This window comes from Heloderma suspectum, chromosome 1, assembly GCF_057233095.1.
Source record: "Heloderma suspectum isolate Gila_16-S chromosome 1, 16-S_ref, whole genome shotgun sequence".
NCBI classification, from domain to species: Eukaryota; Metazoa; Chordata; class Lepidosauria; order Squamata; family Helodermatidae; genus Heloderma; species Heloderma suspectum.
In genome coordinates this window covers 348210996-348329975 of record NC_139458.1, presented here as the reverse complement: position 1 = coordinate 348329975, position 118980 = coordinate 348210996, and the positions used below count along the sequence as shown (strand labels likewise).

General features: G+C 42.6%; 1 protein-coding gene across 1 annotated transcript; it reads right to left on the bottom strand.

Annotated features, from left to right (window-relative positions):
- Positions 1 to 828: 828 nt before the first annotated feature.
- Positions 829 to 118434, bottom strand: AKAP12 (A-kinase anchoring protein 12). Its single transcript, XM_084827834.1, has 5 exons — positions 118120 to 118434; positions 66969 to 67086; positions 65920 to 66015; positions 6776 to 14405; positions 829 to 5478 (listed from the first exon to the last, which is right to left on the bottom strand). Exons 1-4 carry the CDS (start codon positions 118261 to 118263, stop codon positions 6784 to 6786), a joined length of 7980 nt encoding a protein of 2659 aa, XP_084683960.1. The 5' UTR covers positions 118264 to 118434; the 3' UTR covers positions 829 to 5478; positions 6776 to 6783.
- Between the last annotated feature and the right edge of the window lie 546 nt (positions 118435 to 118980).

Here is a 118980-nt window from a genome sequence, read left to right as displayed (position 1 = left end):
TTTGTAATGAGACTATGGCACAGGATCTCACGGTAGTTACGTTAATGCAGCCTCCCACAGCCTGGTGTCCCCCAGATGTTTTGGACATAAACTCCCATCAGCTCCAGCCAGCATGACCAATAGCTAGGAATAGTGGGAGTTGCAGTCCAAAAACTTCTAGAGAGCACCATGTAGGGGAAGGCTGCATTAATGTGGATCATTCTGTGCGTTGCCTCAGCTCTGCAGTTATATTTACCAAGGTTTGCCTCAGAACAAAGAAAAACAACACCAAAGATAGCCTAGGTTCTTTTTTTGCAACTATATTGGATTAAAAAATTCTAAACAAAGATATGTAAAAATAAGATTTTCACCTGACCCTCAATTTGTAGAAGCATATCCCACAGATTTTTATGGAATTTATTTCAGAGTAACTGTGTTTAGGACTGCAGAAAGCAAGACTTGCAAAAACCTTGCTACCACAATATACCCTTCATCCAAAGGGTCTTGGTTAACATTTCTGTAAGGTGCCCAGACTGCAATTTGCCATTTTCCAGGGAGTGGGATCTCACAGCTGTAGGCATACCTGAGAATGTCTGTGCCTGTGTCCTTGCTGCCAGCCACTGCCTCAGTTTATCCCTTACACAGCAGGTGTGCTTTGCCATTTGTAGGGATCAAGAAGGGTCATGATATGATTTTATGGGTATCTCCCCTTTCTGGAAAGATGAAAGCTAGTTCCCTGGTTAAAGCTTTAATAGTGTCCAAAGTTGCTCTGCTCAGGCGCAGATCTCATCAGTGTGACTGCACAGAGACTAAAAAGAACAATAAATAATTATAAGGACACAAAGAACATGAATTGTCTTTGTAGTTTATTTAGTCCATGAAAATCTACTTTAAAAACAACATAGAAAATCAAAATATCAGTTAATCCAATACACTGGATTAGAAGGAACTGCAAAAGCTTGGAGTAGTGGCACAAGCTAAAATTTGCAGCATTGACTGAGTATTTTTGAGGCCAAAGCAACACACTGTAATAAAGCAGTATCTGTATGGAGACATGCTCCCTGCACCATGAGAAAATTCTTTTGGTGCATTTTCATTTTTTGAGACAGGTCAGTTACAAGAAGAAAGGTTGGTTATATGATTTGTGTTCTTTGCATTGCTTAGAAAGCCCCTGTATCAGTATTTTTAAAAAACCAAGCAAGAACTAAGCGCTTGTTCCCCAACTTCTAGCCATTGATCATTTACATTGTGATTACTAGGTTTCATTTAAACGTTGTTTAGATAACTTTACATATTTATTAACAGCTTTGGCGCTATAAAGATTCGAACCAGGATTACATAGGTCATGCCATTGTTCTTTTTTCTTATTATTACTTAGCTTGTTGCACCTACTGCAATATGGCTTTCTATACACAGGTAAGAGTTTGTATAAATAATTGTTTTCCCATTAGCTGTCAAACAGGGCTGTGAAATTCACGTTTTGTGGCCTGTCAGATGCATTTCTCCCTTCTTTTGTCATTGAACGCACCACAAAAAGAAAGTTTGTCAAGCATCTCTTAACAAGTACAATCCACAGCTGGTGGGCCACATACAGTTCAGAGGCTATGACTTTTACAGACCTGTGTTGTGAAACATACCATAGCCCTGTGGGTATCACAAAAGTGATGGGCAGTGGGACCGTGCTCCTGGCTTCTCCCTTCCAGTGTTGGGCATGCTGCCTGGCCTCTCCTACCGACATTATGCAGCATGTGTTAGCAGGCAGAGAGAAACCTACCAGCAAGCAGCTGCTCACCCAAAAGTTTTCCCCTTCCAGATGACCAGGGGAATGACTCGATTTCAGTAGGAGGGTCCAGGACTATGCCTGACGCCAAGGGGTGGGGCCATGAACGCAACCCTGCTGCCCACTTCTTCTGTGATACCCCCTTCATGTGAATAATGTGTAAAGGGGGCGAATGAAAGTGAGCAATCTATCGTTTGGCAATCAGAACAAACTTTGCAATTCATACTCAAAATGGGGAGCGGGGAACCAGCCACTATGAAAAAAGCCAAAGAAACAAAGACTTCCCCAAATCATTTTGGAACACACCATGTTACTGAACATACTACACATTTTTACACATTGTAGACACACTTATGTGATATATCTAACTGATCCACAAACACCTCCTACCCGTGAATTTCTTTAAATTATTACTATTTTGCTGAGGGAGACTATTCAGGTGGAACTTTCAATATTTCTTAAAAGTTTCAATCTTGCACTAAATAAATGGAACTTCCTCACAAATTCATTTCAAAAGAGTTTCTGTGATGATAGGACTAAAGTCTGGGAGGAGGCACATGCTAATTTGTGTACACACACTTATCTACTTTTCAGGGGAAGAGATTTCGGTGATACTGACTGAGCAGCTCATTGCTTTTGATAGATAAAAGAGACTTCATAGACTAACACTCACTTGGTATGAAAAGGTTACTGGTTAGATTGTTCTCCCCTGCCTTATAAATGTAGCGTGCATAGCCTCAAAATGTGATCCTAGCAGAATATGTAAGCTTTCAGGTTTATGAAGGAAAACTGCATACAACAGTGAGGTGGGAAAGCGGGAGGCTGGTTTTTGGAAGACATGTTAGCAGATATTGTACAGGATTGCCAAACTGGCAATCAAGATGTTTTGCTTTTAAATCAGCCAATAAGGTCAGTTAAGTGGGGTGGTAGAACTTGGCCACTGCTGCTAAGCACCAATGGAGGGAATGTAGAGTAGTACATCCATATTGGTGCTTATCAAGAGACAAGAGATGGAGGCAGGATCACCACTAAGCCAGTGCAGACCAGTCAGCAACCACACCGTGTAGACATGGCCTCCTTGTGCCTACAGCACATCATGTTAGCAGCAGCCAGTAAGAAGTTGGGGACAGCCTCCTCCTCAATTTGCTGTTCAGTTCCTGCTGCCTCAGCTCACTGTCCTCACTGGTTTATTTAAAAGCAAAACAATTCTCCAGGTTGCCAATCTGGCACCTCTATAAATGAAAATCCAAAAGGTTTCAGTGATTATACCAAAATGATTTAATGACATCTTGCACTGTGATTCCAGTGGATGTACATCAGTGAAGGTAGCCATTGAGACTGAGAGATAAAAGTTTTAAATACAAGTTAAGGAAATGGCTATTCGCTTTTCTTATCCCATTAAAAAAACTTTTCATGGCTTTATATCTTGACATGAATTGATCTATTAGACTGTTTTACTTTCCTGATGTTCAAAGGAACCCTGTTGCTATACTTTTAAGGGTTTTTTTTAACCAAGCATCCACTTTTAACTTTCACAAATCAGCTACCTCATCTCAGAAATCCATGTGCTGCAATACACTGGTAAGGTTCAATATTATAATTTATTATAGCTGCATATCAGCAAAGCTATTCCAGATATTATGCAAGATATATTTTAAGAAACGCTTGTCTTTCCATATTTTATTAGATTGAAGGCAGTATGTTAGTCAAAAGATATCCTAAGCTACAAAATGTATATAGCAACCACTAGATGGTGCAATCACACTAGTGACATTTTTCTTTCTTTACTCATTGTGCAGCTCCTAAAGGAAGGTATTGATTTGGTTCACTCAGTTCATTTTCAAATAAATTACTATACATGTAGGACAGTGAAGCTGCTGGGCCATGCAACAGGCTCAGCAAGATAGGCGCAAAGGCTACAAAGTGCAATATAACTTGACCTGCTAGACATGCTTGGTGTCTAGAAGATCAAATACTAAATGCTTTGAACATTTTAATTGTTCAATTATTTAGCATTTCAAGCCTGCCCAGTTTTTATGCACAACCTGTACTGACCTGTACTAAGAACTGCAATTTTACATTAACAAAATTGAGAGTGACTTTGCTCAAGACTTCCTACGTTATTTTTTTTTGGTAAATTTTAATTAAAAGCACAAAGCTAAGTGTAAGCCAAGTCTTTATTTAAATCACTTTTCAGAAATCACAGTCTACTAAATGTACATAAGCATAATGAAACACACTTTCTTAACAAGGGGACACTAATACAGAGCAGACATAATCTTTTGCTCATTAAAACCTTTTTGGGAAAAACCTGTCTCATTTTATAACTTGGGGATGTTCCAAGAACAGGAAAATATTTAAACTTTTTTAAAAAAAAAATGGAACCATTTTTCTTATTCTTGATAGGTTAAGAACAGTTCAACATTTGCTTAAAGTTATTGTATGATAATTCTCTTAACTGAATCATACCTCAAGGCTGGTGAGCAGTTTGAAGTGGCCATTTATTTGTTTGACTTTTACAAACGCCCCATATTCCCACAGGTGATTCTAGAGGGGAAAAATTGTGTTCAAACTCGAAAGCCACAATCCAATACAGACTTAGGCAGGCTGAGGACCAATGGGTTGGATCCAGCCTCTTCTCTACCTGTCGGAGCATTCCCCAAGCAAGGTTCCGCTAAGAATGCTGCCACTGGCCAATCTTCAACAGTTCCACCGCCCTCTGCAGCCCCCAGCGCTGCCTCCACCGCTATTCTGGAGGATGCCCCGACTGTTCAGAGCAGAGGGGGGCGGGCATAGGGGACTGCAGGTAGAGAGGAGAATCAACCAATATGCTTCCCTATACCTTTCCACAATGGGATTCTTTTGCTGAATCAGAAGCTTCCCATGGATGGAAGAAGTCTGGATGCAACTCACTGGAATAATTCTTAAGCACACTTAACCCTCCATTTGGCTGTGGTCGAAATGTTTTCAATACACACAACACAAACAGTGCCATGCTTAGAGAATGTGATGGAAAATGAAGTTCTGTTTAATAAATTGGTATCAATACTATTCTAGGGGGAATTGTGTCTTTTGACAAATACTTTGATGGAAGCAAGACCAAATACAACATCAAACATTGGTTCTCACACCCTTCCACACAAAGGGAAGCCAATGTAAATTTATTTGGATCCATCCTTGGCTAGCTGTAGCTCACTCACAATACTTCCCTTTGGTCACTTAGGAAAGACAAGTGAGGACATCATTTTCTTTCTTTTTGTCACATATAAAGAAGAAATATACATTAAAATCAGATTTTGCTTGAAGATATACACATAAATACACAAAGAATTACAATCCAGTTTTGGAAGCACTGATAAAAGGGGGAGCATCAAATATGCCAACTTCCTTCCTAGGTTAAGGTACAGATGTCGTTTTAGCAAAAGATAACACTTCCTGCCCACCCCAGCCCACCCCAACATATCTTTCCAGCAAAAAAATATATAAAGGAATATTGTGAAAAGGAAGTGTTAACAATCGAAAGTAAAAGGAGGTGGTAAAGCTCCTGATGGTGTCTCAGGATTGTCGGGTGCCTCTCTCAGAATGACATCAGAAAGCAGAAGTCTGCTTTCACTGTTCAAAATCATTGGTCTTCAGCCCACTTAAGCAGAAGCCATCCTCTTCTGCTGCCTTCTTTAGGAACTGGTCCTTCGAAATATAAGACATGGCTTTCCATAGAACTGTTGATATAGAGAAATAAAGAAACATCAAGAAGTCTTGCAGCCAGAGCTTCTTAACCAGAGTGATGACAGCGTCAGCATACCATAACAATGTCTTATACTAACACCATGAGCCAAATCTGAGTAGGCAGTGATTAGTGCCACTGTTGCCAGCAGCTACTGCATGCAAGCCTTGTGCAAAACTGCAGTGTTGCACACAAGTTTGCAGCGATGGGACCTGGCAGGGGAAACTATGGCCAGATTGGGATGACTCACTTCCAAACCCTTAAAGGTACCACAGCCTAAAAGCCTACCATTCTAAAGATGAAAATAGATGTAATATTAAAGGGACTGACAGTCTGTCTTTCAACCACCCTGCAAGCCTACCTTCAAAACTGAACCATCAGACAAGCATACTAGCAAATTAAAACGCTATGTTAGTCAGTCTTGACCCTTCCCACTGACTCCTTCTCTTCTGCTCCTGCTGCTGCCTCCAGCTTCAGATGAGAGAAGTAGGCAAAACACTATGCAGCCAGGTAGGTACCTCAGTGCAATCCCTTCCTGTCTCAGCTATCTGACTACAGGGTACATTGTAAATTTTCCCTTGCCAGAAGAGAAGGAGAAGGCAGTAGTGGGTGAGCAAGGAGCAAGAAGGCAGGGAGTGATGAGCTTGAACTAGTGTCTGACTTGCTGGTATGCTCCTATGACAGTTCACTTGTGAAGGCAAGCTCACAGCAGAGTTGAAGACCATGCTGATAGTCTTATAATGAATATCCATTGAAAGTGACAGCAAAATAGTGAATGTACCATACAGAGGCAAACGTTTGTACATGCTCTACAGCAGGGGTGGGCAACTTGTAGCCCTCCAGAAGTTTTGGCCTACATGATCTCTAGCCAGCATAGCCAATCATGAAGGATGATGGGAGTTGTAGGCCAAAACATCTGGAGGGCCACAAGTTGCCCATCCCTGCTCTCCAGTCATGCTTTGCCCCATCAACATGCTTCCTACTGCAGAAGCTTGATACCTGAAACTAAGTTAAATTCTACATAAGAGAGCTAGATACATTTTATTTTGTTTACATACGAAGTACAGTGTCTAAAGCAGGAATCTGTTTTAGTCATTTAATTTTTTATTTGCCCCCCAGCATCAAACTAACTCATTTTTTACTCTGAAATATTTGGCCATAATATGTAGTTCTAAAGGCCAGAAGTGTTTGAATACACTGCAGATTTATATTGCTGATAAAATGCCACCAGAAAGAATTATCCAGGATTTAAAACAACTGCTGAGAAATTGTTTTAAGGAAATGGCACTTACATTAAACCTCAGGATTCGGTGAGCTCTGATTTTAACTGTGGACTCTCACAGGATGTGTAGTCTTGTTTATTTACATCTTTCTCCATGTGTGTCTCCACAAAGCCTGTTGATTGGCTATGGTCTTCTTTCCTCTTCACATATGTTTGTTGTTCTGTTAATTGTTCTTGGATGTGAACAGTCTGCCCAGCTTCTACATCCTTTAGCTTCTGTTCGCCTACTTCAAGTGACTCTTCGGGTAAATCCCCTGATACAGTACCTTCCAGGGTCTCTCTCTGAGCCTCTGTTGGAACAGCTGTATCCACTTCAGATTGAAGCTTTGGTTCAGCATTTTCTTTCTGCACCCCTGTCTCTTTCACAACTTCATTCATAGATCCAGGGTCTTGCACTAGTGTTGACAAAGTGCATGATCGTTCATCTGTCTGTGACATGTTTTCTATTGCTTTGAGATCAGCCTCTGTCTTTCTGGAGCCACAACTTTTTCCATATTCAGACTTATCAGAAGTCAAAGGCATTTCTTCTACTGTTTTGAAAGTCTCTTGTTTCTCTGCAGGCTGTTTTAAAATGATAGTTGACTGTTCTGTCTCTTGATTTTTCTCTTCTCTGCCTTTTATAGGAAACTGCTGACCAATTTGTATGTCTTCCTGAATTTCGGATTTATTTACACCCATTAGACATGGTTCACAATGCTGCTTTGATGCAGATGCTGGTTCTTCTGTTTCCTCCAGTTTATCTACAGCATTCTGGATGATTTTCAGTACAATTTTTGTACTCTGAGACTCTATAGTAACCGACTGAACAACATCTTTTTGAAATTCTACATGAGTTAAAGAGGGGCTTCTTTGTGGAGATGTCTTTTTTTCAGCTTCTTGACTGGACTCTGATTTTTGAAGCTTCATTTCAGGTACAGAATCAGATACACACTTCTGGATCAAATCATCTTTGGTGCATCTTCCTGCTGGTAAAACTTGCTCCTCTACCACTGACTCAGCCTTCTCAGACCATGACACTGCCTTGGAATCAGGACCTAGAGCCCCAGGTCCTGAGTGAGCAAAGCTCACCTGCTGTACCATTTTGAACACTGTTTCTTTTGGCTTCTCTAGAGAAGATTGCAAGGTTTCAGTTGATGTTTCTGTAAATGTGACATTTTCTGCAATGACCTGGTCTTCAACAGCTGCAGCTGTTACTGTTACAGAAGATTTACGAGCTGCGTAGCTTTGCACTTCAGGAATGTCACTGGTGACAGCCTCCTGTTGCTCAGCAAAAATCTCTTGCTGTACTGGAGCTGCATAAAGTATGTCCCCACCAGCAAGTTCAATGTTTTCTAATGATTCTTCTGTTTCCATTATTAGCACCTTCTCTGACAATGCTTGTCTTCTCTGGCAGCTATCTGAAGCTGCTGTAGACTCTGAAAGTGGACAGACTGTTTCCAGGGGAAATTTATCAGGACCTGTTTCAATCTGTACAGCAATCCCATTTATACCTGCTTCTCTGCCTTCTGATTTTAAGTCTGGCAGAGTACCATCTCCTTTACTTTCCAAAATGGCATTTGAGACAACACTCTCTGTGCCTCCGGAGTCTGAGGTGAGGAGGTCTCCTTCTACTTCAGTCTTCACAGCTTCAGTTACTACTATTCCTGTAGATTCTGTTTCAGTCATTAGCTCTGTGTTTCCAAGCTCTTTTTTCATAGAATCCATAGTTGCCTCACTTTGCGCAGTATCCTCAGCTATTTCAGCCTCAGTGTATGTTGATTCCAAAATAAGTGCATCTTCCTTCTCTTTCTGCTTGGGGCCTTCAGATGCAGTTGTGCCTGTGGACTTTAATGTTACCTCCTCAGTCTTCACAGGGGGTGTAATTCGTTCCTTCTGCACAGGGGTCTCAGTTTCTTCAGTGCATTTTGACTCTGTAAGTGTGACATCCTTCAACTCATTCCTTTCTTGGGCTTCAGCTGCAATTCCTTGCATACACTGTGATTCCAAGGTAAGCCTGGCATCTGCCGCATGGATGAGATCCACTGCATCCTGCTTCGGTGTTGATACTTTAACTCGCCCCCTTTCCACAGATTCCTCAGTTACAGCTTGCTCTGTTGATATTTTTTCTAAGGCAGCAGCAGCTTTTACTTCACTCTTGGAAGGGTCCTCAATAATAACTGCATTGGAACTTTTCGGTTTTAAGGAAAGGACAACACCTTTCTGTACAGCAACTCCAGTCATGTCACTTACCACAGATGCTTGCTCTGAATCAATATGCATTGGGGATTCAGCTGAAATTACCTCAACACATGTTGCTATGGATTTTGCAATATCTTCTACCTCAGACTGAAATCTGACTTCATTCTCCGTATTATCCAGGAATTCCTTTGGTTCTGTCTGCTTGGTGGTGGCTTCTGCTTCCACCATTTCTTCTGACTGTTCTGCAGGGACCTCCTCATCCACCTTCTCTGCAGAAACATCCATCCTTGCATCTATCTTTTCTGTGAAGGCCTCCACACCAGCCTTTGCTTCCGACTTCTTTATGGGGGCCTCTGCTTCTGCTTGCTCTGTGAAGATCTCAGCTTCTGTTTTTTCTATAGCGGATTCCACTTTTGCCTCCTCTCTGGAGTGCTCCACATCTACCTTCACTGTAGGAACCTCCATATCACTCTGTTCCTTGGTAACCCCTGAATCTGCTTTTTCTGCATAGGACTCCATATCCATTTTCACTGCAGGAGCTTCCTCATCCAGCTTTGCATCTGAGTGCTGTGATGGGGCCTCCACTTCTGCCTTCTCTGCGGGGTCCTCTGCTTCCAACATTGCACCTGCTTTCTCTGTGGAAGCCTCCTCATCCACTTTTGCAGCTGCCTTCTCTGTACCGACCTCTGCTTCCAATTTTGTTTCTGCCTTCTCTCCAGGGACCTCTGTTTCCAACTTTGCTTCTGCCTTATCTGTTGCATCTGCCTTTCCTGTTAGGACTTCTGCTTCCACTTTCTCTATGGAGGCCTCCACTTCCATCTTCTCTGTGAGAGCCTCTGATTCCACCTTCTCTATGGAGGTTTCTGCTTCAATCTTTGTTTTGGCAACTTCTGCTTCCACTTTTTCTTCATCTGCCTCCACATCCACCTTCTGTGTGGAGGGCTCCACATCCAGCTTTATGTGTGCTTTTTCTGTACAGACCTGTGCTCCTGTCTCTTTAATGTGTGCCTCATCTTCTGTTATGGACTCTGTTTTTGTCTTCTCTGTGGGAAACTCCACATCTACCTTTAATTCTGCCTTCTCTACTAGGACCTCTGCTTCCACACTCTGTATGTGGGACTTCCTTTCCACTTCTTCTACATGGCCATTTGTTTCCACCTTCTGTATATGGGCCTCAGTCTCTGCATTCTGCTTATGGATGTCCACTTCCACCTTTCTTATGGGCATCTCTTTTTCCATAGTCTCTGCTTGGATCTGTGTCTCTACATTCAGCAGGAGAGACTCAGGTTTCACGTTTACCATAGAGATCTTGGTTTCCAATTTCGGCAGTTGGACCTCCGGTTTCACCTTCTGTACATGGGTCTCAGTTTCCACATTTTCCACAGAGACCTTGGGGTCTTTCTTCTGTACACACATGTCAATTCCAGCTTCCTCTGTGCTTGCTGTTTCTAAGCCAAGTGCAGCATCTTTGGCTATACCCAGGTCACTGACTTTAGGTACTGCATTCTGGACTGGAACTTCAGTGACCTTGCTCTGGATGGGTGCCTCAGGCACAAATACTTCAGAATTTGGAGGCTCTATTAAAAAGTCAGAATTGTTTACTTCATTCTGTGCAAGGGCCTTCTTTACCCTATCTGCAATTGTTTCTGTGCATTCTGATCCCAGGTCAAGTATGATATTTATCACATCTTCACTTTTCTGGGAGAATGAAGTCTTCTCTTCACATGTGACTTTTGTAGATTCATCCACTTCTGAAACAACTTCTGTAGCCCCACCTTGTATTGTTTCTTCTAAACTCATTTTGACCTCCTGTACTATACTTGCACTACAATATTCTTCATTTTCCATTTCTTCTAAGAACACCAGTTGCTTTCCAACTGTATCGCCAACTTTTACTTCTGGCTCCTCTTCAGGGGTTACTGTAACAATAACAAATTCTTCCTCTTCAGATGTCTCTTCAACCATCTGTTTTTCAATAATTTCTTCAGGTCTTTCTACAATGTCTTGTTTAATCTTTGGTTGATGAATTTCATCAGCCCTATCCAAGCTAATAGTTCCTTTTGTGCTTTCTTCCACCTCCACACACACATCATTACTCTTCTCCAACACTTCCTTCAGACCATTTTCTTTAACTTCAACTTGACTACTTTCTGTGCCTTCATCTGCTTGGATATCAGTCTTCTCAGGCTCTTCTTCCTTTAAGGGCGATTCAGTCAATTCAGCTTTCTTTAAGGATGGTTCAGCCAATACGACAGTAATTTCTTGCCCAATTTTCTCTATTGAGCGTGGCTGAATTATTACTTCTGACATGTTTTCACTAATCACCTGTGCTTCATCAGACAATTTAACTCTTTCAGCAACTTCTTGCAGGATTTCCTGTGTTTGTTTATTTAATTCTTCTAGGTTCTGCTGACTTTCCTCTGCCTCCTGCACAGGTGTAGCTACTTCTGTTGTATCAGCGGATTCAGTCAGCCTCGAAACTGCTGAAACCATTTCGGTAGTCTCTTCAGCGCAGGATAGTTCAGTTGCTTCTTCGACACCTGAAGCTTCTTCTCGAGCTGTGATTGCTTCTGAAGTTAACTCCAGTTCACTTATTATAGTGTCACCACTCATGTCCTTCATAATTTCTGGCATGAGTTTAGTAACCACCACTGTTTCTTCAACAATTCCAGTTTCAGAGATCTGCTCAGTTTGTTTCTCTTCATCTTCATTTGCATGTTCAATGGACTCTGTCATAGCAGCTGATATCCAAGATGGTGACCTTTCTTCAATACTTGTAACTGCTCTCTCCCCTTCTACCACTGTAACAGTAATTGCATGAACCAGTCCTTCACTGGACTGCTCAATTATTAAAGTACCTTCTGACTTTTCTGTGCTCTGGTCTGAAGTTTTCTTAGGTATATCACCTTGCTTCATCTTTTGCACCTCCAATTTCTCTTGCTCAGCAGCTTCATACTCTGATAAAGGAACAACAGCAGGTACATCGGAGTCTTCCTCATTGGTTTCTGTCATTTCTTCTCCAGCTTCCTGAACAGGAGCATGTTCTAGTATTCCATCTGACTTTTTCTTCCTACGACCAGGCATTAATTTTTTAAATGAAACCCACGATTCTTCTTTTCCAGAATCTCCATCTGAAGTAGAATGTTCTAAACTTGGAACTATGGCAGATTCCTCATTTCTCTCTTCCATCTTTGTTTTAGATTTTCTTCTTGGGGTTACTAGTCTTTTGAAGGACTCCCATGTAGAAACTCCCTCGCCTTCAGATGGGCTTCCAGCTTGTTCTGGTGAGGAACTTCCTTGTCCTTGATCACTTTCTTGTGAGCTAATCAAAGTAATGTCTGGTGCTGTTTCTTTATTTGGCGCACCTTCATCTATTTTTTGACCTTCTTGAGCAAATCTTTGTCCTATTTCTTCATCAGAAGATGATGATTTTCTAGTTCTTTTCTTAGATGAGCCTACACAAATTAAGGCTTCCCATGATACAGAAGTATCAACCTTTCTCTTGGGTTCATCTGTGCTTTTTTCTAATTTCGGTTCCTCACCATTTTCTTTAATATCCTCTTGTTCTTCACAGGGTGCACTTTCAGTTGAAGACAGAGTAGCACTCTTTGCCTTATCGAGTTCTTCTTCTTTGTCACTTTCAGAAAGCCTCCTGACCCGTTTCTTAGGAGTCACCATTTTTTTAAAAGATGCCCAAGGCGTAACAGTTTCTCTTTTCTTCTCTGTATCTGAAGTAGATCCTTCTTCGGTTTCAGTGATCTGTGCTGCATCTGTAACTTTTTCTACAGATTCTGTTGCTTCTTCAGGCGAAGAAGCAGAGCTTTCTGCCCTTGGATCTTCTGGGCTTTCTGCAGAATCCGACAATTGCTGTATTTGTTCTGCTGCTTCCCCTGATTTAGTTTCTTCTCTTTTTCCTTTATGTTTCTTTGCCGATAACTTCTTTAAGCTACTACTTGTAAAAAGCTTTTTTAAGGGGCTGCCTTGCATCTTGGCTCTTTCTTGAGATGAGAGCAATTCAACTTCATTTGTAATGCCTTCTGGAGGTTTAGATGTTGCTGCTTCTACGCTGCTTGGTTCTGTTTGCTTCAGCTGTTCATTCACTATTTCAGGTAAGGTTTCTTTGACTTTCAGCTGTTCATCAGTGGGTTCTCCTCTTTGAATCTCCTCATTGGTTCCAACTAATTGCTCAATAACTAATTCTTCTTTTTTAGTTGTTTTTGGTTCTTCCTTCTTCACAACAGTGCTCACATCAGTATTTATCTCTATGGGTTTTTCATCAAAAAATTCTGTTGCCAGAGGAGCCTTTGGTTCAGGTTTGTCTTTATCTCTTCCAAAATGTTCCTCTGGCTTTTTTATTGCCATTGGGGAAGTTGGACCAAATTGGTCTATGTTTTCTTCAAATACTTCATCTGTCAAAGGAACTTCCAGTTCAGGTTTTTTCTCAGATGATGCAAGAGTGCTTTGCTCTAGGGCTATTAGACAAGCTTGTGCTGGTTCAGATTTTTCCTCTGAGGCCAGGTCAATCTTCTCATTCAAGCTTATCTTGGATTCTTTGTTTACACTTTCAGCAGACTCTTGTGCTGTTGGCAGTTCAATGGGAGTAATGGCTTCCTCCTGAGGTGTTTCTGTTGAGACATCTATCAATTTTGTTTCTTCTCTTTCCTCTCTCACTTTTTCCACTTTGTCATCACTGGTTTCTGCAGAAGCTTCTGACCTATCTTTTTCTGATATGGGTTTTTCTTTTTCTAGTTCTTCTTTGACAATAGTGTCTTCTTTTGACACTTCTTTTTCTTGTTTTTCTTTCTCAATAGTTTGCTGTTCTTCTTCTTTGGGTTTCCTAAAGCTTGTCTTTTTTCTAAACCCAGCCCAACCATGGGTAAAGAATTTTCTTAGAGGTGATGCTGTTTCACCTGTTAATGGGCTTGTTGGAGACTCTGGAGACTTGTTACCATTGCTTTTAATTTCTGCCTCCTTACTTCCTGCTTCAACAGGGCTTTCTATTATCTTTTCAGGATTAGGTTCTTCTTTCATCTGCTCAGTCTGAGTTTCTTGCTCAGTCTTTTCTACACGACAGGAGCCCTCACTTCGGGTTGATTCCTCCACTGTCTCCATCTTGATGTCTTTATAATCTCCAGCTCCATCTGATGCCACTTCTGTATCATCTACTTTTACATTCAACAGCTGAACAGGTTCCACCTTCTCAGTCTTATCCTTTCTAACCGTAAATTTGAATCCAACTAACTTAAAAACTTTTTTAAATCCAACATCATTTGATGGAGATTCACTTGGTTGCTCCAGCTCTTCTGCTTTTTCTTCTGACAATGGCAATTGTTTATCAACATCTTGGGTGTCCTTCTGTTCATCATCCACATTAGTTTTATCGACTGATTCTGGTGGCTTAGTCTCCATATTTTCAGTGGACTCCTCTTTCAAAATCACATTTGCAGTTTCTCTTTGTCCAACTGTAAGAGATATTCAAAAGTGATAAAGAATTAGGCATTCAATTATTGTAATTAATTCTAAATTACATAGAAGTACAATAACTACTAATGCTGTAATCCTATGCACACTTATTTGGGAGTAAGCCCCACATCTCAGTAGGACATATTTCTCAGTAAACCTGCATAGGATCACTCTGCACCACTATTAAAAGCAATGACCATGTTAAGTGCAATGAAATCAATAGGCATAAATGTGCTTAACAATGAACCAGCTTGCATTATCAAACAGCCCACCATGGCTTATTGAAGCCACGGTGGGCTGCGCCGTGTGCTGGCAGCTACTTTGAATAGTCAACGCCCATCAGCAGCTTGTTGTGTTGTACGAATCCAGGGACCGTGGATTATGCTAGGGCTAAATAACCCTCACATAACATATAGCCTCTAGGTTTGCATGACACAATAAACTGCAGGCAAGCACTGAATATGCACCCGCCTGGCACAGCTGTCCATAGCCCTCTGTGGCTTAAACAACCCACAGTGAGCTGTTTTGATCGTGCAAACCAGGTTTTTCTATTGGATTCCGGAAATTATGTATATCTTCTTAAAAAAGACATGATTAAAAAAACCAGATTCCACTATTGCAATGATAGCTTTTATGTATATAATTAAGGAATTAAGAATATTTCAGATGTCATTTATAATGAACAGAGATTCACTTCAGAATTGATTTGGAAGCCTAACAAATGTAATCCTAAAATCAGCCTTTTTGTATGCATTCCAACATACTGTTTTAGTTTATTCATATCTTTCTAAACAAATTGAATTCAAATATGTTTATTAAAAGTGCAATGCCCCTGAATAGAATCCAATGTTGCATGAACAGACTATTGCTCGCATGACAAGACTTTCTTTTCCTTTCCTATGCCCCTACAGCCCCCTGAAAATCTGCTACGAAAAGTCCCCTGCCCCTTTGGAGCATATTTTTAGGGCACGTGGAGAGCTGCATGGGGCAGGGGAAACAGTCCCCTCCTGGTTCCATGGATGGAAATAGTTCTGGCAGTGGAACAACTTAATTGGATTTTACTCTTAGTTCAGAAAAGATGCAGTAGAAGCAGAAAGGTCTTAACTGACTATACCCTGTTGGGGAAAAAGCCAGAGCATCAGGAATGAATGTTAAAGAAAATGTGTGTAATCAAAAAGGTATTGTCGCAAAAGAAAAAGAAAAATATTTTAGTTCCAAAGTTTTGGTACAGTAGCCCTATGTGCACGATGTTTAACTTCCAAAACTTAAGGACAGTACAATTTTAATTGATAATAGTATTACAGACTTGAGCCAGCACTGGAAACTAGCATAGCCCACTTCACATCTTACCAGCTGTGTCATTCTGTCAGTGTAAATGACGTTGCACTAGCAGAAACTAGGTTCTGAACTATGCGCAAGAGAAAAATCCAAATAAAGTTAAGTTTGCACAAGCGTGGTTGTGCAAGCGGTTGTGCATTATGTTTGTGCAACCAGTTGCACATAACTCTTGTGTGACCCTTTGCACAACCTGAAGTGCAACCCATTGAGCAACTGCATGAAGATCCGGTTGTGCAAGCATAATGGGCAACCACTTGCACAACAGAAAGATTCAGCGAAGCTCCACTAGCACTATTTGAGTTTGCAGAATGTCACAGTTGGATATTGCCTGATGTGATCAAGGGGAAGTAGGGCCATGCTGCTAGCCCCACCCCTGCCATCATACAGCTTCCCAACCTCAATGTCGAAGCATTGAGTGTGGATGTTAACTTTTACTCAAGCTGGAATCCTGAGTGGAAATACTACATACATAGAAGTCTACACACATGCGCAACATGTGGACATCAGGGTGGAGCTGATTAAACTGTGCAATGTAAAGGGAGGGACAAGCAGCACATCTCTTCTTCCTCTTAATCGCACAGAGTCACCTTCATGTGATTAACATGTAAAGGAGACTCAAGACTTGATCTGATGTATGATTTTTAGGCTTCAGTACTGATTAGGGAGCACATTATTACTATATTGAAAATGGTGCAGATTTTCTTGCACAGTTCCAGTTATGCACTAAGTGGACAGAAACACAATTTTTTCCCTGATCTATTTCTCACCTCAATTACCCTATACTTCAAAGCCCAGGTGCTACAGATGCCATGGCACATGGAAAGCAAACTTCTGAAAGAGAGATGCTATGTTCCATGCTTGCCGGACAGCCAAAAGTTGTGGGGGTGCGCAGGTCTGGCATTAAGGGAGGCAGGAGGCTGGCAAGGATGCTGCGTCTAGCATGTGATGGGGTGGAGACCTGCTGAGCCAATCAGGGCTCTGGCAGGCTTGATGGGGGTGGGGCCAAACGGGGTGGACCAGAGTGAGAACTTTTCCCTTTGTTCTCACTCTGGTCTGCCTGAGGCCTATATAAGGCAGTCTCCGACATGACTTCGGCATTGCCATCACTGACTTCCTACACCCCTGGTAGCAATATGTCTTGCAGTGGACAGAGGTTAGTCACCGGTTAATGGGACTGGGAAGGAATTTTTACCTGCACAAAAAATTGTCCAAACTGTGCAAGGGTTTTGCCTTCTTCATTGCAAGACTATCTCGGTTGTAAATAAGTTGCTCTGCAACGTCTGTATATTCTTGTGGGTGATTCAGTAGTTAATGTTTATGTCACAACTCTGTAGGTGTGACAGGCATTGGGCTGGATCCATTTTGAGGGGGAGAACAATCGTACTCCCTGTTTCTCCTGGGTGGTGATCCCCATAAGGGATTGTGGGGATGTGGCACCAAAACTGACCCAGCATGGGGATGGTGAGATGGCCACATCCTGATTGGTGGAAAAGGGTTTCATATTAGCAGTCTGCACTGTAGTGAGCCACTGGCCCTGCCATCAACCACCAATACTCCTGGTATGCAGGCCGGAAATGGGGAATTGGTCAGCAGGTGGGCTGTCCGATAGTAGGATCGGTGTTCTATATCTCCACCAATCCTATTCAATAAAGTTGTGGCCAATTTATTACTCCACATAAGACTGTGTGTATAATTTGTTCCCCCTCCCTTTGCTGCCTGGACCAATTAGGCACTGCACCACACAATTGTTATTACTATTAATTTAAACCTTTTTTTCATCCCGCTCTTCAGCTACAAAGGCTGCCAAAGTAGATTCCATACCATCAATAAAAATAAGATATTTCCTGCTCACAGGAGTAAAACCTAAATGACATGACACAAAATAATTGGTGCCTGAGTTAGGGATAGAATGGCAGGAAGAAAAAAGCAAACTTGAAAACTCAGGCACCAATTCTTAATGCTATATAGTAGCTCCAAGCCTGGCCAAATACTTTTTTTGCTGCCTGCAGCAAAGGACAAAATGGCCCCTCTGCCCCCTTCATGCACAGGAACCATGTACAGACTGGCAGTTGAATCTTACTTAAATGCTGGCTGACTCCACCACCCCGGAGGGTAGCAGGCTAGCTTCGAGGACACAGGGCAGGCTGCGTGGTGCACTTTCAGCTCTGTCCTCCAACACCTCACCCCCACTTTCCACCCTACAAAATCTGCCGCCTGAGGAAGCCACCTCACTCTGCCTAGTAGTGGGGCTGGCTCTGAGTAGTTCTTATAATGACCAGCTGGAAACAGTTCAAGGGAGAGAAGGAGCCTGATGGAGCTGGTCTTCTCGTAGGGCTGATGGGATCGTTTTGCTTCCCACCTCACAAGAAGCTGGGTAATAAAAACACAGGAAAAGGAGTGCAAGAGAAAAGGCGGAGGGAAACCACACTTAATAGTAGCCTATTCAAACACAGGCTATTTGGTTATAAGAGTTTTGTTTTTAACGCCTCAGAATCTTGATATATATTTCCTAAGGAAAGGGGTGTGTGTGTGTGTGTGTGTGTGTGTGTGTGTCCATCCATCCATCCCCTGAGGAAAGTAATGTTATTAGGCCCTGCTTTCATGACTCATTGACTAGCACTACATTACACCACTGTGTGCCTTCACATGAGGCTGATACACCTTAACACCCTCTGAAAATATTTTAAATTATTTCCTCTTCAAAAGGTGTATTAATGATCTTATCTTTCCAGATACTTCTGTATACCATTTGCTGGAGAGCAAGTGAAGAAGAGAGCTATTGCCCTCATGTCCTCCTTGTAGCCTTCCCATAGGCATTTGGTTGGCCACTGTGGGATTCAGGATGCTGGACTAGATAGGCCGTTAGTCTGATCCAGCATGGCTCTTCTTATGTTCTTTGTGCTTGACAGATTCAATTCCATAATAGTTTAGACTAGTTTTTACTCACAGTGTGCTCTTTTGCAAAATATGCTGTCCTCTGCTACTGTAAATATCAACGCCTACTCACTTCCTGCTTTCCTACAGATTACTGAAAGGCTCAATTCTCATTTCAGTCTTCCTGCTACATACACTTGATCACTGGGATAGGGGGAGAGAGAATTATGTTTATGTAAAACAGACACTGTATATTCATTGCTGTATGCTTCCCAAGGGGGATGTTATGAACCTTAATTGTAAATACTTAACTGAATACTCTCTCTTTCACACACATGCGCACACACACACACACAACATTACAGTTTGTCCTTATTAAAATAGTCAGAACCCTGAAATCCTGCCAGCTGTTAACATCAATATGGCTGCCAAAAGAAATTGCTGCTATATCTAGAACACAAGGATTTGCTAATAAAATAGAGAGAGAACTCCAGCTGAGTTATGTAGACAAGCCTATCTTATAGCTGAGCTGCAGTAACACCAGGAAGTGTTTAGGCAGTGGACATAACCACTCCAGAAGCTTGCAAACAAGTGAGGTAGCTAATAAAAAGATCACAATGTGATATGTAAGAGGTACACATGAGACAACTGCCCATATCAGCAGAGCCTTACCCAAAAGCTTGTATATCAGATGATCAGGGCACTGGTTCAGTACACATGACATACTTTACTCCTATTCAAGCCACAAAGCTTCGGGAAGTCAAAAATAAAGAGGAATACAAGTGAATAAACACATGATTATTGAGCACACAGATCTTAAAAAATGGTATCAGCACAGAAATTAGCTTACAATTAAATAACTTGACTATCCCAGGATTTTAACACAAGCAGACAACTATGATCCAGGTTTTTTGGAAAAGAGGATTAAAGAAAGGGGCTCTGATCCAGCTACAGTTATTAAGACTTACCCACACACAGAGTATTTATTTATAAATATTAATATGAATTAGAATACAGAAATATATCTGGTGAGTGGCACTACTACTGTTTGGAACAAGTTTTTGGAGGGATCCTTTTTTGTGTAGCACCTGAAGTTGAACATAATAAATATTTAATAGCTGCCCACTACCCAGCCAGGCCACTAGTCCATATACCTCAATATTGTTTAGATTGACTGGAAGGCTTCAGACAGGTATCTTTCCCAGCTTTACCTGGAGATGCCAGGGATTAAATCTTCGGCATGCAAAGCATATAATCTACCACTGAACTATAACCCCATCCCTGCAAGTTTGGTGACTATAAACCCAATCCCAATGCAGCCCTCAAATCACAGCAGAAAGTATTGCAGCATTCATTATGGCTTCTAGCACCAATTATCTGTAATAAAACATACATTATTTTCTAAGTGGAAAATATGCTTGTAGCATACCTAGAAATCTTGGGAGCAAAACAGGGTCAGCTCCAGGTTTTGGGGCAATGCAACCTAAATAGCCCCTTTGGCACAGCTTTCTTCTCCAGTGCCCCCACTCCTTCTTTGTCTCGGTACCTCCTCCAACCACACCCTTCCCTCTGTGATTCCTCCTCATTGGCCCTTCTAAACTGAATCAAAGCCAAATCGTTAATATTTCATAGTTGGCTTCTATTGTACTCAACACTAGTCGGCTTTTTGCATTTCTCATTTGTGTCTTGGGATATGCCTAATTAGGTGCTCCAACCGCTACTAATATTTCTAAGATGTACTGCAAATCCAGGAGTCCTCATTCTGAACAAAATAATTTGTTACAAAGGCCAGTGTAAGGCTTTTCTGAAAATTGAATTCTTTATACACCGCTGTGTTCTCCACATACATGCCAACCTGATTTATATTAACACAGAATTTCAGGCTGCTTCCCCCACTCCATTCTGCTTTAATTTCAGAGGAAGACACTATGGATTTTAAAAGAATGTTAAGATGCAAGGCTTAGACACCACACATTTTGACGAAGGAAAATTCTCCCTAGACATGTTGCTTAGAGATCTGCACTCTGCACATGCACGAAGGCAGTATCTTCCTTATTAGGACTAGGTCTTTACTACACTAAGCCGCTGATTCTAGGAAAAGGCAAAGATGGGCAATAAGAGACCTTAAGAACCTAAAAATCTCCCTGCAGAATAATAACAAAGGTCCAACTGTATCCTGCTTCCCATAGTGGCCAACCAGATGTCCCTGGAAAACTCTCAAGCAGAGCCAGAAAGGCCCTCCCTTCTGTATGTCCCAACTACTGGAATTCAGATGCCCTGCCTCTGGACCTGAACATTCCATTTACTGTACCTATCATGGCTAATACCCAGTAGACCACCCCTCCTCCATGACATTGTCCAATTCTGCTTCTCCTCCCTCAACAACTTACCAAAGTCCCAGCATTCTTCAGCAGCAAATACTTGGTGGATGTAGGAAAGAGATGCACCAAAGAGATGCAGGAAAAGAAGGGAGAGGGCCTTTCCTCATCTGTGGATGAACACTATATGCTACTTCCCCCCTCCTCCTTGGTGGTGATACCACAGCCAAAGATGTAGGATGCTTCTGTGGCTTAGCTCCTGCTCTTTGCTGTTATTAAGGCCACCACCTCACTTCCTAATGGGAGTACAGTAGCCGCTGCAACTGCTGCTGTCACCGTCTTATTCTTTGTGCAGGCTGTGGGGCTGCTAAGTGTTTAGCACGACTACAACTGGAAATTAATAGCGCATGTGCATGCTCTTAAACTTTCAGTTCTTCTGGCACAACCAGGCCATGGATGGTCTCAGGCCCACCTGGGAGCTCAGGGCTGTCAACAGCTACGCAACAGGGCCAATTTCTAATTGCTGGGTCTGCAACCAAACAATATATGATTCTCAGTAACGTGGGGTGGAACATTTTTCAGTACTTTTTATTTTTCTGTGAAAAAAATCAATTTCATAAGTTTGTTAGTAGCAATAAATGTATGTCAACTGCAAATACAGTATTAGACAAGTTTGGCAGTTTCAAAGCTGTAGATGGGTGGTTGTCAACATATCATGCACGGTTCTTTGGGTTGATAAAATTTATTAGTGTGTCAACAGTTTTCAGTTCCTTTTATTTTTTTCTTAAAATTCTTAAATATAAACAATATTAAGGAAGTATATGATATTGTCTTTACTTTGTTTTTGTTTTTTACAACATTCCAATAAAAGAATCTACATAATATAACCTTTACATCTTATTGTGCTTTAATTTCCCCCTCAAATATTTCAGGTTAAATACTTAAGATGCATTGTGAACAAAAAATTAACATGGGGTCCTTTTTTTTAGGTTTGTTGTTTACTAAATACAAGTAAAATAAACAAGCTAAAATTAGATCACCAACTAAGGCACCAGAACATTTTCCAATGCAAACTGAAAATTTTCTGATGTGAATTACTCTATGCAAATTATTTTAACAGTAATGATTCTTGCAGCCAGACCAAGAATATTTAAACTTGCTACAAGAAATTTCTGGGTCTTTCTCCTATGGGGAGTATATGTTGGCAGGTGATCTCCAGGGAATCTTTTATTAAAGTATATTTTACTAGGCTGGTCTTTAGACTAGGAAACTGCCTGAACAGACACACTGAGGAAATCTGCCAAGGATTCATTCATAACTCAAGGAATACAAAGCTGACACAGCTTCTTACCAAGCAAGATATTGTACGAGTTTGAAATTACTGGGTGGGGGTGGGGGTGAGTGAGATGACTAAAAGACCACTCTCTGATCTGAATTTACTGAGAACGTTTGTAATCAGACTTCTGGTCGGAGCCAATGTCACCCTTGCAGCTTCCCGCGGGGTCTCCGTGGCATGCTATCTCAAAGGCTTTTTAAAAGGTTGAAAAACCTTTCTATCTCTCCCCTGGAATTAAAAGGGGAGGCGGGAGCTGTACTCTGGATGAGGAGCTGTATTAAAAGGGGGGCTGTACTCTGGATGAGGTTTTGGAAGAACAGCTTTCTCAGCGTGGTAGCAGGGGGGCTGTACTCCAGGGCTAGTCTGCCAGAGCTTAATCATTGCTCAAAGCTGTTTGAACCTCCTAATTAATTAGGAGAAACTAGGGCTGACATGCTCCATTGTAGTTTTTGGATTAAAAAAAGCCAACAACATCTAAGAAATGGATTAAGAAATATCAATATTTGAGGACCTGCAAGATTTGTTTGAAGAGGATGACTACACTAAGGCAAAAAAAAGGATCTCCGTCCACCCCCCAACACACACCTCCCTTGGCAAAGGCTTTGAGAAGTGGAGATACAGAGGAGTTACTTGCTTTGATAAAAACTTTGTCCTTGCAATCTGCGGAACAGGCTAAGAGGCTGGATACCATCCAAAATGCCATCACTGCCCGCAAGGGACTGTGGATTTAATTAACACTTCTTGGCAAAAAAATGGAGGCGAAGGTTACGAGTTGCAAGATCGGCTGGCAGGGAATGAAACTATGTCACAAGCTTATTTCAACAATTTTTCTGTCAGAATTTCTCATCTGGAGGCGTTAGCGTGCAGGGCAAATGTACGTATTATTGGTATTAAATATTTACCTACTGATGTAAATTCGTCTACTTGTAGATAAGTTCCTGCATGAGATACTCCCTGTGCTATCTGATTATTCATTTGATACTGAGCAGGTATTCCATGTGTCAAATGCCAAAGGGACTGGTTATACGATTATAGTCCAATTTGCAAGAATTTCCACAAAAAATTATACCCTGCATTTGGCAAGAGAGGCTGGAAACCTTTTTTGGAAACAAGATAAATTTATGCTATTTCCAGATTACATCAGAGAAACTGCTGATAAAAGAAGGCAATTTACCAAGGCGAAAAATATGGCAAAACAAATGAACTTACAATATCACTTAAAATAGCCTGCTACATTTTGCATTTTTTCTGAAGGTCAGATGAAGAAGTTTCTAAATCATGAAATGGCGGAGGTGTGGCTAAATGGAAAATCGTGTGAGATTTCTGTTCCAGCACCATGAACTGGAATTTACAAACATGTTTTGCTAACTATGTCTAGTCTGGAAGATACAGGCTAGGCCAGAGATTTTTTTTCCCCCTTACTTATTTTTTTCTCTCATTTTCTCGTTTCTTTAAATCCTTCATGATATACTGTACAATGTATACACTCATTTATGTATCTAGTACAAAATATATTAGTGATTGTTGTGAGGTTGATTTTAAGCTTTATTATTATATAACATTATAAAATTTATTAGTGATTTGTTATTATTATGTATCCTTTTAAATCTCCTTTTTAAATTATTATTACCATTACTACTGGTTAGTAAGATCTTTGGCTGGTTAAATTGTTAAAGCTTTATTACTATATGTTAGCTGAAGGGCAATATATGGTTACTGGAAATGAATTGTAGGCCTGCTTCCTTGCTATAAGACTGATGATATGATATTGAAATGTAAGGTTTATTATTTATGCTGTTCTGAATTGTAATATTGCCAATGTTATAGGTATAATTTTTAAGCAGAATGGGATTTGAAGTTTCTGTGTAATGGAGTTTAAATTTAATTTCTTTAAATAATCCTTTATATTTTTTTCATGTTTTTTTTCTTCCTTTTCCTCTTTCTGTTTTCTCTTTCTTTTCCGTTATTGCTGTGTCCTCTTAAGAATACTGTATTGTTGGGAAATTGTAGTTATTGATTAGGTTGTTGGTATTGTTTATTTCATTTATAAAGTTAAAAAATAGAATAAAAAGTATTTTTTTTAAAAAAAGAACATTTGTAATCAGCTGTATAGGTGCGAGTTAAGACCAATGTACATAGTCAAAATCTTCCTTCATGTGATTCATCCTGTTTGTCCCCGACTGAAGCCCTCTTCGGATGAAAGGTTGTGAGCAGGGAATTCATTGGTTAACCTTGCTCCCAATATTAGCATGCCCCCCTGGCTATGCCTCTGACACCCACACATTCACTTGAACATGTGACAGGGACCTACATGTACAAGTATAGAGGCTTGCATGACATTCCATGAAATCAGGAATCCTGTGCATATAGCTGAACATGTGAGCCTTTAGAGAACTCAGCCCCTCCACAGATACAATTGCAGCTCCCCAACAATTATTCCACAATTGCGACACCACAATATTCAGCTCCTGAGATTACAAGAATCTCTTACACATAGCTATGTGAAACAGCCCTTCAATTCTGCTTGTCCATGAATTCTTGATGATTAAACTAACTCCAGAGATTACTTCAGAAATGCTTCTGAGAAAATATGTATATGATCACAGACTCCATGAGAATTTGCTCCATAATAATTTGTTCCTTCAGGGACAGATCACATATAAAAACAGATGCGATTCTTCATGTGATCTCTCTGAACTGGTTCACACATGCCAAGGTGCGTGCCCGTGACAGGTACATGCCTACCCATCCTTCCCAAATGGTGGCTAGAGCGAAGTTGATCCTGGACTTTCTGCTCCTCTGACACCCTCCTGCCCTTGGCCACTGACTCCACAGAAGCTATTGTGAAGATACGAAGCTGCGAAGGTGTGGTTGAAGAAATGATCATGCTTCTCAGTGCCTCTGTAACTGCGCAGCCACAAAAGAACAGAGAGGAGTAAAGCAGCATCACGGAGTGACACAAGCACTAGGTACGCCTACCACAAGCCCACCACAAAATGAAAGTTGGTTGGGCAAGGGACAGACAGCTCATAACCTCAGGAAACCCACAACAAACCAAAAACATTGCAGCAGAACACCTCTTTGGAAATCTGCATTTTCCAGGTGAAAACCACAGTTTGGCTGCAAAGTGGTGACTATATCATATGTCCCAAAGGACCTCAAAATGCAGCAGCCCCATTTACAGAGTAAGTGGTTCATGCAGATGTAAGGTGCTCATGTCAGAAGTAGTGATGTACGAAAGTCACTTACCTGGTCCTGCAGCTTGCTTCACAGTGGGGGAGAGGCGCTTCGGTTCTCCTCCCAAAGTTCAGGCCGGGGGGGGAGGCACCCCGCCTCGCCCGGCCGAAATTCAGGCTGGGGAGAAGCGCCCCGTCTCCCCGGCCGCGAAATACAAAAGTGAATGAAAAACAACAACAACACACACACGTGATAGGCTACGTAACGATTAACATAGCCTATCACTGCTAGATTTCCAAAGTCAGCCGTGATAGGCTATGTTAATCGTTACGTAGCCTATCACGGGTGACTTTGGGGAAAAAAAAAAAAAGTGTGTACGCAAATGGCGGCGCGCATGGGCGCTGCCATTTGCGTCCCTTATTTGGGCCCGGGTAGTCTACGTAAAGATTTACGTAAACTACGGCGAAAATAAGGGCAACGCAGCGTTGCCCTTATTTTCGCCGTAGTCTACGTAAATCCTACGTAAATACCCGGGCCCAAATAAGGAACGCCGTCGTCTACGTAAATCCTATGTAAATACCCGGGCCCAAATAAGGAACGCAAATGGCAGCGCGTGTACATGCTTTTTTTTTTTTTCAAAGTCACCCGTGATAGGCTACGTAACGATTAACGTAGCCTATCACAGCTGACTTTGGAAATCTAGCCGTGATAGGCTATGTTAATCATTACATAGCCTATCACGTGTGTGTGTTTTTTTTTTCATTCACTTTGTAATGGCGGCGGCGACCGGTCGGAAGACCGGCCGCCGCCCCCGCCGAAACGCCGCTGGGATCCGCCGCCGAGAGGGACATTCGAGGGAGGTAAGTCCCATCCCAGGGGGGGCGGGGGGGCAGAGAATTTCACCAACAATTTCGGGGGGCCGAATGCGTTGGCATTCGGCCTCCCCGAGATTCGTGGAGAAATTCACGGCCATCCCTAGTCAGAAGGGATCCTATGATGGAAAAATGTGACTGTTTCAGAGAATAAGGTACGGTTTGAGCATGCAGTGTAGTAGCAAGTCTATACTAGAGGTGGGCAAAATGTTAAAGACAATGAGCCACATACAGAAATATTCATATGGTCAGGAACCATATCTGAGCCTACCATTTGGTAGGATGAGGAAACCCACCTCAGACTGCAACTTTTGGGATACTATTACGGCAACTAATTATCAATAATTTAGGGCACAATCCTATGCGTGTTTAGACCAAAAAAAGTCCCACGCCTCCCAGCATTCCTCAGCCAGCATGGCTAGCAGCGGAATGCTGGGAGCTGTAGGACATTTTTCTGAGTAAACATGCATAGGATTGTGCCTTTAGTTGATTATAATTTTACCATCAGGGAGGTGCCACTTGATATATTTTTTTTGCTTTGGATGCCAAAATAAGGGGAGGGGGGCCTTGCCACTTCACAGTCCTCAGTCCTTAGCAATCCTTCTATTGTTTCACCAAACAGGCTTGGGAGCAAACAGGACCCTCTGGTGCTCATGATGCAGTTGTTATTGTTCCATCCAAGCTCCCAGACAGCAAGCGACCAGAGTGAGCGAACAGGGGGAGCAAACAGGGGGAGCAAACAGGAATTGTCCAAGGGGGTTGCAGTGGTAGAAGAGACAAAGGAGACAGAGGCAAAGAGGTAAGTGGGCTGCAGGAAGCCCAGGGGGCTGCCCTTTAACCTTCTGAGTGGCTGTGAGCTCACCAGGTGCTTCTGAGAGCACCAACTGAATTGGGAGTGTGTAGCCTGAGTACTCCCAGCAGCTGAGTGGGCAGGAAGCTTCAGTCTGTTTCCCGCCTCCCAAATGAGCAGAGCAAGCTGCTCCAGCTGGTCCAGGAACTACAGAAGCAAGCAAGCTCCCAGAGAGTGAGCGACCAGAGCGAGCGACCAGGGGGAGAAAACAGGAGTTGGCCAGGGGAGTTGCAGTGGTAGAAGAGAGAAAGGAGACAGAGGCGAAGAGGTAAGTGGGCTGCAGGAAGCCCAGGGGGCTGCCCTTTACCCTTCTGAGTGGCTGTGAGCTCACCAGGTGCTTCTGAGAGCACCAACTGAATTGGGAGTGTGTGGCCTGAGTACTCCCAGCAGCTGAGTGGGCGGGAAGCTTCAGTCTGTTTCCCACCTCCCAGCTGAGCAGAGCAGAGCAGAGCAAGCTGCTCCAGCTGGTCCAGGGATTACAGAAGCAAGCAGGCTCCCAAAGAGCGACCGACCAGGGGGAACAAACAGGAGTTGGCCAGGGGAGTTCAGCAGGGGAGGTCAAGGGGGAGGCCCCTAACAGTTTTTTTCTTTTTTCTTGTTTAACTAATTTTTTTCCATTTATTTGTCTTGTAACACACACTTCCACACCAGTGGGACTCTGCTTTCAACCTGTACTGAGTAGAGGAGCAGGCACAGGTTAGTCTAAAACAATCACAAAGCTAGACACAAAAAGGGAAAAGAGGCTATGGAAGGACAAGACTCTCTAGTGGTGGTGACCTGCAAAGTGTGTGCAATGTTTGTTTTCTTGCCTGAGAACAACATGGCCTACACCTGCAACAAGTGCAAGTTGATCACGCTGCTGGAAGAAAAAGTAAGTGGACTGTAGTGGAATAAGAGAACATGAAGAGTTCTTGGACAGAATGGGGGAACTACAGCAGCAAAGGGAAGACCAGAAGCTTGAAGAGCAACAGCAAGATGAGGCAGAAGTGAGAAATGCTGAGGTGAAGAAAAATGGAGTAGAGGATATTCCTTGGAAAAGAGTGACAGTTAGGAGAAGAAGAACTAGACGCCACTCTGCACCAGTGGAAGCAATGGAGCTATGGAACCGATTCCAGGTACTTGCGGATGAGACTGGAGGACAGCCTGCAGAGGAGGAATCACAGGGGAACCTACATGAGAGTGAGCAAGAGGATGAAGGTCAGTCAAACAGAGGCGATGAAACCCAGGCCTACAACAACAAGAAGAGTGGTAGTAGTGGGAGACTCCTTGCCGCATGGGATTGAGACCCAAGTATGTCGCGAAGACCCGTGGACTCACCAGGTATGTTGTCTCCCGGGAGGACGGATTAGAGACGTGACTGAAAGGTTGTCTGCACTCATAAAGCCCACTGACAGGTATCCCTTTCTTCTCATCCATGTGGGAACAAATGATACCGCCAAGCGGAGCTACGAAGAAATCACATCAGACTTTGAAGCTTTGGGAAGGAAACTCAAGAACTTTGGGGCCCAGATAGTTTTCTCATCCATACTTCCAGTAGTTAGAAGAGGGATAGAAAGGGAACGAAAAATACTCCAGATGAATGAGTGGCTACGAAGATGGTGCCGACGAGAGAGATTTGGATTCTGGGACCATGGGCTATACTTCCTGGAAGATGGGCTGTTGGCAAGGGATGGGTTGCACCTCACAAAGGATGGGAAGAATGTATTTGGCCACAGCATGAAGAACTTCATCAAGAGGGCCTTAAACTGAATCCTACGGGGAAGGGAGATGTAAAGTTGGGGGTAACAATGGACGTAGGCTCATGCACTGCAACGGAGAGAACAGCTCTAATAGCGCCCAATAATAGTCTTCAGACACATGTAAGAAGAAAGCCAGACTATGAAGCACATGGTCTTCGATGTCTATATACTAATGCCCAGAGTATGGGAAACAAACAGAATGAACTTGAACTCTTAATACAAGAGGGAAATTATGACTTGATAGGTATAACTGAGACTTGGTGGGATGACTCTCATGACTGGAATACAGCAATTGAGGGATATAACTTGTTCAAAAAGAACAGGAGGAGCAGAAAGGGAGGTGGGGTTGCACTGTATGTGAAAAATACATATCTCTGAACAGAAATATAGGAGGATGAGCTTGGTAGCCCCAACAAGAGCATCTGGATTAAAATAAATGGAACAAAGAAAAGGAACCTGATGGTCAGAGTCTACTACTGGCCACCCAATCAAAGAGAAGACGAGGATGAAACTTTTGAAAAGCAAATAGCCAATGTTTCAAGGAATCATGATGTAGTAGTAATGGAGGATTTCAATTTCCCCGATATTTGTTGGGAGACAAATTCTGCAAAACAAAGCCCCTCCAGGAAATTCCTGACTTGTGTGGCAGATAACTTCCTCCTACAGAAAGTAGAGGAAGGAACTAGAGGATCGGCTATCCTTGACTTGATCCTAACCAACAGAGATGACTTAGTGGATAAAGTAGCAGTTACAGGAACTCTGGGGGAAAGCGACCATGTTGTACTTGAGTTCTTGGTTCTAAGGGAAGCAAAAGCCAAGTGTAGTCAAACGCGTACCCTGGATTTTAGGAAAGCCGATTTTAATAAATTCAGAACAATGATCAGTAAGGTCCCATGGCAAGTGACGCTAACGAGAAAAGGAGTCCAAGATGGGTGGGAGCTTTTAAAAAAGGAAATTCTCAAGGCACATTTACAAACAATTCCAAGAAGAAAAGGTGGAAGACAACAGAAGAAGCCAATGTGGCTTCACAAAAAGCTTAGAGATGACCTGAAAACAAAAAAAGGACACATATAGGAAGTGGAAAGAAAGCCAAGTAACAAAGGAAGAGTACAGGCAGGTAGCACAGAATTGCAGGGATGGCGTCAGGAAGGCTAAAGCTGAGAACGAGCTGAGGTTAGCGAGGGATGCTAAAAACAACAAAAAGGCTTTCTTCAGCTACGTGCATACTAAAAGACAGAGGAAAGAAATAGTGGTTCAGCTATTAAATAAGGATGGCAAAATGATAACAGGTGACAAAGAAAAGGCAGAGGTGCTAATTCCTACTTTGGCTCAGTCTTCTCCCAAAACAGGTTCTATGACCCCCCTGGCAAAGGCAAAGTACAGGCTGAAGGGGCAGGATTGCAGCTTGAGATCGATAGGCATATGGTCAAGGAACACCTAATGACTTTGAATGAGTTCAAATCTCCAGGGCCAGATGAACTGCATCCTAGAGTAATAAAGGAACTGGCAGAGGAACTCTCAGAACCGCTGTCTATTCTCTTTGAGAAATCACGGAGGACGGGTGAAGTGCCAGATGACTGGCGGAGGGCTAACGTTGTCCCTATCTTCAAAAAGGGTAAAAAGGAGGAACCTGGGAATTACAGACCAGTCAGTCTGACATCAATCCCAGGGAAAATTCTGGAGCAGATGATAAAGCAATCCATCTGGAAGCACCTTGAAAACAATGCAGTGATTACTTGAAGCCAACATGGATTTGTCAAGAACAAGTCCTGCCAGACTAATCTGATCTCATTTTTTGATCAAGTCACCTCCCTCGTGGACCATGGCAATGCTGTAGACATAATATACCTCGACTTCAGGAAAGCTTTCGACAAAGTGCCCCATGATATCCTGATGAGCAAACTAGCTCAAAGTGGGCTAGATGAAACAACGATCCGGTGGATCCACAGTTGACTACAGAATCGGACTCAAAGAGTGCTTATCAATGGGACCTTCTCAAACTGGGGAGAGGTAACGAGTGGGGTACCGCAGGGCTCAGTCCTGGACCCAGTGCTCTTCAATATTTTTATTAATGACTTGGAGGAGGAGGTGCAGGGAATGCTGATCAAATTTGCAGATGACACCAAATTGGGTGGGATAGCTAATACCTTGGAAGACAGAAACACAATTCAAAGTGATCTTGATAGACTGGAACGCTGGACAGAAAACAACAGAATGACATTTAACAGGGATAAATGCCAAGTTCTGCACCTAGGAAAAAGAAACCAAATGCACAGTTACAAGATGGGGGATATGTGGCTCAACAACACTACAAGCGAGAAGGATCTTGGAATTGTTGTCGATCACAAGCTGAATACGAGCCAACAATGTGATGTGGCTGCAAAAAAGGCAAATGCTCTTTTGTGCTGCATTAATAGAAGCATAGCTGCCAAATCCCGGGAAGTACTAGTTCCCCTCTACTCAGCACTGGTTAGGCCTCATCTGGAGTACTGTGTCCAGTTCTGGGCACCACACTTTCAGAAGGATGCAGACAAACTGGAGAGGGTTCAGAGGAGGGCAACAAAGATGATCAGGGGACTGGAAACAAAGCCCTATGAAGAGAGACTGAAAGAACTGGGTATATTTAGCCTTGAGAAGAGAAGACTGAGGGGAGATATGATAGCGCTCTTCAAGTACTTGAAAGGTTGTCACAGAGAGGAAGGCCAGGATCTCTTCTCCATCATCCCAGAGTGCAGGACATGGAATAATGGGCTCAAGTTACAGGAAGCCAGATTCTGGCTGAACATCAGGAAAAACGTCCTGACTGTTAGAGCAATACGAGAATGGAACCAATTCCCTAGGGAGGTGGTGGGCTCTCCCACACTGGTGGCGTTCAAGACGAGGCTAGACAGCCATCTGTCAGGGATGCTCTGACTTGGATTCCTTCATTGAGTAGGGGGTTGGACTCGATGGCCGTGTAGGCCCCTTCCAACCCTACTATTCTATGATTCTATCTCCTCCCATGTGTCAACTCTTCCTGGTTCCAAGCAGGTTCTCCGTTTTGACCTCTCTTTCAAAATGCTCTTTTGAGCATCTGAACAGTTTGTTTGTTTAATTACATTTCTATGCCACTCAATAGCTGAAGCAGTCTGGGTACCTCACAGCAATTAAAACCACAAAATGCATAATAAAATACAATATAAATGTAAAAGCTTAAAACTACCATATAAAGTACAAACCACAATAAATCCTAACAGCAATGCAAAATTTAAAATACAATAGCAGATTTAAAACAGAGCTAAAGGACTAAAATGCCTGGGAAAATATAAAGGTCTTCACCTGGTGCCGGAAAGAACACAATGTAGGTGCCAACAGAGCCTCTCTGGGAAGCTCATTCCACAACTGGGGAGCCACAGCAGTAAGGCCCTCTTCCTGGTAGACACCTGCCTCACTTCCTTTGGCAGGGGCTCCTGGAAAAGGACCACTGAAGATGATCTTAGGGTCCGGGCAGGCACATAAAGGAGGAGGTGACCCTTCAGATAACCTGGTCCCAAGGGGCTTTAGGGCTTTGAATATTAATACCAGCACTTTGAATCAGGCCTGGAAATGGACTGGCAACCAGTGCAGATGGAAAAGCAGCGGCATAATATGATCAAGTTGGCCAGTCCCCATTAACAGTCTTGCAGCCCTGTTTTGAACCAGCTGAAGTTTCCGGACCATTTTCAAAGGCAGCTCTATGTACAATGCATTGCAGTAATCCAAACGAGAAGTTATCAGAGCATAGATAACTGTAGCTAGGCTATCTCTGTTCGTTTAACAGCCTAAGCTGATAAAAGGTGCTCTGTGCCACTAAGTCCACCTGTGCCTCCAAAAGCACTCCCAAGCTATGAACCTGATCCTTTAGGGGGAGCGCAACCCCCTCCAGAACAGGTTGAATATCACTTAGCCAGGCAGATGAACCATGCATTAACAGTACCTCTGTCTTGTCTGGATTGAGTCTCAGTTTATTGGCCCTCATCCAGTCCATTACCATGACCAGGCACTGATTCAGAACAGCCACTGCCACACCTGGGTTTGACAAAAGTGATAGAGCTGGGTGTCATGTTTGAGGGCAACATGGAAGTATGGAGCCAGGCTAGCCACCCCATGCTGCTTCCTGACTTATGGAAGACTGCTGTTGAATGCATCAGTCGGGCCAATGATCTGAACTGAGGCAGAACAACAAGGTAAAACACAGCAGTATACTCTGGTAGTCTGCTTTACGGGAATATGCTGCATTTAGACCAGAAGTAGGGAATCTGTTCCCATCATCTCTGACCATTGGCCATGCTAGCTCAGGCTGATGGGAACTGGAGTCCAAAAGCACCTGAAGGGTTGCAGGTTCCCCATCCCTGATTTAAACCATTTCATCCTTATATAGGTTAAAACCTGAACTGAACTAAAGTTAGTTGGACATTTGCTTTGCTGTGGCCAAAGCACTGAAGTCCTCTAAATGTTCAGCCTTGTTGGATATCGCATGCAGCTTTGGTACATAAATACCTGAAATATTTCCAAAACATTTCAGCAATCTCTGGCATGTTGCACAATTAAAATATTTTTTGCCTGTAAAATCACAGTTGCTATCACTAGCCTTGCAAAATTGATGTCAACTGGATTAAGAAGCAGGACTATTTCTTGATATGTTGATTATATGAAGAAAAAAATTCCCACGTTCTGCTTTTACTTTAAAAATACCCCTGTACATCATTAAATGCTCCAAACCACCTAACAATTGAATTATATCTGATCTGTTTTGCATTATACTAAGCACATTTCCTGAGCATGATCAAACCATAATAAAGTGATAATCTATGGCAACTTGCCCTTCAGTACAGATGGCTTCCATCTCCAGCCATCCTCAGAATAATCCCTCTCAAGAGATGTATACATACTTTCAGACAGCACTAAAATTATATAGTAATTATGTACAATGCAGTACCTTCCTATGTCAACAGGCTAAGCAATTCAAACTTGAACGTCTTCCAATAAATTAACTTTAGGGGGAAAGGGGAAACTGTAGCAGTTACTTATGAGCTTTTATTAAGCACACATAATTGTACTGTATTTGGCCAAGTATAGTATTAGGCCACTGTTCCCAGGTTTTTTACTGAAGGACAAACCCCTGGAACCTTGTTTTTGCTAATGACCTGCATGAGCATTCTATCTCCTGTAACTGAACCCCTTTCGGCCTTTGGAACTGCTTCATCACTAACATTTACCATTAGCAACCTGGCAAATCACCCAGAAGTCATACACTGTATTAAGCTACACTTTAAATTACAATGGGATGGAGCTGGAGTAAATGACCAAAGGATGTTTGTTTCTGTCAACAAAATACACTTAAGAAAACAGAAAATCAACATTTCAGGGGGCTTCTGGGAGAAATCTCTCTTCCAGCTCCATCGTTATCTTAGTTTGGGGGCTTTAGCACTAGAGAAAGATGCTGGAGGGAGCAATCCTATAGCCACTAGACAGCAGCTAGACGGCCATAGGATATGCTGGTTCCCGGAAAATCGACCTCCCCCCAATTCTGGGGTGCCTTCTCCGCACTCGCAAGAGGAGTGCAGAGAGGCCGGAAAGAGGAGTGGCTGGGGCGGGGAGAGCGTAGCTGCCTGTACGACTCTTCCTATGTGTCATACATCAGCCTCTTTCCCTAATCCGCGCTCCTGCGGCTAGACAGTTGCAATGGGCTGTCTAGCAGAAAAAACAGGGCAGGAGAACGATCCCCTCCATGCTTCTGCTGCCCTGCTTTGGATAGGTGGCCGCCTCTGAGTTCGGAGGCGGCCACCTATCTTGAGAGGATTGTGCCCTTAAAGACATAAACAATTTTTTTTACCCAAAGCACTGGACTGGTAAAGCCAACAACCACTACATTCTCACAGGCAGCATGGGAAGCACTGATTAGTATAAGTGTGCATCATTCATTCATTCTTTCATTACATTTCTATACTGCCCTGTAGCCAAAGCTCTCTGGACAGTTTACAAAAACTAGAACCTTAAAGACACAATATAATAACATAATATAAAACCATTTGCATATGACATTATAAAACAATTTTGTACCATCAACAACAGAAATCCCAGGGCCCATTAAAAATCTTATCATATGCTGTCAAATGCATGGGAGTTGAGAAAAGTCTTAACCAGGTGCCAAAAAAATGACAATGTTAGTGCCAGGTGGACTTCACTGGTGAGAGCATTCCACAGGTAGGGGGACACCAACCAGAAGGCCCTCTCCCTTGTTGCCATCCTCCAAACCTCCCTCAGAGGAGGCACTTTGAGGAGATTGTAGTGTACATGTAGGTTCATATCATCGTTAAAACAAACAAGGCATAATGTTCTGCTTGGATAGCATACATATGTGTGCAAATATGTGTGAGAGAATATACACCTTTCTTTTGCTGCCCCATGTTACATGTATTCAAGGAGTAATCCATATTATACACACACATGCCAACCCAAGTAAGCCAGCTAACACTGGTAAAAATTGGGAAAACTCACCAAAGTTTCTAGTGTGCATGTTTTCCATTACAAATAAACTGATGTGTTCACTTCTGTGTTAGTCCCTGTAATACTCATGAGAACAGAGTGTAAAATTGAGGCCACAATATATTTCACACACTGGTTCATGTTGCAGAATCCATGGTCTGAAGAATGGGAAAACATGCTGCAGCCTCATGTGCCTCTCCTCCCCTTTTCCATGGAGATTCCCCTTTTCCATGCTCTGCTATAATCTTAGTGTGCCATAAGGTCTGAATCAAGTTTAACTATGGTTAGCACTCTCCAGGTCTGCTTGAATCTATGGTATGCAAAAACTCTTCTAAAATTGTTTTAACTCATAGTTTGGGGGCAATCCAGGCTAGCACTAATTTGGAAGAAATGGTTGTTGTTGTTATAGCAAACCATAGAATGAAGGGAGGAATCCATGCATGAGGCTTTGGAAATTGGGAAATGTGGCTTCTAAACAAGACTACTGTAGCACTGATTGGGAGTCTTCTATTTAAGCAGACATGCACAGACATACACTGTTTAAGCAGAAGTCACTCCCTCTATCAGGCCATATTCACATGATCATAGGCAAATGTTAGGACTTCTTCAGGGACAATTCATGAGCAATCTCCCAAGGCAGATTTGCCAGGGCAGCTCTACTGAAATCTTCAGAGGCCTAAAGACTGATCTGCTTTGCCAGACTTCTGAAAGTTTAGACTGATAAATTGGAGAATATGCTTTGGGTGCTTTTAACTGCTGCTGTTCTTCCCTTTTGTTGTTATTTATGACGTTTTATTAAATGTTGTAAGCCACCCTGTGAACCAAATGGTGGAAAAGCATAATATAAGTTTAAATATCAATAAATAAGTGCCTCCCTCTTCAGAAAAATGTCATGGATTAAATCAGAGGTAGGGAACCCTTGACCACATGTGGCCTGAGGCATCTTTGATAGCTTTGCCCCTTCAATCCCTGTCAAGGAGATGGGAGGGGTGGAGCAGGGAAAGCTGGAAAGGGAAAGCTGAGTGTATTGACGTTCAAAGTGTGGATCCAAACTTTCCAAAGGCATCTTATGTATGTGGGGTGTGTGAATGGATGGATGAAGTGTGTGTGTGTGTGTGTGTGTGTAGTGTGAAGAGAGAGAGAGAGAGAGAGAGAGAGAGAGAGAGAGATGGGGGGGTGTCTGGGTGGATAGAAGATAAAGGGAGGTGAATCCATTCTCATTGACTCACACACACCCACACCCACACCACACACTCCATTCATCCAGTGTGTGTGTGAGAGACAGGGAGAGGGAGAGGGAGGGAGGGAGAAAGGCAGTTGGGTGGACAGATGAGGAATGTGTGAATCCATTCACACACACACACACACACGCATGCATGCACACTCCATCCATTCATCCAGTGTGTGTGAGAGAGATGGGGTGATGATGACTTTAACTTAAAGATCATCACCACCCCACTCTCCCTCCTTTTTCTTAAGCTTATCACTGCCCCATACTGCTTCTCTCTCTCTTTCTCTCTTGTATTGTTTTTATTCTGTACACAGTCTTGAGAGGGTTTTACCCAGAAAGGCGGCCTAAAAATAATGTTTCGTAAAATAAATAAATAAATTTATGTTGCAGCACAAGAGTTGAGGGAGCGCTTGTGTGAAGCATCAAGAGATCCCCCTGCTTCTCAGTGGCACAGTGCAAACTAGATTCTCCTCTTACTTCTCCAGCTTCTGGAGAATGGCTTTGCAAATCTCTGCACAGTTCAGCACTGCTACAGGATCATCCCTGCTTTTACACACACCCTTGAGCTAGGATTGTTTAAAGGGATTGTCTGAGTGAGAGAGATTCCCACCTTCCACCCTCCACCTCAACTCACTTTCATTATTAAAACTTCAGCATCAAAATAAAGATGCTGCTACAATGGCATCTGATAGTAACTGGAAAGCTAATGGAATGGAAGGATCAAGGTATGGAAAGGGACAAGCGTGGCAACAGGGCTCAACTATGACCAGCCTCACTGTACAAGTCCAAACAGCACTCCCTTTGAAACACAGGAAAGTAGTGATAAGGAACATCCACACCTGTGGTGAATGAGGTGTTATTCTGTACTTTTTCAAAAGCCTGTTTTTTTTTTCCGATAGAGAGAAACATGCAACAATGGCTCGGAAAACATTGTGACAATTACAAATGGATTGCAATGTTGTGAACCCCACATAAAATATAAGTGAATGAGGTATGGCCATTCCACAAGAAACATTTTGACTGAAACCAGCCAAACACAAACACAGAGAGATATAAACATCATCTTCAAAAGGAATGAATGTGGATGCTAGCAATTTATCAGATGCTGCTTTTTTTTTACATTGCTATTTAATATGTCAGAAGCAAAACAAAACAGCAAGTTAAATATGTATGAATCAAGGTAAGCTGGAGGTGGTCAAACATGAGATGGCAAGACTGAACATCGACACCTTGGGAATCAGCGAACTAAAATGGACAGGAATGGGCGAATTTAATTCAGGTGACCATCATATCTACTATTGTGGGCAAGAATCCCTTAGAAGAAATGGAGTAGCACTCATAGTCAACAAAAGGGTGGGAAAAGCAGTACTGGGGTACAATCTTAAAAATGATAGAATGATCTCAGTACGAATCCAAGGCAAACCATTCACCATCACAGTAATTCAAGTCTATGCCCCAACCACTGAGGCCGAAGAAGCTGAGGTTGATGGGTTCTATGAAAACCTACAACACCTTCTAGAACTAACACCACAAAAAGATGTCCTCTTCATCATAGGGGATTGGAATGCTAAAGTAGGAAGTCAAGAAATCACCGGGATAACAGGCAGGCATGGCCTTGGTGTACAAAATGAAGCAGGACAAAAGCTAATCGAGTTTTGCCAAGAGAACATGCTGATCATAGCAAACACTCTTTTCCAACAGCACAAGAGGCGACTCTACACATGGACGTCACCAGATGGTCAATATCGAAATCAGATTGATTATGTCCTTTGCAGCCAAAGATGGAGAAGCTCCATACAGTCAGTAAAAACAAGACCTGGAGCTGACTGTGGCTCAGATCATGAGCTGCTTCTTGCAAAATTTCGGCTTAAATTGAAGAACGTCGGGAAAACCACTAAACCGTTCAGGTATGACCTAAATCATATCCCTGATGACTATACAGTGGAGGTGAGGAATAGATTTCAGGGATTAGACCTGATAGACAGAGTGCCTGAGGAACTATGGACGGAGGTCCGTAACATTGTTCAGGAGGCAGCAACGAAATCCGTCTCAAAGAAAAAGAAATGCAAGAAAGCAAAGTGGCTGTCTGATGAGGCTTTACAAGTAGCTCACGAAAGAAGGGAAGCGAAAAGCAAGGGAGAAAGGGGAAGATATACCCAACTGAATGCAGAGTTCCAGAGAATAGCAAGGAGAGACAAGAAGGCCTTCTTAAATGAACAATGCAAAGAAATCGAGGAAAACAACAGAATGGGAAAGACTAGAGATCTCTTCAAGAAAATTGGAGATCTCAAGGGAACGTTTTGTGCAAAGACGGGCATGATAAAGGACAAAGAAGGCAGGGACCTAACAGAAGCAGATGAGATTAAGAAGAGGTGGCAAGAATACACAGAAGAACTATACAGGAAAGATCTGAATGTCCCTGATAGCCATGATAGTGCGGTCACTGAACTTGGGCCGGACATCCTAGAGAGTGAAGTCAAGTGGGCCTTAGGAAGCATTAGTAACAACAAAGCTAGCGGAGATGACAGTATTCCAGCCGAGCTATTTAAAATCCTAAAAGATGATGCTGTTAAAGTGCTGCATTCAATATGCCAACAAATCTGGAACACTCAACAGTGGCCACAAGACTGGAAAAGGTCAGTTTACATTCCAATTCCAAAGAAGGGAAACGCCAAAGAGTGTTCAAACTACCGCACAATTGCGCTCATTTCACATGCCAGCAAGGTGATGCTCCAAATCCTACAAGCTAGGCTTCAGCAGTATGCGAACCGAGAACTATGGGAAGTACAAGCTGGGTTTCGAAGAGGCAGAGGAACTAGAGATCAAATCGCCAACATTCGCTGCATCATGGAGAAAGCAAGAGAATTCCAGAAAAACGTCTATTTCTGCTTCATTGACTACGCTAAAGCCTTTGATTGTATGGATCACAACAAACTGTGGCAAATTCTTAAAGTGATGGGAGTACCAGACCACCTTACCTGTCTCCTGAGAAACCTGTACGAGGGTCAAGAAGCAACAGTAAGAACCAGACATGGAACAACCGAGTGGTTCAAAATTGGGAAAGGAGTACGACAAGGCTGCATATTGTCACCCTGCTTATTTAACTGATATGCAGAGTACATCATGAGAAATGCCGGGTTGGATGAATCAGAGGTCGGAATTAAGATTGCTGGGAGAATTATCAGCAACCTCCGATATGCAGACGATACCACCCTAATGGCAGAAAGCGAAGAGGATCTCAAGAGCCTCTTGTTGAGGGTGAAAGAGGAGAGTGCAAAAGCTGGTTTGAAACTCAACATTAAAAAAACTAAGATCATGGCATCTGGCCCTATCACTTCCTGGCATATAGAAGGGGAAGAAATGGAAGCAGTGACAGATTTTACTTTCTTGGGCTCCAAGATCACCGCAGACGGTGACTGTAGCCATGAAATTAAAAGACGCTTGCTCCTTGGGAGGAAAGCTATGGCAAACCTAGACAGCATATTAAGAAGCAGAGACATCACCTTGCCGACAAAGGTCCGTCTAATCAAAGCTATGGTTTTCCCAGTTGTAATGTATGGCTGTGAGAGCTGGACTCTAAGGAAGGCTGAGCGCCGAAGAATTGATGCTTTCCAACTGTGGTGCTGGAGAAGACTCTTACGAGTCCCCTGGACTGCAAGGAGGTCAAATCAGTCCATCCTAAAGGAAATCAACCCTGAGTGCTCATTGGAAGGACAGATAATGAAGCTGAAGCTCCAATATTTTGGCCACCTAATGCGAAGAGAAAACTCCCTGGAAAAGACCCTGATGCTGGGAAAGACTGAAGGCAAAAGGAGAAGGGGACGGCAGAGGATGAGATGGCTAGATAGCATCACCGATGCAATGAATATGAACTTGAGCACGCTCCAGGAGAGAGCGCAGGACAGGAAGGCCTGGCGTGCTATGGTCCATGGGGTCACGAAGAGTCGGACACGACTGAACGACTGAACAACAACAACATGAATATGTGTTTCAAAAATGAGAGTAAGAAAAACTTTCAAAAAATGGATTCCTCCGACCACTAATATGTTAACAAAAATGGACAGCAGAGGGCAGTATTTCATTGTTCATGTTATTTTACAACTGCTCTCATGGTCTGTTAGGAAATTCTAGGTAGGTGAGATTGGCAACTTGGATATAATTACATTCAGTGCATACTATATTTATAGACACATGCTATACATATGGATTCATAAGATTTTAACATGCCTTGAAACAAAAATACTGCTAAATGAAATATCTCCATTAAATAAGGACAGCAAATATAAATACAGATAAAAGAAAAATCACTGAAAAATATCATTATTACTGCTTATAATACTCATTACAATTCTAGAGACTGTTTGTCTCAGCCCAATTTGCAAATGCTCAGAACATGTGAGTGTGTCAGGGAGTTGCTCCACGACACATCCAAATATTTCATCCAAGATTTCTTTAGCCCCCACATATACCATATTGCCCGTGGTTCCATTCTGTTTGCCCTTTAGAGTGGGTGAGCAGCTTCAGAGGACCTGGGGGGCATTTTTCCACCCCCGAAACCCACAGTAGGCCACACACACACACCCTACCAAAATCACTACCATGTGGATGAAAAAAAAAAAAGGCTAGGGACGGTATGTGTGGCCTGCATGTTGCCCACCCCTGCACTATAGCTCTGCTCACTTTTGTGAGAAGTCCTGCCTTTACCATGGCGCAGTGTCATTGCCATGCAGAGCCTCAGTGGCTTTAGATGTGGTTGCCTGAAAATAGGGATGGGCAACTTGTAGTCCTCCAGATGTTTTGCCTTACAACTCCTATCAGCCCTAGCCAGCATAGCTAATGGTGAGGGATCATGGTAGTTGTATGCCAAAACATCTGGAGGGCCACAAATTGCCCACCCCTGCATTAAAAGGATGGTGGAAATAGTGCTTATCTCAGTCCTGAAAGTCAGTCAAAACCACCTGCCACGTACAAGGCAGGACAACAGCTATCAACATAACACTGTTTACTACTAAACATGTTTGTGGTTTGCTCACCTGAAATGCCAACCCATATGGTTCTAATGACTCAACGAAACAAGCATTAAAAACAAATAGCTATCTTTACGTTCCTGCACCAAGTTCTGTAGGAAAGAAAGGGTTAATTCCCCCTCTCCCAGCACTGTGGTCCCAACATAGATTTATTTAAAAAAAAAACACCAAACCATGGGAGATCCAATCATGGTTCTCTCCCAGTCACATTTACTTTGGTCCTCGGATAGCAGGGCTAGGCATGCCATCTCTACTTGAGACTTTGGAAAACTGGTGTGTAGAGTGGGTAATAATGAGTAAGATGGACAACTGTTTTGACAATATAAGCCAACTTCATATGTTCAACATTAGTAATTCACTATACTAGGATTTCTTTAAAATAAACAACATTGGGTTGGATTCAGGATTTCCCTCCAACAACAGGAGCAGTCCCTGATTGTGGAGTTTTGCTCAGTAATCCTCAGGTCAGCAGGATGGTGGGAGAGAGAGAGATCATTTCCAATTCCCCTCTCCATTTGCAGCCCCCAGTGCCACCTCCTGTGTTCTTTCTGGAGGGTCCCCCAATCTTCCAGAACAGATTTTCGGCGGGGGGGGGGGCATAGAAGAGTGCAGGGAGAGGAAGGAACTGGTGAATATCATACTCTCCCCTCTTCCATCAGCACCACTGGATCAGAAGCCTTCTGAGGACAGAAGGTGCCTTTCTGTCTGCGGAGGGCCGACTCTGAATCCAAGCCCATATACATAAGTGCCACCACACATTTTTAGGAGGCAGGAACAAATTTTAGGCACCAGCATTGCACAATGCTGGATGAGTACTTTGAATTTCCAAGAGCCCAGGCTACCAATTACCTGGGATGTTTCCTAGTAGCGGGTGGCTACTAGGAGGAGGGCTTTTTCTGTTGTGGCACCCCGGCTCTGGAATGAGCTCCCTAGTGAGGTTCGCCTGGCGCCTACATTGTACTCCTTTCGGCGTCAGGTGAAGACCTTTTTATTTTCCCAGGCTTTTTAGCTTTCTAAATTTTTATCTTTGCTGTTTTAAATCTGTATTTTAAATTCCTGTACTGCTGCTAGGTTTTATTGTGGTTGTATTGTTATATTGTGGTTTTAATGTTCTATATATTTTAAATTGTTTTATTGTGTGTTGTTTGGTTTTAATTTTTGTGAACCGCCCAGAGAGCTTCGGCTATTGGGTGGTATAGAAATGAAATAAATAAATACATACATACATACATACATACCCCTGGACTATTATTTTCTTTCTAATTAAGTTTCACAAGAAACGGAATCAGAATGAGAATTCTTAAGTTAGAAATTATTAATTGACAAAAATGTAAACAAAATACATGCAAGCTGCCAGAAAAATAAATTAATAGCATATGTGACAAGGTGTAGAAATATGAAAGTAGGTTTAGAATGACTTAAGCTTTTGTGGGCCCTGAATTAAATATTGGGCCAGTTTTTTATTCCAGTAGAACAAAGAGCAACAGGCACCCTTTATTTGTGCTCTGATCAAGGCACTGATCCAACCAGCCAGGAAGACTCAACAAACTGCCCATCCATCTGGTGCAAATGAGAATCTGAAAATACACAAACACAATCATATGGCGATATTCATCCAGTCACACCGAACTGGATTAGTCTTTTGTTGCAGGGAGGGATGTACATTACATCCATGGCCATTTATTATTGTAGGTACTTTTGTGCTAATTGTGCGTGACTAGAGCTGGATCAGGACTGTGACTTGAGGTCAGAGGATGAAAACCTGTGTTCCTCAACCAGTCTTCACTACTGCAACTCTTTCATATAATAAACCTACATGCACAGGCACCAAGTTATTCGCATAGTTGATATCAGCATGGCTGGTCCTATGGAATTTATCTCACTCAGTTTGTGCTTCTTTGATATAAAATGTTAAAAGGAAAATACATGCTTATTGCTCTGAACAAATATTTCATTAAAAAAGGTTAATAGTCTGTGCCGTAATATAATTTCACAGTCACTATATGATCATGCCATGATTGGGGAGATAAAACATTTATTCTAACATATTTATTTATTTTATCGTATGGCACATTTACATTGCATTACAATAAAAACAACATTCTAACATAAAAGGAATCAAGTTAGCATCTACTGACAATACTTATAAGTGTTAGACATGCATTTTGCTTCTAGAAAACAGATCTGTTTTTCTGTTTCTCCCACCTTCTGTTTCCCCTTAATACAAGTAAGAAGGTATTCCATTTCTTGTAGTTGGAAGACAGAAAGAAATTCTCAGGCTGCAACAGTTAAATCTGAAACACCTCATGTGTTTGCAGCCAACCATGTCAACATCTGGAGTTGGTTGACTTTCCCCTCAAAGGATTTGTTGCACTGCCCTGGATTTTCTCCATGAATTCTCTGCATTCTGTATCCATCAGATATATGTCATACACACCCAGCTCTCTGTGTTCCAAAACCCTCTATCCATTGAAAGTCTCCAAGCAATTTTTTTAAACAAAACTTAAGTTTATTCAATATTTAAACATCTAAGGCCAAAATATGCTCTCCATTTCATATTTAATTCCGCTATGATCAGTGTGGTTGCTTGAGTTTAACTGAGAGCAGACCATTGCCTTGAAATATTTGGTTTAATCCCACAGTGGTTAAGAAATTCGTAACAATTCACAACTCTATTGTATCCAGCATTATAACACATTTAATGTGGAAAGAAAATTGCCCACTGTCATGAGATTTGCAACAGCTGGACCCAACTGAGCAATTTAAGAATGAATCTGGACTGACATATTTCTTCACTCCTTCAAGTGTAAGCTAGCTTTCCATTAATGGAATGCAATGGGATACAGTTACGTTATTATTAGAAAAAAGTACAAAAGGCAAAGTTACACACACACACAAATATTAAGCAAATGAATATCGTGTGTGTGTGTATGTGTTGACCTCTGCTGCTGCTGCTAATTCAACCAGTATACTAAAACTGTATATGAAATATTATATGGGTACTTAAGACTGCTGAGTTTGCTAAAATTACTGATTGTAAGCACACTAGCATTGTAAAGCACCTATAGTAAAGTCAAAATTAAATTGGTCTCTTTCAATCATATCCATAGAGAAAGCAACCAGGGATCCAGGGTGATCCACTTCTCCCTTGATTTTTCTACCATTGCCCAAAACTGCGTTAGAGATGGGGAACTAATCTATTTAAACCCAATGCCTTGCTATACTATGGCACTCTCCAGGATGTGTGCAGAATAGGTATATACTCCACCTACTTGTATCTGTTGTGGCTGGAAACCCCTATGTTCCTAGCAAGTGGAAAGGGGAAGGCAAGAACACAGAAAGGGGGATTCACTAGGAAACTCCATTTTTGTGCAGTTTCCAGGTCATGTAAACGGTGGCCCATCACCACAAGCAAAAATTATTCTGGTCAGCTGCACAAAAGGTAAATTACAGCATCATTTATCATGAACATGCACATTCCCCAAACCATGATTTGGTGGATTGGAGACATGCTATAAGCTTGCACATTTCCTCCCCTTCCCATCCTGTACACCATTTTTTCTCCATTTTAATTTGTTCTAATAATAATTTGCCTTGATATCCAAATCTTAGTGCTTAGTTAGCACTAACCTCCAAATTAGGATTTAAAACCACGGTTTAATAAAGTGGGTTTCTAAAATGCAGGTTTGGATGTTAACACTAACTACAGATCTCTGATTCAGATATCATTACAAACTATAGTTATAGGAATGGAGGATGGAATCACCACCCAAGAGAGGAGAAGAGGGCTTCACCATTCAGGTGTGAACATGAAAGAAAAAGAAAAAAGAAATTCTAGAAACATTGTAATGCAGTTCAAAAAAGAAACCATCCTATCAGGACATGTGTTTTGCTTAAAACTTGCATTTTTTCTTCTTTAATCATTCTTATTATACTGAGAAACCGTAAAAAAAAATCCTAGCAAAAGAAAAATACCCTACAAAGAACAAAGACTCAAGTGCAATAAGTTTATTAAACATCTGCTTTAATGGAATCTTTGTCATTAATGAAAAGAGTAAGTAAATATTTAATACAACCTTATCCAGCAGTTCTAGGTACTGCATCTGCCACCCCCACCCCCCACCCTCTACATCCTACAGTTAGGCTTTTCTTGCAAAGCTGAACTTAAGTATACATTCCATACAAATGATAACTTAAACAAGAAAATCAGGACTCTTACATTTCTGGCTATTGGTGCTAGCACTATTTAATGTTTATGAGTGTGATTACATAACATTGAACCAGACCAAATAAAAATGACCAGATTAATGACTGTATGGGAAATTCCACAGAGTTGCAGTAAATATATCCATAAGCAGTAACCAATTTTGTTTTGTTTTTTCATACTTTATCACACTGCTCACCATCTCTGCACTTTTCACAGGATGATGGAATGTATTCACACTTATCTCAGTGGGGTAGATAAAACGAAATGTCTAAATCCCTTGTGCGTCTAAGTATTGTTTTTCATTAAATGAAAAAGCCTGTAACTGTCCCCAGCCATTCAGCAATACATTGATGAGCTTTCAAAGACCTTCATTTCCAAAATTACTGTGGTGAAGGAATTTGGGGAGAAACCCACTAATTAATTCATTCCAAACTTAATGATTTTGTTTTTATGAGCACATTCTATTGATACATAATGCACTTCTTAATGAATAAGATGAAGTGAGTGGCGTTCACTTGTACTTCAGAAGTTAAAACAGATGTTTGCCCCATTATTTATGTAGAAAGGTTGTGCCTGGGGTCAAGGATAATGGAAATTAAGGAAGAGGAAGTTTACTTTTTAATACATGAGTGGTTGCACAAAAACCTGGAGCCTGTAGGATCAAATGGCTGAAAGAAAATACCACAATAGGCAAATCTCCACGTAAACGAAGTGAAATAATCTGGAAATTAAATGCCAGAACTAAAGAGTACACGTTATGATAAAATTCATCTGCAACATTTTAACGATTTACTTAAAAGTAAGTAACTCAAGAGACCTTGCTTGATTCAGATAATCTTCCGAACGTCTGAGTCCGAAACAATACCAGAATATCTAAAGTACTTGTGCCAATATAATAATCCTAAAGCATAACATAACCTAAGAAATACTCAGTTTTCACCAAAACGCATTGCTATACAAAATCCCTGATTTAAAAGTGAAAATGCTTGAGCTCATGCATACTTACTCAGAGGTAAATTTCAATGGGGCTTACTTCTAGGTAAATGTGCACAGAGCTACATTAGGGTTTTAATCTAATGACACTTTCCCACTTGTTTAACCCTAAATAAAAATGAAAGTTTTAAGTAATTACAGCTAAAATACTATAACCATTTACCTGGGAGTAAGCCCCTTTGAACTCAATGGGACTTACTTCTGAGTAACAACATATAAGAGTGCGATGAACATGGATTAGAAGGTAGAAAGGACTGCTCGAATGTGTCTGTCACATCCTTGAGTTCTGAGCGAAAGTTCTGCATAAAATCACCACCACTAAGACACAACATAATCATTAATACGATCCAAAAGCTAAACATTTTGTACCTGTGATAGTGATAGTTCCCAGCATTTTTTTTATCCTGTGGTAACCAGAACTTTTCTCTCTCTGAAGAAAGGCACTCCTTTATTTGTTTCCCCAAGTCACCGTGCAGTAGGAGGGGCGGGGGCGGTGGGGGGGGGTGGAGGAAAGCAGAGCTAACAGAAACACCGGGTGTCTTTCACTGCCTGATGAAAAAGCAGACTGAAGTTGTGTTCCAGCAGCCCGATCCTTGATAGACAGCCCTTTGTGGTCCATCCCCTTTTAACTGCTCGCTGGAGTGGGCAAGTTATATTCCTAAATTCAGCAGTGATATCTTTGCCCATTCCACATCCCTTAGTGTTACAAGAGGCTTTGTGAAGATCAGTGGAACTTGTTTAAATAAAGGATAGTGTAATATACCTCTCTCATATATTTACTAGATGCCTTCAAAGTGAAAGCACTTTCTCCTACAAGTCACAAAAATAACGTTCTAGCAGCCAGACTGTTTCCTCTAGCAATTCTATTCTCAAAGACAGTGCTTGATGTAAACTGCTCTTTTGAACTACTCTACTACTAAAGCCATTTTTAATTTGAAGATGAGAAGTAAATGTAACAATATTTTTTAATATATATATATATAATTACCACAGGAGCTGGATATATCAACAGTTTAATACAGGGGTGATTTACAATGGTGAGATCAACAAAGTCTCTTGTAGTACCTTAAGGTCTAAGAAATTTATTATGGCATAAGCTTTCAGGGACTAGAGTCTACTTCATCAGCTTCATGAAGTGTTATCCTTGGTTAGAAGGTATCGATACATATAGGTCCAGAGGGGGGGGGGAAACCCTATAAAAACAGTGGGGAGCAAATGAAAATGAAATGCAAAAACTATGGTCCGTGACAATTAAATTAAAGCTTAAATGTATGCAACTGAATTGTCACAGACTGCAGCCAATGAGCAATTCCCACCTCAGGCACGGTTGTGTGATCTGTACATCTGCATATGGTAGGCAAAAGGAAGTGTTACTTCTCTCTCCCTTCCAGTGTGGGATAGAGAGTGGTACATCTTCCATTTGGTAATGCCACAGACAGAACAAATTCTATGTCCTGGGATTTCCCAAACAACTGCTGCTGTTGAGAGGTGGAGTGGGCCGGGATGGAGTGGAGTGGGAGGAGGTAAGATCAATGAAAAGGAGGGGAAGCAGCCCATCACTTCCTATGTTATCACATGAATTAACCTGAGGAAAACAGTACCTTAGCTCCCCTTTTTAATTCATTCTGCTGCTTTGTGTTAAAGAGACAACAGTGTGTATTTGAGCAGATTGCATGTATGTAGAAGAGTGAACAAAATAATTGTGTATGGCATCCGAAACTGTATTTATATAGTATCACTAGCAAACATTCCTAGCTTTACATGGGTTGGAATAGCCCTTAACTTTAATACAGTGAAGACTTCAAGCAAAGCAAAGCTCTCATTCCCCACTCTTAGGGACAGCTCCTGCCATAGTACACCCCTATAGTCCCCTGGGGGAGGAGTCTTCCTACTCCATTCCCCGGGGGGGGGCTGCCCCACAACAGGGGAAGGGACAGCCATATTAACTCTTTTCCTTGGACTAGTCCCACCCCCAGGTTCCAACTGTATTGACTGCGAAGCTTTGCACTGGTTAGGGAAGTCTGCCACCTAGTGAGTGAAGATGGTTCTGCAGGCTTCAAACACATGGATACATTTAAATTAATTAAAATTAACTAATGCGTTCTAAAAACCAAATCACTCTTTGCTAACACCCCTATGCATACCAAGTTTCAGAAGCCTAGGTTTCATGGTCTTGGAGCTATGGTACTGACAGATAGTGAGACACAGACGCACATCCTTTTTTATTATTATAGATGTGTAGCAGGTGCATTCATATGTGTATGTGAGAAAGAATATGCCTATGATCCCAAACTGGCCAATTTCAAACTGGCAATACAGCTCAAAAAGGTTTCCCACCCTAAACTATCTGCCACATTATGTCTGAAAGCTTGCATACCTTAGTCATATTCATATTTTAGTCTGTTACACAATTAGAAGCACTTGAGGATTACACAATTAGAAGCACAGTGGGGCCATGTGTCAAGGGCTCCTTGGAGGCCTCTCTCAGTCTAATCCAGTAGCCAAGTCCAGACACAGACAAAGGGATTCCTTTCAAAGCTTTATTCTTCTTTTACAACTTAACAACTATACCGTTTGCAACTAGATCTGAGCAGCACAGTACCTATGCCCTAAGTTGAAACAGTTGGTCCCCGTTTGAAAGGGAATTATTGGTAGACCCCTGAGGACTAGGGAGAGTCCCTCCCCTTTTCCCTTGGATCCTCTGGGTGCAGCCGTTGTTTGCGCGCCAACCGGGCACTACGCCTCCTTTCCGCACCCTCCATCTGGCGCCGCTCTCTGCGTCAGCGTCGCGCATCCACCAAGTCTGCTTCCCGTGCTCTGTCACTCCCAGGACTGCTAACTAAACTAGGAATGCTGGTGGGAGGAATCTCCGTCAGCTGTTGGCCCTGGGAAAGAGGAGCGCGCTCCTCTCCCAGGAGCGACTGCTCTTCCTCAGAATCAGAACTACTCTGGGATTCTATGGGCTCAGTGTCCACCCTGACACCATGTTTGCTGGCCCTGCCCTTTCCATCCTTTCCTGTGGATCCCAACCCCAGTTGTCTACCTGTTCTGGGGAGAGGTCTGAAGAGGGGAGCCTGCTCTACATACATAAGCTTGCTGCATTATTTAGAACCCTGGTCATGTAGGGTTTAAAGTCACAAGGAACCTTCTCCTGTATAGAACGTCAGAATTTCTCCTCCAATGTGTACATGCCAGAGGAGCTGGGCAACAGGGATGCAACAGAGTGGGAGAGACCAGCAAGCACAGCTCCACTCTCCCCTCACGTGATTCTAATCATGTGAGGAAATGAATGCCCAAATAGCACTTGTGTCTTCACATTCATCCTATTAAAGATGTTGGCCTAATTAAAGCAGTAAGTTACATAATGCGACTTTCCTGCATATCTCTGTTTCTCTGAGGCCAATTCTGCAGTATCTCTCTACATGAAAAATATATTCTAATAGATAGTATAGTAATGAAAACAGAGAATGGCAAGACAAAGCAAGAAATCTAGTGGTAATACAAAAGCTTATGCCACAGTAAATCTCTTATAATGCCTTTAAGATATCAGAAGACTCTTTGTTGTTTTGGAAACATAGACTAAAATGGCTACCCAATGGAAGTGGTAATATGCTAGTTTATATCATGCTTTTGAACAGATAGAATAGCTTTTATCTTTTCTCTAAAGCAATTAAGAACAGACTGTCAAGCTCATCTGTTCAGTGTGTCTGGGCTTTTCAGTGACCATCATCTCTATCAATGAGAAGACAAAAGGAGAAGATAAAAGGAAGACGCAGCACACACACCATGGAAGACTCACTCTAACCGAAGAGAGTTGTTAAAATTTTGCCTTAAAATATAATTTCAGAAGATCACAGGAACAGTCTCTGCGAAGAAATGCCTGTATAGAACTGTTGGTGTCATGTAATGTTTACTTTGTGTGGCCTCTGGGAGGCTACGGTGTATCCGTGTAGGACCGAGGCCTTGTTTTGTTACTCTCAAAGGCCTGCGTAGTAGTTGCTGAACGACATTCTGAAGGGGGAGAGACAGCCACTTTGAATATTGTTAGATAGGGCCTGGATCAGGTAAATTCAATTCTGATTTGCTGGGGATTCTAGGTAGGTGGCAAAGAACAGTTGGGAAATGACCGTTAAGGTATGACAACAGTTGAGTCAGCCAGTCTGCAGAGTGCGTCTATGGTAGTCAGAGAGAGGGAGAAGGTCTGCTGGTTAGTAGGTGGTGTTTTAAAAGGACTAGCAGCAAGCTGAGGAGAAAATGACTAGCTACAGCTTGAATATTAAGCTATTCTTTCACTGCGGGATAACCATACGTGGCTGGTGAAGGTCAGGCGCAGGGAGCAGGTGGCTGTCTTATGCAAGGAGGCTGCCCTAGGATCTTGCCAGAGGAAGGTTATACAAGCAGGCAGTAAAAACTCAGATAAACTGTTCAAGCAACCAGAAATACAGTGGTAGGACCGCCGCTGTCAGAGGAAAACCGTATCCAGAACATGGTTGTAAGGGTATTTGACTGGGATGGAGGTTCAGGGAATTTGGCCTGAGGTAAAAGAAGTCCTTAGAAGTTTGTAACAGCAGGTCATGAGTCCTAAATAATTGTCACTAAGCAGTCTTTTGAAAACCCCAAAGTAAATATTAGTAATCCCTTATGTACAAAAGATTCCTTTAATAATTACTTGTTTAATAGTCCATCTTGTCTCCATTGTTGGTGCCCATCTCATGCCTAAGCCTCTTATACCAGCTACTGGGAGGTTTTAAAGTAGTCTAACAGAACTGGGAGCAGCGGAAAATGGTCAGCTTGTGGAACTCTGAGTTATAGTGGCAGAAGGTTCTTTAGGCCCTGAAATATAAACATTTGCTATAAATAAGAAACCCCATAGGTGCGATTGCTCAGTGAAGAAGCAGTTTCCCCATAGGTGGTGGCAGTGAAAGGGGAGAGGAAATCCCCCATAGTCTCACTAAGCCATTCTTGGACAGTTTTTAAAGTCCTGTTTCCAGAAGAAAATGTATAAGCAGGTATGTGAAATGTTCTCTCATGGTAGCTGTCTCCCCACACAAACTGAGAGCCAAACCAGACATAATATATGTGTGAATACTTTTAATGTATTTAAATAATGGCCAAGGAGGGATCAGGACCACAGGGAGGAGAGTTAACCCTCCCCTTCGCACTCCAGTCTCGATGACACCCCCCTCCCCAGCTGCTATTAGCCCCAGGAAATAATATTTCCTCTGGGGACTAACAGCAGTTGGGAATGTTCATCAGGACCATTGGGAAAAGAGTTCATTGGGAAGTTAAAACCCCTTCCTCCACACCATGATCCCAATCCCAGCCCTGCCTTCAAAGATTAAACAAACTAAATTAACTTCAAGTCTCATTTGGCCCCAAGAGTGAATCTGGAGTCTATCCAATATTCCTTGGCAGCTGCACATTAAAGAGGAAGACCAGTAATGGCAAATATGCCTTGTTTCAGCCAGCCCATCTACCATTATGCTTTTCACTGAGCAACTGAGATAAGCTTCCAACTCCAGGATTCCTAGGAATAATTTGAAAACCACTGCTATAAATCATGCAGTTAGAGCTGACTAGTAGGACCTGCAACAAAAATGTTGCAGTATGTAGTCTCCTGTCCAGATGCCCAGGCAGCCAGCCACGTCGACATCTAAGATATTCCATTTCTCTCTCTTTCAACAGTTTTCCATTTTTCCCAGCCAACTATCAGTCAGCATTCCATGGCCACTGAGCATGCTCAGTCCTCACTGACTGTTTTGGGGGGTGATTCCTCCCCTTCATAATTTTTTTTCCTAAGACAGCAATTCTATAGCCCCTAGACAGTATCTTGGGGGCCACAGGATTTTTCGGATTCCTGGATCTAAGGCTGGAGACAGCACTTTGACCTCAGACCCAGGAGTCGGAGCTCCCCACCCCTCCCCTTTGCAGCCAATGCGGAGAGAACCGTGTTGGCTGCCTCTACAAGCTCACAAATGCAAGCTAGGAGAGGAGGGAAAGCCGGCGTGCTGGGGGCGGGGAGGGGACAGCTTACAACATATCCCCATCCCTCTTCAGCTTCCTTCCCTCCCCCTTCCAACACCTCAGCTCGACGAGCAAAAACGCCCATCTAGCTAAACTGCAGAGTGGGAAGGATCCAGTGTCAGAGAATGAGTTCACTATTAGTATATAGGATAATCACATTAAATTGAGGGAATGCAGCAACACTGTCTCCTCAACCACCTACTTTCCTGAAGGCAAAATCTGAAAGGAAGCAGAGATTAAAATAACGGTTCAGCAGCAAGAGAAAATGTGCATGGAGGGGAATTGCTAGAGAGAACAGTCAAACCCACTTCTTCCAACCTTGCATACCACTGTATAGACACTAGAGCAGTATCCAGCTGGGGCCTTCTCAGCACGGCCAGCCCCACCAGTTCCAGTCCGTGCGTGACCAGTCCTGCTCCACAAGTGTCTCCTACCACTTGTGTGATACAGTGTAGTGCTTCCAGGGGCAAGCCCTGAAACGTGCAGAAATGCTCATTTTTTTAAGTGGGAAGGTTGCCGAAGCCCTGCCCCTTCCAGAAACAAACGTTTCTGTTTCTTTCTGAGCTTGACCCTGGAAGTGCTATACTGTGTTGTGCAAGCGGTAGGGGCCTCTTGCAGACCGGGGCTGGCAGGGTGGCCACGTATGGAAAGCCAAGTGGATACTGCCCATGGCCTCTAACCAAGGCAATGTGGCCTTTAGATGCTGTTGGATCACAACACCCATCAGCCCTAGGCAACACAGCCAATGGTGAGGGATAACTGGAACTGCAGTCCAACCACATCTGGAGGGCCACAAGCTGCCCTGCCCTAAACAGAGCAATAACATCATTTCATTTCTTTGTATCCTTCATTCTTTCATACTGAAAGGGCAGGGAGAGTTTAGTTCAGATGTAACACCAAAAATGGTTTTGTACTAAGAGAACAAGCCTGGTGATTATGCAGTCCCCCTCCCTCTTCTTCCTGTGCTCTCCTTCCTGGTTTGCAGCAGACCGCAGTATGCCATTCTATCTGAACTGGCAAACTATGGTTTGTGCTTTCTCTGGAAACCAGGATTGTAAACTAGGGACATGTATCTAATTTTTATGAAAATCCTTCAGAAGTCAAATGCATGTCAGGAAGACACATGGCTGCTGTATCTTGAGAATGCTCAGAATTTTTTGTCTATTTGCTGCTCAAACCAGCATCTGACATCTGAAAGTTTGATGGAAAGCAGATGTGTCTCAGCGGTAAAATACAAATATGTCTAGCTAATCTCAAGATAAAGCAGGCACACATCTTCTATGTTTTCCACAACAATGGATCCTGTTCTTGTGTAAGAAAAAGTAATGTGAGAAGTGGTCCTTTAGCTTATTGGTAAGCCCTCTCCTGCATTTTAGTGATTCAGCTACCCTGGAATGCAGAAGAATCTGCCTGCTTTGTATAAGAAAGATGCCAGCTACCCATATTACTTTGTGCTCATTGTCCTTCACTGAAATGCTGTAAGTTACATGCATACACCACCATAACCCAAGCATGTGCAAGTCAAATGGGCTGTATTTTCCCCCATATTTGAATGGTGTGTTTTTCTGGAAAAATTAGGATATCCAGTATTAATTCTGGTACAGAGATTTTTTTACCAGGTTTTTGTTAGCATTTTTATTTTATAAATTTCAGTGTGCAATACCCACAATCCTTACATCATTTATTATCTCATCAAATTACAAAGGACGTTGCTGTTTGTTGAAAGCTACCCTGTGAGCTTGACAGCTGAGCAGAGAGCTTGTGTTCCAACTCAACACTCTATCTACTGCACTAGACTAGTTCCATGCGATGTCAACTTTCGATTTCAGAATTGTAAGTGATTCTAATGCTCCCAATACCAGTATGAGCCCCTAACTCCTATTTGGTTGGATATTAAATCCCAGATCCCAGGAGCTCTAGCTACCAGCCATTCCTTCTAGGGGAGCTTCCAGATAAAAGGCTCCTAGCACTACCAAAGACACTGTGCAGGTATTCAGTCTTTTCGTACTTAAAAGGTGTTTTGTTTTTGTAGAAAGAAAAGTGGTGGGAAAACATCGGAGGGCTAAAAGTGGGAGGTGATGTTGCCTGGACCCCCCATAAAACTCTGTGAATGAGGCAGAGCAATTGCATAACAAAAGCCTCTGGAAGCACCCAAGGTAAGTTGGTACCCTAACTTCCTAAGCCTAAAAAGCATAAGATACAGATCTCATTGCCATCACTCTCCCTGCCAGACACACACACTGCTACCTGCATTTTTTTTTATCGCTCTTCCAACATCTCCCTCACTTTTTTCCCCCTTCCAAGCTCCCACAGCGGGCACATTAGCACAACATGCCAACCCATTGTGGGTGACTAGCCACGCACTGTGGGTTGTTTTGCAAACAACACACAGCGCATGGTTGGTGCGCCTGCCCGATTGGGCACACCACCCACCGTGCATTGGTCCCCCCCTCCGCCTTCCCCTCAGTTCTCCAGCTGGCTCCACCTGGCATCCCAGGGGACTTGGTGGAAGAACCCGTCTTGTCTGCCACCAAGCCCCTGTCCCTGCTTGGAGACATTTTGGGGGATGTCCCTTTCCCCTTGCCAGTGGCAGCCCCTCTAAAGTGCTCAAACGGCACTTCGGAAGGGTTGCCCCTGCCTGCGTCACCCTGGCTCCCACCAAGAGCTGATACACACAAGCTTGGCTAGTGAAAGTGGGGGGAGGGGGAAAATAAGTGGATCTGTTTGGAAAAAACTTTCATCATAGAGAGCATTTTCCAACCCAATCCACTTCTTCCCCCCACCCCTAGCCAAGCTGGATTTTGACAGCACCTCTGACAGCTGTCAAAATCCCATGTGGCTAATAGAACGCCAGCAAAAAGGGATGGGATGCACTTTCTATGAAAATGTGGTCCTGCCGACTCAGGGTGAAGTACACTAGAAGGGGGGCACCTCCATGGGTCACAGCAAGACTTTAAATCGGGGCAGGGGGGCACTCGGCTAACTGGATGATCTTCAGCACTTTCTTCACCTGCCAAAATCACCCAGTTAGCCAAGGACACCAGAGCTTTCAACTGCCACCCAGACCTTTGGGGGCTAGTACACCCCTCCTCTAGTCCCCAGCACCCCATTTTCATGCATGTCACCCCATTTCTCTACCCCAAAGTAAGTAACTGCTTCGATTGTTACAGCTTTCAAAATAGAAGCGGTTACAGCGATCTTAACGAGAAAAATGAGGTTGTGCCTCAGGCACCCTTAAAAACAGGTGCAGGGGACTCGGGCAAGTAGGGATTCCTAGCAGGGAACCCCCAAGGTTCAGGGCAATGCATTGAACCCTGGAGACACCCTTGCTAGAGGAGTAATTTATACCCCATTTCCCCACCTGTCAACTGTGCCAGGCTGTCAAAACAACCTTTCTACAATGTAGCCTTGAGAGTTTCCTTGTATGTTCGACATACAAGGGAGCAGCCAAGGCAAGCCCAATATTTCTGGATACCCACAGTTGTGGAAGTACATAACTATGAATAACCCAAATAAATAAATAAATAAATAAATAAATAAATAAATAATAAAAAATAACTAAAGGGGCCATTTGTGCACATAAAATGGGGCTGGGAAATTGCAGGGGGAAATTCCCAGCCCCGTTCTTGCACAAAATATAAAAAGAAATTTAGAAAAAGAGGGCTCCAACTGCAATTGGGACTGCAGTTGGAGTGAAGACTGGGGGCTTGGCAGGAGCTGGGGGCAGTGGCAACCCCTCCAAAGTGCTATTTAGGCACTTTGGAGGGGCTGCTGTTGGCAAGGAGAAAGGGGTACTGGATCGTGCCCAATGCAATTGCTCGGGAAGAGTGGCGGGAGTTTCTGCTGCTCTTGCCAAGGGGCTTGCTTCCCAATGCCCTTTACCCATGATGGGTTGGAATGTCCAGGTTTGGATGACATGTCAACCCATCATGGGTAAAACAATCTCTACAACAGACCATGAGTTATCAGGGTGGATTGTTTGGGAAAACCAGTCCAGGTTCAGACAACACGCTAACCCATCATGGGTTGTTTCATTGTGGACTGGCGTGTTGTGGGAACCCAGTCAATGTGACATACAACATCCACAGTGCCCAGACCTTGAGCATGCAGACTGAACTGTAGATAATGTCGCTGCCATGCTTCTGGACTTACTCAGTCCTAGCTCATGGCTAAAAAGGAGAAGAAAGAATCACACCAGTGCACCTGCATAGTAGTGACTCCTTATTCAACATCTTTTCCAAGAAAACACATGGAAACTGCCTGTACAGTGCATGTGACTTTGAGAAATCATGCTCTAGGGCAGGGGTGGAGCCCTCCAGATGTTGGTGGACTGCAACTGCCACCAGTCCTAGCCAACATAGAAATGGTGAAGGATAATGGGAGTTGCAAACATCTGGAAGGCCACACATTCCCCATCCCTGCACTGGAATGGCCAATTCGCCATGTACAGGGAGAATCAGACATTCAAGCTGATTTCTTACAACATTTAAATGACCCCAAACATCCCCACACTGCAGAAAATGACATACTCTACAACTTTTCTACTCCGTACAATATGGCTATTCCCTGGCAGCAACGTAAATAACCATCTTGAAGTGGACAGAAATAATGAAATGTGCCCTTCCTTCCAAGCCTCAAGTCTGGTGGCACAGACAAGTGGAAGCTTGTCTATGCCACCTAAACAGCTTTACCAGGGACCTCTAGGCTTAAGGAGGTGGCCTTCATTCTCTAGGTCAGCATTTCCCTAACTGTGGTCCGGGGACTACCAGTAAGTCTCAGCCCACTTTCAGGTGGGTCTCAGTACTTCAGCCCACCCACTACCTCCAGAAGGAAGGAGGGATGAAAGAAACTGGCAGTCTGGGAAGATAGGTTACAAATTAAGTGTGAAAAGAGAAAGTGAGAATAAATGACAGGAGATGGGTAAGAATACATGTGGGAGTGTGTGTGTGTGTGTGTGTGTGCGTGTAGAAAAACAATATAAAATAAAAAGTCCTCCACTTAAGAGCAGGGGTGCGCAACCTTTCTGGCCCTGAGGGCCACCTGGTGTTGCCGGGGGCATTGCCAGGGGGTCTAGGGTTGAATATGTGCATGAGGCATGCACAAACATGCATGCATACACACAGCCAGCAAGGGGGGGCAGAGACACATATATGCACATACACAAATATTACGATGAGGAAGGGCACACAAGTACACACACACAGGGTGGGGAGAGATGCACACAGACACACACACACACAGAGGAGGAGAGGAGTACACACACATACATGGGGGGGGAGGCTTGCGCACACACACACTTTCCCAGATTGCTGCTTCCATGCTGCTACTGTGGGGTCACTAGGAGTGGAAGATGGATCCAGTGACCCTGATGGATCACTGCAAAATCACTGCTGATTTTGTGCTACCAGTAGTGGCAAAGAAGTAGCAATGCTGACTGTTTCGAGTCACTGGGGGGGAGGAAGAGGTTCAGCCTCCAACTTGTGACCCTGTGGTCATTGCCGCTTTTGTGCCACAATTAACGACGTTGAAGCAGCAATCTGGGCAGCTGTAGCCTCCTCCCTGCCCGAACAACCCTGACCCCATTGCTGCCTAACTACCACTAACAGCGATCTGAACCAATTGCTGCCTTACCAACATGACTTTTTGGTGGCAGTAGTTTTCATGACAGTGGGTGCAGGTCTTAGGGGGGCACAGGAAAGTGCACCGCTGACTTAGAGCCTCTAGATCAGCAAATCCTGCCTGAATTGGGAAGCTGGGTCATGAAGCCTCCAGAGCCAATGTCTGTACATTACTTGAGGAGAGCTGAATTATGGAACTCCCTGCTATGAAGAATCACTGTGGCAAAGAATTTAGCAATTTCCCAGATAAGTGTGTAGAAGAATGCAGCCTAAATCTGACAAAGCACACTGTAGAGCCCATTTGCAAGCCACTATTGTCTCTGCAACATCATGCCCAGCAAAAATATTCTAGGTGGTGGAGGATTGTTATACCCCAATGAGGAACTCCCAGGGAGTGACATTTCTATATCCCACTATGATATTCTTTTATGGTGCTTGCTGATAAAATCTGGCTCAACCTGGGCTGCTGGCTAAGACTCTTCATTTTGAAAAGAGAGGGAGAAAATGAAAAGGCACCTCCTGTAGTGAAGGACGTTCCTTTTCATTCATTTCTTCAAAAGCCCGCTGTGCCATTTTTTGCTTGTTCTTTGTGAACGTCACTGGTTTAGATACGATTATTTGATTTTATTGTTGTTATATATATTTTTTCCTTTGTGAGCTATCTTGAGCTGTGTGGAAAGATGGCACAAAATGCTTTCAATAAATACATACATACATAAGGAATGGATTTCCTGCATTAGCCATCTCCTGTTCTGCTGCTGGACAACACAAATCCCCCAGATTTGTTTTTACCCAAACAATGGGGCATATTACCTTGTCAGTTTATCTCAGAACAACACTCCTTGGTGCAGCTAGGTAATTTTAGACCCTAGACTTAGGGCATAATCCTATGCACATTTAGACCAAAAAAAGGTCCTACAACTCCCAGCATTCCTCAACCAGCCATGGAGTCATAGGACTTTTTTCTGACTTAACATGCATAGGATTGCACCCTTAATGACTTTATCCCCCCAGCTCCTTTAGATGGCGATGCATATTACTTCAATTGTGAAGCATACAACTGACATTTCTATTTCCCCCACCCCCACAAATGCCACTCCATGCTTTTCTGCTGGTTCTACATTCTTGATATGTTTGTACAACAACAAAACTGTTAACCAACCCTGATTAAAAAAAATATATACACTGAATATGTGCAGGCACTCATTTTAAAACTCACTTAAATCATAGCACCACCATGACCACAAGTATAAAATGGAGTTAGCTTCTGATTTTGCCTCATTACCTGCTGCTCTGTTTGGCCATTTAGGGGGGCCCTGAGCTGTGGGGCCCTGGATTTTGGCCCCAAACACCAGCCCTAGCTGCCCCACTGCCACTGATATGTGTAGTGGTAAAGCAAAAAGTTTGTATGCATAAGGTCCCGAGTTTAAACACTAGCATTTTCACTTAAAAGGATCTCAGAGAGCAGAACTAACAGAGGCCTCTGCCTCAGTCCTTTAGGGATCTAGTGTCAGACTGGGCTAGAAGGACCAAGAAAACTTGATACGTTCATAAGATGCAATTTGTAAATGTCATTGATCCAATCTTGGCTTTGGATCCAGTTTAGATAATCACATTTACCAGTAAATAAATCAAATTTACCAACCACTGTCTTCTACACTGTAGAACTGGCAAATCTGTATTCATGAGTAAGGTGTAATGTGTCCTAATGAAACTGAAGCACCTTGATTCTATAGATTCATTTTGATCAGAGTGGCACAAATGCTGCCAAGTTAGGTAAACTTAGCAGGTTATGTCAAAACCAGCATTTTGGCCATAGACCCTCTCACTTTTGTTGCATACTGACTTGACACATAAAGCGATGGAATCACAGCACTATTAGAGCAGGACTATATAGCCAAAGCAGCCTCATGTAGCCTGAGATACAGAACTCTTCAGCTGGTTGCCTAGCCAGAGGTTAGCTTGAAGAGGCTGAAGCCTTAATGCTCAGTTAGTGGCTTAGACCACTTGCTAGAGGGATTACAGTTAAATATTTGAGGTTTGTATCCAAACAAGCCATGAAAAGAGCAAATCTAGAATACAAGAACTATATCATCTCTCACATTCCCTAACCAAGCTGAAGTATGTTGTTTAAAGCTGCCTTAATCAGCAGGACAAACTGGCTTCAATTTAAGTACTTCAGCTTAACTGGATTGCAGATGAGGTCGCCCAGTCGATTTCATTCACACTTGGTATTAAAATAATTTTGCCTATAAAAAATCAGCATCAAACTCTTTTCTGTCTCCATACTAAACAGTTCACTGCTATTCCTAAATGTAGAAAGCAAAGAAGTTAAAGTATTAATAGTTACTTTGTTTTGAATGTATTATTTCCACAGACTTCCCTTCTTCTCTATACAAAAAAGAGAAACAGCATTTCCAACAGGCCCCAAACAGAATAAGCTCTAAGTTCAGTGAATGGATATGCACAACTTTATGAAGTTATGCCTCTGTATCAAAGATCTCCTGAAAAACAATCTTAACAAAGGAGAAGATAAAACTCTTTATCAACAGAAACAATATTTATTCTTCCATTTATAGCAGGTGGAGAATGAAGAATTTTTCACTTTCCTCATATACCCCAAATCTAAATTCTTCCTTGGAAATTACTGGCAATTAGTTTTGTTTTTAAAACTAGGTAGAAGAAAATGGCCACTGAAAGAAATAATATAATGTGAAAGTCTTGTCTGACTTAGATAAAGATATATAATACAGGAACATAGCCCTATTCAGGCATTCAAAATCAATGCGTGAGGAGAAGGAGCATTCAAGCCCTGCCCCTCTCCCTTGCCATTTTTGTTGCCCTGTCCTCAACTCATGGAGGGTGACAGTCTGAACAGAAAACCCTCCTGAATCCATGGAGGCTCTCCATGCCAGCAAGAATGCTGATTTTCCAGCATTCTTGCTCACATGAAGAGCCTCCACTGATAGAGGTGGCTCTCCTCTTCAGACTGCCTGAGGGTCTCCTCTTCAGACCCTGTTGAAGGTGACAAATGCAATGAGGGGGAGGAGCAGAGCTTGAGTGCTCCTTCTCCTTGTGCATTGATTTTAACCCCTTTCTGAACATCTGAACAGAGCTTATAACAACAACTAGAACCCTGCAACTAAAAACTGGCTGGTTAGTTCAAATCAGTATGTGAAATTTGGTCCCCATCCCACGGTCTTCACCCTTACTGCACCCTTAGGACGGCCAGATCATAGCAATGATGGGAGAAGCCACAGATATCCCCACTACACGACTGACTCTCTGGCCGAGGTGCTTGAGGTGGTCTCTGATGTGCGTGTACAGTCCCCTAACTTATTGGTGTTGGGGGACTTCAATGTACATTCAGAGGCCATCCTCACAGGAGCACCTCAGGACTTCATGGAGACCATGGCTTCCTGGGAGCTGCACCATATTCTAACTGGGCCCACCCATGTAGCTGGTCATGCACTAGACCTTGTGTTTGTTTCTGGAGAAGTAGGGAGTGATCTGGAAGTCGGGGGTATATCCACCACCCCCTTGTCATGGTCAGATCACTATCTGGTGATGTAAGACTTCTCGGTTCCACAACCCCTCCGCAGGGGTGGAGGACCCATTAAAATGGTCTGCCCCAGGCGTCTTATGGATCCGAATGGATTCCTGAACATGCTTGGGGATTCTCTGGAGCACGCCAACGGCCACTCGGTCGAGACCCTGGTGGGTGGCTAGAATGCCGCAATCACTGGGGCATTAGATCAGGTGGCTCCGAAACGCCCTCTCCCCCTGAACAGGGCTTGGACTGCACCATGGTTCAATCCGCAGTTACGAGCTCTGAAACAGGAGGTGAGACGGCTAGTGCACCAGTGGCGGAAGTCTCGCTCCAAAGATGATCAGACACGGGCTAAAGCTGTACCTTCAGCCTATCACGTGGTGGTGAAGGCAGCAAAAAAGGAATATTATGCTGCCTCTATCGCGTCTGCAGAGTGCTGTCCCAGGAGGCTGTTCCAAGTGGTCCGGAGTCTGGTTGGTCCTGTGGCTCCGGAACCACTGGAGCATTCTAAGGCCTCCTGTGAGGCCTTGGCAAGGCACTTTGCAGATAAAATTGATCGGATAAGGAGTGTTATTCCACACGCTGTGGATACAGTTAGTGAGCAAGAGGCAGCCTGTGGCAAACCGGTTTTGTGGGATCGGTTCCAGCTTCTTCCTTCTGAAGTGGACAGGGTGCTTTCATCTGTAAGGCCGACCACCTGCTTGCTTGCTCCTTGCCCATCTTGGCTCATTATGGGCTGCAGAAAGAGATTGGGTGAGGGGATCAGGGCGTTGGTGAACGCCTCCCTTGAGGAGGGAGTGATGCCATCAGCCCTCAAGGAGGCAGTGATAAGACCGCTCTTAAAGAAGCCCTCCTTGGAACCCCAAGTTCTGAACAACTTTCGCCCAGTCTTGAATCTTCCATTTTGGGGCAAGGTGATTGAGCGAGTGGTGGCGATGCAGTTGAAGGCACACTTGGAAGAAACCAATTATCTAGACCCATTTCAGTTGGGCTTGAGCATGGGACAGAAACGGCCTTGGTCGCCTTGGTGGATGATATGAGGAGGGCTCTGGATAGGGGTGAATGCTCCTTCCTTCTTCTCCTCGACCTCTCTGCGGCTTTTGATACTGTTGACCACGGTATCCTCCTGGACCGCCTGGAGGGGTTGGGCATTGGAGACACCATATTGCGGTGGTTCTGGTCCTTCCTCTCCAGCAGGTACCAGAGGGTAGCACTGGGAGAGGAGGTTTTGGACCCGTGGCCACTCACTTGTGGGGGGCCACAGGGTTCCATCCTCTCCCCGATGCTATTTAACATCTATGTGAAGCCACTGGGGGCTATCATCAGGAGGTTTGGGGTGTGGTGTCATCAGTATGCGGATGACACGCAGCTCTACCTCTCGTTCAAATCTTCACCAAGGTTGGCCATAGAATCCCTGTCCAAATGTCTGGAGATGGTGAGTGGCTGGATGGGGAGGAATAGGCTGAAGCTGAACCCTGACAAGACCAAGGTACTTTTGGTGGGAGACAAGAGGAGGCTGGGGGATGTTGACCTGGTGTTGAATGGGGTACGGCTACCCTTGAAAGATCAGGTCCGCAGCCTGGGGGTAATTTTTGGACTCCCAGCTGTCCATGGAGGCTCAGGTGTCAGCTGTGAGCCGGACAGCGCTGAACCAACTCCATCTGATATGGGGGCTGCGCCCCTTCCTTCCCGACCATCTGCTCCCATTGGTAGTACATGCCCTGGTCTCCTCTCGTTTAGACTACTGTAATGCGCTCTACGTGGGGTTACCCTTGAAGATGGTTCGGAAGCTGCAGCTGGTACAGAACGCGGCGGCTCGCCTGATTAAAGACAGCCGCTGGCGAGATCACATCACTCCAGTGCTGAAGGAGTTGCACTGGTTACCAGTTGTTTTCCGGGCCAAATTCAAGGTGTTGGTTTTGACCTTTTAAACCCTATATGGTTCCGGCCCAGCCTATCTCAAGGAGCGCCTCCAGCAACACCAGACAGGCCGCTTAACAAGAGCAGCCTCGGATGGCCTTCTCTCTGTTCCATCAGCCAGGATAGCTACACTGGTGGGGACGAGGGAGAGGGCCTTTTCTGTGGTGGTCCCCACTCTGTGGAACTCCCTCCCTAAGGAACTCCGTCATGCCCCCTCTTTAATGAGCTTCCGCCATGCATTAAAAACGTGGTTGTTCAGGCAGGCATTTGGGATGGGTAAGGGTATTTTAGAAAATGTTTTTATTGTAGAATGTTATTATTTTAAACTGTTTTATTATATGTTGTACATCGCCCAGAGTGGCTGGGTGACCGGCCAGATGGGCGATTAATAAATTTAATAAATAAATAAATAAATAAAATATGAACACAGATAACTGGCTGTGGTAAAGGTAGGTAAGCGAAATTCAACAGAGGATCTTCTACTAGCTTCTAAAACGAAAAGAAATAAATGTCATTTCTGAATTATAAGACCTTCAGTTGTATGCCTTTTAAAAGTGTACATGAACCACTGTGTTGAACAAGATTGTAGGTAGATATTCAAAAGGCTTTGGCCCAGAAGTGAGAGCTGGTGTGCTAAGGCAGAAAAAGCTTCTAACATTCAAAGAATGTTAAACTGCCCAGCTCTCCTCCAATTAAGCAGGTAAGTCATCCATGTGGGCATATCCAACCCAATCTAAAATACCTACATATTTACACAACGATTCAGGAACTTTTAGAGCCAACATATGTGGGCATAGGGGTATGCACAGAGGCAACATGAGTGTAAGCTGGAAGGAACAGAAAGTATATGCTTAGATCCTATATGCCCAACCAGCCCTCTGTCCATGTGCCATGAAAGTTACTCATGCTCCAGACAGTGATGTGCTTTATTTTTCTGAAGAGGTTTTTCCATTTCATATGTTCATTAGTAAAAATTAATGTATGCCAATTGCAAATACAAGATTAGGCAACCTTGGTAGTTTCAAAGTTGTAATTTATGTTTTTCAGCTGATTATCCCTAGCAAGTAGGTCTGAGGATACATATATGTCCTTGAAAGACATATACGTCTCAAAGTGAAATGGAACTAATAAGTACTGTCAGCAAAACTGAAGGTACCCCAACAACCTTAGTGGAAGAAAGTTGAACTCTGTTGAAATAGATGAGTGCTTGTCAGCATATGACAAGCCAGAGAGCCAGTGTGGTGTAGTGGCAAGAGTGTTGGACTAGGAGCTGGGAGATCCGTGTTCTAGTCCCCACTCAGCCATGAAAGCTCACTGGGTGACTTTGTGCCAGTCACAGACTCTCAGCCCAACCCACCTCACAGGGTTGTTGTGAGGATAAAATGGAGAGGAGGAGGATAATGTAAGCCGCCTTGGGTTCCTTGCAAGAGGAGAAAAGGCGGGGTATAAATGCAATAAACAATAAACAAACAAACATATCATGCATGGTTCTTTGGGTTGCTAAAATTAATTAGTATGTTTTCAGTACCACAGTGTGTGTTTTAAATCTAAACAATATAAGGGCATACAATTGTCTTTAATTTTTGCAAGTATTCCAATAAAAAAATTCTGCACAGTGCAACATTTAAATCACATTAAGTGTGTTTTAATTGTTTTCCTCAAATATTTCAGGCCAAATACTTGTGATGTATTGGGACAAAAATGAACATGCAGTACATTTTTTAGCTTTGCTATATACTGAATACAAGTAAAATAAACATGCTAAATGTAGGACATCAGAAAATTTTCCAATGCAAATTGAAACTTTTCCCATGCAAATGACCCAATGCAAATTAACCTAATTTGCACTGGAACATTTTCTAGAAAAGTTTCCAATTCAATTTCTTCTGGAAAACACACATCACTGATTCCATAAAAACACGAGTAACTTACATGGTGTAGAGAGAGAGGGGTGGATGGGAGTATAGGAGGACTGGAATGTGTCTACCATTCTCTGTAAGGACCCCTTGCACTTTCTGCATCCATGCACTTAGGAGAAAGAACAGAACTCCATTAAGCCTTGCAAGTATCCTCTGCATGCGAGTACTGCATCTCCACGTGAACCAGACTGGAGTCCTAGAATCAGTGACAACACAGCTCACCTTTGGTGGGTGGGGGATGAATCCAACTACTCTTTCTCTCCTCCAACAGGTTGTTAGTACTATCAAAGCTGACAGTATCAATCATTTATTTGGGGAAGGATCCCCAAATAAGAATCTGCACCTGCCAGGATGTGGCCCAGACTCCCTGCAGAGACCGTGGAAGAAGATTCAGAGTCAGAAGACGAACAGGGTGAGGGGGCAGGGGAGAAAATTCCTGAAGGAGCTCAAAGAGCTCAAGGAGACAGAGACAGGGAAGAATCTTCCCAAGGATAGGCTGATCAGTTGGATCAAAGCCCAAACATAACTTCTGCTGTGGGAACCCAGCAACTCACCAAGGGGGAGGAGGTGGGCATAGCAGATGCACGAATCAGATATGGAGACAAGAGGGAGGAGCAGCATAAAGAAGTAAGGTGGTCAACCAGGTTGGCCCATCACAGGAGGTCTCTAGGGGAAGACCTTCCCTGAGGGATGGACTGAGAAAGCTTTTCAGGTTCTGTGCTGTAGAGCAGCTTCAGAATCACAACAGCTTTCTTTTCTACTGTGGTGTATCCCTAAAAGGGATCTTTAGGTAAACTACTTAGTGTTGTGTCAGGGATCTTAGAATTAGAAGTTGATAAAGATGGTAAATCTGAACTATTGATGGACAGATTGCTTCGCATAATAAAGCCTATTTACTTGGAGATCAACTTCTTTGATTACATATGACTTGACAGCTCCTCAGAGAGTTGATTAAGAGACAGAGTGTCTGAGCACTGAGAAAAAGACCCAAGCTCTGAACTTCCTGCTTGCATTTTCCATGATCTCAGGTAACTTTTTCTGTCATCATAAACATCTCCTTACCATCTGTTATGATGACTTCTTCCTGCTGTCCTTTCAGGTCCTCTGGCTTGAGACTGAGCTCCACTTGCTCTTCTGCAATTTCGTTAATGCTGGATATCTGTCCATTCTTCTGTAGAAGCTGCATTGACCAAAGGAGAGATTTAAGGGAGGAAACAGGGAGAAAAAATATGCGTTATCAATTAGAAAATGTAAAGCGTACCACACTTTTTCTTTTTAAAAACATCACTTATGAGGGTTGTTGCAGAAATTGATGTTTTCTAAAGAGTACAACACTGCATATCTTTAACAGTACTAAAATACTAAATACAGGTAGAAAAATCAAATGCAGATACATGTGCTCAAAATAAGATATCAAGGGCTGACTCTCAATTGGTAATTTGTTGGGAGGTTGTCTGAGAAAAACATTCTTTCGTATACTTCCATACAAAGATTGAAATGAGACAATGCAAGAATATAGATTCACAATCTATTTACAGAGTAAGTCTTTCTTTAAACATTTAGTCTTTTCCTTAAAGAACATATAACATAACATTTTTAAATAATTTCCTGAAACTCTGGGAATAGGTCCATATTTCTCTTATATTAACAAGATCCTATTTGAAATGTATTATTTTTAACTAATATGAAGATGTGGCAAGAGAAAGCTGAAAGTATTAACCTGTCCCAGTGAAGACCCTTCTGTATAGGAAAAACTATGAAAACTCTAGCCTGGTTCACACATCACGTGAATGAGCCCAGTTTCTCCTGCTGCTAGCAGAAGTGGCTAAACAACTTTCTGTACCTGGTTAGGTTAGCAACTCATGTGAACCAGGAACTCTGGCTTGTCTCTCCACTGATAAACCAGAGAAAGAACCCATGGTTTATTGCTGAATTGTTTGTCTGGTTTGTCAGAGTAGAGACAAGCCTTCTGGCTTTCAAACATAATGCTAACCAAACCAAGGACAAAACATTTTAAAAAATGTGGGTTATGATGACATGTTTGCCAGGCCTCTGTGGAGATGAAGTGTTATGCTCACACATATATCTTATTTCCCTGAATTTACAAGCACAAGGAAGCTGTAGCCAACCGTCTTCCCCATCATGTGTACACATCACAGAAAAAAAAACATGGATTGTTATGTGTGAAAATCTACATAAGGTTTTCATCCCATGTTCTATACAGCAGTCCTTTCCATGTAGGAAATTTCAGACTAGATCATAAGGAATTCTTCTTCCCTTATGAGCCTTCAAGGCGCTTAAGAATGGCCAGGATATCTTACGAAAATGACCATGTGTGCACCAGTAAGATCAACAAGCTTTCTCTATGATGACTCTGCAGTTATACAGCTCTGCTTATATCAGCTATAAGCCACCCAAACTCTTGGAAATAGGCAGAACAGCCATATAAGTAAATAAATACAATTAAAAACTGAAGCAAATAAAAGATGTCATCATATATTGTTTATATTTTTTACTATGAAAAAAAACCCAAAGAGGGGAAATGTGTCACATCATATTTACTTTTCAAAATATTTCTCTCTCATTAATGATGCATAGGCTCTTTAACAAGGATACATTCTCTCATAGCACTTACTTGTGGGTCAATGCAGTCTGTCCCTCTGCATTAGTACCTCAGAGCTACTAATTTTAGCTTTCAGTCACATTAATTGCCTCATTTCTGGGAAAGATCTATGCTGCAATTTAGTTCAATGATGTCTAGTTTTTTTAAAGCCATGTTCTCAAATCTATTTGAAATAGTTACTCAGCTCATTCAGATTCAATGAAATTGTTTTGGGAGATGGGTGAGAAGTACAAAGACTGGACTTAGTACATGGAAAAGTGGATTAAAGGAGATCTTCCATGACAGTCTGACATAATTTCTTTATTCATTTATTTACATTTCCCACTCCTGTGATGACAGGTCATAATATATTTCATCCTCATAAAACCCCTGCCAGGTAATCTGTCCTGACAGGCTTATCCAAAACCATTCACTGAGCTTCATAACTAGGGATCTGAAAACGGGTCTTCCATGCCTGAATCCAACACTCATTCCTAAAACTACTGCTTCTATCTGTCTGCCTGCAAATTGGAAAAAAAAGAAGCATATCCATTATAGAATTATAAACACTATGCTAGCAAAGACACCCTTTAAATGTAAGACAACTGCTCATCTAAGGCTCACTTACCCTCCAGTTTATACGTACTTTGTCATTTCAGAGTTAAACAGGAACACTTCTGTGTACTTGGAATTAGGAATGTATGAGAATTCCATTTGGGGGTGAAGCTCGATGGATTTTTCTGGTTCAAGCCTGCAGATTTCATTCTGCCCGCCCCAGCCCCCCCGCCGCTGCCGCACTGGTGACTAGATCTGTAGCAAGTCCAACAAATATGTGGATTCCAGGGGGGTGGGTTAATGGTGGTAATTTGTGCAATTGGAGGGGGGGTCTTGAAATGTGCACAAATGGGGTCATAATTTTTTCAAATATTTTTTACTGGTGATTTGAGCAAGTGCATTCAATCACAAGCAGCAGCATATTCCCCTCCTGAAAATATCCTTGTCAGTTTCATCCTCTCCACACACTACTTCCCTTAGGCTAGCAGAGCCATATTGCATACTTGTCAAAGAACTTGTAAATTTCATCCTTCACTTTGGCACTAGGAGAGCAAGGGGGGGGGGGAATTGACAAGTTCTTTGACAAGTACAGGACTGAATTCTTAGCATCACACATCCCTACTTGGAACACTCCTGTTTTCACAGCAAAGGTCACTGTCTGATATTCTCCTCCTCCCCAAATACACACACACACACACACACACACACACACTACTGCTGCTGCTACTACTATTGCTACTACACATTGCAGAAGGCTCTTCTCTGCCTGCTGTTCATTTACTCTGCAATAGTCTGTCCAGCACTGGCTTTGGAAGCAAAGAATCTGTCTATCTGAAGAGGCCATTATGAGGGATGAGCAAGAAGCACTGCACTGGCATTTGCATGCATGTGCACTACAGTCAAGAGACTTCCAGAGACTTGGAGAGGGACTAAAATTGGACAAATTCTGCTGGATGTATACACATGAATGAATTTTTAAAGAGACATCCCCAACATCTCCCCAAAAGGCAAATAGGAACAAGATGGAGATGTTATTATATGAGAGACAGGAAGCAAAAATAAATAATAATAGGGACTTATTTATTTATTATATCCCGCCTTTCTTCCAAGGAGCCCAAGGCAACATACATGACCCACCTCCTATTTATTTTATCCTCACAACAACCCTATGAGGTAGGTTAGACGAAGAGTCAGTGACTGGCCAAAGTCACCCAATGAGCTTCATGGCCAAGTGGGGACTAGAACCTTGGTCTCCCAAATCCAACACTAACGAATAGACCACACTGGACTTAATAAATGACAGCCATGAGTTTTATCATATGTGGCAGAACTCCAGTAGTGTAATGCTTGTTCCTCCCATGTGAGTAGAATACATAAACTATATATTTCTATTCCTGTTCTTACTTTTCACAAGAAAGGAACGTCAACACACATCATGGGTTGTATGTATTCAATAGGTTGTATCCTTCTGTGTGTCAGGGTGGACACTGAGCCCATAGAATCCCAGAGTAGTTCTGATTCTGAGGAAGAGCAGCCGCTCTTGGGAGAGGAGCACGCTCATCCTTCCCAGGGCCAACAGCTGACGGAGATTCTTCCCACTGGCATTCCTAGCACAGATAGCAGTCCCGGGAGTGAGAGAGCGCGGGAAGCAGACTTGCTGGACGCACGACGCCAACGCAGGGAGCGGCGCCAAATGGAGGGTGCGGAAAGGAGGCGTAGTGCCTGGTTGGCGCGCAAACAACAGTTGCGCCCACAGGATCCAAGGGAAAAGGGGAGGGACTCTCCCTAGCCCATAATTTCAGGGTCTGCCAGTGATTCTCCTTCAAATGGGGACCAACTGTTCCAACTTAGGGCACAGGTACTCTGCTGCTCATATCTAGTTGCTAACGGTAGAGTTGTTAAGTTGTAAAAGAGGAATAAAGCTTTGAAAAGAATCCCTTTGTCTGTGTCTAGACTTGGCTACTGGATTAGACTGAGAGAGGCCTCCAAGCATCCCTTGACACTGTGAATGGAAGGCTCTTTGATTGGAAGGTTCAGTGGAGGGCAGAGGTGATTTTTGCTGACTCCTCACTTCTCCCACAGCCCCCTGCAACTCCCCTCCAAATAACTATAATGCATGCATAAACAGCATCCAGAATGGTGCAGTTTTCAAAGTTTGACATGGTATCAGCATTCTGATGAATGTAGCAAGTTCTGCCCATTATTCTCAGTGAACTAGGGGAATATAGCTATGCCTTCTTCCATTTCTAATCACCGTAATTCCCAACATTCCTCATGACAGACCAAGGTTCATTCCAAAGATTCCACATACCAGGCCCAACTGCATTAGTGCTAATTTTGCCTCATTGTCTTAATCCTTCTACATCAGTCCTACTCAAGATTCCTAAAATATGCCAGATCCAGCTGTCTGAACAACTGATTAAACTAAATGGCATACTGAAATATTTTTCCACACTGTTAAAATTTATGTATTGATAAATTACTCAGCACTCAGCTGCACAATCCTGTAACATTTAGTATTCCTTAAGTGGCACTTACTAACCATTTCAGTGTAGATGGTTTCATCAGATGTTCACCAGGAATGGCAAGAGTGAATTAACTATAGGTGTCTTCAAACTGTAATACATACTAGTCTGAAACAATCAACACCCAGTAGATCCTAATATCATCTTGGGCCTTTCGGCATAACATCTGCCGAATCAAGTATGCACAGGAGCCGCAAAAGTTACAATCCAATCCAACCCAATGCTACATCCGGCATCTTTGAAAAACCAATCCACAACAAGAAAAAAAACTTAGATAAATCAAATATAATAAACCAGATTCTCTGTAGGAAACCATGGCCCCATCTACATGAGCCATTTACTCCAGGGCTGTGATCCGAGGACCTTCAGGATGTATGATGCAATCGCCACCGCTCAGCCTAACCGTAGTTTTCACAGGGAAACTGCGTATTTCTACTGCAATTTTTTAGCTTGCTGCGGGTTTACCGCAGTTGCTGAGCTGCCTCTCCCTTCCTCAAACTGACTTCATAGTTTGCGGTGGGCATGGGGTAGGCATGCTTAGGGATTGCATCACTCTGTGATGCCTTTTCACTACTTCCAGTTCCTCCCTGTTCCTTTGCAGCTGCACAGTAACAGAGAGGAATCCATTTTGGAATGATGGGTAGGCATGTACCTCTCACATGGGCATGCTCCTTCGCATTGCAAGAGTTACATGCCAAACAGTTGGCATGGTAATGAAGGAGCAGACTACCCGCATCTTACCAAAGAGGAGCGGACAGACACAAAAGAACCCCTAAAATACAAAACAGCCACTAAAACCCGAAGCATCACACCTCCACCCTCACATGGCTGCGCAGCTGCACATTTAAATATAATGGTAAAAAAAAAAAGAGCAGCACGACTGTTGCAGTTTACTTAGCTTTAACAGCCATGTGTCAGGGCACAGTGGATTTTTCCATTGGAGAAGTCCACAGTAAATCACGTGTGTACAGCAGCAGAAGCTAATTCGCAGCTACAATGCTGCGCAGTTATGACGGAGTAAACATTGAAAGCAGTGCCGTGTAGATGGCCCCCGACAAGTACCCAGATTATAATCATAATTGTCACTGTTAAGTATCTTACTAGCAATAAAAAACAGAACTGCTATAAGATCAAGCAAATCTCACATATCCTTCACTCTCCTACCTGCCAGGCAGACCAAAAGTTTTGCTTGTTGTAGCAAGGAGGGGGAGGAAGAGGAGGAGGGTGAAGAGTCAAGGAAAAGAGTAGGGCAGGAGGACCAGGAGCTGCATTGTTTCCTGCTGTGTCAAAGCTCTCAGACATTGAATGGGCAAGCCTATTTCAAAATTCACGCAAAATAGCTATCCTAGATTAATCTTGAGTAACACAGGAAGTTGAATTATGTGCCTGCATACTACTACCCAACTCCATGTGCATAGCCCCACTGAGAAAATTGGTAGTAGCATCAACCAGCTGTTTGGGAGCAGCTGATCCAGCTCCCCTCACCCTCCTCAGGTGCAATAGCACCTATAAGATGTTAAGGGTCCACAATTCTGGGTTCCATTGAAGGTGAAAAGGGCAACTGTAGTTCTTTGTGGACAGACTTTCAGCATCTGTGCAAATATTCATAATTATTGATTCTTTAAAAAAAAAAAGATCTAGCAAGAGCTTTAGAGGCATAAGTCCCTTTGAAATGTTTACTATATCATCAAGCTGCAATTCTATACAAACTCACATGTGGGTAAGCCCCACTGAACATGACTTGTGCCTGAATAAACATGCATAAGATTACGCTGTTAGTGTAGAAATAGTTTGTCTTTTTTAAGCATTTGCGGAAGCAGGTTTCTTTAAAATGGAATCTATGGATTCTCCTAAAATTTGTAGGTTTTGTTTTTTCTTCCAAGTTCACTTTCAGATCTGTTACAAGAACACAGTTATTTATACATGTAAGTCTATCACAGCTGTTATTTGTCATCTGCGCAAAAATACAGCATTGTTTCTACCACCAAAACCAGCACCCTCTTTTGGAACAGACAACCCCAAATATTTACAGCTAGCAGAATGAATTTTAGGAAGCTGGGTGAGTAATAGTTACTAATGCAGCTATGGTAGAGATAATTGTGGACAAACACGCATGATACTGAATTACTGCACTGAGGAATCCAGAACCACAGAATCAACGAGGTCATGGCCGTTGGTCTTATCCTACCTTCCCTCAACCTCTCTGCTGTTTGTTGCTCTGTGAACATCTTCCACTGTTTTACAAACAAAGTTTACCAGTATAACATCGCATAATTTGAAAAAAATATCTCACTGACATGTCCCTGTACAATCCTTCTACCCATGTGTACAATCTTCTCCCATAGCTCCTACCAGAGTCCTGGTTCTCCTCAGTGGCACAGGCATGCACTCAGCCACAGGCACCCATCCTTCTCCCTCCACTCAGGAAAGTGATGCAATATCCAGAACTGGATAGGGACATGAGAGGCCAGTAGCTCCATCTGCATGAATGCATGCATAGGGGGTGGGGGGACATCACTCTGTCAAGACTTATGGGGATTCCTCAGTGCACAGACTTTAGGTAGGATCCAACAGCGCCCTATGCTGGCAGTGATCACAGCCGGTTCCTGGTGCATGCACGGCCCGGCGGCAATGTAACACTTCTGGGGGCAAGCTCCCAAATGACCAGAAATGCACATGTCTGGAAAGGGCAGACCATGCCTTCCAGAAACTTGCACTTCTGGTAGTTTGGGGGCTTGCCCCCAGAAGTGTTACGTCGCCGCCGCCAGCAGTAGGGGCTGCCCGAGCACCACCACCAGGGCTGCCAGGCGCGCACCAGGAACCAACGGGGATCACTGCCAGCGGAAGGGCATCATTGGATCCTACCCATTGTGCCCACGTGGGAAAAGATCAAACTCTGTGTGTAAAATGAAATTGACTAATTAAACCATGCATTTCCTTACGCACATTTCTCTGTTCAACCGATCCCCAACATATCCACCTTTATCCAGTCTTAATTTTTTACACTAGGTGGAGCTGGTCCAAAGCCGGAAAACTGAGGCTGCTGCACATGACCTGCTGGACACCAGCAGGGAACCCATACATAGAGCAAACGGCCAGCACAACCTCCGTGCTCTTGTGAGCTTGTTGCCTGTTGCTGAGAACCCATGATGGAGCTTTTTGTTCAAATCTGCCTCAACAAATGAGACAGTGAAAATAAGTGATTAATATCACTTCAATTATAAATATAAAGAAGTTGCAATCAGAACAGGAAGTTCATTGAAAATCTCCACAGCACGTATAACCTCAACAAATGCATAAAGGCATGGATCAGGCCTCTGCCTGCGCCTTCCAGCTTCCCCTTCTCAGGCAGAAGAACCTGGCTAAGAACAAGGGGACCTCTGTTTTGCCACTCTGCACAGGAAGGAGGCCCTTTGTACAAGACTGGAGAAAGCAAAGAGCACTTGACAGGAAGGGATGCAGCAGCTTTGTTCTGCCATTCTGCACAGAGAGAAGGCCCACTCCATGTATAGAGTAGGAGAAAACTCATCTCCCTCTCTTGCAAGCCTTGCATAGGCTGGGTAGCGGCAAGGGGCATTTCCTCCAAGCCAGCAGAAAGAAGCACAGGGGAATCTCCAGACTTTGTGATCAGCCAAGGCAGGTTTTCAAGGCAGGGAGCCTGGCGCCAGGAAGCCTCCAGACATTTCAGGCCTTTCCCTGTGGAGGTGTGAGCTTCTGCCAGCTATACAAGCTGCTGCTGCTGTTCATTCTTCCAGCTTTGTGTGCCTTGGAGCAGTCTTGTAGCAGAGGAACTGACATCCAGTAGGCAGAATCCAAACAGTCAGCTTCAGCAGTAGTGATGGAGTGAAGGAGAGTGTAATGCTCCTACTCCTGCCACTTCAAATGTTCATGGTGGCAGTTTCACAACTTTCCAGCCAGGATTCATGCCAGCTGGGCTAATAAGGATTAAGCTGGAAAAAGGAGGGAGTGAGAGAGAAGGACAAATGTGTGCTTGCTGGACTACCACACACACATTTGATGAGAAATTTTAGGAAATGCACCCCCAATTTCTCCACCTAGTGCATAGCCTCTGCAGCAACAGTGATGCTTCCTAGCCCTCGGAGGAAGGTTGGGAGGTGAAGGGGCCCTTTGCCCCCTTTAAGCCAATATAGTTGCCGACCACTATGGTAATTTAGAGATAGACGTCTGGGGCAGTATCCAATGGGGCATTTACGCCCCTGCTGTTTATCTTGTACCCCACCAATTCCATCTGCAAGTGCCCACCACTTGTGGAATGGAGACATAGCACTTCTGGGGGCAACTGGAAACAAGCAAAAATGCTCCATTGGATACTCCAGGTATGGCTATTATATAGGTCTCCATCAGTAGAGGCTGTGGTCAAATTTTGTCTCCACTGCAACACTCTTCCCAATGCAGTGATTTATATTCTCCTGGGTGTGAGAATGGCAGCTGTAACTACCACATGCTTGCCCAGACATTTCTGACATGCATGCACACATACTCTGAGAAATGCTTATATATACATACTTTCCCTCTCACATACATGCATGCATATGAAAATATGCATACACACAAACAGCGAGCGGGGGGGGGAATATTCCCTCACATTTTCCCTCCCTTTTCTTCTGCCCTCACCTTGTCTCTCTCTCTTTGTTTTATTGGTATTGTTTTGGTAAGACTGTCCTCCAAGATGGAGGCTGGCCCCTCTGAGCATGTGTGTGACAGCCTCAGATATTTTTTTAAATCTCAATGATCTCTGCACTCAGTAGATTGTTGCCTTCCTTTTACGAATTTGCCCTCAGCGTGCAGGACTATCTGCATTCAGAGGCGGGTTTAGATATATGATCAATGTCTTGTTATCAAGGATATTAATAATGATTGTGGTGGAGGTGTCTGTTAAGTCTCCAATGATCCGGGTACAGATGACAGAGAAATACATTAACAGACCCCAAAATCAGTTCTCACAGTGCCTTCCCAGATGCTATAGCTTACCTTCTGGGACTGTGCACCAGTCACTGAGCCACCCCAATGACATCACCATGCAACAGCTTCCATTATTGGGGACTTGTTGTTTTCAAGCACTCAAACTGTTGGCCCAAGTTCCTGGTAATCTGCAATACGTGCTCCAGCAACTATTATTCAGGTGATGGTTGTACCAGTGATACGGATGCCTCTTGGACGGTGTATTTCATCTGATTATTTATTCATTTATTAACAAAGTTTATATGCTGCCCAGTAACAAAGTCCTTTGGATTGATTACAATAACAAAATACAGCTCTAAACAATAAAATATAAAATTTTGTTTATTTTATTTATTTATTTCATTTCTATACCGCCCGATAGTTGAAGCTCTTATAATGCAGCATAAAGAACCCTATGGGCAGCAGAAAATAAAATCTCTCAAGCAACACCCCCCAAATATTAAACAGATATTAGATTAAAAAATTAAGAGCTTAAAAGGCCTGGGATAATAAAAAGGGGGCTGAAAAGTCTCTCTGGAAAAGTCTGTCTGGAAAGAATATTACATAGCCAGGGTGCTGAAAAGACCCTTCTCCAGTAGCCAGCCGCCCACTTCACCTCACTTGGAAGAGGCATCCAAAGAAGGGCCTCTGAGGATGAGCTCATGGTCCAGGTACAGGGCTGTCTTATTGAAAGCTGTGTCAGAAGGCTCTCACCTGCTTATCCTTGCCATTTTGAATGTCTTGCAAATATTAAACTGCTATGCCCCATTTACTAGTGTTGTTGTTGGATGCTGAGTGCTTCATCTTTTCAGCAATCAGGCACACAACTTGCACAATTAAAAGAACAAGCCAGTGTGCATATGTCCACGCACACAGCAAGCTATCCCCTCGATGTCCAGGGTAGTCCTGCCCTATTCTATTAAATGGAGAAAGAGGCAACATTCTATATGTCTAGTACTAATAAAAGCACATTAGAAATAGCATTAGCCCCATAGGAATAGACCCTAGTTTGTCTTGTTATTCTTTGACAGCTTCTATCACAACTAACAAAAGAACACTAGTTTTGATACACAGGAAATTTAAAAAAGCATAGCCTGCTCTTATTAAGGTTCATAATGCATAACAACAATCCATTTTGCATGCAAACTGCTTTTCTGTTTCAGCCCTGCCTAGCTGTTTTCATTTCAATTGCTTTGTAGGATAAAGGAATAGAATGGAGGACAAAATGACTGGTGAAACATTGTGCTACCAGAGTTTAGGCAATAAAAAGAATGCAGCTTCTAAGGAAGGTGCAGCCAGAAAGAGAACTATATTAAAATGCACAAAAGGATTCCTCAAAGTTCAATCGTTTGGAAAGCTAAAAGACTTCCAGCACAAAACAGAAGGGGGTACATTTGTTTATAAAACTGGATCCCTGACTAATTCTTCCTACTGTCATCCTGTTGTAAGAGACGTATTGGGCATACTTGCCAGTTCCTACATCATCTTCACCATTCCCCTGCAACCTCCTTCTACACTACTTTATCCCCTTGGCTTGCTCTTACATTCCCTCGTCCAAAGCCACTTCTCCCAATTCCAACAAACTTTCTCAAATCCACAAACTACTTCCTCTTCTGCCTGAATTAATTGGTCCGGCTACAAGAAAGGGCCACCAACCCACTCTCCCATTTAGTAGTTCCAATCAGACTGTGAACTACTTTGAGAAACCTGCACTAGTCCAACCTGATCTAGAGTTCTGTGTCCAGTTCTGGCCACCACACTTTAAGAAGGAAATAGACAAACTGGAATGGGTTTCAAAGGAGAGCAGTGAAGATCAAGGAGAAGATGACGATGAAACTTTTAAAAAGCAAATAGCCAATGTTTCAAGGAATCATGATGTAGTAGTAATGGGGGACTTCAATTGTCTCCCAATTTGTTGGGAGACAAATTCTGCAAAATATGGCCCCTCCAGGAAATTCCTGACTAGTGTGGTGGATAACTTCCTCCTACAAAAAGTAGAGGAAGGAACTAGAGGATCGGCTATCCTTGACTTGATCCTAACCAACAGAGATGACTTAGTGGATAAAGTAGCAGTTACAGGAACTCTGTGAGAAAGTGACCATGTTATATTTGAGTTCTTGGTTCTAAATGAAGCAAAAGCCGATTGTAGCCAAATGTGTACCCTGGATTTTAGGAAAGCCGATTTTAATAAATTCAAAACAATGATCAGTAAGGTCCCATGGCAAGCGACACTAACAAGAAAAGGAGTCCAAGATGGGTGGGAGTTTTTAAAAAAGGAAATTCTCAAGGCACAATTACAAACAATTCCAACAAGAAAAACGGTGGAAGACAACAGAAGAAGCCAATGTGGCTTCACAAAAAGTTAGAGATGACCTGAAAACAAAAAAGCACACATATAGGAAGTGGAAGGAAGGCCAAGCTACAAAGGAAGAGCACAGGCAGGTAGCACAGAATTGCAGGGATGACGTCTGGAAGGCTAAAGCTGAGAATGAGCTGAGGTTAACGAGGGATGCTAAAAGCAACAAAAAGGCTTTCTTTAGCTACGTGCATACTAAAAGACAGAGGAAAGAAATGATAGTTCAGCTATTAAATAAGGATGGCAAAATGATAACAGATGACAAAGAAAAGGCAGAGGTGCTAATTCCTACTTTGGCTCAGTCTTCTCCCAAAAGAGGGTCTATGACCCCCTTAGCAAACGCAAAGTACAGGCTGAAGGGGCAGGATTGCAGCTTGAGATCGATAGGCATATGGTCAAAGAACACCTAATTACTTTGAATAAGTTCAAATCTCCAGGGTCAGATGAATTGCATCCTAGAGTAATAAAGGAACTGGCAGAAGAGCTCTCAGAACCACTGTCCATTATCTTTGAGAAATCATGGAGGACGGGTGAAGTGACAGATGACTGGAGGAGGGCTAATGTTGTCCCTATCTTCAAAAAGGGCACAGAGGAGGAACCTGGGAACTACAAACCAGTCAGTCTGACATCAATCCTTGGGAAAATTCTGGAGCAGATGATAAAGCGATCCATCTGTAAGCACCTTGAACACAATGCAGTGATTACTCGAAGCCAACATGGATTTGTCAAGAACAAGTCCTGCCAGACGAATTTGATCTCATTTTTTGATCAAGTAACCTCCCTTGTGGACTGTGGGAATGCTGTGGACATAATATATCTCAACTTCAGCAAAGCTTTCAACAAAGTGCCCCATGATATCCTGATGAGCAAACTAACTCAAAAATGGGCTAGATGAAACAACAATCCAGTGGATCCACAGTTGGCTACAGAATTGGACTCAATGAGTGCTTATCAATGGGATCTTCTCAAACTTGGGAGTGGTAGCGAGCGAGGTATCGCAGGGCTCAGTCCTGGGCCCAGTGCTCTTCAACATTTTTATTAATGACTTGGAGGAGGAGGTGCAGGAATGCTGATCAAATTTGCAGATGACACAAAACTGGGTGGGATACGTGGCTCAACAATACTATAAGCAAGAAGGACCTTGGAATTGTTGTTGATCACAAGCTGAATATGAGCCAACAATGTGATGTGGCTGCAAAAAAGGCAAATGCTCTTTTGGGCTGCATTAATAGAAGCATCACTTCCAAATCCCAGGAAGTACTAGTTCCCCTCTACTCAGCAATGGTTAGGCCTCATCTGGAGTATCATGTCCAGTTCTGGGCACCACACTTTAAGAAGGACGCAGGCAAGCTGGATAGGGTTTAGAGCAGGGCAACAAAGATGATCAGGGAACTGGAAACAAAGCCCTATGAAGAGAGACTGAAAGAACTGGGCATGTTTAGATTTGAGAAGAGAAGACTGAGGGGAGATATGATAGCACTCTTCGAGTACTTGAAAGGTTGTCACAGAGAGGAAGGCCAGGATCTCTTCTCAATCATCCCAGAATGCAACACACGGAATAATGGGCTCAAGTTACAGGATTCTGGCTGAACATCAGGAAAAACTTCCTGACTGTCAGAGCAATATGACAATGGAACCAATTACCTAGGGAGGTAGTAGGCTCTCCCATGCTGGAGGCATTCAAGATGAGGCTGGACAGCCATCTGTCAGGGATGCTCTGACTTGGATTCCAGCACTGAGCAGGGGGTTGGACTTGATGGTCTTGTAGGCCCCTTCCGACCCTACTATTCTGTGATTCTAAGATGTCAGGGATATGGAAAACAAGTCCTACGAGGAAAGTTTAAAGGAACTAGATATTTTTATCCTAGAGAATACCAATGGGGAACATAACAGAACTCTTCAGATACCTGAATATTGGATCCTTTGCTGTACTGAAGCTACTAAACTTCTGCAGAAGCCAAAGGTTCCAGTTTGGGGTGGTAAAATCAGATGTTGTGTGAAATACCAGTATTTCACATGGAGCTCTTTCTTCCCTTCCTTCTCCCTCTTCAAAATTTCATCGCAAGCAAGCTCCCAACAGTGGGCATGTAAGAGCAGAAAGGTAAGGGGAAGAGAGGTTTTTTGCATCTCAAAAAACAAAAAAACCCTACATCAGGGATTAGGGATAGTGACCTCCTAATGATCACCTTAAACACCTTCTGATTAGGATATCTAATCCCCTGTGTGGTTTAACAGTTTTTACTTTTTGTTTTAGTCTTTGAGCAAAGGAAACTTTACTCATCGCTAGCACAAAAGCCACTGGACCTAACTGTCTGAAATTTGGCAGATTCAGTCAGCTCCATAGGGGCTGCCAGGTCCCCAAACTCTATGAACTTATGTGGAAGCACAAAAAAAAGTATAGCTCTTTGCTTTGACAGATTTTCCTGAAAATAGCAAATTTTACCTATGACTAGCACAAAAGTCACTGGACCTAACTGCCTGCAATCGGGCAGGTTCAGTCAGTTCTATGGGGGCTACCAGGTCTCCAAATTTAATGTATTTATCATACAAACTAAAAATGTTATGGCCGTTTCTGTCAATGCAAGTCAATGGGCAAATGTAAAAAAATGGCAATTAGGACAGCTCAAAAGATCCTGTGCACTGCTCAAAAAGAGATCCAGGGTCTGTGCCTAGGTGGGCCTTATTAAACAATGCCCCTGCACCATAGGGAAATAGTAGCTTGGAGGAGCTGAGTTTGTGCTTTTAAGAACAGCAGTCATTAGACATTGTAAATTCCTTCTGCAGGAGGCAAACCTTTAAAATTAAGCAGATGGTTCATTCCTATAAAAGATTTACAACCAAGACAAACAAAATTGTACAAATACATCTGATGAAATGGCCAGTGTCTACAAAGCTTATGCCAGAATAATTTTTTAATCTTCAAGGTGCCACCAGATTCTTCTTGTTTTAACAGGGCTTTTGTTTTAATTTTATAGGTTTTTTTTTAATGTCTCCTTAATATGGAATAATTAGGACCGTATGATTTAAAGGAAGTTTGCATAGCTACTAGGTTTGCTAGTATGCTTATTACCTGCAGACTGCAAATCTCACCTTGTGTTGTCTGACCTCTTCATTGGCTTCCACGGGATGATCTGTTTGACCCTATGTTCTACATAGTAATAGGAAGGCATCAGTTAACACCCTCCCCAGCAAATGGGGCCCTGTCCCTGTGGAGGATCCACTGTGACCAGCAAAATCCCTAGCTACCTTTGTTAAATTAAATCACATAAGCATAGCCTAGATGCCCAGAGATTTCAAATAATGGACTGTTTTAAAGCCTTTCTATGGACAACCCTGGGCCACAGACAAACACTGGCTGTTTATGCTATGTGTTAAGAAGTGCAAATGGCGTAAGACTAGTGAGCAAATGGCATAACATACAAATGAAGATGACCAAGGACACTCTAGAACACATAATGGTGTCTATTCCATGCCAGTGCAGGCAGCAAAGAAGGCTTACTTTGCTGTGTCCATTGTGTACTCAAGTAGCCATCCAACAGAGCTCTTCCAGGTGGTCCAAAAGCTGTTAACTTTTTGAATTGTACTTTGAGGACAAAATCACTCGTCTCCAGAGTGAATTTGACACTGTTGTTAGTGCAGTTCTAGTTGAGGTGTCTGACGCCACCATCTGCCTGATTTTGTGGGATCAGTGCTGCAGCCTGATGATGTGGACAAGGTGCTTGCAGCTATCCGACCAGCCACGTGCCCTCTCAATTCCTGCCCCTCCTGGCTAATAAAAGCTAGCCAAGGGGGGTTGACTGGGCAGGTCCAAGGAGTGATAAATGCTTCCCTTTGGGAAGGTGTAATTCCTGCAGTCCTTAAGGAGGCAGTCGTGCGATCACTCCTGAAGAAGCCCACTCTGGACCTAATGGTACTAGACAACTACCACCCAGTTGCAAATACCCCTTTTCTAGGGAAGGTACTTGAGAGGGTTGTTGCAGAGAAACTGCAGGCACTCTTGAAGGATACTGATTATCTAGACCCATTCCAGTCTGGGTTTTGATCTGGTTAGAGAGAGACATGGCAAGTGCAACCCTGTTGATTCTGCTCAACCTCTGATTGGCATTTGATACCACTGACCATGGTATCCTGCTGGATCGACTCCATGGGATGGATGTTGGAGGCACTGTGTTACAGTAGTTCCAGACCTACCTAGGGGGCTGATTTCATTGGGTGATTATTCCTCAGCCCCTTGGCAATTGAGCTATGGAGTTCCACAAAGTAGCATTTTGTCCCCAATGTTGTTTAACATCTATATGAAGCTGGGAGTGGTCAAGGGATTTGGAGCCAAATGCCATCACTGTGCTGATGACACGCAGCTCTATCTCCCTGTGACATCTGAATCAGGAGAGGCTGTGCAAGTCCTGGATCAGTGCCTAGACTCAGTAATGGGCTGGATGAGATCCAATAAACTGAAGCTGAATCCTGGCAAGACGGAAGCCCTGTGGGTGAGTGGTTCCTGGGTCTGGGAGATAGGCTCATTGCCTGTTCTGGATAGGGTTGCACTCCCTCTGAAAGATCAGGTTTGTAGTCTGGGGGTACTCCTAGATCCATCACTGTTGCTGGAAGCCCAAGTGGCCATGGAGGCTTGGACTGCCTTTTACCAGCTTCAGCTGGTTTGCCAGCTATGGCTTCTCCTAGACAGAGATAGCTTGGCCATGGTGGTACAGGCATTAGTAACCTCAAGACTGGATTACTGCAATGCACTCTATGTGGGGCTGCCTTTAAGGCTGCTCCGGAAGCTGGAGCTAGTGCAGAATGCAGCAGCTTGGCTGTTGTCGGGAGCTGCCCCTTTTCAGCATGCAACTCCTTTGCTGAGGGAACTGCACTGGCTGCCCATTCGCTACTAGGCCAGGTTTAAGGTTTTGATATTAGTGTACAAAGCCCTAAACAACTTGGGACCAGGATACCTGAGAGAGCGCTTGCTCCCTTACCAACCTGCCTGGTCACTGAGGACATTAGAGGGCATGCTCCTGGTGGTTCCACATGGACTCATGGCCTGGCTGGAGTCCACCAAGAAAAAAGCCTGGTGGCCCCCTTCCTGTGGAATTCCCTGCCTTTGGAAGTCGGGCAGGTGCAAACATTGTGTTGATTCCAGCGTCTCCTGAAAACACTGTTATTTCAGGAAACCTTCCTTGAATGACCGACAAGCCATGGTTTTATCAGAACTCTGTTTCTTTCTTTTTTTAATAGTATTTTTTAACATGGTGTTTTTATTCTTTTGGTATTATTTACCGCTCCAGAATCTGCCTGGATGTGGAGCAGTATCAAATGCTGTAAATAAATAAACATCAGTTACCACCCATCTTTTTCCAACCATTCTAAGTCACTATATCTAGACAAATATACATACAGAAAAGTACAGAGAAACTGGAGTCGACTGAGATTTCTGAACTCCTGTTTCACCTCCAACTCTAGGGAAGCTGGGAGGCAAGCCTGCACAAAGTACTATGGGAGGCTGTCCAATGTCAGCTACATCTAAATCCTTTTGCCACCAGATTGGGAAAAGTTGTTATTGTGTAATTATACTGCAAGCCCTTGCGCAGGAAGAGTTTAATTTCAGTTCTGCACAGTGATGTGCAGTCTGAGGGTGCTAAATGAATGTTTACTGCTACTACTACTGCTATGAGAATGAAAAGTCCCCTTCCAGTTCTTTCCTGAAAGTTTTCTAAAACTTCTTTGGGGGGAAACAAACAAACATAAAACTTAAATTGGCTAGTTAGAACTTTCATAGCTCTGAAACTGGGTCAGCACATTTTATTTGCTAAATACCTTCTGAACTTTATCGCGCAATACTCTTATCAAAACTTCAACCTCTCTACACAATCTAGATATTCGTTCTTTACTGGATAAAGCCATTTAAATGAATACAGTTAAACTGGCAATTTAAATTAACATGATTAAATATTCCTCCAGAAAATTGTTCAAAAAATCAAACTCCTGTCTGATTCATGCTTCCACCAGAACAATTATTGGATAGTTGCAGTTTTACAGCATATTTTCCCTTTTATGTGTGCACTGGTATTGCCTTAGGGCCAAACACGGATCTCCTGTGGCTTTGTTTTGCTAATTAAAATGCCCTGTTTTGAAGATAGGGCATAGGTGATGCTCTGGAAATGGATGTTGACCCGTCCCTCTCATGTTCTTTCCCTGAAGCAAATGCGGTCCCAAAGCTGCTTTTATTTGAGGGGAGGGGAGAGAAGAGACAGGAACAGCATCCCACCCCTGGACTAAAAGCAGCTTTGGCATGGGCATTTACTTCAGGGAGATGACATTTCCTATCTTTATAGCAGCCCTGTGGGTTTGGTCCTAAGATAATAGATTCCAGAAGAGCAGACACAGACTGGGTTTGGACAACATGATAACCTACAATAGCTTATTTAACTTATTGTGGGTTATCATGTTGTCTGTCAGGAATTTTTTTTACCCACAATGGCTTAATCAACTAAAATAACCCATGCCAAATAACCCATGTAGTAGGGTTTATTTAACCCACTGTGGGTTATTGTGTTGTCTGGCACTCACCATGGGTTATTTTGGCTGGTTAGAGAGCTGTGTGGCAAGAGTTGTCAAAACTGCTGCCACTCTTCTTATGGCAACAACAGAGGCTGGGCTGAGGGCTATAGATCGCTAAAGCAAAAATGTGACCCCCAATATAGGTTTGTCATTAGGAAGAGCCTGTATTCCAGTGCGGGGAGGTTTTCGCTTGATTGCTAAAGCGTTTAAGCCATCTTTAGCCCTCAGCTAACTCTCTATCGCAGCACTGACTCTGGGGCAAAAATAGGCTGAGGGCTATAGATCACTAAAGCACTCTAGCGATCAAGCGAAAATGCCCGCCACCCCTGGAATACAGGCTGTGTGAAGTTTTCTCCTGAACCTGCAAAGCCAAAGCTTTTATAGCCACAAACCCCTTTCTGGTACATTTGGGATTTCTGCTCCTGGGTGAGTGATCACACCAGGTTTGGCTGGCGGATCAGGTGTCTCCTCAGTGGGGGAGGCTGTGTGTGAAGTTTTCTTCCTATCTTGCAAAGCTCCAGCCTTTACAGCCACAACCCCTTTTTAGTGTACCTGGGATCTCTGCTCCTGGGTGAGTGATCACTCCAAGTTTGGCTGGAGGATCAGGTGCCTCCAGACTACAAACATCTAGCGCTGTTGATGTGAAACCGTGCCACTGCTCTGGTGGGAAGACTGCAGCAGGACAGGGAGGGGGGTGAGTCAGATTACACACAGTGGCTTATTAAGCTACTCACAGTAGCTTATTAGCCTGTTCATGTGCTGGGGGACTGTGGACTAATTCACAAATAAACTACCATCATGGGCTATCGTGACGTCCGAATGCAGCCATATATTCTTGCAGCAAATAAGAGGTGAAGCAGGAAAGCAAGGGTCTGTATGCAGCTGCTCATTACTTGGATGAGGTGATTTTGGACAGTTTCCAATGCTGCCCACATGCCAGCAGGACCCACCGCTATGGAGAAAGCTACTGGTTCTTAAAGCAACCAGAAATTAGCTGAAACTCTAGTGTCCAGAATGGGGCAGATCAGTGGAGCTTACAGAAGGCTAATCGGTCCCATAGGCACAACAGAATGATCAAAGGCATACAGGTAGGACTGGATATTTCCCTTTATCTATGTCCAAAAACGTTTTGGGTTAGTGCAGAGAAAACTGCCTTGTCCACATGACAAACTGTTGCACAGGCTGTCAACCTTGGGAAGCAATTTGAAGTGGCCACTACATGATGGCTATTTTATGTGGATTTAAAATGCCTCTTTCTGGACCCTTTGGATATATGCAGATCTATGGGAAAAAGAAGGGAGCCTGTCTTGCATTAAGTCCCATATTGCAAAATTGCTGGAAACCAAACAAATGCTGCACAAAATAATGGGTCATTCCACATGCAGCACTCAGCATTAGCAAGCAATACAATTTACAAAGGATGGGTGGATTACATTGAAATACACTGAGATGGGATGTGGGAAGCTGGCAAAATACTGCATCCTTCCTATCATCAAATAATTTCATTACATGAACAAAAGTTGATTTGGAAGCAAAGAGGAACTCAGATGTGAAGGTCCACCTTACATTTTGAAATGTACTATTACTGCATGTAGTATTCTGGATGTAATAAATTACTAAACCTGGAATTCCCCATGTACTTTCTTGGAAGTAGAAGTAGTTAGGATCAGGTTGTAAGAGCTATACAATTATCAGCACATTAATTTACAGCTTACATTAATGTGATTTACAATAGGACAATAAACACACTCCTTTGGAAACAAGTTCTGCTGAAATCAATGGTAGTTATTTCAGGGCAACATAGTTAGTGCGAAGATTCCAGAAAGGCTGGGTGCTTCCAGACAGATGGCTCCTGGCACTACCAATCAACAGACATTGTGCAGCTATTCCATCATTACCTCCTTAACGGATTTTTTGTGGGAGGGAAAAAAGATGAAATAAATGGTAGGGAAACACAGGAGAGTTACAAATCGGAAGATGTCATCATTGTACCCCCATAAAATTCCATGAATCTTGCAAATCAAGAGCCTAGTCTGGAAGTACCATTAATTTCAGAAATTCTTGACCCAAAGGACAGTCTTATTAACAGGCTACATAAGATACGTACCTCCCAGATCCAAAGTTAACATGAAATGCCATAAGCATCTTCACAGAGGGGTAAAAGATGTTGACTAAATAAGTTTAGCCTTCAGGAACAAATTCCAAGGAATTGGGAGAATCTGAAACAGTCTAATGTTAAATTAAAATACTTCTGGAGCATTAGGAATTGCATAGGGCCACTGCTTTAGAATTTTTCTCCGTTATCATTCACTTCTGTCTGTTGTTGCTTTTTTAGTAATTCTGTACATTTCTGAACAACTCTGTTACATGTATCTTATCACTGATTTTGGTGGGATTAGTATTCTCTCCATAGTAGTTAAAAGGCAAGTCACTTATTACTTCACAGTTGTACATGTGCGCATTTTACCCTGTGTCAACATTTTTGAAGAATTAATAACAAAAATAAGCAGGGTTGTTTCAAAATACTCTATTTTCTGTGGCATTAAACAGCATTTTTCTATGTCTGGCAGCTATGTGAAAGTTTACTTTGGAACCAGCATGCAGGAAGTGAAGCTAGGGATCATTTGAAATGTATTAAAAAGGAGTTCTCATAATATCACAAAATCCAAGAAATCCATAATCCTAAGGATATTATTACAACAATATGCAGCTGCCATTTCTGTACTCACCCAGTGAAAAGAGTTAACATTACAATGGCAGCTCATCACACCTTTATTGCTTTAACCTAAACCTTGGTGGTAACAAATCAGAGAGAAGCTGTGGTGTGTGTGTGTGTGTGTGTGCTGTAATAAAACTTGTCACAGAGAATGTTAACTTATTCATCACTCCATTAGGTCCCAGACATAGCAAGTATAAGTTACAACCTACATTAACACCATGAAGCATTGTATACTTGAATGCATTTCATACCTGACATCTAATGCCAATTCACACAAATACACTTGCACAATTAGGAAATCAGGATCACGGTAAACAACTTCCACAGATTCGCAACCATAAAATCTAGAAGCAAAGCTTCCAAGCCAAAGTTTCAACAATGCTACATAGAAATGCAACCGAGTGTTGCGAGGATAAAATGGAGAGGAGGAGAATCATGTACAACGCCTTGGGCTCCTTGGAAGAAAAGGCAGAATATAAATGTAACAAAGAAATAAATATAATATTTTTGAAACTAGTTCTATTGGGCTGGTTCTTAGTGCTAGACAACCTAGAGATTGTCTGGTACAGAACTTTACAGCTGGCATTCTTGATGCTGCAGCAAACAGAAGAGTTTTCACTTCTCAGCATCCCTTGGCAATACGACTTCATACCCATATCTGCAAAAATTAATAGTTTTTCCATTATTTCTTTTCAGAAGTCTGTACCCAGAACTCGAGAACAATCTTAACAAGTTCAGCTAGTGCAGAACAAGGGAATGGGGGTGTCAAGTTTTTGGTTCTTTCTCCAGGTTAAAGCTCCTGTAACAACAGCAGGAGAACACACATGTGCAACCCATCTGTTAGGAATCACATTTTTATTGTTTCAGTTTGTTTTTAGTTAAACACATTTCCAATTGAACTGCAGAATTGGACTTGAACAGCACTGTTTTACCTTAAATTTTATAATGTTTCAAATCTCTCATCTCACATTTCCTTTCCTGTCTAGTAAAGAATAGTACTTACCAGATGAACCTAATGTCAAAAAAGCAATATGATAGCACAGTCTATTTTTTCTGTGTAAGTTTATAAATTATAGCTTTGGGATTCAGGCAGGACAATAGAATTTTACCCATTTTGTGATACAGAAAGGATGTGCTTCAATAGCTGTTAAAATGAAATCTTCCATTCATTATAAGTGACTTTTATCAATTTTTATGACTAAAATGCATTTTCTCATATAGCCTTATTTTGTTAAGCCTATGAACCCTAATGATATGCAAAAGTTTTCCCATTTTGCTCTGCCTACTGTAAATATACCCTATTGTCACATTCTCATTTCTGGCATTCATATTGTTCCTGATAGCAGGCTTTTCTTAGGCAGTAAAGGTGTCACTGTAATTACACCTCTGGTGTGGAAAGAAAAGCTTCACTATGGATCATATCACATGGGCCTTTTTAAAAAGTTATTGTATGAGACAGAGAATAGTCTAAAACTTAAACCACTCTTTTTAATCTTGCTTTTGAGAATTAGATATTACATGTACTGCTGAACTTTTTTTTCATAATTTACAGGAGTTTCTGCAGTATGCCTATGTATACCAGTTGCTGGGGAACATGGGCGGGAAGGTGCTGATGCACTCATGTCCTGCTTGTGGGTTTACCATGGGCAGCTGTTTGGCCATTGTGTGAACAGAATGCTGGACTAGATGGACCTTGGTCTGATCCAGTATGGCTCTTATGTTCTTATTTGATTCTATAGTTCCTCTTGTAATTTTCCACAAGAAGTAAAATGCAACCTGAATGAAATGAGTCAATATGCAAGAAAATAGTAACATTACGTTTCCACTGAAATACCCTCAGTGTTTACAAGGAGTTGATTTACCGACATACAGCTATTCAAGAACAGCCTTGTCCCATAGGAGTCTGTTCAAGAACTATGATCAGCACCTGAGACCCTCCTTGCTGTTCCCCCTCCTCACTATCCACTTCACTGACAGAACTTTGGCTGGTTAGGAGGTAACAAAGGGCCTCTTTAAGCACGGCACCCAAATTATGAATCTTTCCAGAGGAATGCACTGACCCCATTCATTGCCCTGTTTATATGGTTCTTCCATCTTTCCATGACTGCCATTACCATGCCATCCCACTCAAGGTAATGTGTATATATCTTCTGCTCATGAGATTAGGGCGGATTATGTGGTGATGTCTCATGCTGGTGATAGCCACTCCACTGGCATCAATTGGACATACATTTTCCTGGAATAGTCTTGCTGATTTCCATCTAATTCAAATTACTTACTTACTTACTATGACTACTACGACTACTACTTTCTCATGCCAGGGTTGCAATTTAGCACAAATGCACAATGGAAGTGGAGTGAATGGATCAGATAACTTGCTGTATATCTCCAGCTGACTCTTGACACTGGCTCAATGTGTTCTACAAACCTTCCTCTTCCACTCCACTCTACTCTTCGTTAATGCAACAAGCACAACTGTATGTATGTATTGGAGGTACATACTGCTTCTGGCTCTTGTCTCACGCCATCTCTCCTGCATCATCATTTAGTTTCAGACCCTGCCTTTGACTTCATTCCGCTCTTCTTCCAAAAAGTGGCCTACCTGGGGATCCGAAGTACTCTATCATCTTGGTATTCCCCGCTTAACTTTACAGATAAAAACACATCTGAGGTATTCAGACCGTTCTCTTTGGACTCTACTGCCTAGCCTAACACATCTGCCCAATCTGGCTGCCTAGCTTTAAACTCTGATCTGATGTCCCTCATCAACTGGCTTCATCTGATTCTTGCAGCCTGATCTAGATTCTATTTGGATCTGACCACCACTGCAAGTGAAATATTTAGGTGAAGACATGCCAACAACTGACAGATTGCATCTCTAATTGGATGGATCTATGTCACTAAGGGTACAATAATTTTACCTTTTAATTTATTTTTTAAATCCTTGTTTTATAGCAGAAACTGTCAAAGTTACTTACAAATAAACATCATTTAAAACCACCATGGATACCATAAAACATATAGTTAATTAGATCGCTCCGCCAATTTACTAAAACATACAAGGCAAGGCACTAACTAGACAAATCCATGTCTTAGCCATTTTTCTAAAGAATGTGAACTTGGAAGACTTCACTGGAAAGCTAATTCCATAATGATGAGACAATCACTGAGAAGGCTGTAGCCCTTGTGGCTATCTGTCTTAACATCAGAAGATGAAGCATTCAAGCTCCTCTCATGATCTTAAAAGGGGTGCATATGGTCAGGCCCTTTTTAAGGGGGGTAAATTTCCCCCTGGCCTCTCAGGCATTTGGCAGTACATGATAAGGTTTTTAATCAGGTCATGGGACTTGTTATTCTTGATTGTTAAAATTGTTTTTTGGGGGTGTGTGTGTGGTGTCTGTTTATATGTTTGTATGTAAACTGTTTTTATATTATGTACGGATATTGTATTTTTAAGGTTCGTAATTTCTGTGAACCGCCCAGAGATGTTTGGCTCTTGAGCAGAGTAGAAATGTAATAAATGAAATGAAATACATGTAAGGGGCCACATCAATACTGGCAAACAGACATACACAATATGTGCATACATGTACAGAAAGATACCTGCTTGTATCTTTTCTCTAATGGTTATGCAACAGACATGCAATGTTGTATTGCCTTTCTGTATATGACATTTTCTAAAATCAGATTAATATACAGTTACTTCTACAAACAGACCACCCTCTTTTTGCCATCTTCGTTTTATCAGCTGCCTGCATCATTGAAACTCCAGTGCTACCTCCAGTGTCAGAGGCAGTATGCCTATGTACACCAGTTGCTGGGGAACATGGGCAGGAGGGTACTGTTGCACTCATATCCTACTTATGGGTTTCCCATGGGCGGTTGATTGGCCGCTGTGTGAACAGAATGCTCGACTAGATGGACCCTTGGTCTGATCCAGCAGGGCTCTTCTTATGTTCTTAACTCCAGATGTCCAAGTAGACTGTTCAGACATTTCTCCATTTTTGCCAAAGGGAGTAATGGAAGTACTGACACATAAACCACCTTTCTTAATTAAGATGCTCCCAATTTGTTCCACAGATGTCTAGTTAACTTAATTTATAGCCTGCAACAAATAACTCTGCAAAAGACTTAATGCAGGAATGGAAGGGAATTTGGTAGCATAAATCTGATTTTAATTGTAAGTATTGTTTCCACATAAGAATAAGTCCTTGGTATATCTATACATAATAAAATAAAAAAATGGATTGGATCCTAACATCCATAAGCTGTGGAACAGGGGCTTTCATGCCCCCACCTGCAGCCTTCCAAAAAGCTGAGAGTCAGGAGACCCTAGTGTGGGATGTGGTATAGAGGGCTAGAGCTAGAAAGGGAAATTGGTAGAAATCACAGAGGAAGTGCCTTCAAGAGGAAGTGCCTTCCCCCTCATGCTTTCTCCTTCACACTAGGTTCCCTTTAGATCCAACCCAAATTAAATAAACCATTTTATAAAGCGGGGGGATGACGAAAGATAGCAAAAGATACCAGGGTCTGCCATTAGCCATTCCCAATTTTGCTGTTATTTTCTTTGGGTTATTTCTTTGGGTATGCCTAGGCAATACAAATATGGGGAAGGGCTGCCTGATGGACCAAAGGAAGTGTGGATGGAGTACAACTGGTACTTCCACTGCCTCTAACACATAAAAACTGCTTACTAAGAAAGCTTTTAATTATGCATTTTCTCCAAGGTCAGTTAAAAATACTATATATATCACTCACGAACAAATAGATGGGTAAAACAGGAAGCAGAATTTTCTATAAAATGTATTTGTTGTCTCCACAGCAAGTGTAATGGTTTGCAGAGGAAGCAGGGAATGTATAAAAGCTTCACTGCAACTAAAAATAAGTATCAGATTTCAAATATTATTTGCCTGCCTTAAATATTTTATACCACCCAGAGAGCTCTGGCTATTGGGTGACCTAAAAGTGCAGTAAATATCTTATTTTATTATTTATTTATTGCATTTATATCCTGACTTTTTTCCTCTTGCAAGGAACCCAAGGCAGCTTACATTATCCTGCTCCTCCTCTCCATTTTATCCTCACAACAACAGTCCTGTGAGGTAGGTTGGGCTGAGAGTCTGTGACTGGCACAAAGTCACATGGTGAGCTTCCATGGCCGATTGGGGACTAGAAAGGGCACATGTTTAGAGAGAGAAAAGTCCTACAACTCCCAGCATCCTCCAGTGAGCACTGCATAGGATTCTCCCCTTAATAATAAATACATACATACATACGCTGGCAACCAAAATAAAACTTCCCTATTCTAAGGTGATGACACTGGCTCCAAGCTCCCTGTAGTCTCAACTCTGCTGAAACCACTGGACTAGATAGCAACATGACTTCCTAAGATACTTACACATTGAAGGACAACAGCCTTACTAAGAAAAGCCACACACAAGGGTAGTTTATTTATTTGTCTGCATTTGGACATTCAACAAAAGAAAGCATGTTCAGCTGTTCTGTAAACCTATGATGACTGTAACTTAAACAAACCATGTCTTAAACAAAACAAATATTTACAAAAACTGGAATATAAAAGTTGCAAAAGAATAAATGGAATATGTAACGATCGCACAGTATGCCAAAATTCCATTTACTTTTGACCCCAATGTGTTTGGGATGGCACTCTCAATCCTGATTACTAAATATTTGTGCTGCAACATCAGAGTAACACAGAATTATGTTTTGTAATGCTGTAGCAATATAATTGCCAGGATTTTAGAGAGATGTCACATTTTTCTTTTTTTTGTACTCTGGTATTTATACCGAAGTAATAAATACACATGCAACCCATAAAATGTAAAGAAGGTGCACATGAAGCATGTCTCTTTAAAAATTCAGAGATGGTGACTGGGAAAAGATCAGGCCAACATTTCTGATTTTTTTAAAAGCACACCCATATGCACATGTGTGCCCTTCACACTCAATAGGATACATGTACGCTTTATATGCATACACAAATACAAAAACCATAGTGAGAATAAGCCTGTGGGGTATTCCAGATCAATCACTTTTCATATGATTTGTACCTGGAAATGCCACAATTGACTTGCAGTTTACATATTATTGCCTAGCATCACCTGAATTATTCTTCAATTCTGGGTTTCTTCACATCTTATTAAACACGTACTAACCTTCCTGTGATATCATTTGTTTGTATAATGATAAATTCATATTGCTCATCCTGGCCAATGTCCCACTCTGTCCACTTTCATTATCACACCCTATTTTTCTATCAACCTTTGCTACTTTACACTCCTACAGTAATGTCAAGCCCCCTCATTTCTTTTGCAAAACACTACCAAGGCACTGATGCTATTTTTAAACAACTATAATCCAAACCCACAATCCCAAAATGTATATGCACTGCAAATCCAGAAACTGCTACACAGAGACAATGAAGGGTAAACCAAAACAACATGAGTTGCATCCAAAGAGATCCTGGTGCAAGCAGAAGGGACGTACGTGTGCACAAGAAGGAGTCATCTGCAGGCCCTCCCTCCACCTGGAGTCCCTCCCTCCACCTGCAGTTGCACCACCACATTTCATGTCATGCAAGGAATTACAGCAGAAAAGGGGTGGGGAAGTTCTACTCCATGCACTGAGTTCTGCTTATGGTTTATTGGATCCAAGCCAATTAAAACAATTGTTCTAGAGAGCTTCTAATGCAGGCGCACTCTTAGACTTCAAACACATATGTGTGCTGGCACAGCAAGCATTAAGTTCAGACTGTATGGGGCATGTAAAAAAGAACGAGAAATCACAACTCCTTTACATATGATTTCGTAAGCTGCAGCAGCATTTGCTTAATATCTCAAAACACCATCAGTTTATCAGTGATTTAATATGTGAAAAATAAAATCTTCAGGCAGCCACTTCCCTTTGGCCATCTCTGTACACTAAAATATCAATATAGAACCAATTCTTAAAATGTTAGTAAGCTTGATTTCTCTTCCACATCATGTGAATGTTACTGTCAACGGTAAGTACTAATAGTGTACATGGATAAAAACAGGCAACATTTAGAACATTTGTTCAGGAAAGTCTTGCCAGTATTTGTGAAGAAAGGATTCCAGTTTTTAAAGTTTCGTACTTTTCAAAGTACTTTGCTTCAACACATGCATAGATATAGCGCAATAAGAATTAATTGTATCACAACTGAGATCAATATGAGAAAAGATAAGACTATAGCAACACTATAGGACCACTTGCCATATGCACTGCCTAAAAACACTGCTGAGTTTCAAACAATTAACTGTTTTTCCCTTGGGAATTTTAGTGCACTGCATAACTGTTCATGGCTGGGAGAAGACGCAATATTCTCCTGTGTATCTGTTTCCAATTAAGGAAAACTGGAAAGCAAAGCAGATACTACTATGGTCATAATACAACTGGCAAGTGTCAGAACAAATAACAATCAAGTCATTCAGTCCCTGAAGGCAATACAATACATTCTTTAACAGTCTCATTAGGCATCAAAGTGATCCTGGATTATGGGAGTTAACTTCATTTTCCAATGAACTGAGAGAGCATATGAGAGAGAGAGGAGAGAAACTACTAAAAAAATTAAAAATATTTCTATTAGATACTTACAATTCTATAGTACTAAAATAAGGTGGGATGGGAAACTATTTCACGAGTATTGATAAAAAAATTAAGACTTCTCTGATAAAATAATTTCCTCTCCCTAGAGTAAATAAAAGTTAACCCAGTGGGAGCAGGGAGTGCACAAGCATGTAGCACGATCCCAACGGCAAAACAAGGTTTGGCCGTTACTTCTGAATTGAGCACCTACTACTAATGTAGTCTCAGAAATCTGGGTAAGACTCAGCTGCTTCTAGTTGTCAACAGACAGAAGAAATGGTCAGCATAACTCCCTCTCCCCCTTGCTTCTGCTTCCTAACTCCCTGTCAAAACCACCATATAATCTCAATTACTATCTCCTTTCACTTCCACCCTAACCCTATGTACCATTTCCAGACAAATAATTATACATTCTTTGAAAAACTGGATCTTGGTAACAGAATTATTCAAATTAACAAATATAAATTTAGTATGATCAATTTCTTATATGCATAGAATTAATATTATTTATGTTGAACTCCCACTGTCATTGTGTATTCTCTGAAATAATTTCAACTGCATGTGCAGAACAAGCTCGACAAATAGGACCAGTTGATATAATTACATAATGCCAAATATGAAACTAATCTTGAGTTGTGTATGTACCAGTTGATGAGTAAAAGCTTCCATTTCCACTTTTTAATAAACCAAAGTTTCCCACTACATATGAACTCAGGGAGCTGTCTTTCTTCTAACTCTAGTTAGTTAAAACGAACCAGGATCAAACGGGTTTTTGCTACTCAGTGGAGGGAGCATGTGAGGCCAAGGTTCACCGCAGATCATTCACAATCAGTTAGATTATCATCTGAACCTACTGTACTATTGTAAATTCTGGTGAAGCAATGGGGCTTCACCTGGCATACAACATTGGGAATCATGCTGTACGCTATAACAAATATTGGAGGTTGGGGAAGGGAAGAGAACATTACCAAGAAATCTAATTAGAAGCACTTCAGTGATCATTCAACTTCTGTGCAGTTTGAGCTTTCCTCATTTCACTGGTTTGTGAGATGTATGTAGTGGCATATGCTGCATTGCCAAAGAGCACACAGGAGTCCTTGGCCAATTTAGCTCTACAGAAAGGACAGGCAACTTGTTTGGCACCAGGCACCAGACTGCAAATATACCCTCAACAAAAGAAGTGATGCAACATGGCCTATTTGCTCAAAGTAAAACACAGAACCAGTTCACAGTAAATACACTGTGGATTACAACCATGTTCAGCATTTATTGTATTACAGCTGTTTATTACAGCTTTTCGCTAATAAAAAAAGGAAGCAACTAATTGCTACAGCACTGTAGGAACAACTCTGTGGCAGCAATGTATCTAAATACATATAACACCAACAACAACAAAATTGCAGCTGCATTATAGCTAATCCCTCTATTTGTAATAAAGCTGCCTAAACCTAACACTACTCAATCCAGAGAGGCAGTGAGTGGTGTGGGGTAGCGAGTCCCAAGGCAATTTGAGTATTTGTGTCACCTGTTGAGAATCTAATCCCAAAGCATTTCTCCCTTGCTAGTGAAAAATGCAAGGAATTTCTTCTGCATAGAATTTATTGTTGCCCTAAATGAAGGCCTATATTATAAATTAAAATGCAGTATGCAGTTAAACCCCTTCATGGATCACTGCCTTGTTGTGGCGAAGGGGCTTGTGTAACTCAGTGAAGCCATAAGCTATGCCGTGCAGGGCCACCCAAGACGGACAGGTCATGGCAGAGAGTTCTGACAAAATGTGGTCCACTGGAGAAAGAAATGGCAACCCACTCCAGTATTCTTGCCAAGAAAACCCCATGGAACGTATCACAAGGCTAAAAGATATGACGCTGGAAGATGAGCCCCTCAGGTCGGAAGGTGTCCAATATGCTACTGGGGAAGAGCAGAGGGTATTTCCAAGTAGCGCCAGAAAGAGTGAGACGGCTGGGCCAAACCCGAAAGGACACTCAGCTGTGGATGTGTCTGGCGGTGAAAAGAAAATCCGATGTTGTAAAGAACAATATTGTTTAGGAACCTGGAATGTCAGATCAATGAATCAAGGTAAGCTGGAGGTGGTCAAACATGAGATGGCAAGATTGAACACTGACATCTTGGGAATCAGCGAACTAAAATGGACAGGCATGGGCGAATTTAATTCAGGTGACCATCATATCTACTATTGTGGGCAAGAATCCCTTAGAAGAAATGGAGTAGCACTCATAGTCAACAAAAGGGTGGGAAAAGCAGTACTGGGGTACAATCTTAAAAATGATAGAATGATCTCAGTACGAATCCAAGGCAAACCATTCAACATCACAGTAATTCAAGTCTATGCCCCAACCACTGAGGCCGAAGAAGCTGAGGTTGATCGGTTCTATGAAGACCTACAACACCTTCTAGAACTAACACCACAAAAAGATGTCCTCTTCATCATAGGGGATTGGAATGCTAAAGTAGGAAGTCAAGAAATCACCGGGATAACAGGCAGGCATGGCCTTGGTGTACAAAATGAAGCAGGACAAAAGCTAATAGAGTTTTGCCAAGAGAACATGCTGATCATAGCAAACACTCTTTTCCAACAGCACAAGAGGCGACTCTACACATGGACGTCACCAGATGGTCAATATCGAAATCAGATTGATTATGTCCTTTGCAGCCAAAGATGGAGAAGCTCCATACAGTCAGTCAAAACAAGACCTGGAGCTGACTGTGGCTCAGATCATGAGCTGCTTCTTGCAAAATTTCGGCTTAAATTGAAGAACGTCGGGAAAACCACTAAACCGTTCAGGTATGACCTAAATCATATCCCTGATGAATATACAGTGGAGGTGAGGAATAGATTTCAGGGATTAGACCTGATAGACAGAGTGCCTGAGGAACTATGGACGGAGGTCCGTAACATTGTTCAGGAGGCAGCAACGAAATCCGTCCCAAAAAAAAAGAAATGCAAGAAAGCAAAGTGGCTGTCTGATGAGGCTTTACAAGTAGCTCACGAAAGAAGGGAAGCGAAAAGCAAGGGAGAAAGGGGAAGATATACCCAACTGAATGCAGAGTTCCAGAGAATAGCAAGGAGAGACAAGAAGGCCTTCTTAAATGAACAATGCAAAGAAATCGAGGAAAACAACAGAATGGGAAAGACTAGAGATCTCTTCAAGAAAATCGGAGATCTCAAGGGAACGTTTTGTGCAAAGACGGGCATGATAAAGGACAAAGAAGGCAGGGACCTAACAGAAGCAGATGAGAATAAGAAGAGGTGGCAAGAATACACAGAAGATCTATACAGGAAAGATTTGAATGTCCCTGATAGCCATGATAGTGCGGTCACTGAACTTGAGCCGGACATCCTAGAGAGTGAAGTCAAGTGGGCCTTAGGAAGTATTAGTAACAACAAAGCTAGCGGAGATGACAGTATTCCAGCCGAGCTATTTAAAATCCTAAAAGATGATGCTGTTAAAGTGCTGCATTCAATATGCCAACAAATCTGGAACACTCAACAGTGGCCACAAGACTGGAAAAGGTCAGTTTACATTCCAATTCCAAAGAAGGGCAACGCCAAAGAGTGTTCAAACTACCGCACAATTGCGCTCATTTCACATGCCAGCAAGGTGATGCTCAAAATCCTACAAGCTAGGCTTCAGCAGTATGTGAACCGAGAACTACCGGAAGTACAAGCTGGGTTTCGAAGAGGCAGAGGAACTAGAGATCAAATCGCCAACATTCGCTGCATCATGGAGAAAGCAAGAGAATTCCAGAAAAACGTCTATTTCTGCTTCATTGACTACGCTAAAGCCTTTGATTGTGTGGATCACAACAAACTGTGGCAAATTCTGAAAGTGATGGGAGTACCAGACCACCTTACCTGTCTCCTGAGAAACCTGTACGAGGGTCAAGAAGCAACAGTAAGAACCAGACATGGAACAACCGAGTGGTTCAAAATTGGGAAAGGAGTACGACAAGGCTGCATATTGTCATCCTGCTTATTTAACTTATATGCAGAGTACATCATGAGAAATGCTGGGTTAGATGAATCAGAGGTCGGAATTAAGATTGCCGGGAGAATTATCAACAACCTCCGATATGCAGACGATACCACCCTAATGGCAGAAAGCGAAGAGGATCTAAAGAGCCTCTTGTTGAGGGTGAAAGAGGAGAGTGCAAAAGCTGGTTTGAAACTCAACATTAAAAAAACTAAGATCACGGCATCTGGCCCCATCACTTCCTGGCATATAGAAGGGGAAGAAATGGAAGCAGTGACAGATTTTACTTTCTTGGGCTCCAAGATCACCGCAGACGGTGACTGTAGCCATGAAATTAAAAGACGCTTGCTCCTTGGGACGAAAGCTATGGCAAACCTAGACAGCATAGTAAGAAGCAGAGACATCACCTTGCCGACAAAGGTCCATCTAATCAAAGCCATGGTTTTCCCAGTAGTAATGTATGGCTGTGAGAGCTGGACTATAAGGAAGGCTGAGCGCCGAAGAATTGATGCTTTCGAACTGTGGTGCTGGAGAAGACTCTTACGAGTCCCCTGGACTGCAAGGAGGTCAAATCAGTCCATCCTAAAGGAAATCAACCCTGACTGCTCATTGGAAGGACAGATACTGAAGCTGAAGCTCCAATATTTTGGCCACCTAATGTGAAGAGAAAACTCCCTGGAAAAGACCCTGATGCTGGGAAAGACTGAAGGCAAAAGGAGAAGGGGACGGCAGAGGATGAGATGGCTAGATAGCATCACAGATGCAATGAATATGAACTTGAGCACGCTCCGGGAGAGAGCGCAGGACAGGAAGGCCTGGCGTGCTATGGTCCATGGGGTCACAAAGAGTCGGACATGACTGAACGACTGAACAACAACAACAACAACAAAGCTAAAGCTGACCTATATCATGAAGTTGCCAGAGAGTTTGCAAGTGTTAGCATTATGGGATATACATTTAAATCAGAGCTAATTTTATTTATTTATTTATTTATAAAAACAAGTGTTTTTAAAATTCAGTGCCATATTAGCTTGCCTCAATTCAGGAAAAGTATATTCACCCATTACCTGTAGCCTGTGTACATTTCAGCTGAAAAAAGGAAGAAGCTTACTTATTTTATGTATGTATGTATGTATGTATGTATTATTACATTTCTATCTTTTCTTTCTTCCACGGACCTGAAGGTAGCAGATATTATTCTCCTCCCCTCATTTAATCCTCACAATAACAAAAACTTAGAGGCAACACACACAATTAGCAGCCTCATCTGATGTATCTGTTCCTGGACTATATTACTCCAGACCACAAATGGAGAATCAAATGTTTGAAGGCTTCCAGATATTTCAACAACTGCTACACATATGAAACTAGCCTGTTAGGAAGAAGGTTTTAGACTACCCTTTATCCATGACAGGCTAGTTTTATTGCTTGTACAGGGAGTTTTTTTTTCTGGGAACATTCAAAAATTCAATTCCCCGGCCCTCTGTTTTGCGATGAAAAGGGACTGTCTTTTCTCAAATGAGTCACCACCTGCCCTATTATACCTAACATCTATTAACACAATGCCAACATCCCAGATTTTTGTTCTGGAGAAGAACAAACTACCAATTTCAGACAGAGAAAGGAAGCTACTTCATTCTCAAGAGAGGAGGCTCATTCGAAATAAAGAATTGCCTTGCTGGATTAGGCAAAAGGATCATGTAATCCATCACTCTGTTTCCAACAGCAGTGAAGCAACTATGCCTCGGAAGTTCACAAGCAGACACAGATGGTCAACTCTTCTTCTGAACACAGAGGCTCCCTCTTTAGCTATTGTGGAAATTCCATGTTTATGAATTTATCAACAACTTTTTTTAAAAAATCTACTTCTGCTAGTGGTAATTCCAACATCAAAATTGATCTGAACTAAACCAAGAAGCTCCTTCATGGATCACTGCCTTGTTGTGGCGAAGGGGCTTGCATAACTCAGTGAAGCCATAAGCTACGTCATGCAGGGCCACCCAAGATGGACAGGTCATGGCAGAGAGTTCTGACAAAATGTGGTCTACTGGAGAAGGAAATGGCAACCCACTCCAGTATTCCTGCCAAGAAAACCCCATGGAACGTATCGCAAGGCTAAAAGAGATGACGCCGGAAGATGAGCCCCTCAGGTCGGAAGGTGTCCAATATACTACTGGGGAAGAGCAGAGGGTATTTCCAAGTAGCGCCAGAGTGAAGCGGCTGGGCCAAAGCCAAAAGGACACTCAGCTGTGGATGTGTCTGGTGGTGAAAAGAAAATCCGATGCTGTAAAGAACAATATTGTTTAGGAACCTGGAATGTCAGATCAATGAATCAAGGTAAGCTGGAGGTGGTCAAACATGAGATGGCAAGATTGAACATCGACATCTTGGGAATCAGTGAACTAAAATGGACAAGCACAGGCAAATTTAATTCAGGTGACCATCATATTTACTACTGTGGGTAAGAATCCCTTAGAAGAAATGGAGTAGCACTCATAGTCAATAAAAGGGTGGGAAAAGCAGTACTGGGGTACAATCTCAAAGTACTGAAGCTGAAGCTCAAATATTTTGGCCACCTAATGTGAAGAGAAAACTCCCTGGAAAAGACCCTGATGCTGGGAAAGACTGAAGGCAAAAGGAGAAGGGGATGGCAGAGGATGAGATGGCTAGATAGCATCACCGATGCAATGAATATGAACTTGAGCACACTCCGGGAGAAAGCGGAGGACAGGAAGGCCTGGCGTGCTATGGTCCATGGGGTCACGAAGAGTTGGACATGACTTAATGACCAAACAACAACAACAAAACCAAGAAGTCCAGAACAACCCCCGGAAAGCTGAGATCCAACTGTGGAAGAGACATCTACCTGGGAAGAACACTTGCTTTGAAGAGGATCAAGGCAAAGCAAGCTAGGGTTATCCACCTTCTTCACTCCTGAAGCACACATGGTCCCAGGAATAATCTGAAGGCACATGCTACAGCAACCTTGCTGAAGATAAGCAGGTATAGGTCTGGTTAGTGCCTAGATGGAAGGCTGCCTATGAATTATATGTATACCACCTTGGGATCCATGGCAGATAAAAAGAATATAAATGCAACAAATAAGCAATACATATTTGGGTTGGACTGCTGCTATGTCTCGGAACAGTCACATTTTAACATAGGTATAAACATTCACACTATAGATTTGTAGATATGGGCAAAATTTTCAGATTCAGGGCAGCCAGCTGTCTCTTATCCAAACCATGAAATCTCATAGAAAATAATGGCATTATCTGAAGAACTATATGAATCTAACAGATCTGACATAACTGTAGTTAGTAAAAAGATGAGAGTCACCTGACTTATATATACTAAAGTAACCAGGTACGTTTCTTCTGTCAAATTACTTATTAGCCTTTTTAATCAAATAAATGAGCTAAAAATAAAAGGTCATAATCAAAACGTCGTTTGTAACAAGCATCAAGCCACTGCTTCTTTTATCTAGAAAAGGTAACAGTATATTCAAATAAAGAGGGTGGAAACGATCACACATACTGATGGATATTTGTTCAAATAATTTTGGTCGGGATACTTTCCCTTTCCTCTCTCATACACACAAACATTTTCCTGCACAGCAGCCATGTCTCATTGGCCATGTTCGGACACAATGATAAGCCAGAGTTCCAGAGAATCCTGGCTTATAATGTCCTGCTCGTTTGCTCATGCACGCTGCCCAATTGCTCACTTTGCAAGCAGAAGTGGCTAAACAAACCATAGATCTGCTGTTGTTTGTTTATCATGATATCCGAACCAGGAACTCTGGCTTGTCTCTGCCCAAACAAGCCAGACTCATAAGCCACTATTTGTTGTTGGTTATGATTCTGGCTTGTTTAGGGACAGACAAGCCAGAGTTCCCAGTTCAGACATCACAATAAACAAACCATGGATGAGAGGTCCGTAGTCTGATTAGCGCTCCTGCTTTCAGGAGGAGCCAAGTCGGAGTGACTGGGCAGCAGGGTTTATTGTGATGTGCAAACCAGGTCACTCTGATATTTCCTTTGAAAAAGAGTAATTAAAGATCTACTGATCATTATGCCCCTGGAAAAAATAAAGTTGCACTCCTATGCACACTTACAAGGGACATGCACCTGAGGAAAAATAATTGGATTGGGCCATGAGGACAGAATTACAGAATCCCAAGTATTCTTACAGGTAAATATGTTCCAACTTTGGCCCAGAATAGACAAAACATTATCATGTTATCGTCAGTCCCATGCTTGTTTTTTGTTTGGAAATAGCACCGGGAAGGGGGGGGGGTCCAGGTTGGGACTGCAGTGCATGGAGAAGGGGGGGTTGACCTTTTTATCCCTGGACATATTTCCCACAAAAAAATCAGACACATAAACAGACCTATTATTTGTCGCCAAAGATGCAACTGTCGCAAGGAGGGTGATTTCCAGTGGGAAAATGGCACAGGAAGAACGCGTTTTTTAAAAAACAAAAACTTAAGATACACTGCAGCCATAATCCAGATTGGGTCCATCTGCAAGAGCTATCTCTATTTTAAAAACAAGCGTGGGAGGGACTATCAAATACTCATCTATTTGGGGACAAACTTGGAAGTCATAAAGCTTTCTCCCTTGTAAAGTCCATTTTGCTAAGAAATTCATGGGGGGAGCAATCCAATGGCCGCTAGTCAGCGGCTAGATGGACATAGGATATCTGGTTTTCCAGGAACCAACCTTCCTCCACTTCCATGCTGCCTGGAACAGCCCCGCACTCCAAAGAGGAGTGCGGAGCGGCCAAAACGGGGCGTTCCAGGGGCATTGTTGGGGGCGTTCCAGGGCGGGGAAGGCGGCAGCTCCTTCTTCCTGCGGTTAGACAGCTTAAATCGGCTGTCTATAGCCATAAATGCAGGGCAGGAGAAGCATGGAGGGAATGATGCGGCAATGCTCCTGCATTGGATAGGCAGTTGCCTCCAATTTCGGAGGCGGCCGCCTATCCCCATAGGATTGCACCCTTAACTTACAAAACTACCAACATTTTTAAACTGCACTTAAAATGGTTTATAAAAACAAAAGAGTAACCTACTATAATTTCTGCCAATATCATGTTCAATATCTCTGCAAGTTTAGTATATTGACTGAGGCACCGTATTTGTTTTATAATTGAATCAGGTGGATTAATAGTAAACTTCAAGGATCACAGGAACTTCTTGAGAAACTTTCATTCACTTTTGTAAAGCTTTATTAAACCATGACCTATTTTCAAGAGCACTTAAGCATTCCCGGCATTCTTCCCCATCCTAGAAAGCCTATCAGTTGCAGTTCTACAAATGTCCTGGAATAACTGGCAACAGATAATTCTTTGCAAATTTAAGGACATATATCATAGTATAATATTCCCAAACAACACTTTATAAAGAATGGTCATCTCTGAAATGCATTCAAGACGCACTAGTACAATCAAGCTTAGAATAAAATCCAAGTATTACATATTTTCAGTACAATTCACAAACTTTACATTATCCAGGGCTATGTTCCCACGCACATCCACAAATGAAAAGGAACCTTTTGGTTCTTATTTGGTAAGAGGGCCCATTCTTATAGAAGCCTCAAGGACCAAGAAGGACTGCTATACTCTTCAAGAGCAATGCTATCTTTTAATCACCTTTCTCCCAGAAGGATTTTATGTTATGACAATTCATCCTGACAATGGATGAAGATAGCACATAAGGTCCTCTACTTATGCACCATTAGGCTATATACAGAAGTGTTGCCAAGGACATGGTGGGCCACAGTACTCCACGTTCTTGCTCTGCCTTAACCTCTGATGCTTGAATAGACATGCTAATTGCATAAGCTTTAATTGTTCCACAGACCACAGATTCTGCCTTCTAAAATATGTTCCAGTTTTATGAAAATGAATGACTTTGTAAACAATTAATATGTCATGGATCTAGACAGAAATTATTACCCACTAAAGTGGCACAAAAAAGGTTAGTAACATGAATTTTAGTAAAATATCACAGATCCTATTCTAAATATTCCATTCACTTCGTGCCCTGTCTCCAAGTTATGGAAATAGGTTTTAAATAAGTTTATATTTTCACATGAATTTCTTTCTTACTACAGAAGAAATAGGGACACAGAAGGTGATTCACAGTACAGATTAACAAATGCAGGCTTCACCAAATTCGTCTTATATTAAATTGACCTGCTTAATAGGATTTCTGATAACCAAAGATAATCCTATCCGATTTGCTTCATTGATGCTTACAAAGCAGTTGAGATGAATTCTGATTGTTTGATAAAAGTGCAGGAACTCTGTAATTAACACTTAACAACATGCATGATACATGCACCCTACAGATTTCTCTAGCGAAATAACTATGGCCTTAACGGAGATAACATTCACACAAATATTTGAACAATTAGGCCTGGTTTACGTTATACATTTAGTGTCCATAAAACCAGTCCAGACTTTCCTTACATGCGCATTCGTCTGAACAAGCAGACCTATGCAAATGCAGATAATACTGTTGTATCAAAAGTTACATGACCAGAAGTCTGCTCACACTTCTTACTCCCTCACTCTTATTACAGCCCTGTGAGCTCCCTGAAAAGTCTCTCCTGAGGGTTAGGAAACTCCCAGGAAATTATAATCAGGGGCTGCAGTAGGGAAAAGGGGGTGGGAAAGCCCAGTGGCACAAATGGACTTCGATTCACGTAGCTGTGGATACAACCCATAGGGCCTGTTTGCGTGTAATGTCAAACTATTGGTCTCCTGGGCTGTCCAGACAAGCAAGCACCCTGCCTGCAGCACGCCGGTTTCTTCTGCTTTTAGCCCACAACCCATTATCAGCTCCTTTGTAGGTTGTAGAGCGCAATGTCGGCCAGATGGGCAATTAATAAATTTAAGAAATAAAAAATAAAAAATGTCAAAAGCCAGACCAATGGGTTGTTTAGGGGTTAAACAACCCAGTGGTTAACACACACACACACACACACACACACACCACAAAAACACCATGGGAAAGATTTCCACTGCCCTGAATCAGTGGAGAGCATGTTTATTTGACTAACATTTAGTTAACAAAACTAAAAAAGTATAACATGTTAATTTTACATGCAATATAAATGTTTGAAAATACCTGAAATTCAATAAAGTGTGCTGTATGGTTTAACTGTCATATTCAAACAAATCCAAAGCTTTACCTGAAAATTATTTTAATTGGAATACTTGTAAATATTTTAAGAAATGGCAACTCAATAGCATAGATGTCTCTTTCGTTGTTTAGTTTTTAAGGGAACAAACTAAAGCACTAAAAACTGTTAACATACTAATTTTAGTGTGTCTGAAGAGATGTGCACATAAATATGTCCTGGAAACCATTTAATTACGATTTTAGATTTGACTAGTATAGTATCCATTCCACTAGCCCAAATTAACTTGTATTCTGTTCATTCATTATGTTACAATCAACTGTATGAAAAAATTGTGTGTGTGTGTGTGGGGGGGGAATCATAGTGGAAAATTTTCCATCCACATCACTCTTACAATCACTTCCTCTTTAGCAGCTCAATACCTGTTAAAGTCCCCAGGTTTATAAATCTGTTGGATAGGAAATGGACAGAAAAGCCACTGTGTATCTAGTTGTGGATGGGGCTATGTAGGCTTGTGAATTTTAGCCAATATATTTTGGATAAGGTAGCAAATGTACCTTATGACCTTGCCTGACTCAAAAGGAAGAGCTTCCCACTGATTTCTACCAAGAGCCCTGGCGTAAGAAAGACTAGCTCCTGTGCTTGTTAACAAAGCTTCCACTCACACGGTGGTTCTCAAGCTGTGGAGTGGGGTCTTTTGGGGGCCAGAGGATACCTGAAATGGGAAAGATAGAATTGTGAAATAAATGGGTTGAATGTCTCCTGAAACAAAACTTTCCCTGATCTATATGGGATATGGGGAATAAATGCTCCCCTACTATGACATTGTCTTATTTATTTTTTATTAAACTTCTTAATCACCCATTTGGCCAGTCACCCGGCCACTATGGGCAATGTACAGCAGTCCAAACAATCTAAAATAAACTTTAAAACATTGTATTTCTAAAAATACCCTAACCCATCCAAATGCCTGCCTGAACAACCACGTTTTCAATGCGTGGCGGAAGCTCATTAAAGAGGAGGCATGGTGGAGTTCCCTAGGGAGGGAGTTCCACAGAGTGCAGGCCACCACAAAGAAGGCCCTCTCCCTCGTCCTCACCAGCCTAGCTGTCCTGGCTGATGGGACAGAGAGAAGGCCATCCGAGGCTGATTGTGTTGAGCAGCCTGTCTGGTGTTGCTGGAGGCACTCCTTGAGATAGGCTGGGCTGGTACTGTGTAGGGTTTAAAAGGTCAAAACCAACACCTTGAATTTGGCCCGGAAAACAACTAGTAGCCAGCGCAACTCCTTCAGCACCAGAGTGATGTGATCATGCCAGTGGCTGCCTTTAATCAGGCAAGCCTCTGCATTCTGCACCAGCTGCAGCTTCCAAACCGTCTTCAAGGGTAACCCCACGTAGAGCACATTACGGTAGTCTAGATGAGAGGAGACCAGCGTATGCACTACCAATGAGAGCATATGGTCAGGAAGGTAAGGGCGCAGCCGCCATATCAGATGGAGTTGGTACAGCGCTGTCCGGCTCACAGCTGACACCTGAGCCTCCATGGACAGCTGGGAGTCCAAAATGACCCCCAGGCTGCGGACCTGGTCTTTCAAGGGTAGCCGTACCCCATTCAACACCAGGTCAACATCCCCCAGCCTCCTCTTGTCTCCCACCAAAAGTACCTCGGTCTTGTCAGGGTTCAGCTTCAGCTTATTCCTCCCCATCTAGCCACTCACCGTCTCCAGACATTTGGACCAGGCGTGGGAAGAAGAGCTGCTGCTTTGTTCTAATGATGTTTCTCTTGCAGCATTCAGAAATGTCCTGTACTATTTCTCTTCTAAAGCTGAATTAGTACTCCCAGCCCATGCATTGCACAAGAAACTCTTCACGTGCCCGTCTGTGGAACAGATCACTGGTGTTGGGTTAGGTTAATTCAGAAGTGAGGCTCCAAGTTCAAAAAGTTTGAGAATTCACATTAATGTGAATTCCAATGCAACTGATCTGAAAATTAGTTGTACTGTGAACAACTGGTACCTTGGAAGGGCTAAAGGAGCTTAGTAAGCTGCTAATGAGAAGAAAAGGCATGAGAGTAGTTCTTACACATATCATGCGCGGCCATAAATTCAATGTCTGTTTATTATACTATATTTATTTTAAGTATGTTCATTTCCTAATTTGTCTAGATAGTATATAGTTACAATTGCAAAATGTTGGAAGTTACAGACAATAAAAAGCCTTAACTTTATTAGGAAGACAGCCCACACAACTAGCCCTATGTGCTCAAATAGCCTTTGATATTGCTTCTCAAAGCTCCCCGTGCCGCATGGCTAGAGGTATGAAGGCCTGGGGAAACAAGGAAAAATCTAGAAAATTACAGTGTCTTTCCTCCCCAGTCCCTTTCCATCATGAGGCTTGAAAGAATTAGAAATATGAGGAAAAAACAGGAAAAAACACATTTTTTTTCAAGAATGATGTACTTTTTAAAGCATTATTTAAGAATACTTGCTACAAACCAATTCACATGGCTGCAAATACCTTAAATTCAGGATTCAAAGGTAATAAGATCAGTTATGATAGCACTGGTATTGTGATTAACTGGATTATTAAACAAGCAACTCTCACAGATCTCAATACTGGAAAAGTACTTTCAAATATTGCAGAATATAAAACAAGTTCAGGTATTTGGTGCAGATGTGTCTCAAAACAGAAGAGAGAAAAAGTCCTGAAAAAAATTATTCTGCCCAACATGTTTCAGAAAGAAATTTCCTTCCTCAGGGGCTGCTTATTTTTCTTCACACATATAAAAATAATCCTTCCAATGTTTCTTCTATCTGGAAATGCTTTGTTTCTTTCAATGCATCAAGTGAAAGAAACCAATGGATGTTTGAAAATACACTCAGTCAATCAAGGAACAAACTAATATGTAAGAAGAGTTAAGAAATCTGCCTCAATCCAAGCAAACCTTCAATTTTCTGAAGTCTGTGAAACTGAAAGTAAAAGTTACATTATCAACATATGGGTCTTTCAGATTTACTGACTCTTGACTAAGAAAATACATTTCAGTTATGCTATAATTTTTAAGGATATATTATGTATTGGGAGAGGTGGAATATAAGCCTAATAAATAACTAAGTAAGAATGGCTGATTTTGTCTATCTTTTGTTACTATAAGCTAAATGTTCCAAGGTATAGCTACTCTGTGTTTATTTTCTGAGTTTTTGTCTTTAAAAACATTTTTTCTGTTTCTGCATGATAAACATACTGGCTCTGTCTGGACATCATGCTAAACTAGCAAGCCTCCTTCTTTTCTGGCATAGCCACAATCAGGACTTCTTTGGCTTCAGTTTTACATTCACTACAGTTTCTCATATAGAGCCAGTTCACACAAAGCGACAGCCCATGGGTTGTCATGCAGAAGCGGGAGAGAGCGGGCATGCTGCCTCCTGCGTGCCTGGCACTTCCACTTTGAATCAGCAATCATGAGTAGCTCCTTTGTAGGTTGCTGACCATGTCATCTGAACCCGGGCCACTGGGTTCAGATTAGGGGCTAAACAACCCAGATTAACCTGACAATAACCCATGAGTTAACCAACAAACCAGCGGTACGGGTTTGGCCTATGCGCTCAGAAGTCTACAATGGAGCACTTGTGAGTTACTGATTAAAAGTGGAAGTGGTGGGCACGCGGGAGGCAGCACGCCTGTTCTCTCCGACTCATTCACGATAGCCCATGATTTGTTTAACTCATGGGTTGTCGTTACATGTGAACCAGGTTATAGTCCGAACCCAACAAACTGATTTATCTTAACTATGGTTAATGAAAACTAGCCAACTCCAAACCATTAAGATTAACCACAGTTTAAGGTTCAGACAACACAATAAAGTGTGATTAACAAAAAAAATGACAGCGGAAGCTTCTGATCTCCACATGGCTGCACTGAAACAGAGAGAAGGGGGAAGAGTGCAATACCACGGCCCACTGCAGATCGTTCTCATCACACAAAACTATAACTTAGTGTGACATCTGGATGAGGCTACTGTTTCTAAACTTCGATAATAAAATCTACCTTTTGTTTAAATGTTACAGTTCCTATTTTCAATTTTATTTCTCCAACTGGCAAAAACCTTAAGATGCAGTAGCTTGCCACTCCATTTACATATATTTGTACTTATCATTTGAATAAAACATGGGCATTTATACCATTAAGGGTGCAATCCTATGCATGTTTAGACAGAAGGAAGTCCTACAAAGTCCTACAGTGCTGTATCAACTCCATCTAATACAGTGGCTGCGCCCCTTCCTTCCCGACCATCTGCTCCCATCGGTAGTATTTGCCCTGGTCTCCTCTAGTTTAGACTACTGTAATGCGCTCTACGTGGGGTTACCCTTGAAGACAATTTGCAAGCTGCAGCTGGTACAGAACGCGGCGGCTCGCCTGATTAAAGGCAGCTGCCGGCGAGATCACATCACTCCAGTGCTGAAGAAGCTGCGCTGGTTACCAGCTGTTTTCCATGCCAAATTCAAGGTGTTGGTTTTGACCTTTAAAACCCTATATGGTTCCGGCCCAGCCTATCTTAAGGAGTGCCTCCAGCAACACCAGACAGGCCGCTTAACAAGATCAGCCTCAGCTGGCCTTCTCTCTGTCCCATCACCCAGGACAGCTAGACTGGTGGGGACACGGGAGAGGGCCTTTTCTGCGTTGGCCCCCACTCTGTGGAACTCCCCTCCTAGGGAACTCCGTCATGCCCCCTCTTTAATGAGCTCTCTTCTGCCGTGCATTAAAAACGTGGTTGTTCAGGCAGGCATTTGGGGTGGGTTAGGGTATTTTAGAAAATGTTTTTATTGTAGAATTTTATTGTTTTAAACTGTTTTATTATATGTTGTACATCGCCCAGAGTGGCTGGGTGACTGGCCAGATGGGCAATTAATAAATTGAATAATAATAATAATAATACAACTCCCAGCATTCCCCAGCCAGCCATGCATAGGAATGCACCCTACATTTCGTAAAATTACACTGGGTAGTATTCAGTGTTGGTAATTAGTCCCTAGTCCCATTCATCTCTAGCCAGTGTAGCCGATAGTGAGGGGTGCTGGGAATTGTAGGCTGAAACACCTGTAGGACCACAACCTATCCACCCCTGCCCTAAAGTAACTCTTCAGATACTACTATTGGGATCCACCCTTTAGCCCTGCTGTATCAAACACACTATATAGGAGCTATTTGTTTTTGAAGATTAAATATGCAAACTATGGAAAGGGAAAGACTAAAGGTAAGTGCTAATTTACTTCCTTCCATTTTTCTTTTCACTTGGGTGAGCAAAAATAAGATCCTGAAAGCCTGAGTAGTCACATTAGCATTATTAATTCTGCTATTATCGCTGTAATTTGGAAAACAATACAACAGGATATACTTTTATATTCTGGACAAATGTGAGGATTGGTGTATTAGGCTGCAAGCCTACATATGGGAGAAGTTCCACTGAATTCAATAGGACTTACTCCTATGAAGAAATACATAGGATTACACTGTTAGTACAGCTAAGAAGCTGACACCAAAACATTGAGCATTAGTGTTGGTATAAGTACCAGCACCATCTCTCAAAATATGTTATTCTGTAGAATAGATAAAATCATAAGAAATTCTGGAGAACTCTGATTTGACGTGGATTCATACCATTAAATAGTTCAGGATTTTCAGTGTCATGGAGAGTGACTTTACTCTGAATACATTCCTTCTGTAGTTTAAAGCAAAGTTCAACATTGGAAGCAGCTCAACATGGGTATGGGAAAACACACTTCCCTGCAATTCCTGCCACGAAAGGCAGCAGTGGTGTTACGGAATGGGCACAATTGTCTCTCCTGCATCAGGGTCCGCTGTTACAGGGTGCTGTTCCTTGAGGAGAGTGTTGAGTGTGCTTAACTCACAATTTCAATAGGATTAAACAACCTTTGACTTTACATTATAAATCAGTTTAAGAGAAAGAAATGAAAGGAAACTTCTATCAGATTGCAAAATACTGGAACAGAACCAAGGTTTCAGATTTGACTGCTGTGCAGTATTACCCTGAAACTGACCTGCCAAATACTACTTAGTTTGGATTAGCTTTAAAAAGTTTCCAGAGTTGTTAAGGAATGGTTTTGCTGTATGTTTCAATTCAAAATATGCAATCTATTATCTCAATTTATATAAGAGTAGTAGTCAGCTAAAGTACTGGTGTTGTAAACAAATTAAGGATGGCCTTCAGTGTGTTAGAAAGTCCAAGATTTCTTAGTTTAAAAGGGATAAAAATATCTGGAAGGGGGGAAAAAAAACTTAATTGGTATCTATATACCTAAGAATTAGATTGAACATTGGGGCTGTTCACACGTCACAGTGCCATTCAGCAGCAAATCTTGGGTTAACCCAAGAACAAATCGTAGGTTAACTTTGGGTTGTTTAAACCACAAACAACCCAACGTGTCTGGGTTCAGATGTCATGCTAACAACAACCTATAAATAGAACATTTATAGGTTGTTCTGCAAACCAAAAGCAGCTTGCAGGTAGCATGCGTCCCCCACCAATTGTGGGTTAATTAACTCATGATTTGCCACCAAATTCTGCTGTGATGTGCAAACCAGGTCAACGATACAGAAAAGATTAAGTGAAGAAAGCTTGCAAAAAAGAGTAGCTGAAACCTTTTCCAGGGCTAGAGAAATATAGGAATGCAAGTGATGCATTTTCCATTAATTGTATGTAAATTCTTGCAGAAAAAAAATATATTTTGTACTTCTAGAACAAAAATAACACCAGCAAAAGCTAACCTTAAGATATTGTTACTGGTAGATTGGGGATATTTTGCATGTAACTTTCTAAACTCTTGTTTCTATTCCAACAAAAACCATTTTCATTCTGTAACATCTTCATTTAGTTTTCTGAGACTAAGGGAGCAATGCTGTGGCTGCTAGTCAGTGGCTAGACAGCCAAAGGATACATCGGTTTCCAGGAACCGATCTTCCCTCCCTCCCGTGCTGCCTTGCAGGCAGCTCAGAATGACCCTGCACTCGGAAGAGGAGTGCAAAGCAGTGAGAACAGGGCATTCCTGAGGGCGGGGCAGGAGGGCGGACGTGCCTTCCTGACGCTTCTTATGCATTGTCTGGCATCCCCCTCCCAGCTCAGACCTCCCACGGCTAGACAGCTGAAATTGGCTGTCTAGCCACAAATGCAGAGCAGCTGAAGCACGGAGGGGACAATCCCCTCCGTGCTTCTCCTGCCCTGCATTGGATAGATTGTCACCTCCAAGTTCAGAAGCGGCCGCCTATCCCAGTAGGATTGCTCCCTGCATGTGCCCTTCTTTGTGGAAAAAGATATGGGTATCCCATGTTTTGAGGGGTGCATATTTAAGGTCCCTTAATAGAAATTAATTATCCCTTAACAATCATTACTCTAAGTCAGCATAACACTCACAGGTGGTATATGCACAATAAAAACAAACTTATTAAGTACAAATTTTAACTCAAGTTAGTGACTGTGGGTGAAGAATCAGGAGTGATAAGTTGTTCTACAATACTCAGTGCTGCATTTATAAGGATGTAATCTTGTGTACGTAGTACTGGATTGTTTTCAATTAGTGCAATTAACTTTTCTATCAGAAATGTTTAATATACCCTTACTATTGTCTTCTACACTATATTGAGCAAAGAACAGTGACATCTTTGCTCTAAATATCTTTATACTCAGTGTTCATGATAGAATCATTTGCTTCTGTGCTGGTAATATATAGCTCAAAATTACTGCAACTCAACTGCTAAGTTTGTATGGATCAAATATATGGAACAAGCATATACCCAAGTATGACAGGATAACTTCTAATTCACATTCTGTAATAGTCTGCCAGTTTATATACCTTAATATCATACTTAATCACTGTCTAGTTATGTTACAACATAACTAACAGAGCTGAATCATTAGTGTATGTTGTGTGAGGAGCCAGTTTGGTCATTAAATGCTCTACAAGTCCCACAGTACTTGTTACAATCTACATATATAAAAGCCGGTTCCCAACAATCAGTTTCCCTGTCTCAACTTTGTCACAGTCTAAGAAACAGCATCCAGACCTGGGTGGGACTATGCAGGTAGTTGCTATCTTGCTTCCTGGAGGCTCCCATTTCGTTTCAGTGGATAAAGTAAACAGGGTGCATATTCAGACAGATTGAAGTCTTTGCATTACAGATCATCATGGACTGGGATCATCACAGAGTGGGGACAGAGTTATTCCCCCAGTCCAATAGTGTCCTGAATATATGCCTTAATTCTTTTTCCATACAGGTGAATAGTTATTATTCATTCTAGGGGGGAAAGTGTGATGCTTGGGTACAATATTGCCATTCTGGCAAAGCCTGCTGACCACTGCCAACACTGAATGGCCTGGTTGTCACTAAAAGGGACCCAGTGATGTCCTGCCTTCTGGGGCAGTATGTTTGATGAATCTACCCACCTCAAATTATCTACCCACATAATTAACTTATGGAATTCATCACTGCAAGATGTGGTGATGTCTACGAGCTTAGATGGCTTTTCTTTCCAGTGTTAGACAAATTCATAGAGGGTAAGTCTATACAGGCTATTAGGCATAACGACTAAATCAAACCTCCATTTTCAAACCCTGTATAACTCCCAATACCTGATGCTGAAACAATGGGAGTGGACATACCTTTCACACTCCACTTGTGGGCTTTCCAGAAACATCTGGCTGACCACTGTTGAAAACAGGATTCTGGACTAGATGGATCCTTAGTCTGATCCAGCAGGATTCTGGGTGAATTAGCTTTGGAAGTAGAGTAGGGCATGAAGCAGGCAATGTGGAGCCTCTTTCCCCACTACAATCCCAAACACTGTTTCCAGATCTGATGGTGAAAAAATGTTCCTGGAAGCCATGCTCCATTTGGAGAAACAGGAAATTGGAGCAGGTTTGAGAAAGTAGGCCTGGCCTGCCTCTTGCTCGGCCAAGGCAATGACCTCAACAGTGGATGGGACAGTATGCAAATAGGATTGGAGAAAGATCTGAAACTCTCAATTCCTCTCACTCCCTAACACACAAGCTTTATGGCCCTTTAGTCAAAGGCTAATATGTTGTTGATTTAGGAGGAGTTTGTAATACTTGTGATATAGCTGATTTTATATCATCTATTGGCTTTCATTCAGACAACAATTGTACTGGAGTATTATTGGCTAGAGGTGAAATGTTACTCAAAATAATTGATTTATGTTTCAAAGTAAAAAAATATAATTTTGTCTGGATAGTGGAAGAACTAATATTAAAATAATCGCATTGTTTGTCCTTATCCTGACAACTGGATTCATGTGGATACAAATACATAAGTCTCTTCCTGGAAGTTAACATTCAAGAGGATTTGAAACATAGTAGATATAATTTATGATTTTTCACATAGTTTAAGAGATGCTGGCTTGACCTTCGCAGCAGGAATTTTTCTTTCTCAAGCTTGAAGCCAACATTATTTTATCATTGTGGTCAGATACTTCGGACACATTTAATCATTTGTGTTGTTACATGTCTGTAGCTGAATAATCTCACAACAATAAACTGCTCACTGTGAATTTTTTGCTTTGTAAATGTGACGTTAGAAGATTTATTTTTCAGGTTATTAAATGCTTTGTACTATTTTACTTTTTAAACACGCACACGCACACACATACACTTTTAAAAATACCACTGTCAACAATATGCACTGGAGAACAGCAACTATGGAAAATTCTTGCTGGGAGTTAAAATCTGAGACCCAAGGCCACAAAAACAAAGTAATGACCAGTTCTCAAGCTTGAGAAAACCCACGCATTAGATTAAGGAAACACTAAGCATGAAAGATTCCACCTATGGTTTAAAGGAAGTACGGGAATTATTTTAAAGAACCTGAAATGTTGAGCAAAACCAGTAGGCGTAAAAAAAAACCTGAATAGTCTCTAATAGATACTGAAGTAACATAAGGCAAGAAAACATTTTCCCTCTCAACCAAAAATGTGGTCTAGAAGATCATAAATATAACAAAAAATGTACAGAGAAACATGTTTAAACAGATCGTCTTTGCTTGTCCAATACTACATTAATTCTCTAATGCAACACATTGAGAGCATTCAGTTAAATCGACAGGAGATACAGCTTGTTTCTTATGCGAAGTTCTAGAAAATGCGGGCGTTTATTTGTAAGTCTCCCTCACTGTAAAGTGTAAACAAAATGTACACAATACTCATACATGCAGCACGGATGAGCGTCCAATAGGTTGTCTATTCTACGCACGTGCTGTACTCTGAGCAGGTCGATATGGGGGGTGGGGTGGGTAGGAGGGGAATCCGGGTTTAAGACACTTGTCAATGCAGGAAACACCGAAGTGTTGGTCTGGGCGGTATGGGTTTTGTTACGTGCTCCCACCCCGCTTTGCATTAACACACCTCCCACCGACATCCTCTAAAGAAGCCACGAGATTACAATTGCAGCAGCAGCAGCAATAGGTACCAGCAAGCACTGGCTGACTGCAGGGCTGCAGTCAGGAGGATCTTGGCACAGCACCGTCCGGCCATAGGGTGGGGTCTTTCCACACCACTCCATCTGCGCGCAGCACACACACACACGCACACAAGGAAAACGAAGAGGGCGGTTGCTGCAACTCCTCCCCTCCTCAATACCTGGAGCCCAGGAGAGTGAACTAAACAAGATGGGCTAGGGCGCCCCTAATAGCGCCCGGGGAGGAAGGCGTGAGGTGAGACCGTGCCGGTGGCGCAGGCCGCGCTCCTGAGGGCCAGGGGGCTCGGGAAAGCGCTCCGGAGGCTGCTACACATCCGCCCTTCGCCTGCGCCAAGGACTTTCGGGGAGGGCGGTGGGGGGAGCCCTTCTTCTGACAGACAAAGGGAAGAGAGGAGTTTATTACTGCGGAGGTGCCGGTTGCGCAGTTCTCTCCCTCGGAAGCGCCTAGGCAAGCGCGCGCCGCGCCCCGCCCCGCCAAACTTCACCTCCCCCCCCCCCCGACACAGGCAGGGGGAGAGGAACAAGGGGAGGCAGGTGTCGCGCGCCCCTGCGCAGGTGTTTGGGCGCCGCCAGAAAGTTTGCGCCGACTGCGACGTGAGGCGGAGCGGCCTGAATAAGCACCCCGCTCCCAGTTCTCAGAGGCACGCGCTGTGAGACAGAGACTCGTACCTTGGCGGAGTCCTCCGGCTGCTCAGGCTCGGCGGCTCCCGCCGCCGCCGGCGTCTGCCCCTCGGGGCTGCTGGGCTGGGACTCTCCTGCTGCAGTGGCCCCGTCCTGCGGGCTCCGCTGCTCCGCAGAGCTGCCCGCTCCCATGGCTCTTCTCGGATGTGTGGCGGGCGGCTGCTTGGCGGATTCGTCTCCCTCGCCTCCTCTGTCCAGAGACCGAAGCTACCCGCTCAGGAATAATAAAGATATGATAGCAGTTATAAAGATGTCCGGGCAGCTGCGCCGTCGCCCTCAATCTCGGCCGCTCAGGCTACGACTGAAGGAACCCAGTGGCTTTCTGCAAACTCCTTAAAAAAAAAAAAATCCAACAACCCACACGTCTCCTCCTCCCTGGTCCCCCCGCCCGCCTCTCCCTCCTGCTCCATCACATGAGCCGAGCCCTAGACACGCCTTGCAGCATCAAACCTGGAGTCGAGAGAGAGAGAAAGAAGGGGGGGGGGGAGCGAAGAGCCAACATCCCACCACTACCTCTAAGGTGGCTCTGGGGTCTGAGCCTCCCCCCCCCCCCCGCTTAGGTCCTTTGGCTTTTCTAAAAGCTCACAATAGGGAAGGGAAGAGACACCTCCACCATCACACTAGATTAATGGCCCTTAATTCCGTTACTGAGAAAGCAGGAGGGAAAGTGGCTCTGTGGCGCGAGTGTGTGCTCTTGTGACCTTCAGCTAAACCAGGGCTCACTCTAAAGAGTGAGGGGCTCTCTGACGAGGGCTTTTTGACGTGCTCTCTGGAAAAGCAAGGCTAGTATGCATACCCTTGTACTGGGGAAGCATACATCACCAGGTTCTAGAAGAGCCAGATGTCCTT

What these genes read in the sequence shown, in the direction of transcription:
- AKAP12 (XM_084827834.1), bottom strand. Translation starts at nt 118,263, where the DNA reads ATGGGAGCGGGCAGCTCTGCGGAGCAGCGGAGCCCGCAGGACGGGGCC. An exon ending in AGCCGGAGGACTCCGCCAAG is followed by an intron (nt 67,087 to 118,119) that starts GTACGAGTCTCT and finishes TGGTCAATGCAG; the next exon opens with CTTCTACAGAAGAATGGACA. An exon ending in CCCCTCTCTCTCTACACCAT is followed by an intron (nt 14,406 to 65,919) that starts GTAAGTTACTCG and finishes TATCTCTTACAG; the next exon opens with TTGGACAAAGAGAAACTGCA.